This window comes from Typopeltis vanoorti, chromosome 7, assembly GCF_054136105.1.
Source record: "Typopeltis vanoorti isolate ZY-2024b chromosome 7, IOZ_Tvanoo_1.0, whole genome shotgun sequence".
Classification (NCBI taxonomy): Eukaryota; Metazoa; Arthropoda; class Arachnida; order Uropygi; family Thelyphonidae; genus Typopeltis; species Typopeltis vanoorti.
Genome location: NC_143555.1, coordinates 127,471,156 through 127,615,334, shown reverse-complemented (window position 1 = coordinate 127,615,334; position 144,179 = coordinate 127,471,156). Strand labels below are relative to the sequence as shown.

Below are 144,179 nucleotides of genomic sequence, written 5' to 3'. Positions count from 1 at the left end.
TCATGCGGTTAGAGGAATTCCACTTCCTCTCACTACGGATGATTCCAAGGTAATCGCCTACGGGGATGACGTGGTGGGCACTCTTAGGGACAACGACTCCGTACTTAACTTCTTTAACATCCTCAAGAAGTTTAAAGTGTCTTGGCTAACATCCAATCGCGACAAAACCAAGATCAAGTTGTACGGAGTCTGGGACCTGCACAACATCCCTGCAGGCCTCGTCCCTACTGCCGACCCCCTCACCAACCTGGGGGTCCCGTTTGAAGAACAGCCCGTGCTCAACATCGAACATCTCGACAACAACACCGTCGAGAAACTCAAGGACTGGAAAAATGGATAGCTGTCACTCTCCTCCAGGGCTACTGTCATCAAAACCATCGTTTGCCCTGCGCTTCAGCACGTCCTGAACATCACCAACATCAGCGAGGATCATGAAATCCGGCTCTACAGGAAGCCCCTGAAATTCTTCTGGGGCAATCTACGCAAGGAAGTTGGTCTGAACATCCTTCAACTTCCGGAGAAGCGGGGGATGGGCTTCGGCCTCCCCTCCTTTAACATCAGATACCTAAGTAATGCCGCGTTCCATCTAAACAGGGTACTGCAGACTTCACATCCCTGCAGCTATCCTGTGCGGTATTTCTTGGGTCACAAGCTTCCCCTTTTTGGGATCCCAGTCCACTAGGGTCCCAAGGCGGACATTGTTCCAGAAGACTACAACAGAATGTGCCAGCTAATGCAACAACTCCACTCGTCAGGTGTGAACATCGCCGCGATCCGGAACAGTTATACATGGTACGAACACTTCTTCAACATCCTTCGTACAGATGTTCCGGATCTGGGGATCAATAACAACAAGATCCTCTTCGGCCACCTTTCAAAACATCGAGGCTACCCGTCGAGAAAGGACCTGGCATCGAGAATTGCGTATGGACAACTTCCAGTTAACACCAACATCTGGCGGTCAACCATCACCCGGAACCCGTTTTGTGACGTCTGCGGGAGCCTGGACACTGTGGAGCACGCCTTCTACCGGTATCCCATTTCCATCTACATCTGGAGGAGGCTAAGCCTCGAGCTCCGCATCCCCCTCCTGCTGCAGGTGCAAATCATCTTCCTTCAGTTCGCTCCCCCAGCAAACAACAAGCAGAAGTTAGTGGTATTTATAATTAATGAGCACAAATACCACATCTGGAAGGTAAGAAAGAAATTTTCCAACCCTACTAATCCTCCCAATCTGTTGGATCTCTCTCTAGAATCGTCCTTTACAAGTTCTACGGTTACTTAAGGAGATTTTTACATCTCGAAAGAGAGCCTCTGGGGTACACCACATTTAAGATCAAGTGGTGTTCACCTCCAATCCTGTGCAGTGTCAGACACAACACCATCAAGTTCTGTCTGCTGCTGCTTTATCATCTCCATCTGCAGCAGTAGCTCCACTCTGAGTCATTTCCTTGGTCTCTGCGTCCCCCCCCCTGAGGTCTGTTTTGTTCCCTGGTCTCCCACGGGGGTAGTTCGGAGGAAAAACCCAGGCAGCTCAGGCCTACTCGAGGCGGGCTGCCATGATGGGGCGGGTCACCTGGGCACCGGCTACCTCCGTGGTCTTTTTCGATCTCTTGAGCCAGGTGGCAGCGTGGAGTGAAAAGTTGACATCTGATAGCGCGGAGCTAGCAAGATGTATATTATGAGCTGAGGCCTACATTTCCTTTTTCCTACTCCCCACCCGCCCATCCCATCCTATTCCCTCACCTCTCCTTTTCCCCTTCCCCATCCCCCCCCTCATTCCCCCACCTGATCCTCTCTGTCACTTCCCTCCCCTTTCTCTTCTTTACCGGGGAACTCTGACCCCACCTCTTTTCAGTAGGCCGATGATGGGATTCCCTCACTTTCACCCCACATCTTTTTTTCGGAAAGCCACACGTGATTCCGGATATCCTTTGCTTGTTTTATTAGTGTTTTTTTGTTGTTTTGTATTAATATTGTTATACTAACTTTGTTGCATTTTTTACTAACTTGCTGGTAGCACTTCATTTGAAGTGCTACGGGATTACTCCACAGTCTACGGACTCTAATTCTTTTTTTTCTAGTATGCAGAGACCAGTATGAGTAAGGTAATCCTCGTCCCCCCCAGGACCCGGACCCTAGGCTTGGAGATTCCAGGTTTGGTGGAAGCAAGAGTACTATCGAAAGTTATTAAGGAGACCGTAGGAGCAGAGAATATCTTCTCCTTCACCTCTTACAGAGGGGGTAGATTTCTGTTCGTCGTGAAGAACGTGACGACGATAGACAAGCTATTAGAGGGCTTCCAAGTCCAAGGGAAGCAGGTAATCCCCACCATGATTGGATCCCAAGTGCGCCAGATCCGAATAAGCCACTTCCCCGTGGAGTATCTAGTGACCGGAGACGACGTGCTCATTCAAACATTCAACAAGTGGATGAAAGTGAGCAACATTAAAAAGTGTGTCTCCCAGGAAGATCGCGCCTAGTTCTCCGGTGAAGTCACATTCACCATGGACATGTGACAGCCAGTACCAAACCTTGTTAACATCGGTACGTCGCGTGTCCTAGTAAATTATCCCGGAGTGCAAAGACAGTGTTTGCGGTGCGGCTCGGTTGAACATTTGAGTAGTGACTGCCCCCGAGCCAAGTGCTTCAACTGTGTCGGCGTAGAGCACATCTCTCATCAGTGCCCACACCCCTGCCGAAAGTGTGCCAGTACCGAGCACACGGTAACATCTTGCTCTCTGCGCACCTTTGCAGAGGGGGCAGGGGCGCCCATTGAGGCACTATCCCCGCAGCCTGCAAAAGACGCCGGTGGATTTCCGGCACCCCCAATACCATCGGGGAGAAGACTTTCTCACAGACTGTCTCGGGGAAAATCAAGAAACGCCCCTCTGCAACAACACCAGCAGAAGAGACTGTTTCCCCTCCAGCAACAACATCCGCTGAGGAAGCAGTCTCCCCCTCGGACAGTTCCACCACCACCACATCGGAACAGGGACAAGAACAACAGACATCCGAGGGTATAGACGATGCTATGGATAGCACAACACCTGCTATCCCCCCCTCAACAACATCAGAGGAAGTGTCGTCTGTGGACGTCTCACAAGTCCCCCCCCTGTAGTAACCAGCATCAGCCCTGCAGTAGAGTTGACCAAAGAAGAGGTGGAACAACATTTCCCCCCCCCCCAAGACCTCCCTAAGAAAAGGAAAGAAGCGGCTTCTCCCAAACTAGAGAAGAAACATCAAAGAAGTCCCTCTAAGGTAGGCTTCGACTCTACAACATCAGAGTCAGAGATGGAGGTGGAAACCTCCTCTTATCACAGACACAGTGTCAACTCTAAAATACAAAAACGTACCGGCTCCCAATTCAACCTTTATGACTACGGAGTTAAAAACATCAAGATCGTTAGCTTCAGGATAATGAACACCCAGCACGAGTTGGAGGTACTCTCGAGCTCGCGTGCAAGGTTGGAAGCCGGTCTGCAGGACGCGGGATATATTACCTCCCCCCTACAGATCGATGACCTTACCAAGTACATAAGGAGGTTAAGTATTAAAGATTTAGGCCGGGTGTAAATTACTTAAAACATCGTAATGCCGCCCCCTTCTGTGTCGCCTCCCTCAACATCAGAGGGCTCCGTTCACCAGCTAAACAACAGGAGGTGTGGAACATCATGCTAGCATTTAACATCGGGCTCTTGTTCCTGCAAGAAACACATTTCTTTCATTTCAAAGACATGCAGGAACTGAGCCATAAGTACCCCGTCCAATCCTACAGGAGTTTCTGCACAAATACCACCGCCGGGGTCGGGGTACTTATGCTATCCCCCCTCCTCGGAGCCTTCCATAACATCCAGAGGGGAGAGTCCTTGCCGTTGTCTGGAAGTACCAGGGCTGTACCACTAGGTACATTAACATCTACGCCCGGGTAGATCCAAGATCAAGATCCACTTTCTTCCAGTCGCTTCATAACTATTTGTACGGCGCCCATCACATCATCTTGATGGGGAACTTTAACTGTGTGGCGGACCAGGCCTACGATAAAGTAGGGGGAAATCCCAACTCAGGTACCGCTGGCTACAGGGAATTGGAAATCCACCTAAGGAACCTCTAATTGACAGACATTTGGAGGACTCACAACCCCTACTGTCGGAATTACACTTGGACTGGCCGAGGCATCGGTACACGGCTCGACCGTTTGTACTTGTCACCATCCCTTGTCTCCAGAGTCGAAGCAATAAGGCACGTTCTAATTAACTCTTCCATCTCGGACCATAAATTAATCGTGCTCACGCACCATCCTTTAGAAGCTGTAGATGTTGGTCCGGGCCCCTGGAAGTTACCACCAGACTTCCCGTCCCAGTTCTCAGTGAAGCTTAACTAACTGTGCTCCACTTGGAGCACCGCTAGCTGGGACTGGGACGCGTGGGCACGACTCAAAGTTAACATCAAAGAAAATATGATCAAATGGGGCCAAGAAAGTGCCTTCCAACGAAGGGCTCGGCTCTGTGATCTCTACAAGGAGAGAAGCTGGTTCGTGGCCAGCCAACGCCAAGGCTTTCCATGTCACAACGTCATTCGTGACATTAATCTCGACATTGAAATGGAGAAACAAAAGCAGGTGGATGAAAAGAACATCAAGATCCGTCTCCACCTCCGCTCGGAAGAGAGGCAATCGGCCGCTTTCTACAACAGGCGATATGTCAACTTCCGGCAGGAGCGTACCATTACTACCATCAGTGGAAGCGGGTGTGACCACACCAGAACACCTGACATCATGAACGCCTTCTGGGGGTACGACAGTCAACTCTATCAAGATAACAGTGCCCCCCAGGATTACTCCTGTTGGAACATTGACTCCTTCCCTGCGCACATCCAAGCAGGGTTGGATGTACCTTTTACAGCGACCGAAATAACATCAGCCTTCAAACAGTGCCGTACAAAGAAAGCGCCTGGGCCAGACGGCTTAAGCACGGAACTCTACCGAGAGGCCTGGTACCACATCCTCCCCATTCTTGTGGCAGTATTTAACATCTTCCTCACCACCGGAAACATGCCACGGGAATTTCTGGAATGCCATACAGTCTTCATCCCGAAGACCAACAGCGACCCATCCATCATCAAGAACTGGCGCTCTATCAGTCTGTCGAACACGGATTACAAGATACTCGCCCGTGTTCTCAAGAACAGACTGAAAATCGGGATGAAGTACGTCATCAAAAGTACACAAGTGTATGGTGTTCCTGGTCGATCGATGGAGTTCAATCTCATCCTCATCAGAGAAGTGCTACGTCTGGTTATCATCAAGAACTATTCTATGACATTGTTGACTATTGATCTCAACCGAGCGTTCGACAGCGTCCGGCATTCCTTTCTCTTTAACATCCTGGAGAAAGTCGGGGTCAGAAGTGGACTCCTTAACATCATCAGAGGAAGCTACAACAACAGTTCTACTCGCCTCCTCATCAATGGACACCTATCTGACCCCATTACCATCCAGAAAGGGGTCAAACAAGGGTGTCCCCTCAGTCCGCAGCTCTTTGCTCTAGCCCATGAACCGTTCCTGCGGGCTGTCAACAACTCTCAAGCGGTTAGAGGAATTCCACTTCCTCTCACCACAGATGATTCCAAGGTAATAGCCTACGCGGATGACGTGGTGGGCACTCTTAGGGGCAATGACTCCGTACTTAACTTCTTCAACATCTTAAAGAAGTTTAAAGTGTCGGGGCTAACAGCCAACCCCGACAAAACTAAGATCAAGTTGTACGGAGTCTGGGACCTGCGCAACATCCCTGCAGGCCTCGTCCCTACTGCCGATCCCCTCACCATCCTGGGGGTCCCGTTTGAAGAACAGCCTGTGCTTAACATCGAACATCTCAAAAACATCACCATGGAGAAGCTCAAGGACTGGAAAAATGGACAGCTGTTACTCTCCTCCAGGGCCACTGTCATCAAAACAATCACATACCCTGTGCTTCAGCACGTCCTGAACATCACCAAATCAGCGAGGATCAGGAAATCCGGCTCTACAGGAAGCCCCTTAAGTTCTTCTGGGGCAATCTACGCCAGGAAGTTGATATAAACATCCTTCACCTTCCGGAGAACAGGGGAGGCTTCGGCCTCCCCTCCTTTAACATCAGATACCTAAGTAATAACTAAGTAATTGTCCATCTAAACACGGTACTGCAGAGCACACATCCCTGCAGCTATCCTGTGCGGTATTTCTTAGGTTTCAAGCTTCCTCTTTTTGGGATCCCAGTCCACCAGGGTCCCAAGGCGGACATTGTTCCAGAAGACTACAACAGACTGTGCCAGCTAATGCAACAACTCCGCTCGTCGGGAGTGAACATCGCCGTGATCTGGAACAGTTACACCTGGTACGAACACTTCTTCAACATCGTTCGTTCGTACCGATGTTCTGGATCTGGGGATCAACAACAACGAGATCCTCTTCGGCCACCTCTCCAAACATCGAGGCTACCCGTCGAGAAAGGACCTGGCATGGAAGATTGCGTACGGACACCTTCCAGTCAACATCAACATCTAGCGGTTTCACAACACCCGGAACCCCTTTTGTGACATCTGCGGGAGCCTGGAGACCGTGGAGCACGCCTTCTATCGATGTCCCATTTCCATTTACATCTGGAGGAGCCTAAGCGTCGAGCTCCGCATCCCCCTCCTACTGCAGGAGCAGATCATCTTCCTGCAGTTCGCTTCCCCAACTAACAACAAGCAGAAGTTAGTGGTATTCATTATTAATGAGCTCAAATACCACATCTGGAAGGTAAGAAAGAAATTTTCTAATCCTACTAATCCTCCGAATCTGTTGGATCTCTCCCGGATCGTTCTTTACAAGTTCTACGGTTCCTTAAGGAGATTCTTACATCTTGAAAGAGAGGCTCTGGGTGACACCACGTTTAAGATCAAGTGGTGTCTACCTCCAATCCTGTGCAATGTCAGACACAACATCAAGTTCTGCCTGCTGCTGCTTTAAGTTCTCCATCTGCAGCAGCAGCTCCACTCTGAGTCATTTCCTTGGTCTCTACGTCCCCCCTGAGGTCTGTTCTGTTCCCTGGTCTCCCACGGAGGTAGTTCGGAGAAAAAACCCAGGCAGCGCAGGCCTACTCGAGGCGGGCTGCCCTGAGGGAGCGGGTCACCTGGGCACCGGCTACCTCCGTGGTCCTTTTGATTTCTTCAGGCAGATCTTCGAGGAGGGTGAAGAGATATCATTTGATAGCTTCAAGCTAGCAAGATGCGAATAATGAGCTCAGGCCTATTTTTCTTCTTTTTCCCTACCCCTACCTCCCCACCCGCCCTTACCTTCCTATTCCGCTTCCTCTTCTCTTCCCCTCCCCCCCCAGCACCCCACCTTGACCTCCCTGTCACTTACTTCCCCTCTTTTACTTCTCTTCGGGGACACTCTGACCCCTTTATTTTTCAATAGGCCCGATGATGGGTTTATTCTTTACTCTCATCCACCTCAATAAAGGTCGAAACCGGTCTGGGTAGTGGCCCCTTGCCTTTAATACATCTCCTCCAGGAGATGTGCTTTGCATTAAGGGTAAATATTATGATTAGTGATCAGAGCTTAATCCACTTTTACCATGAGTTGCCTTGCTCTTGCACTACATGCAGGTTCAGTTAGACTTGCAACACTTGCAGGCGCAAACTTGACTTATTTGTCTGTTTGCTTACTTGGGAAATGGAGTAAAACCAGGTTTAAAATAGCTTGGTATCTTTAACATATATATAGATAGATAGATAGATAATCGCCTATATATATATAGGCGATTATTTTTCTCGTATTAATTACTAGTGTTATATACTAGAACTGGGGCATGAAATACCTTATAGATTCCACAAGGATTTATTCTACAATATACTATGCTTTATCACCTTTTTCCGTGTCCGTTTCTCTAACATGCTAATACTTTCTCTATGGAGTTCACATCTGGGCTTTCTATTGGTCAGGGAAGACGATGAAGTTCTGTCATTTTTACTGAACAATTCTTTCCCATTGGACAGTAGCATTGTCATCCATGAAACATCCGTCATCTGCTGGATATAAAGTCAACAATATTATGTGAATGGACTTGATCAGAAACATTGTTCAGGTATTTCTTATAGCAGGTATTTCCTTTAGGACACTCGACCGTCCAGCAATATCATGTCATCATTTCCATTCCAACTGAACATGCCCTACACCTTGATACCACATCCAGAACCTTGAAAACAAGCCGGGATCATTGCTTCATGGGAATCCCGACAAGCCTTCCGTCCGTACAAAACAAGGTGCACTGTGACTAGTCAACCCACATGACTTTTCCGGTGTCCAGCCACGATTTTCCAACACCACTGTAAACGGACATTTCGGTTATTCACTAAAATGAAGGTTTAAATAGGCATGCGACTGCCAATTCTGATCTTCTTCAATTCCCTGAAGTAGTTGAGTGAGATATGAGTCGGGACTGCCTTCATTAAATGTGTCTGTCATTTTCTGCCCAAAAGAAGTTCTGTTTGTCCATATAAGCTTTCTCAGATGACGGCGACTTGTTCCTTACACACTTAGGACCACAGTTACCTCTTCGACAAGCAGCTGCGAATTATTTTCCCAATGATTAAACATCCCGGATATCTTACCTTCTGAGAAACCGGTTAGCCGTGCTGTTTTCAAAAACGTGGCTCCACCCAGGCGGGCACCGACAATAAGCCCTTTATTGAACTCCGAAAGATCCCTTGTTTTTTCCTCATTGTAATCAACACTGACCAGCAGCGTTTTTAAAAAATTGCCTAGAACACCTGGTGACGCAAGTGAACAACTGTTTTCCGTTATACTGCGTAAATGACGTTTACGTACATCTGTGTAAAGGTTTCTAATTCGGTGGCCGATATTTGAGCAATAAATCATAGGAAAGCCATTTGAGTATAATTTCGAATTATAAATTTACGTAAACATTATAATCAAATGTTGGCGAATATTGGAATATGCATATTTCGAGTTATTCAAACCAAGTTGTACTGTTTATATACAATGTTATTAATAAACGATTGTAGGTCAGGTACTTGAAGAAATAATAAGGATTAAATGGAATGGTTTCAACGAGAGATTATCGTAGATGATGTTTCATTTATCAATATTGCCTTCTCTTTCGTACGAGAGTACGAAACCATATGTCAGAGTACGAGAGTGTACTATGACATATGAGTCATTATGGGCTGGTGATTACACAATAAAAAGCTCATCCCGCCCCATCTTTCCGTTGCGGCTGTGGTAATTCCAGTGTTGCCTCCTTACATACTTTCTTCCACAGTTGTACGGAAATGCCAACTAGACCTCTAGGTGGTAGATGTCTTTCATTGTCCAAATCTACTTATTATTGTTAATCATTTACTTTCCTAATTTATGAATAAAACTTTATCATAAGGTGTGTATGTACAGGAAAAAACATAGTATATATAAATATATATATATAGAGAGAGAGAGTTCGGTACTATTCGCGGTTTCAAGTATCTGCGAGGTGTCCCGTAACGTATCCCCTGCAGATTAGGGGGTACTACTGTATAATCTTCGACATCGGAGTTGCCTTAGTTTGCAAAATAGAAACTTCAGAGAATAACCTCTATCACGCGTCCAGTAGGGAAATGTCATGTGAAGTGTTGCTAGCAGCGAAAAGTCGACTTGTGGCGCCACCACAAAAGAAATTTCTACATTAAACTGCATTCAGATTATTAATACAAAACGATACAAGTTTTGAACAAAGTAAAATAAGGAGGGAAAAAATATTTTAAGCGATTTCAAAATTTTCAAAACTACAAACGCTCATTAAATTTTCCACGCTCCCCCCCCCCCCCCTAGGATGCCTTGATCTACCGGTTAAGCATCACTGAAATAAGGGTCACCCGAACGTTCCGGTAACCCTCATAATGCCCCCCAAGTAATAATGCGGTCAATTCTGATATGCCAAAGAGAATACGTAAAGTGCTTCCATTTAAGTATGAAAGATGAAAGTTCTCGACTTCATAAAGATAAAGAGATAATAAAAAATATATAATAATAAAAAAACGTAAAATAAACGGTAAGAAACAAAAAAATAAATATAACTTTTATTACAGTATATTGTTATACTTGTTCTATTCTATTATTAGTTATTGTTGTTAATCTTTTGCTGTGCCTAATTTATAAATTTAATTATATCATAGGTGTGTATGTATAAGGAAAATACATAGTGTATATACATATATATAGGGTTCGGTACTATCGGCGATTTCAGGTATCCGCGGGATATTCTATCGTATCCTCCGCGAATAAGGGGGGGGGGGGAGAGACTACTGTAGTATAGTTTTACTAATTGAAAGTGGGTAGGCTATCCGGTTTTGTCGGTAATTTTGCCCTGTACCGGAAATACAGCAAGAATTGCATTAACATTGCTATTTCCGGGAAAAAATATTAATTTATAGTGTAACTCTAAAATGTTATATAAATTTCAAGAAAAATTTTAATAAACTTATAATTCTTTAAAAATATCTAAAATAATTCAAACACCTTATAAAGATATGCTTAAATATGATATAGTACTATTTTGGCTAACTGTGAAAGCAATTCATCTACAACATAGATCCTAGAGAGAATTTGTGAGTTATCACTATTAAACTAAAAATATGTAGAAAAATAAAATATATACGCATAGAATGAAATATAATAAAGTTTATACTACGTACTTGAACTAAGTGCTTTAGCTTACGCTAGTAGTCGCCGATACGTTTATAGTTACTATATTCGGCATTAAACTCTTCGATTCCGATCCTTGAGTTTCTTATTCGGTTTTAAAACAATGTGGGATTTAATATCCCCTTAATTTAAATAATGTTTTACATCGCCGAAATTAAGCCTATTGACTCTTTATTTAAAACAATGAAATATAATAAGATAATACCAATATATACGAATAGAATGAAATATAATAATAATAATATAATACCAATAGAATGGAATATAAGAATATAATATATAATAAAATATAATATAATATAAAATATAATTTGTGAGTTCAACAAATCTTCATCATCGGCCTGTAGAGTAAGATAGGCTGAGAGTCAGCAGATAGTAGGAGAGGAAATAAAGATAGAGTGCATAGTGGTAGAGTAGGTGAAAGAGGCCTCAGTTGACCTGTTTTAGCTGTTTGCCCCCCAGGGGCGTTTCTAAAACGGTCGTTGATTTTTCACTTTACAAAAAGGAAAAATCCTAAAAAGGAAACATGTAACAAAAACAAACAAAAAAAGTACAGAGAAAAGCAAAAATTGAAAGGTAAACTTAGAGGTGGAGGAAGGATTTGGCCTGAGTGATGCAGCTCACAAGGAACTGCACCGCCTCGCTGTAAGCCTTCGCCGCTCGGGTTCTCAGGTCCTCCCCCACCTGTGGGGGCTAAAAACCAGTGAAGCTGAGTACAGAAATCCACAAGGTGGTTACTGTTCCTTTCTTTTGTTGTGGGCTGTTATGATTCTTTTGGCCACCTCACTTCCCTTGGCTATGTCTAGTTTGCAGAGAGCAATGTAGAACGCCGAAGCTGCCTCCTTCTCTATATCCAGGGCTACCTCTACTTGCTCAGGGGTGATTTTTCTGATGTCATCAACGAAGAGGTCACCCCATTTTGCACTGACGATGTCGGGTCCATATTTCCCTGTGAGGAGGAGTTCAGGTTCTCCTACTTTATCTATTGCCTCTTTAAATTTTTCTGCCACCCCGGGCATACCTCTAAGGAGATGTTTTAGAGTCTCCCCTGCTTTTGCATGAGGGACTTCTGGGTGTTCTGTTTCAGATACTTTTGCTGTTTTGAGATTTGTCAGCTCTTCTTCCTGCGGACTTAATGGCCGTTTGGAAGTTTTGGTGTTTGTCTCCATCTCTACTACAGCTTCTTCTACTGTATCTGAATTGGCGATGTCTATATTGGCAGTGGTAGCTTCGCTTTCGTCCGTGGGAGTTACCATGATGGTTTCTGCATTGTCAATCTCTTCTGTTGGGATCGTATGGCTGGTCTCTGCAATTCTGGTAGGTTTCCCTCCCTTACGGGACCTTTTCGTTGTCTTAGACATGGCGGCATGATCAGGAGTGGCCTCAAGAGGCGGAAACTCTTCCTGTGTTGTGACCTTTTCATTAGTTGGTTTTGTTGCTGATGTGACTGCACCACCCATCCTCTCTGCGAGGGTTCTGGATGGGCAGGTGTCGACTTTGTGGTCAGTGACCCCACATTTCAAACAAGCTGCCTCACATTTTTCTTGGTTGTGGCCAATTTTTAGGCAGTTCTTGCATTTTATGCGAGGGCAGTCTGCCCCAAGATGATTGAAGGCACTACATCTAAAGCACTGCTTTTTGACGCCTGGGTAATTTACCATTACCCGGGCAGATCCTATGAGAACAAAGTTAGGAACTTCGGTCTTCATTTCAAGAGAGATAGTTACCTCCCCTGACTTCCACTCAGGATTGTCTGCGTCATTGTGAACCTGGATTTCCCGTACAACTCCCCACTTAGAGAATACGCTGTGAATTATATCGTTGTTCTCTGCATATTCTAGTGGAAATCGTGGTATCTTAAGGGTTCTCAGGATGCTCCCAACCATGAAGGGAGATACTTTTACTTTACCACAATCAAACCCTTTGAGAAGCTTTTCTCTGGTCTCCATATTTTTGGTCACTACCTGGTATCTTCCTACCCCATAAGGGGTAAATCCAAAAATGTTCTCTGCGCCGACGCAGTCTATGATAGCTTTCGCCATCGCCCTTGCCGGTATTGTGGCGTCAACCTCAATTCCGAGGGTACGCACACGCGGCAGAATAGAGGGCATGATCAGATGGGAGAGAATAACTATTCCCACCACCAAGTGTTTGATATTTCCCCAGTCCGGGGTTTACGAAGTTCTGTAAATTTCCGGTTAAATATCGTGAAACCCGATGGGACTCGTACCGATATTAACGGTTAAGAACAGAAACAGAACATATACTACACACTTGATCTAAGCCAAAAGGCCGAGAAGCGATATATAATATATCGATAGAGTGGAATATAAAATTATAATATACCAATAGAATGGAATACAAACATATATATGTATATATAATATACAAAATACCAATGGGGTGCATAAGGGTCAAAACTGTATACCTGAGAGGAGACCTTCACAATTATTTGCCTTTAAAGGAATGCGGAGAACCAACCAGGGCTTCTGACCTAATGTCGAATCCTCACCTTCTCGTGGTGCACCTGTTAGGTATCTACCTGGATGCTGAACGAACGAGGATGGGCTGACAATTTGGAATTTAGTCGACCAAATTGTATTCTTATTAGCTTAAACCAAAATACAAAATGATGGTACAAAATTTCATGCCAGTTGGGGCGTCGCCCTGTTAAACAAGGCCCTCGTTGTTTTCGCCAGGGAACCAGGGCGAAAAGTGAAAAGTCAGCTATTGGAACAAACCCTAAAACACACCCCAACTCAATATCACCAGAGTTGAAGATCGGTACTATCAACATAAAAAACAAGAACTGGTGAGACCTTTCTGAGCAATAAATACAAAATGTTATATTCAGGCAATGACAATCAAGGAAAAGGAGTAGCCATAGTATTCAACACTAAATACGAGGCTAATCTTCTTGAATGGCAGTCAGTCTCAAGTAGAGTGATTGGGCAAATATCAGAATGGGGAATTGGACAATGCGACTTATTTGTGCCTATGGTCCCACAGAAGGCTCTACTAAGGTAGAAGTGGAGGAATTTTTTGATGCTTTACCAAGATAGTTTACTGTTGTTGTTTACCCGATACGATTGTTGCTGTCAGTTTGGTTTAACTGCAAAGATTTGTGATAATTGACCTGCGGAGTTCGCAGCAGATCTGACGGATACTTGCTTATTTTGTAACAAAAATTTTTAATCTTTATATTTCTTTGTTTCAATAATATCTAGATTGTAACTTAAGTGAATATTGAATCCAACATTATTTCATAGCTGAATATAGAAAGTACAAGAGTATCGTGTCGAAAATATATATATAAAAACTAAACGTTTTGACGGAAACAAGCATGGGTAGTGCAACTTTGGACAAACTCATTGCAAAGGTGAAAAAAGCTACAGATGTATCTCCTTAGTATTTTCTATAAATGTAAAGCACATCTCCTACAGGATATGTATGATAGAAATATGTATGATAAATATTAAATCCAACATTATTTCAATATTATTTCAAGAGTTTCGTGCGGAAAATATAGAAATTAAAAGTTTCGGCGGACACAAGCATAAGTAGTGCAACTTTGGGCAACTCGTTGCAAAGGTGGAACAAGCTACAGATGACTTTCCTTAGTATTTTCTATAAATGTAAAGCACATCTCCTAGAGGATATGTATGATAAAAATAAGCCTTTGGCTCTCTATTTCAGAAATACATGATGGTTTATTTATTTTCAGTTACAATGTAAAAATTATTAATACAAAGAAATATAAAGAATAAAAATTTTTGTTACAAAATAAGCAAGTATCTCAGATCTGCCTCGACCTCCGCATGTCAAATATCACAAATCTTTGTATAACACGTGTTAAAACAAACTGACAGCAACAAAAGTGCAAAATAGCACTCATAATATACTCACAAGCAGCTACTCATGACCTTCAACCTATACAAAAGGAATCCCTGAACTAAACGAAGAAACGGAAAGGAGTCTGTATAAAGCTCTTCACCAAATAATAAATGGCCGGGAAAAAACAGTAGCTTCTCAAATCTTACAGAAAAATACAACAAAAAAAGAGTTAAGGGCAAACTAAAAACTTGTCCTCCTTTCAGGACCAACTGAATACTTAATTCTATTGTACAACTTATTGGTTTCTCTGGCTCACTAAGGAGGGGGTACACCTGAGAACCCGGGCTGCGAAGGCTTACGTCGAGGCGGTGCAGCTCCTTGTGGGCTGCATCACTCGGGTCGGGTTCTTTCCCCAACTCTCGGTTCTCTGGATGATAAAGTTCATCTCAATACGGATTCCGCTATCGTAGTTTTTTTATTTTTCTTTTTTTAGTTATAAGGGCTAGTTTAAGAATAATCTAAGTTCCAAATTTTAACAAACGTTTTTCTTTTTTTTTAGGGGTTACGAGATGACGTCTCCAGACACCTGGATTAATGTAATCTAAAGTTATCTTTTTCGTATAAAGTGAAGTGTAAATTTTAAGTTTTTTTTTTAGAACAGGTGTAAGGAGATTATGTTTTACAGACCTTTTAGCCACAACCTCTCGGTTACACAGCTAAACAGGTTGACTGAGGCCTCTTTTTACCTCCTACTATCCTACTCTACCTTTTTTAAACTTCCCCTATTACTACCGGCTGACCCTCAGCAATCTTTTATACTCCAAAGGACGATGATGAAAGACATGAACTCCCATTCTTACAATAGATAGAATTGGAGTTCATATTGATGATCTTCAACCTATATACAATCGATAAAGCCATTGTACATACTTCACAGGATCATTTCTGTAGTGTGGTTAGCGCCGAACGTTTAGATTACCAAACTCGCATAACGCATAACGTTACTGGCTGGATGGGTGAAGCAAAAATGCTTTTCTTTTTCCCCTTTATCTTTGTAAGTGATACTGTGAATGAGGTATTATTGAGCTACCTGCTCGCCCTCTTGGGGCCTGAAGCTAGTGATGTTCGGTGTGTAGTAGAACAGATTTTGGTCTTCTGTATTTGCAGTGTATTGCTTCACTGTAGTTGTTGGCTTGTTTGATCAGTGGATTTGAGTGCAGGGTTGCCTTGGAAAAGAATTTCTCAGCTAAGTCGTGGAGATGCGAGCGGATATAAGGGATGTTTACTTCTCGGTGGATCTGGGAGTATCCACCGAGAAGTACATGGGGCATCTAGGATCATTCTTAGGCACTTGTTCTGGATTCTTTGTAGTTTTTGTATGTTGGTTTCTGAGGTATGACTCCATGCTGGAGAGGCATAGGCACTGGGCGAATTACAGTTTTGTACAGAGTTAGCTTGTTTCTTACATCTAGTTTGCTTTTGCGGTTTATCAGGGGGTAGAGTTGTGCAATTACTCAAGATGTCTTCACTCCTGTTAGTTTGATGTGATTACTAAATAGCAGTTTGCTATCCAGTTTCACACCAAGATACATTACTTCTGTTACCCATGGGATCTTGAGTCCGTGGAGCTGGATGTCATCCTTGCTGGTGACTTTTCTTCTGGAGAATAGCACAGAAGAACTTTTCAGGGGGTTTACCTGGATCCTCCAATCTGTTAGCCAAGTTTCTAGTGTGTTGATGCTGCCTTCTAATTGCTAGCTGAGGGCTGCAAGATCTTGAAAGTATCGCGGTGTCATCCGCATATAATGCTGTAATGATATTTCTCGGGTTTGGGGGGATATCAGCCGCATAGATCGAGAACAGTAGAGTTGCTAAGAGGGAGCCTTGTGGCACGCCTGCACGGATCTTGCGTTTGGATGACACTGTTCCATTTAGTTTGATTTGCATGTATCTGTCACTTAGGTATGCTTTAATTAGTTTGACTAGTTTTATTGGGAAGTTAAATTGTATAAGTTTGTAGAGAAGTCCCTGATGCCATACCTTATCAAAAGCCTTCGCTATGTCGAAGAAGACTGCAGCCGTCTGGAGATTCCAGTTAAAGTCTCCTGCTATGTATTCTACCAGACGGTGTATTTGTTGTGCTGTTGAGTGTTCTCTGCGGAATCCGAATTGCTCGTTTGGGATGATTCAGAGCTTGTCAGTGATTGCTTGTAGCCTTGTGAGTATAACCTTTTCAGTGACGTTTCCAAGACTTGATAAGAGGCTAATGGGTCTGTAGCTTTCTGGAAGTTGAGGATTCTTGCCTGCCTTTTTTATAGGTATGATATCTGCTGTTTTCCAGGTTGTCGGGAAGTGCTGAAATCTGATGATCGCGTTCGTTATATTAACAATATGTATTATTGCTTTTCTTGGAAGCAACTTTAGTGTTCTGTTGGTGATGCCATCAGGGCCTGGGGCCTTTTTGTTGTTCAGTTGTGCTATGATTTTGGTTATTTCCCCTGGAGTAGTGGGGGAGATGGGTTCTGAGGTATCAGTGAGATTTAATGCTTTCCTGACATGGCGATGAACTTTATAGATGAAATTAATGTTAAGACTTTTGTACGATGGGCTGCACTGCTCCTCCAGGTTGTCTATGAGGGCTTCTGCTTTTCCTTGTCTGTGTGTACTATTCCTTGTTTGGTTTGTATAGGAGGTAAGGGCTGCCTTTTGGTGCGTAGGATTTTTAAGAGTTTCCATATGGAGTGATCTTCTGGGTTGAGTGTGGTTAATTTGGTTTCCTATTCTTGATTTCGGTGGTTTTGTAGAGCTTCTCTGACTTTTCTGTTGAGTTTGTTTAGTGTTGTTTTGTCCTCTAGTGTTGTTTTGTCCTCTAGTGTTGTGATATCTCTTTCTTGCTTTGTTCTTGGTTCTAATCAGGTCCATGATTTCTTCTGGGATCCTGTTGGTGGTGTGGTGGAGAGTGGTTTGCTTTACTGAGGCTATTGCTTTCTGCATTTGGCTTGTTAGATTGATTATGGCTATATCTATCTCTTCTTTTTTCTGTATGATGGGTGGTGGAACAATGTATTCTGGTAGAGTTTTTGCGAGTTTGTTCCAAGCTATAAAGGAGTGCTGGGGTGAGAACTGTTCTTGATTGCCTAGCCTGAGCTGAATGGGGTTGTGGTCTGATGAAAGTTCTTCTATTGTTTCTAGTTGGTATTGGTATGGGATGTTTTTAAGTATTACGATGTCCAAAACATCTGCTCTTCCTGTTGGGCTGTGGTGAGTGGGCTCAGTAGGTCCAACCACAATGGCAGAGTTGTGCATTGCGTAGTTGTATAAAATGTGTCCTTTGGTGTTAATGGATGAGCTAAACCAGGCTGTATGCTTGGAGTTGAGATCTCCTGCTAAGATTATGGAGTCTTTGTATCCGAGGATAGAGTCTAGGTCAGATATGAGTAGTGGGATTCCAGGTGGGTTGTACGCTGCGTAGATCTTTAGACTGCCTGCGTTGCTGGTGTGTACCTCCACTCCTGTCACCTCTAGGTTCATAGTTGGGAGGTCAGTTATTGTGTTATGGTTTAAGTAGCTTTTTATGTAGACAGCAGTGCCTCCTCCTCCTCTTGCACCAAGTCGATCCTTTCTGTACATGATAAAGCCTCGGAGTCTTGGGTTATTTGCTGGTCTGAGGTGTGTTTCGTTGACTAAAATGATGTCAGGTTTGTATCTGGATGCAAATTCTTGGAGTTCCAGGATTTTATTTGTTATTCCATTTGCATTCCAAGCTACAATCTTTAGTGAGTTTGGTTTGTGTTTTCTATTCATGACAGAGGGCTGTTAGGATGGATTATGTTCCTTGTAGGAATCTCTTTCTGGAGGAAGGTGAGGGGCTTGTCATGCTAAATTCTTGCAGCATGGTGGCAAGCGAGGCAGTTAAGATTTTTTCTAAGTTGGAGCCTCGTTGTTCGTAGAAAGTGGGGTTCTTAGGTCGTGCAGCCTCAGCATACGTTTTTGTCATGTTGGTTGGCTGTGTTGTTGGTGTGAACTGAGATGAGGGGTGAGTTGCCTGCTTGGTAGTGGAGTTGTTACTGGGAGCGGGTCTGAGGCTAGTTTTTGTTATCCCAAGATTTCTTGGGTGGGACATGCATCCCTTGTAATTGGCAGGGTGAGGTCCTCCACAGTTAGCACAGCATGCCGGTGTTGTTTTTGGCTTGGTGCAGGTGCTAGTCGGATATTCTTTGCCGCATTTTAGGCATCTGTAGGGTGCTTTGCAGAGCTTTTGGGCATGCCCAAACGTTTGGCATCTATGGCATTGTCCTGCCGAAGCCTTCTTTCTTAGTGGCTCGTTGTGATTTTGAGCCCACATATATTTTTTAATTCGTATATTCTTTTTTGCGTGTTTGATATCTCTACCAGAACTAGTGGCATAGGTTTTTTATCCGATCTTAGCCACACTTTAACTGGGGTCAGGCCTTGGTTGATGAGATCGGCATTGACCTCGTCGGTCGTGATTCCCTCGGCAACCCCCCTGAGCACCACTTTTAGGTTCTTTTCACTAGCCAGTGCAAATGTGTGAAAAGGCAGCATGGAGTTGTCCAGCATTTTTGTAATCATGCGGTAGTCTGCGACTGATTCAGGTTGTATCTTTATCCCTTCGTCTGTGTTTCTGGCCCAGGAGTAGTTGATGTTCTGTTCTCTGAGCGATTTCGAGACTGAGGTCCACTTATGTTTGTCTCGGAGGATTACCGGGGGTATCTTTTCTTTGTTTCCCGATACTGCTCGTGTGGGCGCATTTTCTTCTGTGGGGTGGTCCGCGGTCCTTCGCCTTTTGTTTGTGTGTTCATCTGCTGTTGGTTCTGTCTGTCTGTTGTCCTCGGGTGTGGGGAGGGTAATGTTTTGTTCTGTGATATCGTCCTCTTCCTCTTCGGGTTCCTCTGCCTGTGTATACAGTTTAAGGTAGCCTGGCCATTCCGTTTCGAACTTTTGAAGGAGTCTTCGTCTCTGTTTATGTGTTGAAGAAAATCTTTAACGTTGTCCATTTCTAGTGTGTGTGTGTGTGTGTGTACGGGTTCAAAAACGAAGGTAAATTCGCATGGAAATTTCGTAAAAATCTTAAAGCTTACCTTTACCTGGATGGGTGCTCGTAAGGACATAGATATTGCAGTCTTCAGAGTCTCTTCGCTATCTCGCTGGTAACAGTTCTTTTGGTAAAGAGAAGCAGAATAATCCAAATTCGAGAGATCAGTTCGTAGTTCACGATCAGTTGAAGGCATCACATTCAATCAATTCATTAAAAACAAAACTTAATCACTGCTGTAATAATACAAGGAGCGCTGATAAACACGTCTGTACTCACTGATAAACCACACAATCATCTGCATACGCCGAAACGTTTAGTTTCTATATATATATATTCGGCACGAAACTCTTGAAATAACGTTGCATTCAATATTTATCATACATATCCTCTAGAAGATGTGCTTTACATTTATGGAAAATACTATGGGAGGGCTCTTGGACTTGCCCCACCTTTGCAACGAGTTGCCCAGTATGGTACTACTTATGCTTGCATCCGCCGAACTTTTAGTTTCTCTCTCTCTCTCGGCACGATATATTCGGCACGAAACTCTCGAGTTTCTATATATGGCTATAAAATAATGTTGGATTCAATATTCACTTAATTTTTATCATCATTAATTATATTTGCAGTGTTTGTTCTTTATTTACTTTTTTTTTTTTTTTTTTTTTGCATTTTAGCACATACTAGTAATGAATGTATCTCTCAGATATAGCACTTCCTACGCTGCAAAATTATCGTTGTCGGAGGGTTGAATCAATCGACCGTGAGATGCGGTCGATTGGTTCATTAATGCCCTTGGGGGTGATGGATAGCAACGCAAAGCTGTACCAATGAAGTTTAACTGAGGTTCGGCTGTTGCTCTTACCCCCTTGGGCGACGAGTTTTTGAGTTCGCTCTCTTAAGGTTTTTGCCTTAAGGGAGCACTTTGAGTCTCCGGGGAAGGTGTTCTCCGGCACGGCCCGCTGAGGGGCTTTGTCGGTGAATTATTTTCCTCGGAATTTGAGCGGTTCTGCTCAGTGGTCGGGGAGCCCGTCACTGAGTGGAACCAACGCTGAGATGAGATTAGGACGGTCTTTCGCCCACTATGGAGTGGCCTAGAGATCGTCCGTATTTTTGAGATTTCACCTTTACTTACATAGTCGGTCGATTGGTTCATTAATGCCCTTGGGGGTGATGGATAGCAACGCAAAGCTGTACCAATGAAGTTTAACTGAGGTTCGGCTGTTGCTCTTACCCACTTGGGCGACGAGTTTTTGAGTTCGCTCTCTTAGGGTTTTTGCCTTAAGGGAGCACTTTGAGTCTCCGGGGAAGGTGTTCTCCGGCACGGCCCGCTGAGGGGCTTTGTCGGTGAATTATTTTCCTCGGAATTTGAGCGGTTCTGCTCGGTAATCGAGTTTCACTGAGTAGAACCAACGCTGAGATTTGGACGGTCTTTCGCCCACGAATGAGTGGCCTAGAGATCGTCCGATATTTTTGAGATTGAACCTTTACTTACATGGTCGATTGGTTCATTAATGCCCTTGGGGGTGATGGATAGCAACGCGAAGCTGTACCAATGAAGTTTAACTGAGGTTCGGCTGTTGCTGCTACCCCTTTGGGCGAGGAGTTTTTGAGTCCGCTCTCTTAAGGTTTTTACCTTAAGGGAGCACTTTGAGTCTCCGGGGAGAGTGTTCTCCGGCACGGCCCGCTGAGGGGCTTTGTCGGTGAATTATTTTCCTCGGAATTTGAGCGGTTCTGCTCGGTAATCGAGTTTCACTGAGTAGAACCAACGCTGAGATTTGGACGGTCTTTCGCCCACGAATGAGTGGCCTAGAGATCGTCCGATATTTTTGAGATTGAACCTTTACTTACATGGTCGATTGGTTCATTAATGCCCTTGGGGGTGATGGATAGCAACGCGAAGCTGTACCAATGAAGTTTAACTGAGGTTCGGCTGTTGCTGCTACCCCTTTGGGCGAGGAGTTTTTGAGTCCGCTCTCTTAAGGTTTTTACCTTAAGGGAGCACTTTGAGTCTCCGGGGAGAGTGTTCTCCGGCACGGCCCGCTGAGGGGCTTTGTCGGTGAATTATTTTCCTCGGAATTTGAGCGGTTCTGCTCGGTAATCGAGTTTCACTGAGTAGAACCAACGCTGAGATTTGGACGGTCTTTCGCCCACGAATGAGTGGCCTAGAGATCGTCCGATATTTTTGAGATTGAACCTTTACTTACATGGTCGATTGGTTCATTAATGCCCTTGGGGGTGATGGATAGCAACGCGAAGCTGTACCAATGAAGTTTAACTGAGGTTCGGCTGTTGCTGCTACCCCTTTGGGCGAGGAGTTTTTGAGTCCGCTCTCTTAAGGTTTTTACCTTAAGGGAGCACTTTGAGTCTCCGGGGAGAGTGTTCTCCGGCACGGCCCGCTGAGGGGCTTTGTCGGTGAATTATTTTCCTCGGAATTTGAGCGGTTCTGCTCGGTAATCGAGTTTCACTGAGTAGAACCAACGCTGAGATTTGGACGGTCTTTCGCCCACGAATGAGTGGCCTAGAGATCGTCCATATTTTTGAGATAGAACCTTTACTTACATGGTCGATTGGTTCATTAATGCCCTTGGGGGTGATGGATAGCAACGCAAAGCTGTACCAATGAAGTTTAACTGAGGTTCGGCTGTTGCTCTTACCCACTTGGGCGATGAGTTTTTGAGTTCGCTCTCTTAAGGTTTTTGCCTTAAGGGAGCACTTTGAGTCTCCGGGGAAGGTGTTCTCCGGCACGGCCCGCTGAGGGGCTTTGTCGGTGAATTATTTTCCTCGGAATTTGAGCGGTTCTGCTCGGTAATCGAGTTTCACTGAGTAGAACCAACGCTGAGATTTGGACGGTCTTTCGCCCACGAATAAGTGGCCTAGAGATCGTCCGATATTTTTGAGATATCACCTTTACTTACACATTACGGTCGATTGGTTCATTAATGCCCTTGGGGGTGATGGATAGCAACGCAAAGCTGTACCAATGAAGTTTAACTGAGGTTCGGCTGTTGCTCTTACCCACTTGGGCGATGAGTTTTTGAGTTTGCTCTCTTAGGGTTTTTGCCTTAAGGGAGCACTTTGAGTCTCCGGGGAAGGTGTTCTCCGGCACGGCCCGCTGAGGGGCTTTGTCGGTGAATTATTTTCCTCGGAATTTGAGCGGTTCTGCTCAGTGGTCGGGGAGCCCGTCACTGAGTGGAACCAACGCTGAGATTAGGACGGTCTTTCGCCCACTATGGAGTGGCCTAGAGATCGTCCGTATTTTTGAGATTTCACCTTTACTTACATAGTCGGTCGATTGGTTCATTAATGCCCTTGGGGGTGATGGATAGCAACGCAAAGCTGTACCAATGAAGTTTAACTGAGGTTCGGCTGTTGCTCTTACCCACTTGGGCGACGAGTTTTTGAGTTCGCTCTCTTAAGGTTTTTGCCTTAAGGGAGCACTTTGAGTCTCCGGGGAAGGTGTTCTCCGGCACGGCCCGCTGAGGGGCTTTGTCGGTGAATTATTTTCCTCGGAATTTGAGCGGTTCTGCTCGGTAATCGAGTTTCACTGAGTAGAACCAACGCTGAGATTTGGACGGTCTTTCGCCCACGTATGAGTGGCCTAGAGATCGTCCATATTTTTGAGATTGAACCTTTACTTACATAGTCGATTGATTTTATTTACTTTTTTTTTTTTTTTTTGCATTTTAGCACATACTAGTAATGAATGTATCTCTCAGATATAGCACTTCCTACGCTGCAAAATTATCGTTGTCGGAGGGTTGAATCAATCGACCGTGAGATGCGGTCGATTGATTTTATATGAGATGCCCATATATAGGGTAACGGATGGCAATGTTGAACCAATGAAGTTTAACTGAGGTTCGGCTGTTGCTGTTATCCTGGGTAAATGAGTTCGCTCTCTTAGGTTTTGCCCTAAGGGAGCACTTTGAGTCTCCGGGGAAAGTGTTCTCCGGCATGGCCCGCTGAGGGGTACTTGCCGGTGAATTATTTTCCTCGGAATATGAGCGGTTCTGCTCAGTGGTCGGGGAGCCCGTCACTGAGGGGAACCAACGCTGAGATTAGGACGGTCTTTCGCCCACTAGGGAGTGGCCTAGAGATCGTCCGTATTTTTGAGATTTCACCTTTACTTACATAGTCGGTGATTGATTTTATTATGAGATGCCCATATAGGGTAACGGATGGCAATGCTGAACCAATGAAGTTTAACTGAGGTTCGGCTGTTGCTGTTATCCTGGGTTAATGAGTTCGCTCTCTTAGGTTTTGCCCTAAGGGAGCACTTTGAGTCTCCGGGGAAAGTGTTCTCCGGAACGGCCCGCTGAGGGGTACTTGCCGGTGAATTATTTTCCTCGGAATGTGAGCGGTTCTGCTCGGTACTCGAGTTTCACTGAGTAGAACCAACGCTGAGATTTGGACGGTGTTTCGCCCACGAATGAGTGGCCTAGAGATCGTCCGATATATTTTTGAGATATCACCTTTACTTACACATACGGTGATTGATTTTATTATGAGATGCCCATATAGGGTAACGGATGGCAATGCTGAACCAATGAAGTTTAACTGAGGTTCGGCTGTTGCTGTTATCCTGGGTTAATGAGTTCGCTCTCTTAGGTTTTGCCCTAAGGGAGCACTTTGAGTCTCCGGGGAGGGTGTTCTCCGGCACGGCCCGCTGAGGGGTACTTGCCGGTGAATTATTTTCCTCGGAATATGAGCGGTTCTGCTCTGTGGTCGGGGAGCCCGTCACTGAGTGGAACCAACGCTGAGATTAGGACGGTCTTTCGCCCACTATGGAGTGGCCTAGAGATCGTCCGTATTTTTGAGATTTCACCTTTACTTACATAGTCGGTGATTGATTCATTCAATCCAATACCCTTGGAGGGTAATGGATGACAATGCTGTAGCCAATGAAGTTCTAACTGAGGCTCGGCTATTGCTGTTACCCTCCTGCCATGATCAGAGCTTTAATAATAGCTCAATAACCTTATCCCTACACTGTCCGCTACAGATAACGGGGAATATGAAAAGCATTCTTGCTTCGCCCCTTTAAGCCAGTCCTTATAAGGATTATCGTTGTCGTTGCGACCGAAGGTGGCAACCAATTGATTTCTGCAAATTTATACTGAATATTTATACTGAATACAACCTAACTCGTACATGACTTGCTCTACATACCACCTACTGATACTGATGTTCCCTCTAAGCTACTACCTTTCTGCCGCCTACTGTCGAAAGTCAAATTTTCCGAAGGATTTCAATAGATTGCAGTATGGTGGCTGCTCTTCTAAACACAACACAGACCAGCAGCTTGGTTTGGAAGATTATTTTGTAATCTCACATCCAACGTGAATGATGCCGCGTAGGAAGCAGCTGCGCATAATTTCAACTGCTAATAATCATACCTTTATAAGAATAGGAAGCCATACCTCCGAGTGTAACTGTATTTGAACGCACAAGGAAGAATGGTATGACGGCTTCCGCTCCGAAGACAGGGTCAGGCTGGAGCGGTGCATCTGTTATAATCGCAGAATTCCTACAAAACGTTTCATAAAAAATTACTGGAAGGTAAATCACAACGAACGCCTATGTGCAAAATATTTCAACCACGATAACATATGATATATATAATATTACTAACGGAGACCATTTAAGCTCTGTTTGAAATAATTCTGCTACCACTGCTCTGCAAGGGTGGTGTAGAGGAAATCCAGATATTTCGAGATCACAATTGGAATGAAGATGAATGAAATTTTTCATTAAATGTGAATCACTGTATATTCCAAGTTCCTCCTAATTACAGCTCACTTTTACCATGAAAAATAACCAAGAAAAATCAAGCAAAGAATAATGTGTTACATACGAAATAAGGCAAACTTCCTCAAACTGTCCAGATTCACTTTTCAAATGTGCATGGTCTGAGTTTCAACCAAAATACTATTCTTTTCCATCTCGCTCTTCAAAATCCTTACTTACTTTTCTTAATTAAAACTCTATTTCGCCTTCCTTAAGCAGTACTCATTTGGAGAAAAAACATAATCCTCTTGGACTCTATTTTAAAGGTGGAATTTGCCTATTTATTACATATGAGACAGCTTCTAACTTATAATGTTCTGCTTGGGATGTTTTGGTAAAGAAATTTCTCTTTGTCCCATTCTATCAAATTCATTTGTTTTATCTATCGACTTCTAATGCCACCTATCATTTTGAACTTTTCGATTTCGTTTCTTTAAATGTTAATTTTCTTCAGTCCAAATGTTCTAATAGTGACTTCACCTTCTTTGGTAATTTTAACATTTGCAACCCCTCTCCCCTGATTTTTTTGTTCCAACCATCCTTCAGTCAGATAGTTACGAAATGATTGTTGAAGCCATACTCTCATAATTTTTTCAAATAACTTAAACCACTCTGAAAACAGGAAGCAGTCTGTCTCGCTTCCTCACTAGTTTCTCTTCCGAGTATATTGTGAATTCCGTTTGTGTCCCATCTTAAAAAAAAACACACCCATCCGCTGTGTTTTAGGCTCCTCCCAAAAAATACTCACCCACTCGCCTTCCCGCTGTGCCACCTCAAAAACATCCACCACCCTATGTGCACAATACCGGAGGGACATCACAGAGGAATCCACGCGTCATCACTCCGTGTCCCCCACCCACCCATTTCCACTTGATTACACCCACTCACCATGGCTGCCACATCACACCATTCATCTTCTCTAGCTTACAAACACCCTCGCTCATGTGTCCTAGCTCAAAAACACCAACCTCAAAAAAAAAAAAAAAAAACATTTCCCACCTGTGTTCACCTCAAATTAATACCTGCCACCAAGAAAAACCATCATGCCTGCCACCCTAAAATGCATGCACCTGTCCTCTCCTCATAACACACTTTAAAATACATACCCTCCACAAAAAAAGGCAACAGACATGCCATCCTCACACCACATTCGCCATAAAAAATTAATTGCAATTCATAATGTAACAAGAACACACATACAGTAACAAAACAATGATCACAAAGAAGAGCACAATAAAAAGAATCTTATAACCAAGCCACTTAAAGAAACTGAACCTCCATCGCTCAGTCGGTATAGGCGAAGCTCTTTGGTCGGAAACACCTGGGTTCGATTCCCGTCCATGACGTAAGGAACCTTTACTGGTCTCTTCCGAGTAAAGGTGAGTTAGCCGGTCTCATATGGGGGGATAGACGCTTGTTTTCACCCGGAAACTCGTGTTTTTCGTCCCTCAGAACAGGCAAACCGGCCCGTGAACACACACACACACACACCTATTTAAAGTCATGCTCAACCCGGTTCTACGGGACGGACGAGGAACGGGGGTTAACTCCATACGAATAAATAAATAAACTCCACTAAAGAAAGCATAAAAAACAAATAGCCCGCTAAAATAATAATAATAAATTATCTGCGAAAGAATTTTTTTGTCGTGCGGTGGCGCATAATGGTTCCTAATTTTCCACTTGATGGCACGCCGGTCACTGGGGAACGTCATTTCCTTTGATGTTGAAATCGTACCTCCCACTGAATCACGTGATTTTTAACGTAGTAAGTACCAGAGAGCAGGCTATTGTCAATAGTCATATTGAGTATATATTAACTGTGACTGTGTGATTTTAAGTGCATATTCTGCATATCACATATAGAAAAAACCTTCGAACAGTAGGTATAAGCATGTATTTCGCTAAAAAAAATTCTTGACCCTGTCCAGTGCTGTCGAGTTGTCCAACATCCTTTACAGTAGAACTGCAAACTCATCGTACTTAATTCTCCTTTTCCTCATTTATCCCATCTACCTCTGTCCTCTGGAACACCCTTCCTCACGATGTGTTTCCAAACAATTTCCACTTACAGTTCTTGAAGAAGAATGTCAGTAGGTTTCTTCTTTCTCAATCCTTATTTGCGCCTCACACACAGCACTGATGTGCGTATAGGATTCTTGTACTTATCGTGTGTGAGAGAAATATATTAAAACAAAAAGGAATACATCCAAATGAATTCCATACATACAGTCAATATACAATGCCAGATGGCTTCATATTAATGAGCATCAATTTGAAATTAATAAAAATAGGAAAAGATATAAGAAGGGGGGGTGCCTTTATCTTATCTACAGAACTGGTTACAAACATACAGAGGAATAGGAACATTGCTAACTATAACTAGCAGTGTTCAATTAGAATCAAAGCAATCTAGCATGCTCACGACATCACTGTAACACTATAAAAGACTTTATTAAAAACTATTATTATCATGATCCAGGAATTTAAGTTTCACTAGTACAATTAACACGTTCACGCCAAGGAAATAAATATTTCTTCCTCCTTGTTTATTTTCAGTTTTTTTTCTATGTTGTATTAACATGTTAATAAAATTTGTTTATTATTAACTTTGTTACTTTTTAGTTTTTATTTTATTATACGTAGTAAGGGAACGTATTAGTTTTCAATATTTTGTTTGTTTCATTTATATATATAAATATTAATTATATGAAGAGCCAAAGGCTTCAATTCAGAGGTCACCTCATTTTGCACTGCCGATGTTAAGTCCATATTTCCCTGTGAGGAGGAGTTGAGGTTCTCCTACTTTTTTTCGCTTCTTTGAATTTTTCCGCCCCCGGGGATACCTTTAAGAAGATGGCTTAGAGTCTCTTAGAGCTGATTTAGCCCCTTTTGCAATGTGTCCCCTAAACTTCAACTCCCTATCCGCCAACACTCCCAAATCCCTGGCCTCATCAATCTCCTGGAGTACAGTTCCACCAATATGATATACTGCTGCTAATCTTTTCACTCCAAAATGCATAACTTTACACTTTGCCACATTAAATCGACATCCATTTTCCTTAGCCCAGTCCTCCAAACTATCCAAATCATCTTGCAAAATTTTGACATCCTGTGTACTCACAATTGCTCTACCCAACTTTGCATCATCAGCAAACACGTGAACACTTCCTCTCAGATTCCTTCCTATATCGTTAATGAACAAATTGAAAAGTAGTGGTCCAAGAACATAACCCTGCGGCACACCATAGTCACAAGCCGTCTTTTGGACTCAACTCCTGAATAAACCACTCTCTGGTATCTCTCCATCAACTAGAATTCCATGTGGTATCCTATCAAAGGCCTTAGCAAAGTCCAGTAGAATCACTGTAAACCCATTACCCTTATCCAGTTCAGCTGTCACTGTGTTATAGAACGTGAGCAAGTTACTGAGGTATGATCTACCCTTCACAAAACCATGCTATCCTCCTTACAGTATCCCATTTTCATCTATCCAATCTTGTATTTTCCTCTTGACTATTTTCATCTATCCAATCTTGTATTTTCTCCAAGACCTTGACAACAATTCCTGATATGCTGATCGGCCGGTAATTTTCAACAGCACTCTTGGAACCTCCTTTATGCATTGGAACTATTTTCCCCTTTTTCCACCCCCTCGGGACGAACCCAGACCGTAGACTCAAATTAAACAAAATGGTCAAGGGCACTGACAATTCTTTAGCTGCTTCACGCAAGACCCGAGCTGGTATACCATCCATCCCACAGATGTATTCATATTAAGGTTTTGTAATATACTATTCACCTCCATTTCATCCACCTCAATTCCCGTATAAGCTATTGGTTCCTTCAATGTCACCACCTGGATGATATACTCTTGCAAAGTGCTCTCTCAGTAATTCCACTATATCAACTGATTCAGTGACCTCCCTACCATCGGCATTCCTTAAATTTATTCTGCCGTATGCAGTTTTTCTCTTACTTGCAGCATATTCGGCATGAAACTCTTAGATTAGATTTCCTATCTTTGAGTTTCTTATTCGGCTAAGAAATAATGGGGTATTCAATATCCACTTAATTTTGAATAAGTTTACTAAGCCGATGTGAAGCCTGTTGGCTCTTTTCTCAGTTAAACCAGTTCATGTTTGATATTTTTATTACCTTTTTGTTTTTACTTTATTATATGTATTATGAACGCACATAATACATATAATAAAGTTTTTTTTGTTAAACTTTATTTCAGTTGTATGCACAAACAGTATACATTAATATACATATTAATGTTTTTGATTCTCTCCGATGGAGGGAGCCGACCTAGTAGAGGGAGTGCAATACAAAGACAACTCGTAGCGAAGATGGGGGGAAGCTTCAAGCAGTTCGCGCCTTCCAGAAATTAGTTTGATATCCTTGGTGTCGATGAGGCCCGCGTCAGATATTAACTGGATAAGATGTGAGTGAAGTGTCTGTTCTTATTAGCTAAATATCTTATATGATCCAGAAGATATTCGACTGATTTTGGGAAGAGGCGAGGTACTTGCTCCATCATTTCTTCGAGTTGCCTGGTAATGTACAACCTTATCTTCTAGGGCAGTGGTTCTTAAGCTTTTACAGATTGCGGCACACCTGAAAATATAAATTTTGTCGCAGCACACGCGTATTTCTTGCTGGACTTTTTGTGTAATTAACCATAAGTTTATATTTTACAGTTTACACAACACTGACTACAATATAGCCATCGGTACTTGATGGCGTAATCATTTTCGTATTACTGTTGGCACTAAAAATGACGTAATTATTAACTTATTAAATTTAAAAATTCCAGCTTGCATTACTTACAATTTACTAGTTTCTCCTGCATTAATAATACCCATTTTATATTTCCTCTTATTTTCCCATTTTATTAAAAATACTTTTTTTTTTCACCTCGTGGCACAGTAATGCAATTTCGCTGCACGCCCTTTGAGAAACACTGATCTAGGGCAGTGTTTCTCAAAGTGTGGTACGCGTAACCCCGGGGGTACGCGAAAGGTCGTCAGGGGGTACGTGGCAATTTTCGGCTATGCATAATTAAAGAAGTCATTATATATTTTTCAACAAACAGTGCAATTAGAGACAACCGGGATAATAAAGGCATTAACTAATGAATAACATTCCCCCCTCCAACAAAAACTGGTGTATAGACCAAGCAAAACGATATGTTCCACCGGCAACATATGGTTTTGCTTGACACCATCCCGTTGTTAACCTGTTAAAACTTAAAAATATATAGTGAATTTGTTTGAGATATTATGGAATTCAGTTGAAGGGAATTAGCATTTCAACTCAACTGTTGAAATGTTAATTTGTCTTTGGTTCGCGCGATCTTTTGTTAATACCGCACCAATCATATGCACCTCTTTATAGCTGCTCTACGTATCTCAAGTCTTGTAAATTACTGGTAATTTTTGCGTGAAATAGGGAAAGAAGATGACGCTATTTGGTGTAGATGACTTTGACGATGCACACAAAGAAACTGTTCTCGATGCCAAAAGTAGTGATAGCGACTAGGAGCTTCTTGGTAAGTCGCACCATTTTCAGTTTTTTTCTGAAAACTTTAGTTTCCAAAAATCCCCGCACATATCTCGCAACACGATTTTTTAGCTTTAATTTTGGGGAAAAAAGTGCATTATATTAGAGTAAATGCGGTATTTTTTTTTTTTTTTTTTTTTTAGCTTTCAAATTCTTACGTAAGAATCATTAGTTAAAGACCCCTACTTCTATCTAGCAAATAGAAGTAGCTGTAAGCAACAAGAAAACGTTGATATTGCATCTGGATCAAATGAAATGAATAAGAGTGTGTCGTGTGACATCTCTAGAGAACCAACTAGGAAAAAGATGAAAAATCTTCATAAGTATGATATAAATTACTTGAAATGTGGATTTTCATGGACAGGAAATGAAGCGGAACCTATTCCAAATTTTGATCTATTAAAAATAAATCATTTTTTGTTTACATGAACATATAAATTCAAATAAAATAGATATTTCATTTTAAATTAATACATTTGTTTTTAATTAAATTATTTTTTTAATTAATTAATTAGGGGGTACTTGGGAATAATGAAAATTTAAGAAAGGGTAGGCGGATATCTGAAGTTTGAGAAACACTGCTCTTGTAGTTGTTCTTTGCATTTATAGAAAATACTAAGTAAAGAAATCTGTAGCTTGTTCCACCTTTGCAACGAGTTGCCCAAAGTTGCACTACTTATGCTTCTTTCAGTCGAACCTTTTAGATTCTATATATATTTTCGACACGAAACTCTTGAAATAATATTGAAATAATGTTGAATTCAATATTTATCATACATATTTCTATCATACATATCCTCTAGGACAGAGGTTCTCAACCTTTTCCATTGACGTACCACTACGTTAGATGTACCAGTAAGGCAATGGCTCACGTACCACCAGTGGTACGGGTACCATAGGTTGAGAATCCCTTCTCTAGGAGATGTGCTTTACATTTATGGAAAATACTAAGGAAAGACATCTGTAGCTTTGTTTCCGTCGAAACTTTTCTATATATATTTTCAACACGAAACTCTTGTAGTTTCTATATTCGACTATGAAATAACGTTGGATTTAATATTCACTTAATTTGTACCATCAAGTATTGTATTTGCAGTGTTTGTTCTTTATTTATTTATTTATTTTATTTTATTATTTTTTTTTTTTTTGCCCTTTAGCACATACTAGTAATGAATGTATCTCTCAGATATACCTCATGCAACGCTGCAAAATTATGACCTCGATCTCCCGAGTGTGGATTTGTTTCCATACTGCTACACCAATATTTGAAACTGCAATTCTTAAATTTCTGCTTTGAAATGAAACTTATATGAATAAGCATATAAGCATATATATTTACTACAATAATATTCATTAAGCGCCGAGATACGCAGGAAGCAAAATTTGTGAACTAACACCAATGTGTGTTTTTTCCCATTAAAATATAAAAAATAACAAAAAAGAATCAATAAAAATTAAATACTTTTCCTTTAAGATAAAAAAATCTGCTTAGTCTTAAAAGATTTAAAATTTGTTTTCATTATTTCACGTCCCCCCTCAACAAACCATACAGCCCACAGTTTGGGAAGCCCTGCCCTACGAGATGTGCTTTACATTTATGGAAAATACTGAGAACAGTAATATTGAGCTTGATATCAGTAATTTTTTTTTTTAATCTCTAATACATTCACGAAGTGATTTTTCTTGTCATTTTTTTCCCGATCCGGTTCCCTGTGTGGGGAAAAAACCACCTGAAGCGTTTTTTTTTTTTTTCATTAGTGTGATTAAAAATCACACTAATGAAAAATTAGTGTGATATTGAATAGGTGTCAGTTTGCTTGTAACAAACTACTCATTACTCGTAGTTCGACCAAGTTCTTTGAACCTCTAAGCAAGTAAATGGCGAATTTAGCTTTTTATCTTTTGTTCCCATCAGTTACTGTGCGTTGTAGTCATGATCAATTAAGGATGCATTTTTATAATAGCTTGGATGATTTTATAATAGCTTTGATAAAGTATAAGTATTTTCTTAATTACTAATACAGTAGTCTCCCCTTATCTGCGGGGGGATACGTTCCAAGACACCCCGGGATAGTACCAACCCTATATGTACTATCTATTTTCCTATACATACATCCCTATGATGAAATTTAACTTCTAAATTCGACACAGTAAGAGTCTTACAGCATGCTGTAATAAAGTTCTCTGAATGTGGATGGAATCTTATCAACCTCAGCATACGTATTTATTATTATTTATTTATTATCTCTCGAGAACTTTCACCTTTTTCACTTAAAATAAAGCACTTTACGGCTTCTCTTTGGCATATCGGAATTACCAGCATCACTATTCTTGCACTTTGCGGCCATTATTAAGTAAAATAAGAATTACTTGAACATAATCACTGCGATACCGCAACAGTCGATCTGATAACCGTGAGCTATTCAGATCGGCGCTCAATAAAGGCTGCAAGGTGCATGTAGCATTCACCCTTTACGAGTTGCCCAGGTGTTGTACTACCTCTGAAGGATCAGCCGAATTGTCTATTGCTAAAAGAAGAGCCATACGGCTTCATTTCGGCGATGTAAAATTACATCGGCAAAGTGAATATTAGATCCAACAATATTTCAAAGCCGAATCTTTGTATAAGCTTATATATATAAAGTTTTGAAAGTTTCGTGAGTTCTGAGTGCTTACGCCAATACAATCACCGGCATCCCAGAGTTGCCTCACCTGCATAGGTCAAGTAGATTTCTGGATCGGTGTTGACCACGGATGCAATGATGAATGTCAAGATTATTAGCAAAGCAAAGTGGAGTTACATTATATATAAATATAAATATATATATATATATATATATATATATATAAATATAAATATATAAATATAAATAAAATACATTACAGTAACCCGAAGAAAACGCAAGTGGCTTGATGCTTATTTTTGAATTCAATAAAAAAGGGGAGAGCGCGAACGCAGTCCCCTACTACCAAAAATTCCACGCTCCATCTATCCCAGTTTGGGAAAGTGGCGGAGGTCAGCCGAACCGTGTGTGCAATGGTACAGCCTCTCCCCGGAACATCGCCCTTGATGATCAGCGATTATTCAGCGCCAGGTAAGTATGCTTCAAACACCATTCATTCCTTATTAGTATGAAATGTATATAAGAAACAAAATGGTGTATTTACAGAATCAACAAATATTTTCTACTATTATAAAAAATCTCTAAACATGAAGCTTTTTATACTCTAATTTATTTTAAACATATTAATTATATGTTTTTCAAAATATTATGAAATATTTTATATAATTAATTATTGAGCATATCTGATTTAAATGTTATTTAATTCTCACCAAATTTAAGCGATTTTTGTTATCGCTACGAATACGTAATTAAGAGTTTCAAGTTCTCTCTCTCTCTGTTCTTTTCAAGCTATAAATAAACTTCAATAATAATTTAATGAAATAATTCGCTAAATATATTGCACTCCTATTATATTACGATTAGGATATAATATGCTCGGCCAGTAGAGTGGTTGTGAGCTTAAGTCATAATTTTTTAAAAGAGCGCCCTCTACTGAGTAAATTCTAGGTTTAGTAGCTTTCCATAAGCCACTGTAATGATTTAACTCTAACTTTTCTAACTGCGATCAGCAATTAACAATTAATTTTACATCTCAACCCATACACAAAATACATACATACACAAAGCTATACTTTGATTTATCCAACATGCTCAGAAACGTTACACCGAAAGAACTTGGGTAATACAATAATGGGGAAACTCATGGCAAAGTTTGAGTAATCTAGAATTTCGTCGCCTTTTCAAACTTCTTTTAATATCTTAGGACGCGTACCACAACAGATCAGTCGAGTACCGATCACTTTAACAGTATTAACACGGTGTTACCCGTCATCATCTCTGTCGCGAGCTGAAATGCTCGACTTTAAAGGGTAAACTTAAACGTTTTAGCACGCAGTGCTACTTGATGTGTCTATGTATGGGGGGAAAACACGCAAAGTGGAGCGAGGAGAAACCTCGCATCCCTGTTGCGGTATGCCCCGGGGCTTAGTGGGTGGGGATGCGGTAAGAAGTGTTGTGTGAGTTCAGATGCACTAAAGCGCTGTTACACTAACGTTAGAAGTGGCGGGGTGCCTCCGGTCCCCCACCCGCGACACTACGTGGCACGAGGTGGGTTTCCGAGGCGTTGGGAAGGGCGGGTGACTTTAGGGAGGGGGAAGTAGTGCTGTTTGTTGGTTTGGAGCATGCTTAAGATGTCGTGGGTTTGCGTTCAAAAGGGTCGGTGTGCTAAGGTGGCTGGTGGGGGGGGCTAAAGTTTAAGCCTTACCTTGCCGTGCCACAGGTAGGCAATGATACCTGGGGAGCACCAATGTTCGTGGAACTTTGCAGGGCCTTCTTCTGCTAGTTTCATCTCGAGGTATGTTCTTACAGAGGAACGACAGCTTCTGAGGATGTCAGAGAGGCCTTTCCTCTGTTTCTGAAATAAGGCCACATTCCTGATCTTCCATTATGTGGAACCTGAATTCTATAATGGAGAAAAGGAAGAGACGCTTTTCTTTCTTAGACATGGTGTCTGGAACTTCTGTGAGGTTTAGGGCCTGGTTTTGCGTGATGGTGGTGTCGAACCTGTTTCCGACTAGTCTCCACACGGCCTGAGTAGTGAAACAGTGGAAGAAGATGTGGTCGGTTGTTTCTGTTTCCGTACAGAAGACACACTTTGCTGAAGCGTGCCTGTTCCACTTGGAGACACGGTAGTTGACGGGGAGAATGTTGTGAGAGATTTTGAAGTTCAAGTCCCTCCTCGTGGTGTACAGGAAGTCAAGGTTATTATTTTGCCACGTGGTTTTCTGCTCGTCCGTGAGGGGAGCCGGATCATTAAGGCTTCTTAACCAGTTGTAAATTGTTGGCCTGGGGTAGGCGGCGATGTTGATCCCTTCCAGAAAAGGCGTAATGCTGAGATGGTCTTGAGTATGCGTCGGTGGTGAGCCGGGGGGAAAAGGGCATGCGGGCCGGCGTAGTCAATGTTCAGGAGCTTGCAGTACTTCGTTCCCAGCCAGTATTTGGTGAGACCGTGGCAGATGTGACGAGGGTTGTTAAGCGTTTTGACCAGAGTGTCGACTTTAACTGCGGTGATGGCTTCAAAGAGGAGAGGGATGTTGAGGCCTCCTTGCTCTATGGGTCTGGACATTTTGAAGCGTTTGATTTTATCTTTCCGGTTTTCCCAGAGGAAGTTGAAGATGATTTTTTCGAATTTCTTCAAGGCTGTTTTGGTGGTGATTAGGGGGGAGGTGTAGTACAAGATGACTGGGAGCATAAGCTGTTTGATTATGTGTGCTCGTCCTCTGAAGCCGATGGAGCGGGAGTTCCATTTTTCTTTGATGTTTAAAAGTTTCTTTTCCACTAAAGCATCTGTGCAGTGGGAATTTCTGTTGTTGAAACCGATCCCCAGGATTTGGATTGGCGAGGTGGGGGGGGGGATTTTTCCCCCAGTGTCCTATGGGTAGGCTGGTGGTTTTTTCTTTGTTAATTTTGGAACCGGAGGCTCTTTCAAAGAGACTGATGGAACGAGGGAGACCTTCCTGGGAGCAGATGTTCTTCGTGATAATTGTGATATCGTCGGCATACAGGAGACATTTAAGTGGGGCGCTGGTGGGTCCTGGGAGTTCCACACCTTTGATTTCTGGGTTCCGTCTTATAAGGTTGGCGAGGAGTTCTATGTAAATTACGTACAGTGCAGGGGACAGGGGGCACCCCTGTCGGACTCCTCTTGCGATGTGAATGGGGTCTGTTAATATGTTGTTGATGGCGATCTTGCTGCTGATGTCCCGGTAGAGGGTTTGGATGAGATGAAGGAAATTAGGGCCGAAGCCGTGGTGCCTTAGCGTTTCATACAGGAGCGGGTGGGATACCCTGTCGAAAGCTTTGCTCTGGTCCAGTGTTATTAAGGTGGCTGCTGCTTTGGTGTGTTTAAGGTAGTCGATGGTGTCCCGAATAAGGGCGATGTTGTGCATTGGGCCACGGCCGGGGACCGCACATGCTTGTTCTTTTTGGATGATAGTAGAGAGTGTACTGGAGAGGCGGTTGGTAATGCATTTCGACAGGATTTTGTAATCGGTGTTGAGTAGGGTTATTGGCCGCCAGTTGCTAACTTCTGTGGTGTCCCCTTTTTTGGGGATGAGGGTGATGCATACCACAACAGATACTACACTTTGACCTTAGCCTAAAAGCAAATGATCAGGTTAACATGTGATAATGCCTCATCAGCCCAAGATATTCAACTATTAGCCTTAGTTATTTTTTTTTTTTTTTGTATTATTGCTTGAAGCCTTAGAGTGGCAAAACCTCTAATGTCACTTCTCTCCCTCAGGGAGAAATAAAACACACACACACACACACACACATATCTATCTATATATATAGTTTTAACTGAAGTACCTCAGTTAAAACGTGAAGTTTTAACTGGGGCACGGCTGTTGCTGTTACCCTTTACCCTTCCAGATGAGCAAATGAATGTTTCTGAGAGTCTGACTCTCTGATCCTGCGGGTTGCTCATTATTGGGTGATTCGGGGTATTTTAGTAGTTTTTGGAATGGTATCCCCGCACTTAAACAAAGGGAAACCGGTTGGAAGTTTGGGTGATGGATGGCAGTGCTGCAGCCAGTGAAGTTCTAACTGAGGCATGGCTGTTGCTGTTATCCCTCAGATGAAATATGAGTGGCTCTGCTCGGTGGTGGAGTGAGCCTGTCACTGGGTAGAGCCAAACGCTGAACATTCTTTAACAGTGACAGGATGAACCTGTTACTGAGGGGAACAATGCCGAATTTTGATCCTTTGGGTCGCTCATTGTTGGGTGAACGGGGGGATCTCACGATTTTTTTTTTTTTTTTTTTTTTTTGAGAGGTAACTCCGCACTTAATACAGGGAAACCGGTCTGGGTAGTGACCCTTCCCATAATATATAGCATTATATACGCCCGAAAGGGGATGTGCTTTGCATTGTGGGATACATACTAAGGCAGGTGATATGAAGTCATTAGCCTCTACATACAAGTAGCTCAGACGTGAATATATTTCACATGCAAAACTTTGTTTTGCTTACTTGGGAAAATAATTAAAACCAAGTATAAAATTTCTTGATAAAATAAAACCTTAAAATAAACAACAAAGAGGAAATATTTTATATAATGCCATGGGTGGTTGCTATGAAATATAGAAAGATTCGTTTTCATTCACAGGAATAAAGAGATTTTTGTTCCCCACCTCTATTCTTTCCCTGTATAATGATTAAAGATGTTCTTGTGTAATGAATAATATCCCCTCCCCTGTAGGCACCATACTGCATATGAAAGAAAAACAAATACATTTTTGTACCAGTATTAGAAATATATGAGAATAATTTCAACTGTGTTCGAAAGCTTGAATTTCCATATAGTTATACTAATATATAAAACATTATGTACAACTTTATATTTAAGTAAATTAAATATAAAATATTAAATTATTCTGAATAAAATTTTAAGCATTTTAATATTTTAAAAACATCTTTAATTGTTCGTATGTATTGTTTACAATGAAGAGGCTGTTCTTTTACTCGTGCAGTTTTATTCTACCAAAATATTGTTTCAGTGGAAAGCAATGCTAATGGTATTGCCATATGTCATAAAAAATAATGTACTGTATTATTCAAAATTAAGTGGATATTGAAGAATACCATATTATTTCTTAGCAGAATAAGAAACTCAACGATATGAGATCCAATCTAAGAGTTTCATGTCGAATACAGAAAACTATATAAAGATCGGCGAGTGCAAGCGCAAGCCAACACCTGGTAGTGTAATGCTGGGAGACTCGTAGTAAAGGTGGAGTAAGCTCCATCACTGTTCTTAGTATTTTCCCATAATGTAAAATTCAGCTCCTAGGAGATGTCTTATTGTTCTACATTATGAGAGAAGGTCACTATCCAGACCGGTTTCGACCTTTTTTGAGGTCTCATTAGTGAGTAGTTGTGTTTTACATTATGGGAAAATACTAAGAACAGTGATTGAACACCTTTACTACGAGGCTCCCAGCATTGCACTACCAGGTGTTGACTTACGCTTGGACTTGCCGATCTTTATATAGTTTTCTATATTCGGCATGAAACTCTTAGATTGGATCTCCTATCGTTGAATAGGATATGGTATTCAATATCCACTTAATTTTGAATAATTTTACTTCGCCGAAGTGAAGCCTGTTGGCTCTCATTTTAGTAATGTACTGTATGTATTATGTATGTATGTATTATTTATGTATGTATTATGTATGTATGTATTATGTATATGTATGTTAACTTTCGGAATCCTACCCATTGAGTTTAGCTTTTTCAAGTGCATCGTTACTACACGAGCAATCAATAACTTAACGATAGTTGCCTTTAAGAGTTTCGGAAATGACAAGACGGATTTTTAAATTAAGTTCTAAAAAAAAAAAAGAACGAGAACTGCTTTTTGCCCCGATATTGCACTAAGATGAACTTAGTCCACAAACCCATATAATCGTCTTTTGTTGGCACTTTGAACTTTTCATTAAAGGTTTTATTGACATGATAGTTGTTCAGAATTCTTTGTTTTCACCAGAAACCAAGAAGAAAATTCTTTGAGTACAAAATCAGACTCAATGTCATGCAACCTACTACTTTGGAGTTTTTTGTCTGAAAATAACGGATCGTCCTCAGTAAACACATAAGATGGCATATATAAAACGACATCTACAAATTAGGAGCGTCTTTGACCAAAATAATTCATAACGCATCCAGAAGAGATAATGGATCTTTGGTGTGAAGATAAGAATGCAAACAGTTTGTCTGATGCTGTCGTTCTTAATTAAAGAGCTATTAAGCAACCTTTTTTAAATATTTTTCAGTAGTTTTTTTTTATTCGACGATGCTCTTACAAAGCTTCAGAATTCCCTGTTACAGTTGGAAAAAAAATACTCGGCTCTTAATGGGCCGTGTTGTTTGGCTAATGAACACAGGACAAATTATTTAATTCCTGCATAAACTACAAATAATTCAATGTTGTCACACAACTGAATGTAACAAATAATTTGTGGAAATGTTAAATTCTAATCGATCTTATTTCAAATGTTTTCTTGTGGAAATTACAAAGATGTCTATACTCTTTCTTTTATGCTTTTAACAAACTGCCTGGGTAGATCCAGAAACAATCAGTTATATTAATAGAAAATAAAATAAGGATTAATTTTCGTCATACTGTTTTTGTTACACGCTCCCCTAATTTTCACAAATCTGTTATTTTCAATATCAATTGAAGATATAGTCGAAAACTCGACGTTAATGAAGCAAAACATCTGTTAACGGCTGCTATGCTGGCAAAGTGTCTCAATTTTTTGCTACTTTTGTTTATCTGCTAGTATGGGCATCTGCAGAGGGGGGGGGGCGCTTTCCTCCCTGGGATCGAGTGAAAAATTCCACAAATTATAATCGTAAAAGTTATTCAGATATACAACCTTACACCCTCGACCATGGGATGCTTTGTCTGTCTTAAAATTTTATTACGGGTTAGCCGGTTTCGGTCTCGGCGGGATAACCATAGAACACGTGTTTTTTCTATTGCAGCAATAAAACACGTGTTCCTGTGTTTGGTACATCTTTTTGTGATTTGTGAAAAAATGCTCATCACTGTTGTGAAGTTCATTTTCCCTCTGCGTCTAGTGAGTCACTAAGTGAAGAGTGAATTGTAAATTCATAGTGAAACAAATTTAAAAAGAAAAATACATTTATAAAAGATAAATGTATGCAATTTAATATTATTTTACTTGTTAGTTTTATGATTTTTTGCTTTTAAACTGAGATAATTTAATTTAGGATTTTGGGATTAATTAATTAATTGATTTTTAATAAAATATGCCGGTCAATTTTTTTATATATATGAAATTTTGCTAAAAACTGTATTAATTCCAATACTTTTTCTCCCCAAGAATTAAAGATCATTATAATCGATGTAAAATGAAAACAATGTATTTATAGTTTTATTCTAAAAAAAAATTTCTTATTTCTGTTTTCCCTCTTTCAGAATGGATATGTTACCGGCAAAGTGTTAAATTAGGCATTGTATAGAATGCCGAAAGAGCGACGTCAAAGTACGAAACGCTTAGAATTTCACACATTTCCTAGGCATTCTATAGAATGCCAAAAGGCAAATCAGCAAAGTATAAAATACTTTTTCTCTCTATTATATTTACGGCTATTTTGCCTGCTTCTGTTTAGGAGTGCCCCTGTTTAAATGTCATCGGCTTTTTACTCACGGATTCTTAGGGCATTGCAGATGTATATTTACCAATAAATATATGTAGCATAAAGGAAGAGAAATTTACACATACCTTTTTCTGGGTGTTGTGGCTTTTCTTCTATCTGCGATGTCCAAACTACTGTGTGTGTGGGGGGGGGAGGTTAGGCAATGTGGGAGAATTAAATAGAAATGGCAAAAAAAACGGGGTTGTTTTTGCCATTTCTATTTTTTGGAATTCCTAATAATATAATATAATATATATATTATATTATATTATATTATATTATTATAATATAATATATATATATATATATATATATATATATATATATATAATATAAATATAATAATATATATATATTATTCCAAAAGTTTTTGGAATAATATATATATACATATATATTATATTATTAGGGATGGGCGGAGCGTTTTTTTATATTTATATAGGGTGGTAAAGGGGTTGAAAACAGCAACTGATTTTTTAAGGAGGGAAAACCTTATATAAATATAAAAAAACGCTCCGCCCATCAATAATAATATAATATATATGTACGTATATATATATAGGGTGGTAAAGGGTGAAGGGGTTGAAAACAGCAACTAATTTTTAGAGGAGGGAAGGGCAACCCTTCCCCCCTCTAAAAATCAGTTGCTGTTTTCAACCCCTTCACCCTTTCCCACCTTATAGAAATATAAAAAAACGCTCCGCCCATCAATAATAATATAATATATATGTACGTATATATATATATATATATATATATATATATATATATATATATATATATATATATATATATATATATATATATATATATATATATATATATATATATATATATATATATATAGAAAGTATTTTTACCTTGGGTATAATTATGTTAAAGATACCAAGCAATTTTAAACCTGGTTTTACTCCATTTTTCCCAAGTAAGCAAACAGACAAAAATGTTTGCGCCTGCAAGTGATGCAAGACGAGCTGATCCTACAGGTAGTGCAAGACCAAGGCAACTCGTGGTAGAAGTGGAACAAGCTCCAATCACTAATCTTAATATTTACCCTTATTTACCCTTAATGCCAAAACACATCTCCAAGAAGGGGATGTATGATGGTTTATTGAAGGCAAGGGGCCACTACCCAGACCGTTTCGACCTTTTTTGAGGCCTCATCAGTGGGAGCTAGAATGGGAGTTCATGTCTTTCATCATCGGCCTTTGGAGTATAAACATTGCTGAGGGTCAGCAGGTAGTAATAGGGGAAGTTAAAGAAAGGTAGAGTAGGATAGTAGGAAGTAAAAAGAGGCCTCAGTCAACCTGTTTAGCTGTGTAACCCAGAGGTTGTGGCTAAAAGGTCTGTAAAACATAATCTATATATAATCTATATATACAATATATATATATATATATATATATTATTCAAAAAACCCGTTTTTTTTTCCCATTTCTATTTAATTCTCTTTAATTCTCCCACATTGCCTCTCCCCCCCCACACACACACAGTAGATTGGACATCGCAGAAAGAAGAAAAGCCACAACACCCAGAAAAAGGTATGTGTAAATTTCTCTTCCTTTATGCTACATATATTTATTGGTAAATATACATCTACAATGCCCTAAGAATCCGTGAGTAAAAAGCCAATGACATTTAAACAGGGGCACTCCTAAACAGAAGCAGGCAAAATAGCCGTAAATATAATAGTTTGTTAAGAGGAGTAACATGGGAGTTTTCCCAGAAATAATATCCATAATACACTTTTTCTCTCTATTTCAGTAATACATGATGGTTTATTTATTTTCAGTTACATGTAATCTTGAAATTATTTAACAAAGAATAAAAAAAACAACAACTAAACTATACTATACAGTACTGACCATACTGACATCGGAGCACGGGGTATCTCTCAGATAATACAAAAAAGTGTTCAACCAAACTGATACCAAAAAAAAAAAAAAAACAGTGCGGAATATCACTCGTAACATACGCACGCGCAGCTACTCATGACCTTTAACCTATACCAGTGGTATTCAATCTTTTTTACTACGCGAGCTACTTTTCTATAAAAAGTTATTCGGCGATCTACTCTCTTATATAGATCACATTCCCCCAACCTGATATCTGATTACGCACAAATAAACAACTAAAAAAAAATACACAAATAAAAACTTTATTTGTGTATTTAAAAATTTATTTATCACTTTTAATTATTTTAATACAACAAATAAAACAAATATATTGGAATAAAATATTTATTTCTTTATTTTGGAAAACCAAAGTTAGAAAAAACAACAGATTGATTACAAACTCACAAGTTACAGGAAATGCTGGTTGATTAAAAAAAAAAAAGTTAATGTAAAATTTGGCATTGTTTGGACCTCGCAATATTTTCATGATATGAAGAAGTGGCCAATCGCAGGCAATCATCCAAATGATCATTTTGTAATTTGGTTTCTTAATTGATTTTTTATGACGGTCATATTTGAAAAAGCGGATTCTGACAAGTATGTCGATCCGAAACACGACAGAAATTTTCGCGCAATATCAGTTAATATTGGGAATTTTTCATGTGCATAAATCCAAATGATTTCATTGTTTATTGATTTTAAATGTAAACTATTCTGAATGTTTATTATCTCAAGTTCTACTTCAGCTTGGTTTATATCAAACAGCCCACTAATTTTTTTTGAAATTTCTGTGATGTTCAAGTTTTTTTGAAATGGATTATTGATAAAAGATACAATAATTTCAATTTTATTAAAATGTTTAAATTTTATTTTGTATCTTGAATTTATTTCTTCCTCAACTAATTCTATTTCACGAATAAATTCTTTTAAATCATAGCGAAGCATTTCTTGATTTTGTTCAAAAATTTTTAATAAATATCGGAGATGTCTAAATTCGCGGTCATTTATATTTATAATTTTCTTTAATAAAAGTAAGTATTGTTGGAACTTAACATGTGAATTAAATTTTTATCTCTACCTTGTAACGCTAAATTTAAATTGCTTAATTTCGTACAGAAATCTACTAAAAATGATAAGTGTAACAACCATCTTATACCACTCAATTGTGGATAAATATCTCATTTTTCATCAAGAAAATGTTTTATATCGTTAATTAATACAAGAAATCTTTCTAAAACTTGACTTCTGCTGAGCCAGCGAACATTATTGTACAGCAGAAGTTCCCTATCATCATCTGTCTGTAATTTAAATAACCCCCGTTGCAGGGCTTTTCCTCTAACAGAATTTACAATTTTAAATGTAATATCCAAAACATCTTTTGTGTTTAATCTTTTACTACACAGTACTTGTTGGTAAATAATACAGTGGTACGTTAAAAAATCTGGATATTTGTCATCGTTCTTACATAATGAAATGAAGCCTGATTTATTACCTATCATTGCAGGAGCACCATCAGTAGTAATAGACACAAGTTTAAAAAGCGGAAGTTTGTGTTGTTTCACAAATTCATCAAATGCCGAAAAAAATGTCTTCTCCTCTAGTCCGTCCTTTCCAATAATGGCATAATTTTCAAAAGTTCTTCTTTACTTGAATAATCTTGAAATACCATGCGAATAAATACCATTAACTGAGCAATATCAGTAAAGTCGTTTGATTCATTAAATTGTAATGAAAACGCAACACAGTGGTGAATGTCTGACATTAACCTGGCCTGGAAACTTTTCTCTGGCAATTGGAACTCTTCCTTCCGGCAATTTGAAATCTTGTCTGTGGCCTAGTAGTAGTCTCTCTCTCTCTCTAGCGACGTCTCGAACCGAGAAGCTCCTTTCTGGAAGCGGGAAATTTCTCTCTCAAGCAATATGGATCCGGGAAGTCTCTCTAACGGTGACCCTGGACCGGGCGGCCTCCCCTCTGACAGCAATTCTGGAACCGGGACCCCTTCTGCTTGCTTTAGTCCCTTTTTATTAGGCCTCCTCTGAGACGTCGCATGAAGTTTGGCAACCCCCAAAGAATCGGTATGAGTCTTTCATCTTAAGTTTCAAGTTCGGCACGCCTTTGGTTCTTCTCCCTTTCTTTTGATTGTAAGTTGCCGGCCATTGGAAAGTTCTTTGAACTCTTTCTGACTGACTTCGGAGATGTTTACACTTAGAGCCTGCAAGCCTTTCTCATACAAATTCCAATAACAATCTTTCTAATGCCGCCATGTACAAAAACATTGCCTTTGTTTTTAACACTCTAACATATTCTGATTAAATCAGCATATACAGTTAGCTTCAAAAGAGTTATTTACAAAAACATCTAAAGTTATTTTTTTACAATATTCACATGGGACTTAACCTAAGTAAAAATCGGTGTAATGTGCTTTGGAATATTTAACATTTAAGCTACAATCGAGTTTTTACACTCTGCTTATAATCGTATTCATTCGGCTCACTGTTTGACTTCCACTGATCCAAATTAATTCATTTACCCGGACTTATAAGAAAATTACTGATTTGATAGTATTAACGAAAAATAAATAAACAATAGCAATACACTTAAAGCGAATTAAAAATAATACAAAATAATGATAAATAAAATATTATGTTTTCAGTTTTAATTAAATTTGTAAGTAAGGAGGAATGCACAAGGGATCGACCAAAAATCGCTCCGCGATCGACCGGTCGATCGCAATCGACGGGTTGAACACCCCTGACCTATACAATAGATAGGTTAAAGCAGTGTTTCTCAAACTGTGTTCCGCGGAAGGTGAATTGGTTCCGCGAGAAGTTCTGGAATTTGTCATTTTAGGTTTCTAAGCATTTTTCATGAATAAATATGTTATAGTAAAAATATTCCGAGGAGAATAATATTCGTGAATATATCGAAAAGCTCAGACCCAGAACGCCTAATATCATCTGTGTATCGTTAATTTTCACACATCGTAACCTTTCAACATTTGGGAAAGGGAATACCGCTGTTTATGAACGGTCATAAAAATTGCCTGCAAGCGGATTATAACAATGGTGGCATATCCTCTGCCACCATTGTTATAATCCATTTCCATTTCACAGATGCCATTTCCTACAGTTTTTAGAAAATGTCAGTGACCAAGTGGCATATTTTTAAACATGGAAATATTCATGAATTATCGTTAATTTTTACACATCGAAATATTTCAGCAATCGGGAAAGAGAATACCGCAGTTTATGACCGATCATAAAAATTGCCTGCAAGCCGATTACAACAATGGGCGGCGTGTTCAGAAAACCGAACGAAATAATATCTGTGTTGCAAATATCAGTGGCCAATCAGCGAAGAAGTATAAAGAATAATTTTCCAGTGAAATTGAAGATCAAGGTGGTCTGTATCCGGTTCTTAGATCTAGTAATACTGAATACTTTCTTCGCAAGTTCGTATTGCAGTGTGTAAGTACTTGTTCTGAAACTGAGTGCCGTGATTTTTTCAAAAGTAATAGCAGCTTTAAATTCTAATATGAATAAGAGACAAGGCACTTTGTTTAATTTTGGTATTAAGAAATCTCTTATTGAAGGTGTTTGTGACGGAACAGATAGTGAGTCATCCACCTCAAGTCTACAAAGATCTCCAGGATGATCGCTAGGATATACAAAAGGAGGGGAAAACTACGCTCACAGGAGAAAATGTCTGCATCCGCTCGTAAGTTCTTAAAGTTCTTAAAAGAACTGGGCGATGGACTGAGTCCTTGACTCTTTATCCCGTCATCTGAATGAAGAAAATCTGTGTGGATGGGGTGTTATTGAGCTAAAAAGCTCTAGTCATGGCTGGGTAACGGCAAAAGCCGAGCCTCAGTTAAAACTTCATTGGCTACAGCATTGCCATTCGTTACCCTGGAAGTCCTAAAAAGGACTTATATTGTTTCCACCTCATTCAAAATTCTCACCCGCTCGTAAGTACTTATAATATTATAAATATATTTGGTGATTAGAATGGGATATGTCAATGAAAATCAACACAAATTAATTTAACGATGGTTTATTGACGCTTTAATTAAATCAGTTAAATTAAACTTTAATCGATGTTTAATTAATTATTAATTAATAATAAAAATCAGCTAAATTAACAATTAAGTATTAATTAATACATTACGAAATGACCTAGGTGTTCCGTGAAAATTTCTGGATTTGTGAAGTGTTCCATCGTAGAAAAAGTTTGGGAAACCCTGGGTTAAAGAATATTCATGTTAACAATTAGCGTGTATATGTCCGATCAGATACGACCTCCCGAGTGTTAATGTCACAAGGCGAGTCACGTGACTATCGGAGCTCGCCTCATACAGAGAGCCAGAACTGCACAAAAAAAAATGGCTGAGCAAGCTACATTGGCCGGGCAGGAATCAACGGCATGTTAACATGGAACGACGATTCTACGAAGAACTATTTAAAGTTCGAGCCAATGCCGCTAAAAATTGCGTTTTTTTAACCGATACTACCTACCAAAAGTTAGTGAACGATGCGAAAAATGCTAAGATGGCTTCTAAGAAGATACCACGTGACTTTTAGCTGCTGAATCGCTATGATGTGATGGTCGTAGAAAACAAAAGTAAGTTGATTTATCCTGCTAAAGAAAGCGTCAGTGAAATCCAGTTTTACGTCACAGATTCTGAGTTATTTAATGTACTTCATTAAATATAAGGAATCATTTTTCTTCCCTAGAAAAAATGCAAAAAGACGTAAAATATAAATTGAGCAGGAAAAATGTATGCCTTCGGATACACAAGTCGATCTGATTCCTGGAACATCGATTCAAAATGACTTTGTGGAGTGAATTTCATGAAATAATTTATTAGAATATGATATTGATTCTTACGTTGGAGTTTCTGCTATGACACCAACTTTAAAATTTGAAATCCTTTCTCATACTTATGTTAGGAATAGAAGTATTAGAGAGGATTTCAAATTTTAGAATTAAGTAATTAAATAAAAATTTATTGATGTAAGTATTTGTCTTCAAGCTTCCCCCCCCCCCCCCATGGAAAATTTTCTGCGGACGCCCATGTTTGCTAGCTTTCAGTCCTGTGAAACTTAATTTTAGCAATGGACATCCGGCAGTGCAATCAAAGGTAAAATCTGAATTTTATATTCTCATAAGCTCTCCGTTATAATTTCGTAATCTTTTTGCAATTTGTTTAACATTTGGATATAAAATATTGCTAGATCTATAATATTCTCAATTTCTAAATCTTAATTTTACTAAATTTAAGGTTTCAGTTCTATATTTTAGTAATATGAATAGTTACGTTTTTACTCCTGTCAGATTCTAGAACATTGCTTCAAATAAAGTAAAGAAAAAAGTACAAATAATATAATAAAATAATAATAATTTTTCACCAAAGAACTGCTCGATTACCCTCAAATGTTCTACATAAAATAAAAGAAGTCAACAAACTTCTTCGCTATTTGAAGAGCCCCAGTTAATCAAAGAACCACCATTAGAATGTTACCTGTGTAATCAATGGCAGATCTCCTTGCCTGCACACTCATTGACATATACCACTTAGAAACCGGAGTTGCTACTCTGATAATTTTCAGGGCATTTGATTGGCCCAGCAATCAAGGTCATATCAGCAGAAGGCCGAGATCGCTTATCGGCCTTTTTGCTAAGCTTAAAAGTATAAAGTGCAATTCTGACGTCACTGGCTACGCTCAAATTGTAGTATCTGTTAGTAGACGCTAGTTATCGTTACGAGTCCCGTAGTGTCACGTGCTAACCAAGCGTCTGGTAACAGATATAGAAACACCCCGGACCGGGAAAAGAGTAAACACTTGGGGGCGGGATTAGGGCTAGGCCCCCCTCCTTGAGGATAATGGCAACGCTTTTTACGGCAAGGGACTTGACCGTTAGGTTTACCCTGAATAAAACCGTCCAACCGGAATTTCTAGCAGAAGCTATCATCAAAGTTATCGATGTGGAACATATAAAAAACATTAATTGTTGGGAGTTCCAGAAGGGACTCTACGAAGTAACTATTAAATATCATCCATCCAAAGATAAATTGTTAAAAGATGGAATTGATATCGAGGGAGAGCACTTCTACCCCGTATCCGTTCAAAATGGCGGCCTGAGACATGTGTATGTCAAAAAACTCCCGGCCGAGATCACTGACGAGACCATAACATCCGTTTTCCAGCAATATGGAACAGTAGAAGCCGTGTGCAGACCCAAAGTCAAGAACGTCCCCACGATCGAGCAAGGGGATAGGACACATGTAAAAATTAATATGAAGAAAATAATCCCGAACTTCATCGTCATCCAAGGCTACTCAGTTATGACAACCTATTCTGGCATGACCCGGCTTTGCAGTCGGTGCCGACTGGGCGGCCACACTGCCAGAGACTGCCCAAAGAACAGATGTGGGAACTGCGCCGTCATAGGGCATTTCCAATTGACGTGCACAGAACCCTGTAACTTATGCAAAGGCAACGACCATAAAAGATATCAATGTCCCAAAGACAAGGTACCAGCATCAACTGAAGACTCCCCCCCCCCTACCAAGTAGAGATAGAGATCCTCCTATTAGCACCACAGAGATCGCAGTTACAGAGCCGACATCCTCAGTCGAAGCTGTTGCCAATGTTATTACGTCAGTAGAAGTCCTTCCTTCCTCCAGCAACGTTCCTTCCATTATAACCACACCCACAGATAAAGTGGAGACGACTGTCGCCATTGCAGGACCTAGTAAGGCTACAACTCACCCAGCAACGGCCGACTCGGACCCGGAGACCGAAACATCAGAGAACCAATCAAAGTTTCAATGGCTCTCGGGAAATGAAGACTCCTCAGGCGAGGACTTTAGAGAAAACACCCGCAATCCATCTTCGTGGAGCAATATCGTAGCTCAAGGTAATAACAAATGATCAGGAAGCCATAAAGATGCTGACAATAAAAAAAATACCCAGAGAAGAGGAACTAAAAACTACAGAAATCCCCAAAGCAAAAAAAGGAAAACGTCCAGGCAGTATCAAAGAAAACGAAGGCAAGAAAACAAAACATGACGAGGGGACGACCTCAGAGGAAGAAGACCCAGAGCTCATGGCTTTTCCTCTAAGAGTCAACCGCTTTGACAACATCAAAAACGTGGTAGATGCTATAGGGTCACCCTTTATCTTCACGAGAGACTTTCAGACTCTTGGCGTTAGATGGGGAGAAACAACGTATAAGAACATTAGGAAGATCACTAAGAATCAACTCAGAATAATCCCCGAACTAACCGAAGCAGGTGGAGTGGAGATCATGAAAGCCATAAACGTTCTAACTAAACTGGATGAACAAGAGTTCATGGAAAAACTTATGGCGGCGCAAACTCAAGAAGTGATGGAAACTTGCCCGTAGGAAGAAACACCCTGCGTATTCAGCCTTGGCGGTAGTTTTTTCAGACCTACCTAGGCCACGCCAAAGCATAATTTTAAAAGTTTAAAATTTAAAATCTAAAGTTTAATAAGAAACCACGCCTATGAAGTGAAATACAGAGGCTTTAGTATTATTAATAGATTATAACTAGCTGGTACACTGCTACCTGGAAGGGAGGTTTCTCCTCCCTTCTAAAAGCAGCGTTAGCAAAATTATCAGGACTTAACAGAACATAGACTCTGTTTCCCTGTTAAAGATTTACCCCCTCAAAGTCGGGCTCTTTAGCCCGCGAACAGAAATGATGACGGGTATCACCGTGTACACTTTAAAGTGATCGGTACTTGACTGATCTGTTCTTACAAAGTTTTGCAGACCAAGTAAGACTGTAGTATCTAAAGTTAATATCGAATACGGATCCCACCAAGCATTCGTGATATTTAACAGACCAGCAACAGATAGAGAAAGCCCCTGACTGGGGTAATATTAAACACTCGGTGGTGGTGGGAAAAGTATACCCCCATCACCAGCTATAGCCAAGGATTTTGCCGCGTACGCGGACCCTCGGCATCAAAGTTGAAGCCGACCTACAACCTCGATGTTTGGCTAAAGCCTTCATCGAAAGCATTGGTGCTGACCAGATTTTTGGTTTTACTCCCTTTGGTGGTGGCCGTTTCCAAGTAGTAATAAGAAGTGCACAAACAAGAGACAAATTACTTGGAGGATTCCAATGCAATGGAAAAAAAATAGTCCCATTTTTTGTAGGGAGCATTACTAAATTACTTAAAATCCCCAGATTCCCTTTGGAAAAGATTATCCTCGAAGTATTCGGGAAAAGGGGCGTTGTACTCAATTGTACAAGTTCTCAATCATACAATATACAAGTTCGCAGACAACCCTAAATGGAAGTCGGGCGAAGTCAATATCTCCCTGGAGATGAAAACGCCCGTTCCCAATTTGTTGTTAGTGGATCCTCCAGAGTAATGGTAAACTACCCTGGCATAAAAAAACAATGTTTTAGATGTGGTGCCTTCACTCACCTTGGGGCAGACTGTCCTAGAGTGAAGTGTAAAAACTGCCTCAAAGCAGGCCACAACCAAGAAAAATATGAGGCAGCTTGCCTGAAATGTGGGGTCATTGTCCACAAAGTGGACACATGCCCATCCAGAACCCTTGCAGAGAGGATGGGAGGTGCAATCACGCCAGCAACTCCACCAAGCAATGGAAATGGCACAGCACAGGAAGCTTCTCCTCCTTTCGAGGCCGCTCCTGATACAACAGAAATCCATGCCTTCACGTCTAAGACAACTAAGAAAAACCGTAAGGGAAAAAATCTTCCACAACTGAAACAAGCAGTAAAAACCAAACAGAAGAAACAGTCGATATTGAAACCATCATGATAACTCCAGCAGAAGAAAGGGAAGCTACCAATGCTAATATAGATATAGCCAATTCAGATAAGGAAGAAGAAAAGATGGAGACGAATACCAACACTTCCAAGCGGCCATTAATCCCACAAGAAGAGGAGTTGACAAAACCCAAAACAGCTAAAGTATCTGAGACCGCCCACCCAGAAGTCCCTCACGCAAAAACAGGGGAGACTCTAAGCCATCTTCTCGGTGGTGGTGGGAATAGTATAGCATGGCGGAAAAATTCAAAGAAGCGATGAAAAAAGTAGAAGAACCTGAACTCCTCCTCACAGGGAAATATGGACCTGACATCGTCAGTGCAAAATGGGATGACCTCTTCGTTGATGACATCAGTAAAATCACTCCTGAGCAAGTGGAGGTAGCTCTGGATATAGACGAGGAGGCAGCTTCGGCGTTCTACATAGCTCTCTGCAAACTAGACATGGCCAAGGGAAGTAAAGTGGCCAAAACGATCATGACAGCCCATAACAAAAGAAAGTACACAGTAACTATCTGGTGGGTTTCTGTATACAGCTTCAATGGTTTTTTTAGCTCCTACAGGTGGGGGAGGACCTGAGAACCCAAGCGGCAAGGCTTACAGCGAGGCTCTGCAGTTCCTTGTGAGCTGCATCACTCGGGTCAGATCCTTCCCCCACCTCTAACTTTACATTTCCATTCTTTTTCCAGATATTTTTGCTTTTCTCTGTACTTCATTTTTTGTTACATGTTTTCCTTTTTAGGATTTTTCCTTTTCTAAAGTGAATAATCAACGACCGTTTTAGAAACACCCGGGGGGGGGGGTTAAACAGCTAAAACAGGTCAACTGAGGCCTCTTTTACCTACTGTACCACTATGCACTCTATGTTTATTTTCCTCTCCTACTATCTGCTGAAGCTCAGCCTATCTTACTCCACAGGCAGATGATGAAGTTTGTTGAACTCACAAAAAAAAAAAAAAAAAATTTGGTAGTGCAAACTGAGGCAGCTCATAGTAAGGGTGGAGCAAACTCCGATCACTATTCTTGGTATATAATGTGAACTTAGCTCCTAGGAGCTAAGTTCACATTATATCACATCACACTAAGTTCATATTGCGCTTGGAATCGCCGAACTTTATGTAGTTTCTATATTCGGTATACAAATATGTTTTTTATTTCTCCCCGAGGAGAGAAGTGACACTTGAGGTATTGCAAATCCGAGACAACTCGTGGCAAATGTGGAGCAAGCTCTAAGCACCGTCACAAAAATTAGTTTATGTTCCTATAAGAACATATACTACAGGTTATGCTTTTGGGCCTTTTGGCTAAGATCAAAGTGTAGTTTCCACAAAGTCATATTTGTGGAAACTAAATGATGAAGAGTCAATACACATACTCACAGTGATGGAAAACATAGTAAAGGAATTTGAGGTAGCGATACGCAACTGGAGGGCAAATATGACTTTAAAAAAAAAAAAAAAGCCGTTTCTTCTAAGTTTTCTTTTTGTGGGCTGCATCACTCGGGCCAGGCTCTTCCCCTGTTCTTGCAGTACTTTTCTGTCAACTCACTGATTTTTGTTTTTCCGTTTGTGTGTGTCTTCGTTACTTTGTTTTTCTCACTGGTTCTTTTGTTTTTCAGTTTGTGTGTGTCTTCTTTCATTTGTTTTTCACTTCTTTCCTCGGCCAGACATCTGAGGAGGTGACTGGCTGTCGAGAGCTGAAAGAGCGGATGGAGGGAGATAATGTCGGAGATCTGCTTGGCCACAGCCTTATAGGCTATATGTGGCCAAGCAGGTCGACTAAGGACTCTTTAATACCTACTACTATCCACTCTACTTTTTCCCCCTCCTCTCTCACTATAGGCTGATCCTCAGCACAACTTTTCTTTAACTCTAAAGAGGCCGGTGATGAAAGATATGAACTCCCATTCCATCTGTTCTTATCAGCTTAATAATATCTGATACTGGTCTCATATCTGATACTGGTCTCATAGGGAGCCAAGATATTAAGTTGGTGGGATAGAAAGTTTCAGTAATATCTGTTATTATTTTACAGTGCTAACAAGGTCTCGAATGACCTAAACCCCGGACTGGGGAAAGTCAAACACTTATTTTTTTTTAGAAGTGCTAGTAGCGCTCACATTGCACTGGTTCCAACCTAGCTTGTAACCTAAACGTGCAAGAGGAGAGACAAGAGGAGATTATAGATAGACACACACACACACACACACACACACACACACATATATATATATGAAGGATTTTGTCAAAAGAACTTTACCGGAAGATGATAGTGTCAGTCCCCCCCCCCCCGTCGGAAATTCGGAAAAAGAAAATACTTTATAGTTTTAATTTAGCCCAAGTCATCACTATGCAACTTGCTGACGAACCAGAGATGTTAGAGAAAGTAAACAAAGTTCTAAAACACTTAGGAGAGCCGGCAATACAATTGGAGGACGAGATAGACAACTATCAGATAGCATTCAAATGGGGACATCACATGTACTACAAATCGGAAGTGAGGCCAATAGATATGAAGAGTTTGTTAAATTTAACTGACGAAGATGCAGCAAGAATGGCCAAATTTATGGACTTGTTGATAATAAACATTGAAGAACGGGCACTAGCTGATCTCACAAGATCTCCAAAGTCTTAAAAAAATTAAAAAAAAGGGGTTTTACCTCCAAAACGTTTTTGGATGTCAACAGGTCTATGACTAGTCTGCAATAAAGAACACATCCTGCTCTCTGGTCATAAGATCCCATGGCAATCAGAGACCAAATATCTTGGGGTATTAATGGATAAGCAACTCCTTTTTTAGCAAGCACATCAATCTCATTGTCTCCAAATCTTCCAAAATAATAGCACAGCTCTACCCATTGATCAACCTCAAGAGCAAATTGAACCTACACAATAAATTGCTTCTTTACCGGATGGCAATACGTCCAGTCATTACCTACGCCTCACCAGCATGGAGTCACCCTTCAAGATCAAACATTTCGAAATTACAGCGAATCCAAAACAGATGCCTTAGGATGATTCTGAATGCATCGTGTTTCATCAGAAATTCACAGAATCACCGAGAAACCGGCATTCCATACATCTCCTCTCTTCTTCGTGATCTTGCAGAAAAATTCTTCGTGAAGTCAAGTTCACATTCAAACCCACTAATCGTAGAAGCTGTCAATTACAATGAGACTGATTACTTACAAACACAGAAGACCGAAGGCTATTCTTCTCTCAACTGATCATAGCTAACACAACTGTCCTCAGAGGACGAGCTTAACTGCTCACAAACCTCCCATTCCCAAACAACTCTCATTACAGATAAAGGGGAACATGAAAAGCACTAGTGCTTCACCCATCCTGTCAGTAATGTTAATGGTTAATGGTTCTGTAGCATACTTACCTGGCGCTGAATAATTGCTGATCATGAAGGGCGATGTTTCCGTTTCCGGACAGAGGCTGTACCATTGCACACACGGTTTGGCTGACCTCCGCCACTGGGATAGATGGATGGAGCGTGGAATTTTTGTTAGCTGGGAACTGCGTTCGCGCTTTCCCCTTTCTTATCTGAATTAAAATTAGTCCTGGTTTTCTGCGATGTGTTTATCGATTAACGCGACCGCCTTGGAGATCTCTGAACACTATAAGGCTATTCGGGCCTATGGAAAATGAGCTCACACATCTTATCTCCACACAACATCCAGTCATCGTCCATCAGGTTGTGTATACAGAACAAATTTATAGTCAGAACCAAAACCAACAATAAATGGCACACTATTAATATTAATGGTAGCGCAAAATGAGAGATATCAGGTTATGTGATTTATCAGATAATGAGTACAAACCAAAATTCTATTATTTGAAATCTGCACCTTTAGTATTAGGAACCCCACTCTGTTATTGTGAAATAATTCAGCATTCACGAATGTTTAAAAACAAAGTAACTGTGTCCGAATGAAATTATTGCGAGCAGGGAACCCACGCGGCATTCAGGGACGTGTGTTGTATACATATAAGTTTTGAAATTATTTGTTTATTATTTTATTTCATTTACTAACATATTGTTCATTTTGATAATATTAACATTACCGGTATTAATACCGTCTTGCTACTGGTACGGGATTTATTTCTTCTTGCTGGTGGTCTCAAGAGGTCACGGGATATTCTTGTACTTTCTATTTACTTCAGAATTTATAGAATGAGTTCTCAGAGAAAGAACACTCAGGTTTCAAGTAAACATGTTAGTTGGAAGTCAGGAAAAATAACAGTCGCTATGGGCATTATAGTCCCTCCCTTCAAACCTAGTGAACATGAGTGGTGCCCGTATTTTGGTAAATTATCCAGGAGTACGTAGGCAGCGTTTAAGGTGCGAGTCTACCGAACATCTTAGCTGAGGTTGTGATAAAGCACGATGTTCTATGCCTTGTAAAAAGTGCAATAGAACATCGCATAAATTTAATGTGCTGTATGTTCCGTGAGAACAGCGGCAGAAAGACTGGGTGGCACAATCCAGCCGTTAGATACAAGCAGTGGAAAAAAGATTTTCCATTCTTAAAAGCGACCACGTTTTTGTCACTGACAAAAACGTGGTCGCACGGCCTTCCACCAATAAAGGAAATGCAACACTTTCAGGTAACGCTCCAGAATCTCAAAAAAACGCAGAGGAATTTTCGCCATCTAGAAGGGGTGAGGTTGTTGCCTCCTCTGTAAGAAGAAATAAATGCTGAAATTGATCCCCCCCCTCCCTCGGAAGAGTCGGGCATAGAAATGGTCTATGCTAATAACGCATTGAGATTGTGGGGAGGAGGCAGTTAGCTAGTGCACTAACATGCCAATGTATTTAAAATTTGGTAAAAGTTCTTCTCTTCCCATTCGAAGCAGAAGGATCATAACATACCGTCGAGCCAGTTCCTTCTTGATGAGGAGCGCGGGATGTGACCAAAAAAAAAAAGTTCGTCCCGATCCGCTAAACTGATATCACGATCCACTAACGCAGGGTTTCAGAAATTGTGTTCGGCCGAAGACCAGTGTTCCTCTGAAAGTGAATAAGTGTTCCGTGATGTCAGTGACCAAGCCGTGTATTTTTAAACATGGAAGTAATTCGGGAAAGGGAATACCGCTGTTGTGTGACCGGTCATAAAAATTGCCTACAAGCCGATTACAATAGGCGGCGTATCCTCTGTTCTCAAAACTGAACGTAACATCTGTGTTGCAAATGTTAGTGACCAATCAGCAAAGAAGTATAAAGAAAAATTTTCCACTGAAATTGAAGATCAAGGGAGTCTGTATCCTGTTCTCAAATCTAGTAATACTGAATACTTTTTTCGCAAGTTCGTATTGTAGGGTGAAAGTGCTTGTTTCGAAACTGTAGTGCTGTGATTTTTTAAAAGTCGTAGGCCTACAGATTTAAATTTTAATATGAATAAGAGACAAGGCACTTTGTTTAATTTTGGTATTAAGAAATCTCTTATTGAGGGTGTTTGTGATGCAACAAATAGTGATTCATCCACCTTCAGCCTACAAAGCGATGTCCAGGAAGTACAAAAGGAGGGGAAAACTACCTGCACACAGGAGAAAGTCTGCATTCACTAGTAAGTACTTATAATAATATTGTACCTTTTTGGTGATCAGAATGGGATATGTCAATGAAAATCAACACAAATTAATTTAATGAAGTTGGCCTGAGGAAACTACGACATGCTACAAGATTTCATTAGTCCAGCGATTGATAACTGATTTAAATGTAATTTTATATTTGTCAACATGTCACGCCGTATACATAAGTGTACTAATATTCTTTATGATTATGCCATAATTAATTATTAATACATTACAAAATAACCAAGGTGTTCAGTGAAATTTTCAGGATTTGTGAAGTGTTCCGTCGTAGGAAAAATCTGGGAAACGCTGCTCTAACGGATCGCGACTCATAGTTTGGAAAACACTGTACTCGACCATTCAGACCACAGTCTAAAATTGATGTACTGCAGGGCTGTCCAACTTTAGGTAGCTTGAGGGCCGCATTACAAAAAAAAATAGTTATCCGAGAGCCGCATCACAATGCGTATCTAGTAATTTGGTGATCAGCAGCGACACAACCCTCGATAGCTGAACGAACGAGCAAACTAATCGCGCGCTCACGTTCCTCGTGAGCTCCCGAGCATACACGTTGGATATAGTGATGTAAAAACACCAAATAAAATTACTAATTTCGAGATTATCGATTAGTGATTGAATTAAAATATCTAATACGCATTTGATTCAGATTATTTTATTTTTTCGCTGGTGAAAATCAAAACCCACAGGCGGAGCGCATCCGGCCCAGAGCAGTGCTTTGGACAGCTCTGATGTACTGTATACTTCTTAATGTTTTATTTATTTTTTTTTTTAAATTTTCTTTACGCACAAACTCATAAAAAATCAATGCACTACATTCCTATGAAATAGCTTTTATAATTATCATTGATTTGTGAATAAGAAATCGCGATTTGTTTTTCTTCTTTCTTTATAATAAATTCACTAAAGATAAAAACTCTTCAAATAAATTAGTCCAAGACTTATGCTATTATAGACACTTTTTTAAAAAAATAAATTCAACTTTAATGAATCCCTAAATGTACATTGGGTATGGCTATTACTCTTAATGACCAATTTAAATCATGTTATAATTGTAACAGAAAACAGTGACCCAATAACATAATAAAATATAACATAAAAGCATTATACAGTCGTTGACTGCTATAACATATATTTTGTCCAGTTAGCCTACATCTCACGCCAGATGGCCTCAAGTGCACCTCCTCCTATCATACTGACGCAAACTGATCTGCTAAATTTTTCCTCGGTTAAATTAAATATAATATTATATTTAATTTAACTTAATAAAAGAAAAAATATATAGATATCCATCTTAGTTTTTTCATTGTCAAGTCCAGAACAATGTTTGCTCATTTGAAACTTTGTTTTATAAGATTTTTAGAAAGCTTCAAAAATACATGTCGATTTTTAAAGAAATCACACAATAGTCACATTGGTGTCGATTTAACTATTTTGCCTTGAGTTGCCGCTACTATGTATATTACTTTAGAGGAAGTGTCGAAGTAATAGAATCAGTCTGTGAAGTAGTACACATAGAGGCAACTCATGGCAAAGGCGGCTAAATCAGGCTTCATCATAAATTCAAATTATTATCATACAGAAGAGTACATATATACAGTTGGCCCTTGAACAACGCGGGGGTTATGGGCGCAGATCTCCCCCCCCGCGTATTATACTGTACTGTATTTAGAGATACCGTAAGCTTACGTCGTCTGTTCATCTTGCAAGATGAATCGTCTGTCTGTCAGTACCTACATTTTTATTATTATTATACGACACCTCCAGGGAGTCCAAAGACGCATCATTTTTTTTGTCTTATATGATACAAAACACTCGTTATGATTTTGCTTTTATTTTATGCTAATTAACTAATTGATAGCAGTTAATTTTATGCAGTTATGATTTAACACTGCATCTTTACGTTTTTTTACATTTCTCTCGACTGTGAATGGTCACATGCAGTCCGTGTTTGTGCGAGTAAGTTTTGATACATTTTATTAACTTTTTATACTACTTTATATACTACTTTATACGAATAGATTTGTGCATATTTTATGGTAGTAAATGATAAAATAGACTAGAATCTAACTTTTTCTTAATTTTTTTCGATATTTCTAAGCTTCGTCTTCGAGTTTTTTTTTCAAATTGTCGCAAATTTTCAAAATAATTTCCAATAGATTTATTCATAATTATATATATATATATATATATATATATATATATATATATATATATATATATATATATTTTTTTTTTTTTTTTTTTTTTTTTTTTTTTTTTTTTTTTTCCCATTGATTATCGTCCACAATCTTTTGCATGCTAGTATGAACTAATCCGGTAGAAAAACTTTTCCACGGATGGATGACCACTCACATGTAACACCAGAAATTCACATATGTAGTAAAATTATAAATATTTTTATAAAATCATATTGTAACTAATAAAATATCTTTGAATCTTTAAAAATTAATAAATAATATTTCAAAGTTTGAAAAATATTTAAATTATATTAATATACCTTTTTGTAATTTGATTAAATGCCTTTAATATTCCAATGGCACCGCTTTCTTAACGGTGTGTCGAAAAGTTGTGATAAACGCATGTCTAGATTCTGCAAACCCAATCAAACGGGTTTGCTGTTAAGATTAATAACTAAAAGTAATCTATCTAAATGAATAATTTACATCTACCTTCTGCAAACCTAAGAAAACGGTTTAGTAATGTTATGATTAGTAACCAAAAGTAATCTATCTAAAGCAATAAGTTTTATTTATTTACATCTACATTCTGCAAATCTAAAGCAACAAGTATTAATATATAATTAACGGCTATCTAAAGCAATAAGTTTTATTTATTTACATCTACATTCTGCAAATCTAAAGCAACAAGTATTAATATAATTAACGGCTATTTTAGCCTGTTTTTGTTTAGTCCTTATAAGGACTGGCTTAAAGGGGCGAAGCAATATTGCTTTTCATATTCCCCGTTGTCTGTAGAGGACAGTGTAAGGATAAGGTGTTATTGAGCTATAAAGCTCTGATCATGGCAGGAGGGTAACAGCAATAGCCGAGCCTCAGTTAGAACTTCATTGGCTACAGCATTGCCATCCATTATCCTCCAAGGGTACCAATTTTAGTCGCCTCGTACGACATGCATTAGCTACGTTGGTGCTATTCTTATCCCGGCAACCACACGGGGATGTTTTTGTTTAGGACTGTCCCTTATATTTTAATACATTGGCTAACATAACTCAAAAGGGGTATATATATATTTTAGGGCATTATGGGCAAATATAGAAGGCAATTATGGCAGAATAAAAAATGTGGAAAAATTATGTACATACCTTGTTTTTGGTTTAAAGATGCCTTCTAAATCCAAGCTCTTGTTGAAAGGTTGTGTGTAAACGGAGGGGGGGGGGGAAAGAACATGGGGATGTACTTGAGACACGGGAAATAAGTTTGGGAACCCATGTTACTATTAATAATATATATATATTATTTTGTTGTGGGGAGGGGGGGAGAAGGGGAAGGGTATCCTTATGTGGAAACTGGGGCAAGGGTTTACGGGGTGTGGACCATTTCGGTCATCGTCTGACCATCGTCGGAACTTTGTGGGAATGGCTGTATTATAAAACAGGCTAAAATAGCCGTTAATTATATTAATAGTGTTTAAGAGGTTTAAGAGGCGTAGCATGGAAATTTCCCAGAAATTATACTTAAACCAATAAATTTTATTTACATCTACATTCTACAAACCTAAGAAAACGGGTTTGCTATTATGATTAGTAACCAAAAGTATTCTATCTAAAGCAATAATTTTTATGTTTAGTAAATCTATCTAAAGCAATAATTTTTACTAGCAATACTTTCCTGAATATCTACAACTACATTCTGCAAACCTAAGAAAACCGGTTTGCTGATTAGTATTCAAAAGTTAATCTATCTAAAGCAATAATTTTTACTAGCAGTATCATATATATATATATATATGATATATATTAGATATATGAAGAGCCAAAGGCTTCAATCCGGCGACATATGATTTGTTTAAGTTAAGGGATATTACATCCCTTATCGTTTCTTAGCCGAATAAGAAACTAAGAGTTTCTTAGACCTTCTCTCATAATGTAGAACAGTAATACAGCTCCTAGGAGCTAAGTTCAGATTATGGCTAAATATCAAGAATAGTGATCGGAGCTTGCTCCACCTTTGACATGAGTTGCCTCAACTTGCACTACCTTAAGGGTCAGTTGCTGCAGTATCCAGGTGTTTGCTTACGCTTGGAATCGCTGAACTTTATATAGTTTCTACTATATTCGTCATGAAACTCTTTGAGTTTCTTATTCGGCTAAGAAACGATATGGGATGTAATATCCCTTAACTTAAACAAAATTTATATATATTATTATAATATTTATTGTATTTATATTCAAGATTTTGCGTTTTCGTAATCTTTTTTTGTGTTTCTTATCAATACCTTTGAAATGAAACTTATATGAATGAGCATATATTTATTAATATTCATTAATCGCCGAAATACACAAGAAGCAAAATTTGTGAACCAACACCAATATGTGAATTTTTCCATTAAAATATAAAAAAAAAGAAATAATAAAAATTAAACACGTTTCTTTTAAGATTAAAAAAAATCTACTTAGTCTTATAACATTTTACATTGGTTTTCATTATTTCACAGCTACCCTCAACAAAACGTACGCCCCCCCCCAAGGGGGCCGCAGCCTACAGTTTGGGAAGTGCTACCTTAGACGACAGAAATATAAGATCTGATAATGTTGGAGTCTTGACAAGTAACAGACTAATCTGGAGGGAAAATTGTAGAAAGGAAGTTAGTAATGATGTAAATTTTTCATATCCTGTACACCCCTTGAGGGTACATGGCAGGAATTTGATGATGATGATGATAATTTTTACTAGCAGTACTTTCCTGAAGATGCATAAAGATGAAGTGTACATTCCATTGAAGTCCGGTTTACCTGACTCAAGCGAGGAGAAAAGACGAGCCAAATTTAAAATATTCCGAGTGATATTACCAATAGAGCGTAACATCTGAGAGCATATTTATCGTGGTTACTAATATGTCCATTTATAACTCAACGAATAATCCCAGGGGCCCTGGCCCCCCCTAAAGAAAAAGGGAAAAAAAACACTAGAAATTTTTAAAAAAATATTTTCCTAATTAATTTTTTTTTTCAGTAATTCTTCGTGCCTTTTGTGATGTGACACCTTTTTTTTGGCAACTCGTATGGTAAAGTATAAGTTCCGCATCATTTCAACCTGAGTATTTACATCTGGGTGTGGCTCCCACTGACGAGACTTCAAAAAAGGTCGAAACCGGTCTGGGTAGTGACCTAATGTCCTAACTTCGACCTGACCTAATTTCAACCTGAGTATTTACATCTGGGTGTGGCTCCCACTGACGAGACTTCAAAAAAGGTCGAAACCGGTCTGGGTAGTGACATAATGAATAACATCATACATATTCTAGGAGATGTGTTTTACATTATGGAAATACTAAGGATAGCGATCGGAGCTAACTCCACCTTTACTACTAGTTGTCCCTGTCATGAAAGGTTTTCTTACGCTTGGATCCGCCTGAATTTTTATAGTTTCTATATATTCGGCATGGAAACTCTTGTAGTTTTTCTATTTGCTTTTGAAATAATGTTGGATTCAATATCCTGAGTATGCTGACTCAATGTAAATGTATGAAATGAAACCATTTTTCAACACAAAACGTGCCTCTCTAAAAAAAATGAAAAAATTGTTTTAGAATTCATGAATTACTGTTAGTTATACAGGAATTACCGTATTTGCCAGCGCACTTTTTTTCTTTGAAAATAGGTCTGAAAAACAGTGTGCGTCTTATACGGCGATACTCAGTTTTTTTATTATTTTCATTTCTGGAAATTTTCTCTGTTCCGAGTTACGCAATTTCTTTATTGCTTCCTTGCGGTGTGTGTGAGAGCATTCCAGTTACGTAGAGCAGTTTTTCTCAAACTTCAGACATCCGCGTTCATTTTATTGGTGCGGTATTAACAAAAGATCGTGCTACTAAATGACAAAGACAAGCCGACAGTTGAGTTGAAATGCTAATTCTCTTCAACCGAATTCCTTATATAATATCTGAAACACATTTGCTATTTATTTCTTCGTTTTAACACGTTCATACACGTTGAGTCATACAGCATTTTCTGTGGGAGGGGGACATGCGATTCATTCGTTAGTGCCGTTTTTATCCCAGTTGTCTCTAATTACACTGTTTGTTGAGAAACATATTGCAGCCAGCCTGGAGATGTCACTGTACCTTATTCATTGATACAATAGGAACGTTTTACGATCCTGAACTTCACGAATACATTAAATTTTATTCTATGCATTAATGATGCATAGTCGAAAATTGCCACGGAAACCACTGAAGACCTTTCACGTACCCCCAAGAATACGCGTACCACACTTTGAGAAACGCTGACGTAGAGTTCTGTGGATGCGCATGCGCTGTCATCGACGATCACAGCTGTGTCCTGTTCGTTTAAACTTTCCAATTTGTCGCAGTTGTGAATGGTGATAAATTTCTACCGTTAAATTTTCTCTAAATTTCTTGGCAAATTATGGCTGAAAAACGTCGGCATTGTTACAATATTGCATACAAGCTACTTGTGATTGCGTATGCTAAAGAATGGAAACAGGGCTGCAGAGAGGCATTTCGGACCACCCTAACTGATAAAATGATAAGAACTTGGCGGAATCAGGAAGAGGATTTAAAAAAAGCAACTCACAATAAACATAAACTACGAAGTGGAACTGAAAAATGGACGGAATGAACTTGAGGCAGAACTGAATACTTGGATTTTAGACCACAGAAAAGCGGGACTTTCAGTGTCTACAAAAATGATTATTCATCAAGCGAAAGCGATAGCCACTAACAGAGGGATCGCCAATTTTACTAGATCAACATCATGGTGTTCAAGATTCATGAAGAGAAACCAACTTTGTATGCCAGCTAAAACAAAAATATAATAAAAGATGCCAGCTGAATATGAAGGAAAAAATGATTGAATTTCATCTATTCGTCATTAACGCAAGGAAACGAGAAAATTTTGAACTTGCGCAAATAGGAAACATGGACGAGGTTCCGCTGACTTTTGATGTGCCCTCAAACAAAATGTAGATTCCAAGGGCACTAAAAGTGTTACTATTAAAACTTCGGGGCACGAAAAAATTCACTACACGGTTGTTTTATCCTGCTGTGCTGATGGGACAAAATTGCCGCCACTGTTGATTTTTAAAAAGAAGACGCTACCCAAAGAAAAATTGTTTAAAGGAGTGTGTACATGTTCACGCATAAGGCTGGATGGATGGAGGAGGAATGAAGTTATGGATAGATAAAATTTGGTCTAGACGCCCTGGTGGACTGTTGAAGAAGCCTGCCATGCTAGTATGGGATCAGTTTCGTTCTCACAGAACAGACGATGCTACAAATAAACTCAAGGAATTGAAAACTCAGTTAGCTCTAATTCCAGGAGGTGTAACTAGTCAGCTTTAACCTTTAGATGTCTCTATTAATAAACCATTTAAGGGATTAAATGGTTTATTAATAGAGACATCTAAACCATCTAAACAAGATAAACCATTTATGAAGGAGAAGTGGAACAGCTGGATGCAGTCTTCAGATTTTGAGGTTACGCCATCAGGAGGAAGGAAGAGGCCTAGCATTTCGCAAGTTAAATTTGTGAGTGCGTCAAAACTTCATGAGATGCTGTGAAAACTGAGACAGTGGTTAAATCACTTAAGAAGTGTAGAATTAGTAATGCTCTGGATGGTACAGAGGACAATTTGTTGTATGAGGACTCAAATTCTGATTCAGAAGAGGTTTCAAGTGTCTCTTCATTTAGCTCTGGAGATGAATTTCTGGGTTTTGACGATTGAAAGGTGGGTACTCTTTCTTAGTTAGATTAGGTATTTGTTGAAAGTAGATATACTTATTACTTTATATTTGAAATACTGTAAATTCATTATAATATTCAGTGATAGTTTTTTTCCTAAAAAATGTGTACAAAAAAGGGGGTGCGTCTTATATGCTGGCGAATACGATACTTTAATTGTTCGTATAAATAAAACAGAACAAACTACTCATTTAAAAAGAAAATCTTTATCAGATAATAGCATTGTGTTCTAGAGAACTGTATGTTGGTTCTCATGAATCGTAATAGTTTTATTCATGCTTGAACCATCTCGTCACAGGTGCTTTAATAACCGAGACTTTACTAACCAAAAGAAGGATGAACGAAAATTATCGGACGAAACTCTAAACCATCTCAAAAAGAGAAGAGAAATGGAAAAATAAAATATATACAAGAAAAATAGAATAGAATTCTCAAAGTTATGTAAAACAATAAGGAAAAGTATGATATAAGAAATCATAAATTTCATAACATGGAAAATCAGAATATGATTCTAAAAGGAGTGAGAAAAGATTATCCATAGGCGTCAAAATCAATCAATAGCAGATAAGGATGAAAATGAAGTACTAGTTAAAGATAAAGAACAGACCATAAGAAGATAGAATTTTTCTACGCAAAATCATATGATGATTCCCAAGACTTAAACCAGTAATACCCCAAACGAAAGAGGAAGAAATATGCTCTAATGATTTAACACTCGGGAGGTCGCATCTGATCTGACAGATAAATGCTAATTGTTAATATGAGTATTCCTTAACCTATCTATTGTATAGGTTGAAGGTCATGAGTAGCTCTGCATTCATATGTTACGAGTGATATTTTGCACTTTTTTTTGCTGTCCGTTTGGTTTAACACATGTTATGTAAAGGTTTATGATGTTTGACAGTAAATGTTATCCGAGAGATACCGCGACCTCCGATGTCAGTATAGTATAGGTTAGTTTTTTTTTTTTATTCTTTGTTCACTAATTTCTAGATTGTAACTGAAAATAAATAAACCATCATGTATTACTGAAAAAATAGAGATCCAAAGACTTATTTTTTATCATACATATCCTCTATGAGATGTGTTTTACATTTATGGGAAATACTGAAGACAGTGCTCTGGAGCTTGCTCCACCTTTACTACGAGTTGCCCAGTATGGCACTACTTATGCTTGCGTGCGCCGAAACTTTTAATTTCTATATTCTCGGCACGAAACTCTTGAAATAATATTGAAATAATGTTGGATTCAATATTTATCATACATATCCTCTAGGAGATGTGCTTTACATTTATGGAAAATACTAAGGAAAGTGGTCTCGAGCTTGCTCCACCTTTGCTACGAGTTGCCATTATGGCACTACTTATGCTTGTTTCCGTCGAAATGTTTAGTTTCTATATATATTTTCGACACGAAACTCTTGTAGTTTCTATATTCTGCTATGAAATAATGTTGGATTCAATATTCGCTTAATTTGTACCATCATGTATTATATTTGCAATGTTTGTTCTTTCTTTCTTTATTTTTTTTTGCATTTTAGCACATACTAGTAATGAATGTTATCTCTCAGATATACAGCGTCCTACACTGCAAAATTACCACCGCGACCTCCCGAGTGTTAAAAAATGTTCACTTTGCGTTGGGTAGCATGAGTGATGGAAAGACATGAGGTGAAGATGAAATACAGATAGACGTTCTGGAAGCAGGTGGTGAACCATTCATGACTATATTCAGTAAAATTTATACATCTTGCCTAAGGCAAAAGAGAATATCATAGAGCTGGAATAATATTATGCTTATTATATTATATTTATAAAAAAAATTATAAAAAAGGGAAAAAGAGAAGATATTAAAAATTACCTCCATATCAGTCTCCTTTCAACAATATACAAAATTTTTGCAAAAATTATTAGCAACAGAATGAAAAACAAACTAGATTTCTGTCAACCTCAACAACAAGCAGGATACAGAATAAAATGACTACACTATCGATCATATATATGGAATTTATTTATTTCGTATGGGGTTCCCCCTTTCCTTCCCCGTCCTTTAGAACTGGTTGAGCCCTCCTAATGAGGGATTAAATATGTATTTTATGGCTGTAGATTCGTGTGTGTGTGTGTTCACGGGGCCAGTTTGCCTGTTCTGAGGGAAGAAAAATCCGAGTTTCAGGGTGAAAAACCCCCTCTACATCCGTATGAGACTGGCAAACTCATCTTTCGTCGAAAGAGACCTTTCGAAGGTTCCTCACGTCTTGGACAGGAATCGAACTCAGGTTCTAACGACCAAAGGGCTTTGTGTATACTGACTGAGCTACGGAGGCTTTATATATACGTAAGAAGACAAATTATTGAAAAGATAAATAAATACCAATAACATTTAGGTCTGGCATTTATTGATTTTGAAAATACATTTGATTCAATCTCAACGTTAGCAACTTTAGAAGTCCTGAAACAGAAGGAATTGAAAAAAAAATATATATAGTCCCATACTTAGTCATATGTAAAAAAAATTCAACAGCATCTATAAAATCAGGAACAAATATGAAATTTTCTGTAAAAAAGGAAGTTTAGACATGGAGATGCTATTTCATCTAAACTATTTACAACAGCACTAGAAGAAATTTTTTAAAAATCTAGATTAAAAAAAAAAGAAGAAAGAAGAGGAATTATAATTAATGGGAAAGAACCAAATCACTTACGATTTGTTTATGACATTGTTCTTTTAGAAGACTCTGCAGAAGAACTTCAACAAACGATCAATGAATTGAATTGAATGCAGAAAGTAAAAAGAAAAAAGAAAAGTTTAAATATAAACGAAGACTTAACAATAATCACCAAAAGCTAGTACAAATCGAACACAAGAACACTGATATAGTAACCTCCTATGTTTACCTAGGACAGAAGATCGAAGTAGAAGACTGTGAAGAAGAAATTATACGTAGAATTCAACTTGGTTGAATCAACTTTTGGAAAACACTATGAAGCACTCAAAATAAACATCCCAATCTGCCTTAATAAAAAAAAGAGAGATATTCCATAGTTGTATACTCCCAGTAATGACATGTGGAAGTGAACGTAAAGTTTAGGATTACCCAGAGGAAAACGGAAAAGATCATTACTCGGTATTATCATTCTAGACAGAAAACGCAACATTTGGGTCAGAGCTCAGACTAGAGTGAGAAACATTATAACAGACATTAAAAGATCCGAATAGCAATTGACAGATCATACTGCAAGAAGTGACACTCAAAAGTAGATGAAGCTGATATTGAATGATATCCCAGAGATGGAAAGGGAGTTATAGTAAGACCGAAGTGGCGGTGGGAGGATGAGATTAAAGAGATGCTCAGGACAAGACTTTTGGGGGACACTTTCGTCCAGCAGTCCAAGGCAGAAAATGGCCAAAGATGATGGACACTTTTATTTCCTATATAAATTATACATATATTTTTTTCTGATAAATATATGATTGTTCAGTATCAACCAGTAAGGGAGAATTGAACTTCATTTAATTCAATTCCTTATTCTGTTGTCCACGAGAAGAGCACATTAAAGAAAATTATTCAAAATTATTGCCTGTGTTTTCCGGTTTGGGAGCTGCAGTTCATTGATCAAAGACCGTGATTATGTTTTTCCTGTATAATATGTAAACACAGTTTAATTAGTAGCAACTATTTCTTCTTCAGCTCCTGTATATTGTTGCATGAAATAATTTGGTTTTTCGGAGAACTTTTCATGTCAGATAAACAATTGTGCATTGTACGTATACTGAGCACCGAACCATTTTAATGTCATTATGTTCTTGACTCTTTTTCAAAAAAAAAAAAAAAAGAAGTCAATTCTTCCTTCACTAAATTACTAAGTTCATCTTCATTGTGGCATGACTATCAATTTCAATAACTAATTTAAATCTTGTTGAAATTGTAATACTAACTTAAAAATATATAACATATAACTCTGTAATAGAGATGACTAACACTGTTAGTAGCATATTTATTTATCTATAGCATTAGCGTAAAGTACTAATTATATTCACTTCGAAATATGATTGCTACCAAATGGACAGTTGACAGTGGTGAATGCACTGTACATGCAATACAGTGCATTTAGTGGGCAAGATGTTTTTGTCATGCAAAAATAACAATATCACTCTTCGATCTTGCTAAAAAAATGTATAAAAAACTAATGCTCATTTATAGAAATTTAGATAGAAAAAAATAATAAAAAATCGGAAAGATATTTCTAATTTAATATTGATATTAATTATTTACATATTACTTTCCCATAACTGCTGATATTTCAATAATTCAGACAAAAAGTACTTTGCGAATGGTAGATGGCGCTGATGGTCGTAGTGTCGTTGGGTTGTAATTGGAAAATTAAGTAGTAGGGGAGACGGCCAGATGTATATAGCTGAGTAGATGGCCAGATGTATATGAGTCTTTGGAGGTGGCAAATTGCAATAATAATAATAATAATTCAAAAGCTTAATTGCTGTATTTTTATTCTTAATATAAATTTATTTTCTAATGAATTGATTAAATAATTTAAAATTACAAGTACAGTATACATGTTTATAAATACTGAATATTCATATTCCAGCAGAGGTCGCTACTAATGATACACTGTACAGCGTATGATCTTATTTTAACACTAGAAAGAAGGTGCCAGCAGATGTCGCTGTTAGTCTGTTGACATCGTTACACGTGTGTCAAAGCACGAACTAATTCAAGGCTAGAAAGGAAGGTCACTGGGCCTGCAAGTGACAACAGCTAAGATTTGCTGTATTAACACTATATCTGCGTAGAATTACAATATCTAATTTAACGTGATTTGAATAAGATAAAAAAAGCAAAATGAGTACAATCTTTTCAGCTAGTTATGATGAAGAAACGTCTGTATTTGCCATTTCTTTCGACGAGCTTGTGCACTTTGCAATTGATCATTCATCTATTTTTATATGCTTAGGAATATCAGGTAAGACTGCTTACCGTATTAGCATGTGTATCAGATTAAAATACGTTTGCCATGGTAATATATTATATCAAACAAATAGCTTATATTTACTGCGGGCAAATAAAGCTTTGATATATATATTTCTTTTTTTGTTTATATACTGTCTACTAATGATCCTTATTGTATACTTATTTACTTACCAGAGTAGAGTAAACATTGCGTGTTTGATATCTGTTACTTTTTCAGTATATAACAAAAGAAATATATAACCTTCAGAACACACGCAATTTACAAAAAATACTAGGTGTGGTGGTGGTGGTGGGCGGTAGATGGCGTTGATGGAGATGATTCCTAATAGAGGTTCGGTGTAGTGGTTGAGACAGTTGTAGGTGTCCTCCCGCGATGAGTCTTCGGACTCCTTGGAGGTGTCAGGAATAATAATAATAATAATAATAATATATACAACTCCTACACACGAAAATATTAGAGCACATTGGTGTCTCTAAAACGTATGTCAAAAAATGTGTGCAAACATGCTTTAATTTTTAACATACGTAATAAAGTTGGTCTGATTAAATCTTTTAAAATAATTGTAACGGAGGCGGATAAATAGTTACTTGCAAAGCAGTCCAAATGAAGTGTTAGTCCACTAGAAATAAAATTTTCGTAATTATTGCTGAAATGTTAGAATTTTTAACGTTTGTCAAAAACATTAAAACACGGGTGCATAAATCGCTTGATACTGCAAATAGAGTTTTTTAATTTCTGTCGTGCTATGGAAGAATTCTAGTAGCACATTATACAGCTCAGTTTATATTCCGTGTGCTATAAGAATTGATACTGAGCTCATTCGGATTTAGATGTGTGATTGGGTCTAACATGCGAGTCGGATCTCTTAACTTTCCAAAATCATTCCAATGTTGAATCAATCATCTCTGCAGATTAAAAAAAAAAAAAAAAACTCAAGTGTAGGCGAATGTATTGCTAAAACAAAATTGAATCTATAACTGCAGCGGAACTTATGGGGCATTTTGTTAACGTTGCGTAGGCTGTTGTACTAAAATTTGCAAGCGCCTGTTGTAACGTTGGTTGAAGAATAGCGACGCATTCCACCCTTCTGTTGCAAAGATAAGTTCGATTCATCGTCATGATGAGAGGAATTTTTTTTTTTTCTTTCTTTTCAGTTGAAGATGAATTAGTCGATCTCATACGCACGTGCAATTTTCCGGAAATGCGAGTTTTTCATCCCTCATATAAGCAAAACAGCCATAGATCACAAAATTAACAGACAGAAATATTCCTAGTGGTCGGTAGATTGCATAGTGTGCAGATGGTGGAAGGCGATCTAGTGTATAGAGAGAGGATTAAGTAGTGTAGCTGTGTGGGTGGAGTAACCTCCCGCGATGAGTCCTCGGAAACCTCTTGGAGATGTCACGTGATAATAAAATTTTGAACTACGGCCGGTGCACTTAGGCTAATTGCTCATATTATTTTAGCCAGGATAATAAACCCAAGTTCCCAGGAAGATAAATAAATAAATTTCCCATAGAGCGGAAATGTTTTTCCACCCTCCTGGAAAAAGATTATCTAATTCTAGCTCATCTATAGTTGAGAAAAGTAATAGCATCCTGCAATAGTCAAGTGATTGATTTTTCCTGTAAGCAAGTTCATGAAAGATATTCCCAAAAAATGCACACTCCAGTCTCAAAAATTGTTTGCATACTAAAAGAATGTATTGATAAAATTAATAATATGTTAATATACAACTGCTTGAAAGATGCTGCTCTTTATTGGGGGTGGGGGGAAGTTTAAATCTCTGACTTAAAAGCCATGTCAGTATAGCATGTCAATACTAGTGCGACAAATGCAGTGCATATCTAGAAGGAAAAAAAAGCCAGTATCTGAAATGTTATTGCATAAATAAATTGAGTTCGTCTCAAGAAGTTCGAAACCCCCCCTCCACACACACCTTTCTTTTAGTTAAGACGTTTGGGAACGTCATTTCCACATCCTTCGAAAGGGAGCGTGCTTAGGTCTGTAGATTATCATTTTTTAATAATTAGCTGACATAAATAGTTGCGTATTTGACTATTGAGTGGTCAGAAAACAAACTGTTTGAGAACAAATTCATTCTAACTGGGAAAGACGCTTTTTCTGTTATTAGTCAAACAAAAGGGTTGTATCTTCGAAATACTGCAAAAACGTATTGTTATCGTTGCATTTAGGTATTTTCTTTATAGAAGAAATTATTGCAAAAATATTTTAAATACAAACAGTTTTTGTTGTAGATCCTTATACCTACGCTTCCTTATCATGTCACAAACAGGAATTGGACTGAATACCACCTGTTGAAGGTCATTTAGTATCTTACATAATATTACAAATCAGGTTCGACTCTTTTTTTTTTTTTTAAAACCAGACTTCATCTCGTCTGTCCTCCCCTCTTTATGCGCACATACGCACGGAAGTTAAGAATATAGCAGAAGTATGTTGCAATGGGCTGAGTAGATTTGAAATTAAAACACGGTCAGCGAAAGAAGTTTCGAGTGAACACACACACACACACATGAAATATATTCACGAATGAGCTACTTGTATATAGAGTATATAGAGGCTAATAACCTCATATCACAAACACACAAAAGTAGCAGATTTTTAGCATTTTGTTCAAAAATAATAAGGAAATTATGATGTATATTGCTTTTGAACAGATAATTTCATTTCTGTCTACTAATTTGATATTCAGTTTGATATTAAAATTAATATTTCTTAACATTGTTTCCCCAAATGTCATTATGGAAAATTTAATTTTAGGAAAGTTGAAAAGAAAATGTTTATGAGTATTAACGGTCCCTTTATTTAACTAATTTACTTTAATTGTTCATTACCTTATAATATATATATATATATATATATATATATATATATATATATATATATATATATATATATATATATATATATATATATATATATATATATATATAGGACATAATTATGATTTAACCAAAGTTTTTTATAACTTTTTCCAATTTTTATGCATCATTTTTTTTTTTTTTTTTCCCAAATCTCATCAGCCTGTTTTATGATTTTTCCCCAATTTTTAAGATATCATCCAGTGGCGGCTCGCGGCTTGAAATTGCGGGGGTGCTGCAACTTTCTAAATATACATACACACTGTAAGTACAGTGTATACGTGTTTGGATAAAATATCAAAATTATGGTAAAAATTAAAAAAAAAATAAACATGAAAAAATATTGTTTATTATCGATAAAATTATACGGTTTGGTATAATTCACAATTACTTAAAAATAAAATATATTCTTCTTGTTTTGTTTAATGAAAAAATATTGTTTATTATCGATAAAATTATACAGTTTAGTATAATTCAAAATTACTTAAAAATAAAATCCATTATCATAACCCCAGTAATGTTACGTCTTTAATTGTACTGTCCAAATATTTAAAGAGACGGAGTAAACACGATAAGCACAACGAACATTCTATTATTGCGCAAACTGCATATAAACAACAGTGGAACTGCGCGACGAACAGTGCCGCATTACGCTAATAGCGCGCATCTCACTATGACGTGCATATGTTTGCGCGTAGCAATATGACACTGTGAAAAATACAGTGCTGCTGGCGTCCTTCGCCCTCCTAATTGCTACAAGATGGATTTTTATTTATTTATTTTTTTATAAAATAAGAGAATTGTATAGGATTATTAATAGCAAAATTAAATATTACAAGCAAATATTAATATTTATATATATATATATATATATATATATATATATCGAGAAAAATTGGGGGTGCTGCAGTTCCTCAGTGCCTATGCACGAGCCGCCCCTGATACCATCCAACTGACCATGAACTTTTCTAAGATTTTCTTAAATCTACAGTGAGTGTAGTTTTAATACCGTTTTGTTTTTCACCTTCAAAAACGTTCGTATATTAGTTAACCGTGAATTCGAGTAAATTCATGGCGCTACGTGGAGGGGCAATCATTTCACTTGTAATTGTAACGTCTTGTATGTCTATACAATTTTGTTGGATTAAAAATTAGATTAAAATGATTGCTCTCGACTTACTTTTTGAATTTTATTATTAAAGTTATTTTCTTCTTTCATTCTTAAATTTTTAAAGAAATTGCAAAATCGTGTAATGTTGACTACTTAAACTAATTAATCTAGACGTTTCGCCATTTTCGCTAGACGTGTCATCAGCACCCGGCAGCAACTAGGAATTACATTTAAAAATTATTCATATAAATTTAATAAATTAATATAAATTTATATAAATAAATCACACACATGCACACAGGATCTTCGATGCTCCAAAATTCCATGGCATTGGAAACAATATTTTTTTTTTCTATCTAAATTACAATTTGAAAAAGAAAAACTCTGTTGCGCGTACTTGTAAACAAAGAAAAGCGTAATACGTAATTCATATAGTGGAATACTGAAGATAGTTAGCTTTTTTCCCCCTTCAATTTAAATAGAGGAAGGATCGTAAGAAAAACCGTGCTAGCGTTCAGTCATTAGCGGACACCGAATCTATTTCCTTATCGAATCGACCTTGCATAGTCGATTATCACATGATGTATATAAATTAATGACTATATAATCAAAGGTAATATAATTTATAAATGAGTAAAGAAAAAATATCCGATAGATTTATTTCACTTTTGTATCTATGCAAAAAGTAATCCCGAATAGAGTTTTTCTTATTTATATAGCTAAGTTATAGGATAGTGGAATTTGTCTGTCATGTTGTCTTCACCATTTCATCAACCACTTCGGGGAAAAAAGTTTCATCCAGTCTCCTTGTTGAATAAAACGAAATTAAAGCTTTTATTTTTTTATAAGATTTAAGGATTTTTGAAGGATTTATAATGTTGGCGGAATGGTCAGCATATCCACTCTTCAACTAACAAATCGCGGATTCGAATCCAGCCGTGTTAGCATGGATGTTTGTGATTGTCTTTAAGTCGACGATGAATTTCATTGCCCATTGTGAGATCATTGTCTCGTTTATTGGAGTCGTGGAGTGGCGTGCAAAAGTTTCATCTCTGGTCTCTATATAAAAAATAAATACAAAATGTTATAAAAATTAAATAAATAAATAAATAAAAAAAATCCATCTCATAAAAAATATATTATTCCGCTAACTCTCCTAAAGTCAAACACTCATGGAAGGAGAGAGAGAGAGAGGGGGTTTATACCATTAATAATCGCAACAGAAGTATTATTTTAGTATATACATTTTAGAATAGGTAACAAAGAACTTATGATTTTACTTTAAGTTTAGTTTAAAACATTCTGTTCGATTATTTTGTTTTGGCTTCGCTGTTTTTTGCCTTCAATTATAGGGACGCTCTCTTTATTATATCTAATATAGCAGTGTGTTTCAAACTTTTCTGGCCACAACTCATACAAAAGCACATTTCACATCGCGATCCCTGCGCGCGTTCACACACACACACACACACACACACACACACACACACACACACACACACACTACACCTCGGCTTAAAATGTGATACATCCCGAAAGATAAACACATTTTAGGAAGGCGGCGAAGTGCTCGGAGCTTGACACACCTTTTATGTGCGTTGCCCTGGTATTGCATCTCGGTCGTAAAATAAAATAATAAAAATAATAATATTTACACACACTAAAATGAAACAAAATTTCCCAAAATAGCACGCACCCTTACTACATGTAATAATAATAAAACATAAACTTAATATCAAACACGATATTGTATTTAGTGTTAATAAACCACATAGGGGGAAAAAATCCCAAAATAAACAATTAAAAAACGGAAATCAGGAAAGATTTTCTTTAATCCGAAGAGGGTACTTGCGAAAAAACATAGAATGATTTATTTTTATTCACAGGAATAAACAGATTTTTGCTCATTACGCCTATTCTTTCCGAAGATTGGAATGCAACTATCCCTGTATTGTGATAAATATCCCCTCCCCAGCAGATGCCATGCTGCAAATGCAAGAACAACTAGTACATTTATTGTATCATTAAATATAGTAAGGAGACAAAATTAGTAGAAACTGGAGACAACTGAAGAAAAAAAAAAAAAACGACCGTGCATAATGAAAACAAATCCTTCCCCCCAGAGACTCCACTGCATAATGGCAAGCAAAACAAAGTTTTAACTGTATCACCAAATATAAACTTGAAATCAGAATCATATTTGATATGTTTTGTATCATTAAGACATCCCACAATACTAATTTTAAAAATAAAATAAAATAAAATTTCACAATCCGCAATTTTTAAAAACACTGTAATATAGCGTATAAGTTTTTTTTTTTTTTTTGATAAGTACATTTTCCTTATAACAGCGTGAAGAGCTTTAAGAAGTAGTCGGATACCACCCTGATGTGCGTAATGCTATTATCTAATAAAGAATGACGCACACATGCACAACAATAGGTTTTCAAGATAACAGCAACGTCACACGCGTTGGTCTGATTATCTTTGCGCAGACTTTAACTTGCGCTATTCGCCCAGCACAAATACCACGTGACATGAGAATGTTTTTTTTTTTTTTGTTGTTGTTGTTGTTGAGGGGTTATTTAATAATAGTTTAGTTCACCACCTAACGTAGAAATTTCCGGTTCATGTATAAATCGCATTCTATTTCTTGTAGGAAAGTGAGTACTGTTGAATATTTTTCTTTCTTTATAATAAGCTTCTATAACGAAATAGAATAGATTTCGCCTCGGTTGCTAATCAATCACGTTCCGATATAGTCTTGGCAATCTCAATAGTAAATCACGGTGAGCAGTTGCTTTTAAATTATAATACTGTAGTTTCAGCAGCAGCAGCAGCTTTTTTTTCATGCATCGCTGCTGTTTTTCTTATAAAAGAACATGTGAACTAAGCAGTCGCAATTAAGTGAAGGACATTTTTTTTTTCACGTCATAAGTTTTCATCCAAAAAGATATATCTTAGCTCTGATTTAAAAAAAAAAAAAAAAAAAAATCCAGTCTTTGAAGTGTAGTTAGGATTGTTTGTCCTTAAATAAAATTAAGTAGCCAGCGAAATGGGCAAAACATACCATGTCTAGGCTGTAGAATTGATTCAACCATAGTATAAGAAGCTGTCGGGGTAGGGGGGGAGTCCTTACTTTCGTGGAGGATTGCTATAAATGATGTAGAAATTATACTAATATCGGAGTGTTTCATATACTATTTATTTTGATAAACCTCAATACATGTTAGAACACTTTGTGATTACGATTACAGATGCTACCTTCTTGAGTAGATAAACTGACAGGAATTTTGACTAATTTTGGCAGTCCGTTCCTGAATGGTTAAACTCGTTGCTTACCTCAGCCATTGTTCTGACTCTTCCCAAAGGATCGGGACTGTGCTGCTATTCTTTGCACTCCTATTTCCTCAAATCATCGCCAACGCAGAATCGTCCAAAATACTAACACGACTTTGTGTTCATATACCCTGGCCTTACGATATATGGCTCCTAATCCAAACTCCTAACCCACTGTTATATCACAGTTTACAAATGGAACGCTGCACTGTCTGATTGATAGTTTGGTTTTTCTATTCACCTTCGAGTTTCCATCCTTTGATAAATAAACTTATTTCCATTAATTTGTTTTTGCAATCGCAACTTGGAAGTTGACTCTAAGCCACGACTCCATTTCTAGTATTGTCTTTAAGTTGTTTGTTATGCAATTCTTGCTTAGATATAATATCTTGTTGTATCAGTAATTGCCTTGCTGTGCCACTGGTACGGCAAGATAGTCATTTATTAAAATTAGCATTAACACCAAGACAAAACACATCTGCTTTTTATTTCTTGACATGCTTCTTTGTCTTGAACACACTTGATCCAGCTTTTGTAAGGTGAAAGTAATGTGAAAGAAATGCCTAAGCGAATCGCGAAAAGTCACAAGGTCATATAAGAAATGGCTTTCCACGATGGCCCTAGGATTATAGGAAGATGACATCTAACAATAATAACAGTGAGCATGTTTCCCTGTCTTTCAGATATTTGAAAGATAGCTAATTTCGCTGTTGATATTATCTGGCTGCTTCTTGAAAGGTTGCCTTTCAAGAAGCCCCGATAAGGCCCCCGATAATACTGCAGATAAAAGCATTCGTGGAAAGAATCGTTTGTTTTGCATTCTTAAGGTTGCCACACACAATTATTGTATTATTGTCCTTGGTCTCTGTTTTTAGCAATCCTGCGGCCATATAATTGTCTTTATTGCTTGGAGAATCCCATTCTAAAATTCACATATGTAGATACTGTATATGTATCTACATATGAAATGCTTCATTGCTATATCAGACTCGACTGTAAATCAGTTTTGATTTCCTTTTAATGAAATTTATTAAAAGGAAAAAAAAATGTTCTTAGTTACTTTACTTTTAATTCACTTATCTGAAGGTGTGGTAGGCCCATTTCATACAAAACATGAGCATTTTGCGCGGCATTAAGTTCAGTATAGGGGAATTCTGCGTTGAGTATTTTACGTTTCTTTGTAGTAAATAAATCAATCCAACGCGCTTTTTTTTTTTTGCTCCATCACTCTCTAGCCCTAATTTTTTTGGAAATCAGTTGGTAGCCCGTCCTCTCCTAGTGTCAAAACGTTGCTGTAGTTCCTATTGGACGTGTATAGATCAAAGAGGAGGAGGGATACAGCAGACAGCTGTCACCTTGTTTTTCGAATCCTAATTGTGTGTGTGTGTGTGTGTGTGTGTGTGTGTGTGTGTGTGTGTGTGTGTGTGTGTGTGTGTGTGTGTGTGTGTGTGTGTGTGTGTGTGTGTGTGTGTGTGTGTGTGTGAATGAAATCATGAGGCCATAATTTCATGATGCAATACAATTATTGTATTGATTTAAAAATAGATTATATAGGGCCTTAACAGACATTATTTGATCAATAGAACAAACGTGGTTAAATGGCTTAATATTAAGATGCATTTCAAACAGATCACAATTAAAAAAGATTAGAAACGAAAAAAATATTATTTACAATTTAATTACATAATTTAATTACAGTATATATATATAGTATGGTATGCAAGACAAAAGCAAATTATGTGATGAAATTAGATGAGCAGACCAAAGAGTTCTTTCGCTATGTAGCCAGTAAAAAGAAAAAAATATGAAAAAAAAAATCTTTAAAGAATTCTTCTAGTATTGATGGTAACAGAAGATGAAGAAATAGTTGAATTACTGAGTGATTATTTTGTGGAGGATATCATCAGGGCGGAGAATAGAACGTTTTTTTTTTTTTTTTTTTTTTGTTTAAATGGCAGAGTTTTTCAAACTTTTCTGACTGCGGCCCAGAATGAAAATACATTTCATACCACGAACTAGAGCACCCTAAATTGACTAAGGTTTCACAATACAAGGCAACTCGTGGCAAGGATGGAGTAAGCAGTAAACACTTCAGTATCTTATAACATCAGATGTTAATCAGATAAGAACAGACGCAGCAAACCATTATCTTATTTAAAACGCCCAGAATGATAAACAACTTCCCTCCCATAGATACCATACATTATCATTAAGGCGATACTGAGTTTTCACGTAAATTTTATTGAAATCATTCAGACTAGTTTGACTTATATATTTAACACTTTGTAAACACACGTCTACTTTACTCGGAAGGGACATAATATTCCGTCAATCGAATTCTTTCTTGAAACCAGGATGTGACACCGTCCAGTGGGAACATGTTACAGCTGCGAAATCTATCAGACACCCTGATGTTTTGTTATATTTAATTCAAGTTTTTCTTAACTCGGTAACTCATTTCACGGCCCACTAACGGGTCGCGACCTGCAGTTTGAAAACCACTACTGTATGATAATCTGTTAAGCAAACTGGAAAACATTACAGAATAGTGTATGATGGAGTAGAATCAAATATTAGGCAGGTGAACCAGTGTGATAATGAATTTAATGAGTGATATTTAGTTGTTTGCTGATGCTAAGTTGGATAGGGCAATAGTAAGTAAAGTTACGCACTTTGGAAGAATGAAAAGATTTCAATCTGTGTATTAAGTTGATGGAGTTTCACTTTGTAAATTGATGAAGTCGGTCAGTGATTTTGGGGGTCGTAATTGACAAGGAGATAAAGTTCAGATGCCGTATTGCAAAAATTGGCAAAACAGCAGTGAATCATTTGGATCGTAACAAGGCTTTGATATGTCAACATCTGGACCACTGAGCACAGATTTGGTTATGGGTTTCTGAATGAGCTGATGGTGGAGAGGATTCAGATGTAGGTGACCAGGATGGTCTCAGATCTGTGAAATGCTTTGTATGAAGATAGACTGAAGATTTGTGGGTGTTACAAAAATTTGTTGATAAAAGGAAGAGAGGGATATAACAGAAACTTGAGCTTCTAAAAGGATTTTGTAGAATGAATGTAGGTGAAAATTTTCAACATTGCCAAAAGAGGAAAGTACAAGTGGTCAACATTGGAAGTTCAATAAAAGTATAGTTAGTAGGGATGAGAGGTTCAGATTTTTTGCGAAGAGTTTGGTGAATTGAGTGGAATGAGTTGTCTGAGGTGGTTGTCAGTGAATCATATTGAAGAAGCGGTATGATAGTTACTATTGTGTTAATAATAGTTACTGTTGACCTCCCACGATGAATCTTGCACTCCATGGAGATATCCAGTTAATAATAATAATAATAATAATAATAATAATAATAATAAACAAATAAAGAAATCCGCTGGCCATTGACCATAAAAGTTGGAGCTAAAACGGCATCGACTACTCAATTTGGGGAATAAATGGCATAAGCAAATTTATCGCTTCAATATGTTCACCTTGAGCCTTCACGGTTAGCTGGCTCAAGACTATCAATGATCCATAGGTATTGATCCAGTTTAGGATGAGCCAATTTAGGCATCTAGGTAGCAGAGTACAGCAGACAACTGCTGCCATCTCGTAGTATCTACTCCTATATATTTTTATCTGAAATAGTGTGAGTTCTTCGATGATTTTCTTGAGATGCGATGTTACAAACTCGAGTTTCCAGTAGGAAAAATCCTGCTTGCCCATGCCAAAAATCTACTAACTCAAGAACCGCCTGAAAAAGGCATAGCAAAAGTTTCTCTTATCGAGAAAGTCTTTCTTCCAGCTGCCTAGCCTATGGATGCAAACGTCATTTCCCCAGGCACCTTAAAAATGAAGTAAATCGTAATAAAATTGGATGTATGTTCAAATCTTAAAATGCGTTATTTCGCGTGATTAATATTTAAAATGAAATATTACACATTTCTGTAATTCTGGTATACAAAATCAGTTTTTGTCTACTTGTCCTGTATTTGTCTCGTATTTTAATGAAGAATTTTTGTATTCTTTATCTTCGGTACCAATACTCGAGGTATTGTATAAGTATACATTACCGAATGTCTTATGAATAATTAAATTTATTATTATTATTATTCGTATTTTTGCTAGTTAGTTCTCCACATTGCTAGAAAATTAGTTTTAGATTTCACATAAAACAAAAAAACCTAAAGGACTTCAGTTTGCTGTCAAATTTCCTAATTGAGCCGATTGGCAAAATTCCAACTCATCATTCAAAGATAAGTAGACCTTGAAAACATATAAAGCAATTCCTTGCATGAGGCTTTGAACAGAGTGGGTTTCACCATATCACTGTTTATAATTTTGGACACTTAAAAAAAATTAAATATAAAATAACAAACGTATGGTATGGTATGGTATGCATAATGCATTACCGGCTCTACTAAACCAGTACTCTAGTCACTTATCATACCGCTGTATCGATGCATACTTTAGTATTATTTCAGTTTTGGTGCAGCAAAGTCAATAATTAAAAAAAAAAAATTAAAATTAAATTATTTTATTTTAATTTTTTATTACACACGAGCACCCTTTTATTCACAATTATGAGTGAAAAAAAGGAAAAGCATCGAAGCTTGTAAACCTTACAAAATGGTTAACACTAGAACGAAACTTGAAATTATAAAGCTTCAAGAGCATGGATGACGCGACAAATATTTGAAGAATGGTTTACAACTTCTTTTTTTTCCCCACAGTTGAGCATTACTGTGAAGATAATGATAGTATTATTATTATTACGTGGCACCCATGTCATCCTAATGCTATTTCTGATTTGCATGAAAATATTAAAATCCTTTTACTGTCACTCAACAGAACATCACTATTGCAGTCAATGGATCAGGTTGAGACGAACTTTTTCTCAAGCCATAAAAACAACAACAGGAGATTTATAAGATGCCTCCATGGAGTCAAAAGACTCATCGCGGTCGATTATTATAACTTTGTCAGATTTTTGAAAATGTTTTAATATCAAAAATGCTGTTGAAAACACTGGTGAATTATTGCTTGAAGAAAAACCCTGTGCAAACTATATTGTTTAATACACTTTTTTTTTTTTTTTCAAAAAACACTCGGGATCAGTTATCAACAATAAAATCTTTACTGTTTTTTGTTTTAGTTTAATCCGTTTTAATTTTACTGTGCGTATTAGTTTAGTATTTCTGGTGAGCTTGCAGTAAACAAATGATGCGTAATTATTATTTTCATCGATACTGTAATTGTCTGTTTGGAACGTTATTGCATGGATCTTTTACGACACGTATTCACCGCTCTATGCATGGTATTGCTGCAATTAACTCCAACGATATTTAGAATTTGAATTAAAAAAAAAAAAAACATCAAAATTTCATTTAAAAATATGCAAACCAATGAATTGTGTGTTATAACATAAGATTTCCGCTGTCAAAATGAAATATGTTAACTGTTAACTTCTATGGCAAGATGGACATCAATCCCTTGGATTTTTATCCCGTAAACGATACGTTTTAATTATTTAATGAAAGAAATTTTGAGCGCCTGGCTCGCCCTAATTAGGGCTGTGTAGAATTATTTCAATCAAATTGAAATATTCCCAACTGTTAAGTCTTTTATTTGAATGCATTTGAAAACTATCGATTGAAATATTCCCAACTGTTAAGTCTTTTATTTGAATGCATTTGAAAACTATCGATTGAAATATTCCCAACTGTTAAGTCTTTTATTTGAATGCATTTGAAAGCTATTGATTGAAATATTCCCAACTGTTAAGTCTTATATTTGAATGCATTTGAAAGCTATCTATATTGACATTTACACGTATACGAGTATCTGTCCGGCTATTCATATCAGACAGCCAATACGCAATTTGTAAAGAGCTACAGGAAGTCATGCTGCAGTGATAAAGAGAGGAAGAACAGTTAGCTAAGCTATATTTAAGGAATATCAGTTGAAAAATTACGATTTTCACAGTTGTGATAATGTTATTTCGCGAACGCAAAATAAGCAGTGCAAGATCAGAAATTATTTGTACGAAATATTAGTACTTATATAAACAGTGACCAGCGATGTTTAAAATGCATTTGCTATATTTATCCCCCCCCCCCTCGATAAACGGGGTAAGCTTGGGTACTAGCTCTGAGTGGATTTCTCAAGGTCTGAGATGCCAGTAGCATTTTTTTCATTTTTTTATTTTGAGCAAGCATGAATAATTATAGAATTATCCGTAACTAGGTCAAACGTATTAGTGGAGGAAAATAGAAATAATTATTCTGACACCCCCCCCCCCTTGAAAGGTGCTCTTGAAACCACTGTCTATACTCCAAAAGATTCTTTTAATCTTACTTCATTTTAAAATTGTCAAAAACACTAGTTAAATTAACTACATAAAATACAGCAATATACTGTGCATCTTTTAGCATTGTAGGTGAACCTAATTTATGGTTGTAGATATATCATTCTCAGTTTCCTATGAAATTAAGCTCTGACGGTATACAAAATGTGAAGATGCAAATACTTATACCTAAGTGAAATTTTGACCTTGGATTTGAAATAAAGTTACGCTCAAGGACAATTGTTTGTTATCTAAATATCAGATTATCTGGGCCTACAGTGGTATTTCCTGTCGCACACCTGGATAAGATATCAACTTAAACATAAATGCCACGAAATGAGTATCTTTGTTCAAAGGACAATTTCGGAAGCTCTCTGGAAGGGGGGGAGGGAAGCAACTTCCTGCGAGCATTGATTGGGACTGGAATAAAGGATGCTGGTAGTTTATTACCAAACTATTCTTATACTACAGGTATTTTCCCCAAATCTTCACAATTTCATTAAAATTTTCGTTTCTTCTACAAATGCTCCATATATAATATATAATAATATTTGACCCTTTACTTGACTTTCAATCTGTTTTTCCAATATCGTTCACTCGTTTCACATTTATAATTATACATTTTCTAGGATTAAATTTACATTAGCAGCTTCTCACCAAAAGTGAAAAAAAATTGGTATTTCGTAAGATGTTGATTTTTGTTATGAAATAAAAATTCCTAAAGAAAGAAACGAAAAAGAAAATAACCCGTATACCCCCCCCCTCCAAAAAAAAAAAAAGGCAGCATTGAAACTATATTATCACTTATATACAGGGGCGACAGGCACTGCGGAACTGCAGCACCCCCAATTTATTTATTAATTTATTTATATATATTTGCTTGTAATATTTAATATTATCATCAATAGACTTATACAATTCTCTTATTTTGTATAAAAAATAATAAAAATCCATCTTGTAGCAGTTAGGAGGGCAAAGGACGCTAGAAGCATTGTGTTTACCACAGTGTCATATTGTTAGTATTTGCTATGTGCGCAATCATATGCACGTCATAGTAAGATGCGAGCTATTAGCGTAATGCAGCACTGCCCATCGCGCAGTTCCACTGTGTTTATATGCAGTTTGCGGCAGTAGTAGGGCTTATCGTGGGACGCAGGACATATATGGCGCAGAGGGTGAAGCTTGACGCTTTTCATATTCCCTGTTTGTTTCGGGAGCAGTGATGGTAGAGATTTGTGAGCTATTTTAGCTCGCCCTGAGTGGGCAGAAGTGGTTATTCGTCGTGGAGTGTTAGGATGGTTTTCGGTCTTTTATGTTTCCAGTGGTCATTACCGTCATAGTTTCCGGCTTGTTGTATTAGTTGGTTTTGGATACGTAGATGTCTTCATAAAGAATTTTTCTGCTAGGGAGCGTAGTAGTGGAGAGATGTAGGGGGTATTTATGTCCCGGTAGATCTGGGCGTTCCTGATGAACCACGGGGCGTTCAGTATCATTCACAGGCACTTGTTCTGTAGTCTTTGTAGCTTGAGGATGTTTGTCTTGGAGGTATGGCTCCAGGCTGGGGAGGCGCTATATAATTGTGGGATGGATCACTGTCTTGTACAGTAGAACTTTGTTTCTTGAGCTCAGTTTGCTGTTCCTGTTGATCAAGGGGGGTATAGCTGGGCGATAACTTTTGAAGCTTTGGTGTATGTGCTCTTGATGTGGCTGTTGAAGCATAATCGTTTATCGAGAAGTATTACGAGGTATTTAGCTTCAGTTTTCCAGGGAATTTTAGAGTTGAACAGGGTTATGTCTCCTTTGGGGGATGCTCGTCTTCTTGTGAAGAGTATCGTTGTACTTTTCTGGGGGTTTAATTGTAGTCACCAGTCTGTAAACTATTTTTCTAGATTCAGGATGGTGACTTGTAGTTTTTTGGTTACGAGATGTGGTTGGCGGGATCTGGCTTGTGTAGCCGTGTCATCTGCATAAAGAGCGATGGTGGATGTGAGAGGATTTTGAGGGATGTCTGCCATATAGATGTTAAACAGGATCGGGGCTAGCAGTGATCCTTGAGGAACTCCAGCGAGGATTTTCCATTGGGTTGAGACTGTATCATTGATTTTGACTTGCATCTTCCTGTTTAAGAGGTATGATTTGATCAGGTGTATCATGTTTAGTGGAAGGTTAGCGATGATAAGTTTGTAGAGGAGGCCTTGGTGAAAGATTTTATCGAAGGCCTTTGAGATGTCTAGGAAGACGGCTCCAATGTGCTGATTCCAATTAAATCCTGTGGTGATGTATTCTACCAGTCTATGGATTTGTTGGGTGGTGCTGTGATTTTGACGGAAGCCAAATTGTTCTTGTGGAATGATATTTAGTTGGTTGACATGATTTTGGAGTCTGATGAGGATGATTTTCTCTGCTATTTTCCCTAAGTTGGACAGTAGGCTGATGGGACAGTAATTTTCAGGTAGGTGTGGGTCTTGCCTGGTTTGTGAATTGGGATGATGTCAGCTATTTTCCGTGACTGGGGGAAGTGCTGCCATTTGAGGATGGAGTTTATGATGTTTGCCAGATGTGCTATGGGTTTGCGTGGTAATGCCTTGATGATTTTGTTAGTGATGCTGTCAGGACCTGGGGCTTTTTGATCTTGAGATGGTTGATGATGCCGATTATTTCGGTAGGTGAGGTAGGCATTATAGGGCTTGGATTGTCATCGGGATGATTTACTGTGAACCTGACTTTACGATGGATCTTGTATACATGGCTGATGTTTAAGTTCTCATATGCAGGACTGCATTGTTTTTCTATGTTTCTTGCTATGGCTTTGGCTTTGTCAGCATCTGTGTATGCAAGGTGCTGTTCTGTTTGCAGAGGGGGGGGGGAGGATTTGCGCTTGTTCCTGAGGTTGTTTAGGAATTTCCATATGGAATGATCTGCAGCGGAGATGGAGGTGAGCTTGTTGTCCCATTGTTGATTCCTGTGGTTCTGGAGAGCTTCTCGGACAGTTTGTTTAATCTGTTGAGGGCTGTTTTGTCCTGGGGAGCACGAGTGTTGTGATATCTTTTTCTTTGTCTGTTTTTTCCCTTATTAAGTTCATGATTTCTTCCGGGAGACGGTTTTGTTTGTGGATAATTGTGTATACTGTGGCTGTTGTTATGGCTTTATTGATTTGATTGGTGAGGTTCTTTATTGTCGTGTCTATTTCTTCCTTTGCTTTTATACGGGGAACCGGACCAATGTGTTCTGGTAGCACTTTCCTAAGTTTCTCCCAGACAATGGAGGTTTGGGGGGGAAGTGACTGGTCTTTGTTCCCTAAGTGAAGTTGGATTCGGTTGTGGTCTGATGATAATTCGTTCAGTGCTTGAATGCTGTGCTGGTATTTGATGTTGTGTGGGATGTCGGCTGTGCCAGTTGGGCTGTGGTGGGTTGGTTCGGTAGGTCCTGTTACGACAGCGTTGTTTAATCCTGTGTAGCTGAAGAGGATACGGCAGTGCTTATCGTGTTTACTCCGTCTCTTTAAATATTTGGACATTATAATTAAAGACATAACATTTGTTATAGTTTTTATTTTAGACATTATTGGGGTTATGATAATGGTTTTATTTAAGTAATTTTGAATTATACTAAACTGTATAATTTTATCGATAATAAACAATATTTTTTCATGAAACAAAACAAGAAGAATATATTTTATTTTTAAGTAATTTTGAATTATACCGAACTGTATAATTTTATCGATAATAAACAATATTGTTTCATGTTTAATTTTTTTTTAATTTTTACCATAATTTTGATATTTTATTCAAACACGTATACACTGCACTTACAGTGTGTATGTACCTATATTTCGAAAGTTGCAGCACCCCTGCGATTTCAAGCCACGAGCCCCACTGCTTATATAAGTTTCATAATTGGAGTGGCAGCCATAACACCCTTGGGTGGTTTTCTGTTCAGGTTAATGCAAGTAGCTGACGGTTCAAGTTTTTTAATGTATTTGGTTCCAGTGTTTCTCGCCCTGTGTGTGGTACTATTGAGTGCTTTTTTTTTAGAGGAATATTTGGATATCACTGACTTTGAAAGGTCAGGTTAGCTGTCGCAGTCCAGAGGTGTTGATAATTCACGTGTTGCTTGATTCAGTGTGTTTCTTGATACAAATGTTTTTAGTACTGGCGTGAATTTTTTCATTTTTTTTTTGAGAATATTTCAATATTTAAAGCGGTTACCTTGGGGCATCGCTATTTATTTTCCTATACTAACGCATTATTTTCATCCGGCGATGTATGCGCCATCACTGCAACTTTATATTTTTGTGGACATAATTTAATTCTGCATCAACCCTCTACTCCGAACAAGTGGCTTTCTCTTAAGTCAAATGGCTAAAGAGAAACTTGTGTAAGTGAAAATATTTTTCATATTTTTTTTTTCCCTTTAATGTTTTCCTTGGTTATTTTTGTGCGATTTTTGTGGCAATTTAGTCAGAATCGATTAAAATAAACAACATAGTTTTACACTTTACACACACACGTGCATGCATATTTCATCCGTGATCTTTCAAATCGTTCTAATTTTTATATCCTCAACTATTTGATATTAAATAGTGATGATGATAACAAATGTATTCATTATGGATTCTGCAAAATGTGCCCCGCTGTTTTATTTTTGCCATCATACACAGTTTATATTTCAAAGTGGACAGATTTTGCAGCTGTGAATGACAATAATAACCAACAATCTGGTGTGAAGTGATGAGAGGAAATTCCAGATATTCACTCAAGTTCTTTTCGGTGTCAAAAAATGAGGTGAAAATGTGCAAAACAGAAATTATCCTATATATAAAACTTTATGTTTTATCGTGTAATCTATGTTTAAACTGTTTCCTTATTTATTTATAGGTTAAACAAAGTGCTCATCAGAAAGACATTTGTTAGTATCAATCATGGCAATAACTCTTAAAGCAAATTGTAATTGAGTCACTGACGACAATTATTACAAAAAAATCATTACGAAAACTCATCTCTTTACTATAACCAGTTCAATGACTGTAACAGAACAGAACACAGTATGCATTAAAGCATTAAAATCCAATTAATCAAGAAACTACAGCGCTTATGACAATACCGTAAATTGCCCTAATTATGGATAATTACACGTTGCACTATTCCACTGATTACAAACAATTCTGTAATTGTTTATCAGTGGAATAAAGGGAACCCGTTCTGCAAATAATGCCTGTACTGATCGCTTTATTCAATTGATTTTGATCTTTTTTTTTTCTTTCTTTTTTTTCCATTGGGCTAAATTTTCTAGAGGAGGAGACATTTCCTGCATTTTTATATTTGATAGCAAGGTTAATTTGTCAATTACACTATCAGCTAACGCCTTTTTATTCCCGTATACGGGGAGTAGGCGAGGCCATTTAGCCCTATCTAACTTTTGGAGACTGAGTGGGCAGTTCAATCTCCACTGGTACCAATCAGAGATAGATGTCCCAAGGCTATCACTAATTAAGCGGTACTCAGTGAAGAGAGACAGCTCAAATGTGCCGCCATCTCGTGGTCCGTAACCCTAACACAATATATTTAATGTCTGAAAATAATGTGGGTTCTACGGTCGATTTTCTTGAGTTTACAGGACGAAAAACCCGAGTTTCCGGGAGGAAAAACCTGCTTGCCCATGCCAGAGATCAACTAACTCTGGAACCGGTCGAAGAAAGGCTTAGAAAAATTTCCTCTAGTCGCCGACTGGACTCGAACCCAAGTCTTCCTTCGTGCGGCCAAGCACCGTGGTTGGCAAACGCCACATCCACTGAGCTACACAGGCTCTACAACATTCATATAACCTAGCAGGAAAAAAAAAGTAAAAACATGTTGACCATATTGATCATCAGTGAGCTATACTGTCTTACTGTAAATACTGTTACAACTTCTGCACCCCCCCCCCCTCATGCACAAGCCCGAATCTGTTGGTGGTGGTGCTGTGCACAGCCAATAACATTCACGTGTTTATCAGTAGAGAGAGAGAGAGAGAGAGTTGTTTAGCTATACAGGTTAATTAACATGCAATGGGGAGATTATGAGAAGCATGTAGCTGTAATAGCACTTTACAAGGTGGGAGTATAGCCACCTGTTATTTTTAGCATGCTAGAAACACTCAGATCAGTAGTGTGTGTATTAGACTATTAATCATTATAATGATACAGAAGATGTATCTGACAGCTGAAAATAAAAAAGGTGGACTATGCTGTTAGGACACAACAGCTTGTGAGGGCTGTGAAGGCATGTCTCTGCCATAATCCTGTGATGCATCACATAGAACAATGCCATGCGTACTAACTGATTACCTGGTGGTGAGAGCGTTACTGGACACTTCCTAATATCACAACTTATGTGGCAGAGGGTGATAAAATCAAAGGCACTTATCTGACAGAACTCAAACAACAGACACAGAGATTCACTCAGAAGATTTTCACCATTGAAAAGTCATTTAATAGCCAAACCAATCAGGTATATGCCCAAGTGGTTGCACAGCATATGCCATAGAACCCCAGATTTGGAGAGATCATTGTTCCCATATCAGTGATGGTTTGGTAGGGGGGGGATATGACATATTAGAGAGTATCCAAGTTGCATTTCTTCAAGAAAATTTCAAAACCTCCATCAGAGTGTATCAAGATAACGTACTGGAACCTGTGGTATGGCCCCTAAACAACACCTTGTTTCACAGTAGGAATTGGACCTTCCAACAGGACTCAGTTCCTGCACATAATGTGAGGAGACCACACAACAGTGGTTGAAGGCGAATGTGCCCATCTTAGTAACACTATCTGATGGGCTATCTGGAAGTCCCAATCTGAATCTGTTGGACTTCAAATTGTGGTTGGAGCTTGAGAGAGCAGCTTACAAGAAATAACACCCCAGTATCGCCAGCCAGAAGGTGGATTAAGAGCAAGCAGTTGCAGCATTTCCAATGGATATTGTGCGTGTCACTATCACTATGTGGCCTCAGACTTCAGACATGTGTAACGACAAAAGGAGAACATTTTGAACATTGAGTGCTGCAATATCCATGTTATACATGTGGTTTGTATGTGCTAAAAGCTGTAAATAATTTACTGATAGGGTAAAGGTTTATGTGCTGCTCAAGTTGTAATAGTATTTATTGCTGGACTAGGTATATGAGTACATACTACTTATACATTAATACAAAAATGTATGAAAATTGCAATAACGTAATTTATTCATTTATTCGTATGCTATTACTTTTATTCTCTTATATTCTAGTGACAAGAAATAAATAAGAAATTTTAATAAATTCTGTTTTATTATCAGAAAAATACTGTTCTAAGAAGTCTACATTTGCTTTCTAGCATTGTTGTGAGCATCCACTATTCATTTCCCATCCAAGTACTTAAATTCAAATGCTTTACAGATAACAACAGAGAAAACAATGTTTAGAGGATTGGACTGACAAGAGTAGATGCTGCACTGCATCATCTTGTTATTTAAAAAATTCCACCTTTTAGTCTTCTTTGTCTTAGTACCACCACATGCATCCACATGGTATTTCTGTAGCTCATTGGCTAGTTCCACTATTTCTTCGTTGATGCCAGTCTTTAGTTTCCATTAAGTTTGTGATTTAAGTTGATACAGAAAGCATTTTCATGAGCAAAGTCCCAAATTACCAGTTGATTAGGGTGCAGAATGAGAAGGTAAGAACTGTACATTTATGTTCAAAGTACATAAATTCAAATATGAATACCCTTGTTACTGATGTAACATGTGTTATAGCACAGTTATTTGCTGTCCTTGTGCCATAAAACCAGGGGCATGCTGGTCACGTGTAATGTGTGCAATGCATACAGGCGCCAGATAGTAAAGGCGCCAAAGATTTGGTATGATATTTTAAATAAAGTGAATTTTGTGCAAAATACTGCAGTCTTCATCTATGAATCTCCAACTTGCTTTAGATGTATTGAATGATCTATATCAATTTTTAAATGATTATAGGTCTGATGAAACTTTCAAAGAAATTGTAGAAAGCTCAAAATTAATTGCAGCAAAATTTGACGCAGAATCTGTGTTTTGTAATGGTAGACTACTAAGACGACATAAAAAGACAACACAATTTGATTACAAAAATGAAAATATAGTAGATCCTGAAATTTCATTTAGAGTAATTTTTTTTCTCTGCATAATAGATCAAACATTACAATCTTTGCAGGAAAGATTTACTTTATTAAAAGAACATATAAATTCATTTCAGTTTTTGTATTTGTTAAGTGCTTCACGAAATAAAGAATATTTATTATTATTATTATTATTGTTATTTCGGGCAACTCCAGGAGTCCTTAGACTCATCGAGGGAGACCCTAAACATCATGTCCACACAACTATGCGATTACATTCTTACAGTATCTATCATACCTTGTCTTGAACTCGTTCACTGTCATAGCACCCACAACAGACTCTGGCAGCTTATTCCACTCATTTACCACTCTAAAAGTAAAGAACCCAGCTCTAACACCCCTGCTAACTACACTCTTGCCCAGCTTCCATAGGTGTCCCCCTAGTTCTCTCACCACCAGTCCTGATCTCAAAAATATCCTCTGAATTAATCCTATAGAATCCCTTTAGCAATTTGAATGTCTCAATCATATCTCCCCTCCTCTGCCTATCAACTAGTTTCTGCAACCCACAAATCTTCAACCTGTTTTCATATGGTTCATTCCATAGACCTGTTATCATCTTAGTCACTCGCCTCTGGATCCTCTCCACCTCCTCCCCATCAAGAAGGAACCGAGGTGACCAAATCTGGGCACAGTAGTCGAGATGAGGTCTTATCATGGCTCAGTACAGAGGTACAATAACTTGCTTGTCTCTGCTTGTCAAGGTATTTTTCAACAACCAAGTGAGTTGATGAGCTGATTTAGCTACTTTTGCAATGTGCCTCCTAAACTTCATCTCCCTAACCACCAAACACTCCCAAGTCCCTGGCCTCATCAATCTCTTGGAGTACAGTTCCACCAATGTGGTATACTGTTGCTAATCTTTTCACCCCAAAATGCATAACCTTACATTTTGTCACATTAAATTGACATCCATTCTCCTTACCCCAGAACTCCAATCTATCTAAGTCATCCTGCAAGATTTTGACATCTTCTGCATTCACTATTGCCCTACCCAACTTTGCATCATCAGCTAACAAATGAATTGCTACACTTAGATCCTTCCCTATGTCGTTAATGAACAGATTAAACAGCAGTGGTCCAAGAACAGAACCCTGCGGCACACCACTAGTCACAGGCCGTCTTTTGGACTCTACTCCTGAATAAAGTACTCTTTGATATCTCTCCATCAACCAACCACCTATCCATCTCACCAATCCTATATCCATTTCCATATGTTGTAGTTTACAGATTAGTATTCCATGTGGTATCCTGTCAAACACCTTTGCCAGGTCCAGCAGTATCACTGTAAACCCATTTCCCTTATCCAGTTCAGCCATCACCTTGTTATAAAACTTGAGCAAGTTACTGAAGCATGATCTACCCTTCACAAAGCCATGCTGTCCCCTGTACAGTATCTCGTTTTCATCGATCCATTCCTGTATTTTTCTCTTGACTACTTTCTCCAAGACCTTGACAACAACTCCTGATATGCTGATTGGTCGGTAATTTGCAACCGTAGTCCTGGATCCTCCTTTATGCAGTGAAACTATTTTCCCCTCTTTCCACACGCTTTCCATTATCATGTTGTAAAAAGTTATGACAAAAATTAACACATGAGAATCATTCAGACATTGACATAGACGATTTATGGGAAGAAATTTTACACTGTCAACCATTTATTTCTAATTTTAAAAACATATATATCGGATAATTCAGTATATTTATTCAAACGACTTAATCACAGTTTATCCAAACTTTACAATTGCTCTTCGGATTCTATTGTCATTACTGGTATCCGTAGCATCTGCAGAATGGTCCTTTCTAAACTTAAAATTATTAAAAACTACTTGTGCTCCACAATGGTACAAGACAGACTTTCAAATCTTGCCATTATATCAATAAAGTCAGATATTTTAGATCAACTTGATGTACATGATATTATTCGAGAATTTTCATTAATGAAAACGAGAAAAGTTCAATTCACAAAGTGATTTTTCTTTCTGTTTAAATATTTATTTAACTATTTCTTTAACCAATAATGTTTAATATGTTCCTATTTTATATACTTGTAAGTTACTATTATTTATTTATTTTATTATTTGTTTATTATTTATTTACTTTATTTTTTTCCAAATTATTTTTGTTGTTTTTGTACCCTTGTATGTTTATTGTTTTTTATACCTTTTTTTTTTGTTGTTGTAATTTCTGCATTTTGTTCAATAAACTTATAATTAATATATTTCGTATTTCATTTTTACTCACTGATACGTTTTTATAAAGTGATTTTTTATTTGGGGGGTATAGGGGCACCAACTAAAGTTTTGCACACAGTTGCCAGACATTACTGGCACGCCCCTGCATAAAACCACAAATCAGCCAATCAACCCCCACCTCACCCCTCCAGTATATATCATCCTGCACAAACTAAGAATTCTGTTCATTATATACTGTAACCACTCTTCATGTGTACTATTTGTGATTGATTGTTTCATATTACAGATTTGAAATTACTCATAATATTTAAATGAATATCTCATAAAAGACAGACTAGCTGTCCCTGTTCACAATGATAAAAGCACAGCAAGAAAGCCTATTATGATAAAATCTTTTTTTTTTTTTTAATGCTCTTTCTGCCCACAAAAGTTGTGAAGCATACAGCATTGGACTAAGGATTAGATAATCCAGGAACATTGCTGAGACTAAATATGGAGATTTATCAAACCAATTCAGAGACTTCTAGAAAGTAGGGAGACAATCCACAACTTTTTCTACTACATAATTAGTTCATGGTAAGAAAGCACTTGACACTCTAAGAAACAAGTGCATCAGAAAAAAAAAACTGTTACAAAAGTTAGGGACACCTAAGTGTTTCACTGACCCTTTGTTTTCATAATTTCCACACTATTAGCTCATATTGGCTTTAGTGTCTCTCTTCTAGGTATGCTTTCTGCTTTTGTTAATCAGGACATGCATTTTGACCTATTCATCCAAAAAGGTAATAATTTACTGAATTGAAATTAGAAATGTTGATCTTATGATGTTCTACTCTTCCTAAAGTCTTCAAATGGTTCTGATTAGAACTCTGCTTGTTAAGTCTAAATTTTTCCACTCACATTACTTCAGAGCATGTAGCTGCAGCTTGATACTCGACCAAATCATTTCCATAGAACAGGTACTACAGCATAGACAATGCAAAATTGTTCAGAATGCTATTAATTCTGAACAATAAATGAATGTATTTATTTTTGCAGGCATTATGACCAGGGATCCTAGTTCGAGATCACAAAAAAAATATCCTATATTATAACACCACTGGCTGCCATACCATAAATAAGGTACTGCTGCAAATACAGTATTATTCTGAATGCAGTGGAATGCTACTGACATAAAGAGCACTGTACCAGATAAGAATGCAAAACCTCTTATAGAACAAGTGGTTAATGAGAAAATTTGGTTTTCTTGAAAAATTATTTTACTTTACTTAGCTTGATTTTGAAGTTCATAATAATGTCACGAAATAATAATAATAAGCTCTCCTTTAGCAATTCAGTTGCAGCCTGGGAGGCTCTCTACATTATGATTCTGTCTTAAGTGATCCTTTTGGAAAAAGTTTACTTACCTATATTTTAAGATTTTTCAGTATGCTATTGATTGTGTGCTTTGTGATATGCTTTTATCCTAAATATAAATTCCTTACCATAAGGATTTTGATTCATATATTAGGATGTATTAGGATATTATATATATATATTCTAATATATATATTTAAAAAAAAAACGTTTTTCTCAGTTGATTAGGATGTAATCAATCTTTCAATATCCTAATAAATCATCTAGTACCTTTTCATTTCCAAAAGAAAATAGAAGAGCTCTTCCTTCAGCCTTGATTAACATTTTGAAGACAAATGAATCAAGGCTTTTCAGGAGAGAATGAGAAAGAAAGTACAGCAGTTAGCTGCTGCCATCTCATGGCTTAAACCATTATGTTTGTATTATTGTTTATAATTACTTATTTATTCCTCTTCACTCCATTGGGATCATAGGGCCTTGACCACAGATCTCCATCTGATTATTCTATGCCCTCCCTCTCTCTTCATCAGTGAGTGTAATGGTCAGTGTAAAAAATAAGTTGATTTTTTGAGATGTGGTGCTTAAAGAAAGAGTATCAGGGAGAAGACACGTGAAGGCCCAGAGCCTTCACGGACTTCGATAAGCGGAATGGCTCATAGACGAGTTCAGCGGTACCTCAGCTGATTCGTCCCCTGGTCATCTACGCTTCTGGGCTGAATGACTGCTCTCGGCATGGCTTCCCCCCTTGACCCGTCAGGACATCGCCCTCAGGCCCTCTCTCCCCTCATCTCCTCATATGCTTGTTTCTTCTCTGTGTCAGAAAACTCTCTGGTTCTCTGGAAGTCCCATCTTATATCTCATCAGTTTCGAGACCCTGGGTTCAGTTTTCTAAACCCCGTGCACTTATGTGAACCCCTTACATTGTCATATGATTCCTGGTTTCTCGAACTTTCGACAAGCCCTTTCTTCTCCATCTTCTTGTTCTAATCTCATTGAGTAGTCAGCGGAACATCCATTCGAATTTTGCCACCCCCTTTTTGCATTGACCTTGAGGTCACTTAGGGTTGAACTCATAAACAAACTTTCAAACGGCATTCCGACTGTAGAGTGTTTCTCTTAGCCTTGAAAGTTTTGCATCTTTTGTTCAAAGGGATAGCTAATTCCCATTGGGCTGTACATATGTTACACACAATAATACTAAATGTTAAAACAAAGGACTATTTACAGGTGTTCTGCCTAACTGTAAAAACTCGATGCATTCGTTATACAATGTTTATTCTGGTTGCATCAAATTTTTACATGCCCTTATTAAGCTTTTTAGGCTACACCCTGTCTACGGTACTTCCCCCCCCCCTCCTTATAGCAGGGGACTCTTTCCAAGACACCCCAGGGACCCAGGGATAGTACCGAACCCTGTATATACTGCATTTTCCTATACATACTTATGACAAAGTTTAATTTATAAATTACATACAGCAAGAGATCAACAACAACTAATAATAAAATAGAACAATATTAACAACATTTTGTGTTGTTCTGTGTAGTAGTGGAGAGGGAGAGCTGTACAATGGATGTCCTCCCCCGATGAGCCTTCGAACTCCTGAGGTGTCACAAATAATAATAATAAAGTTATCTGAATGTGAATGGAATCTTGGCAACCTCAGCAATTGTGTAGCTTTCTCCACCTTTGCAATGAGTTGCCCTAGTGTTGGACTACCTCTGGGATCACCCAAATTGTCTATTACTAATAGGCAAAGTGGATATTAGATCCAACATATTTCAAAGCCCAATGTTTGTAGAAACTATGAAAGTTTCGTAAGTGGGCTGGAGAGCTTACGTGAATACAGCCATCGACATCTTAAGTTGCACTATCTACGTGACTTAAGTAGCTAAGGCAACTCAGAGATGCCGAAGATTTGTATTCTCGTAAGCTCTGGCTAACTTATGAAACTTTCATAGTTTCTACAAATATTCGGCTTTGAAATAATGTTGGATATAATATCCACTTTGCCAATATAATTATAAATTGTTTATTTCCAGAATTTTCCATTTAATATCTTCAGACCGGGTTGACCATGGATAAGGGGGGCAGCTGCTGTATTTAGTTCATAATCGCAAATCATTTGATTTCATTAGAAATATCAAGCAAACTTATGAAATCCTAACCACTTCAGCTAGAGTTCTTTCAGTATAGATTAAAAACAGAATGTGTTATCTTGTCCATAGTTTCTTTGACAACAGTATCAATCATATGATAAATTAAATTAAAGATACCAAGAAATTATATAAGCCTGGAAAGAGGGACGAATTCCCGATGATTGGAGTAGAGCTCTCATAGTACCCATATATAAAAAGGGAAATAAAACTGAATGTGAGAATTACAGAGGTATTTCCCTACTGAGTGTTCCTGGCAAGATCTATGCATGTATACTTGAGAAACGGTTGAGAAGAATTGTGGAAGAAAAGCTTGGTGAAGAACAAGCTGGATTCAGGCCATATAGAGGCTGTCAGGATCAGATCTTCACTTTACGACAAATAGTCGAGAAAGCATGGGAATATAACAAAGATCTGTATTTAAGTTTTGTCGATTTGGAAAAGGCATATGACAAGGTGCCAAGAGAGAAGCTATTCAATACGCTGCAGTTATATGGTGTCAATGGGGCATTATATCAAGCAATACTTAGTCTTTATTTGAGTTGTAAGTTAGCAGTTAGAATTGAAGGAAGTACAGGAAGATGGTTTAATGTTAAATCTGGTGTGAGACAAGGATGTACATTATCCCCTCTGTTATTCATTATCTATATGGATCACATTATGAAGGAATGTGGTATTAAACCTGATATCAAAATTGGAGATGTTAATGTCAGCTCTTTGCTTTATGCGGATGATGTTATACTTCTAAATAAATCCGCTACAAGTCTGCAAGATTCTCTGACTAAATTGAATAGCTGTTGTAATAGATATGGTATGAAGGTCAGCAATAAAAAGACAAAGACAATGAAAATAGGCAGAATCATTGAAAATTTCAACTGTGTTGTGAATGGAGAACCTGTGGAACAAGTAAAACATTTCGGCCACTTAGGCACGATTTTTACTGAAGATGGTAAATTAAATATAGAAATAGACAACAGAATCAGCAAAGCTGGTATGGTGGGAAGTCAATTGAATAAATTCATATGGAATAAGAAAGAAATTAGTCGGAACACTAAATTAGCTGTATACAAGACAGTGTTCAAACCAGTTTTAACTTATGGATCTGAGAGCTGGGTCAGAAGTAAAACACTTGACCAAAGACTAGAGACTGCAGATATGAGAGTCCTGAGAAAGATTAGAGGCATGAACAGATGGCATCAATGGCAATATCATATTAAAAATGAGGATATTAGGAAAGAACTTGACATTGTCAGCATCCAGGAATGCGTTAGCAGAGCTAATCTCAGGTGGTATGGTCACTTAAATAGAATGGGAGAGGAAAGATTAGCAAAACAAGTGTTCTCCGCCAGGTTGGCAGGAAAACGACCCAGAGGAAGACCAAGATACAGGTGGATTGATACGGTACAAAGTGCCTTAGACGATAGAAATATAAGATCTGATAATGTTGGAGTCTTGACAAGTAACAGACTGATTTGGAGGAAAATTGTAGATAGGAAGTTAGTAATGATGTAATTTTTTCATGTAGTACTGTCATATCCTGTACGCCTCTTGAGGGTACATGGCAGGAATTTGATGATGATGATGAGAAATTATATATTTGGATAATGGATTAAATGAGTTTTTAGAGAGGTAACTCTGGACTTAAACAGGGAAACCAGTTGGTGACTTGATTCCCGGGAAGCAATACTGTAGCCAATGAAGCTCTAGCTGAGGCTCGGCTGTTGTGGTTTCCTCTCAGATGAGATATGATCAGCTCTGCTTAGTGGTGGGGTGGGCCTGCCACTGAGTAGAGCCAACGCTGAGAGTTCTTCTAAGTGATGGGTTAAGCATGTTGCTGAGTGGAACAACGCTGAGTTAAAGATCCTTTGGGTCACTCGTTGTTGGGTGATCTGAGGATCACGAGTTTTTGGAGAGGTAACTGTGCACATATTACTGGGAAACCAGTCTGAGTAGTGACCCTTCCCATAATGCATAGCATTATACACGTAAGAAGATGCGCTTTGATTATGGGATGCTAAGGCAAGCGATGTGAAGTCATACCATGTTTGGCATGAGTTGCACTAGTCGTGAAAGATACTTCAGGCTCAAACTTTGTTTGCTTACACTTGGATAATGGATTAAACCAAGTATATAATTTCTTGGTATCTTTAATTTATAATATAGCCAAGTGAAAAACTTTCAACAACAATCATATGATTTCTCATAATTGCTAATCACCCTTGCCATTATGAAATATTTGGAGATGTTCACTGCCTTTGCCAATGATCGTATCTCTTATGATCCTATAATGAGAAATAATACTAAATTAATACTAATAGGTTCTTCTGTGACTAATCACAAGAGAACCACTGACTCATCACAAGGGAACCCATGATGAGTCAGTGGCTTCCTTAGATATGTACCACTATTATAATCTAATTTCAATATAATTTATCTTCTTGTGGTCCAGCAGTTTCATACATTATCACATTTTCCAACTTAGATTATAGTATATTTGGTATTTCAAATATGTGCAATGTTATTACAATATGATGAACCCAAAATTTTTAGTTGAGTAATGTATATTATTATTAATAAATTTAGCTTGCTTCTGCTTTTTTTTTTTTTACTTTTTTTTTTCTTTTGAGTTTGTGGTTTCATAATGTTCCGTTTTATGGGAGGAACAATGTGCACCTGCAAAGAAAAATTAAATGGCAAAACAGTAATTATCACAGGAGGAAATACTGGGATTGGGAAAGAAACTGTTGAAGATCTTGCTTCTCGAGGTAAGCATTTTTTAAACTTTAAATTATCTGTATTCTTTATGAAATTTATTGTATGGGGGGGACCAAATAGTTCTAATAAATAACTAGAACAGAAATGATATTAAAGCATCTGATATAATCACAAAAAAGAACATATCTTAAAACCCTTTAACCCCCATGTTTCATCAATTTGTAATAAGCACTTCGGATTGCTACACAAACTTATCTCAGCTGGTATCTCACTAAAAATGGTACATTTAGTTAGATCATATCACCAAAACAGAACCATACAAGTCATGATCAATGGTACTACCTCATCTCAGTGCCATATCTTAGCCAGAGTACTGCAGCAATCCCTACTGGCTCCATTGCTGTTCTCTCTATACATGTCAGATATCCCACACAACCCAATGTCATCCACCATAGCCCTATATGCAGATGGCACAGCACTGTTAGCCAGATCTCTCCAATCACACTTCATTACTAGAAAGCTTCAAGAAAACCTTCTAAAATTAGAGAGCTGGTTCTCCAAATGGAGACTGGAAGTAAATCCCAAAAAAAGTTCAGCCATTCTCTTCACAAAGAGGTCGTTATCTCCTGCAGGAGACCTCATACTATTGAATACCAAAATTCCCTATCAGACAGAAACAAAATACCTTGGTGTTGTCTTCGACAAAAAATTAATTTTTAATCAACACATTAAGGCTACGTGTAAAGGCATGTAAAGCCATCACCCAGATCTACCCCCTAATTAACAAGAACAGCAAGCTAAATGTCAGAATCAAATTGCTTTTATACCAGCTGATAATTTGTCCTATACTTACTCATGCTTCTCCAGCCTGGGGCCACACCTCGTCTACAAATATTATCAAACTGCAATGTGTGCAAAACAAGTGCTTGCGAATGATCCTAAACTCCCCATGAGTCGCCAGAAACAATCAACTTCATCGAGATAAAAATATTCCTTATATTTTCTCTTTCCTACAATCTTTAGCAACAAAGTTCATAAAGACATCCATGCATTCCAATGATCTAGTTCACCAAACTGTAGCATACGAGGCAACAGATATATTCAAATATAAAAGACCAAAAGCCATTTTAGCTTCCAATAGCGATGCATAATCTCCATGCCCATCCAGAGCAAGCAAACTGCTCATAAAAACTCTACCCTCACTGTAGCCATAACAGAAAGCGGGGAATATGAAAAGCTTCTTGCTTCACCCATAAAGACATTAATGTCACTTGTAATAATTTGTTCTTTTTCTTTTAGGATATATGTCAGACATGTCAATTCCTTCATGGTGATAATCACAACTTTTCAGCACACCCTCGTATATATTTCTTAAAATTTATGGGATGATCTATCCACTCCATGGAGATCTGAAAGTAGTACTGATCAAGATTTTGGGCAGCAGCAAAATGTTTCAAACAGAAATTCGTATCTGAATTAGCAGGAAATTTTATTTAGGTACTTGTTGGTTACTTGCTTATACTGATTTCCCATAATATTCAGACCATGAGTTAATTAACACAATGAACTACCTAAATTATCATTCTGTCATGATGTGTTATGATTTTAAAAGTTGAAAAGTGACATAAAAATTCTGAATTTATTATCATTACCACTTCTTAGCTAATTATGCTTTTTTTGAAATTTGGAACACAGATGCTCCAAATTTGTTAGGATATCTGTGCAATAATAGAGCATCATTCCAGATAACTTCATGTTCTGCAAGGCCAGATTCATGACAATTTTTTGGATTCAATGTAGGATTGAATAGGGATTGGCGTTCAGAAACGTGTTTTCAGATATACTGGTCTGTTTGACCGTTGTAAATTAACTTTTTCAATTACAAGGAATTGTATAGACTTCAGGTAGCAGTAAATATTCATTTATCTTTTGGAGATGGTAACAAAGAGCTGGGTTGATTAATAGGTTTAAATGTGGTTTAAAGATGAAATTTCCTAAAGATAACAACAAAACATTCAGAAGTGCCTCTAAGGGGTAGGTATTTTATGGGAGGCATTGTATAATTAGCAGAGAAAAACAGCTGATGAATTTTTTTCATCATTTTCAGGTTGTAATCATCAAGAAGAGGGATGTTTGTTTGATGGTGGAAATTTCTTGTTGAAGATATTTGGATAGAGAACATTGTTCGCTCTTGATTGTGGGCATTTAATTACAGTAATACCATATTTCGGTTAGCTGTAATGCTCTGATGTTATGAATATAATGACTGGAGAAAAAGGTTTGCAGCCGACAGAAGTGAATAAGATATCACCTGTTCCTGTTAAGATGGGGGGATAGTTCTGCTTCAATCTACTTCTGTGGCAAATTCGATTCTGGGATGCAGATTATTTTTTGTGAGAGGGCATCTGATTTTTATGAGACTTATTCCAGATTGCAAAAGTTCGATTATCGTCATGACAAGATAAATCTTTATGGGATTCTTCAATTGAAGGTGAATTAGCCAATCTCATATGGAGGTAGCAGGGTTTTCCTCCCAGAAACTCTGATCCTGCTTAAAGACAAATAGGCCTTGAGAGGAATTTACACATGCAATTTACAGACAAAAAATACTAGTCGTGGTGGATGGCAGTAGATAGCATTGTATGTAGATGATCATGGCAGTAGCAGTTCTGCGTAGTTAGTGGATTAAATGTGGAACGGAGAATTGAAGAGTAGAGTGCCCTCCCTCGATGAGTCCATGGACTCCTTGGAGATGTCATGTAATGATAAAAATTGGCCAGAGTTGTGGAAATTGGGAAACACATTGCATCTGTCTATAAAGCCTTTCATTCCATCTGAAATATCCATTCTGACTTCATGACAAAATCGAAGAGGTCCACAATCCCTGATGGAAATTTAGAAGATAAATGTTCCAAGGTGCCTCTTCACCAGTTTACCCTTGAGTGATATTATATCAGACACTACATTAAATCAGAAGAGTGAAAGTTAATTTCTCTCTTTATCTAGATGTCATGTAATTGTACATGAAAAAGATACCATTCTCCATGCCCTACATTGTTTTGTTTTGAATATCTCATTACCTATTCTATAGAAAGTTTTTTACCTTGGGCAACTTGTATATAGAGGCTAATCACTTCATATCATTTGCCTTAGTATGTATCCCATAAATACCAGTCATTAGTTTTAACTATTTTTGAGGTTTCATCAGTGATGAGACCTCAAAAAAGGTTGAAACTGGTCTGGGTAGTGGCCCTTCCAATTATGCATTGCATTATACATGCCTGAAAGAGGGGGCTGCTTTGCATTATGGGATACATACTAAGGCAAATGATATGAAGTCATTAGCCTCTATATACAAGTAGCTCAGACGTGAATATATTTCACGTGCAAAACATTGTTTTGCTTCCTTGGGAAAAGGATTAAATCCAAGTATAAAATTTCTTGGTATCTTTAATGTATAATAAACCCAAGGTAAAAAACTTTCTACATCTTTCTCTCATCCAGATATTTTTATTATTAAGGCCAAACACCTTTTGTCTTCTGCATTACTTCAACCTTGGTATCCTTTCGTTTAGGCTTGTACGGTGATCCGAATGCATTTTTGAAAATTATGGAGACAACTACCGTGTTTGAATAAAAACTTTAGTTTAATATAACTAAAGTCTACAATTCGACCTTTATGTCAAGGTCATCTTCTGGAGCGTACAAATATACACAAGAAACAAGCTATACTACAATCAAACTGGTTCGTTAAAGACACTGACCAACCGCTACCACAATTGTTGGCCTGACTTCTGGTGAAAACTAAACTTAAAACCATATTCAGCTCCTCCAAGGATCCTCTCCTCCCATTAGCACATCCTGGAGTCTATTGCATCCGCTGCACCTGTAACTTACCGTACATTGGTGAAACAGGACAGACAATCCCTATATGCAAGAAAGAACACATTAGACACATTAAATATAACCATTATGGTGAAGCAGGCTTCTCAGACCATGCACTTAACACCTTACACCAAATCAACTGGAAAAGCACCTGCTCCTTACACTGCACAAAAACCTGGTACGAAAGAAAATTTAAGGAATCCTGCGAAATCCTGATAAACCACCCAAATATCAATAACAAAGATGGTATGAAAATTCCAAGCATCTGGATGGCACACATTCAGCCAACCTAATATGAAAGATTCAACATAAGTCAGGACTCTAGCCAATCTGCTAGTATTAGCAACCATTCCACTCCAACTGGCTGGAATAATGTTAATATACGTATATAGTAGACAACACAAATAATAGGACTCTAGCGTTGATGTATAATTTTTTATTTTTAATTTGTATTATTTTTTTTTTTTTTCACCAGAGGTCAGGCCAACAATTGTGGTAGCGGTTGGTCAGTGTCTTTAACGAACCAGTTTGATTGTAGTATAGCTTGTTTCTTGTGTATATTTGTACGCGCCAGAAGATGACCTTGACATAAAGGTCGAAACGTTGAATTGTAGATTTTAGTTATATTAAACTAAAGTTTTTATTCAAACATGGTAGTTGTCTCCAAAATCAACCTTGGTATCTTTCCTGGATCTGGCTCCCACTGATGAGACCTCAATAAAGGTTGAAACCGGTCTTGATAGTGGCCTTTCCCATTATGCATTGCATTACAGTACATGCCTGAAAGGGGGTGTGCTTTGCGTTACGGGATACATACTAAGGCAAAGTGATGTGAAGTCATTAGCCTCTATATACAAGTAGCTCAGACATGAATATATTTCATGTGCAAAACATTGTTTTGTTTCCTTGGGAAAAATATTAAAATCAAGTATAAAATTTCTTGGTATCTTTACCTATTACCTATTCTGTTGCACTGACAATGATTTAAGATATATAAGGTTTATGAAAATTTGATCATTGTATTCACATGTATTTTACAATATTGTGTTGATTCAACATAGTTCCCTTGTCAGCAAAGAAGTCTAATGACATGGTAAGCATCCTCTGCTTCTCTATCAGAATCTTCTGTGGAACCATGGACACCAGTAATTCTCATTCAGAGAAGGCTTTAGAAGATAAAAATGTAAAAAGTTCCAATAATTAACCCCCCCCCCCCCAAATTCAAATTGTTCTGCTTAATAGAACAAATATCCATTTGTGGATACTAATTTGATAGCTAGCACAACACTAATTGTGCTAGCTATCAAGATAGCTGATTCACCTTTTAAGGATATATATACCAGAATATGATGAGTATGAAAGTTTATTTTTCACTTGGTTAGACTATAATAAATTTAGTTTAATCCTTTATCCAAGTGTGACTATAATAAATTTAGTTTAATCCTTTATCCAAGTGTGAGCAAACAAAGTTTGCGCCTGAAAGGATCTTCGGGACTGGGGTAAGGTAGTACAACACTGGGCAACTTGCAGATATGTTGCATAACATTATAATGAGATATAATGAGATAATGCATAACATTATAACATTATGTATAATGTTATGCATTATCTCAGTATCTCCCATAATGCAAAACAAATCTCCTTTCGGATATGTATATGAAGGGCCACTACCCAGACTAGTTTCGACCTTTATTGAGGTCGAATGGGAGTTCATGCCTTTCATCACTGGCCTCTTTAGATTTAAAAAAAAAAAGTTGTGCTGAGAGTCAGCTTGATATTGAGAGAGGAGGAGAAAAGATAGAGTGGATAGTAGTAGATAGTTAAAAGAGGCCTCAGTCGATCTACTTGGCCTGACTTAAATGTCAGCACCAAGCAGATCTCCGACATTATCTCCCTCCATCCGTTCTTTTCAGCTTTCCTCGGTCGGTCACCTCTTCAGATGACCGCCCGAGGAAAGCGGGGGAAAAACAAATGAAAGAAGCAACACATGAAAAAGGAAACTGGTAAATAACTTTAAAACGTACATATAACAATTTGTAAGACAGAACCAAAGAAATAAGAAACTAGGTGAATTTTGGAATTTCAAACTGAATTACCAGAAGAGCGGGGGAAGAGCCTGGCCTGAGTGATGCAGCTCACAAGGAGCTGCACCACCTCAATGTAGGCCTTCGCAGCCCAGGTTCTCAGGGTACCCCCTCCTGTGGAATAGACAAATACCTTTTCATAATAAAAATTCTAATCTGAAATGGAAAGAGAAAAAGGGGATTCCCCCCCCCCTGAGTCTGGTCGCTGAGTACGATGAATCTACTGACTCGTCTGCCTGTTAAGCAAGGCTTACATCCTCCTGCTTTCTGTTGTTGTGGGTTTTGAGGATGTGATCTGCTAACTTTTCTCCGCGGGAGTAGTTTAACATTCCTGGGCCTCTGTACAATGCTGCTCCTGCGTCATCCTTTGCATCAATAAATTCTTCGATTTGTTCTGGAGTGATTTCGTCTATATCTTCAACAAACATGTCGTTCCACTCTGCGCTTACCACTTTTGGCCCGTTTTTCCCTGTGAGGATAAGTAAGATATCCCTGAATGCTTCTATACCATTTCGTAAAGCCTTCTCTTCCCCGGGGAAGTCTTTTAGTAGATGTAGTATTGTCGCATTGGCTTTTGCATAAGGGTACTTTGTGGGTTCTGCTATTACCTTTCCAGGTTCAGCTATGCCCGGACTCCCTGGTTTTGGTTTTTTTACATTCCCTTCTTCAGGGCTGCCTGGCCTTTTTTGTGTGGTTTCTTCGCTATGAATTTCCATTTCTACTGTTTCTTCTTCTGTTATTTCTTCAACTACCATGATAGGACCTTCCTGCTGGTGTTTCTGTTTATTTTCTGTGGTGGTGGTTTGGTCGTTGGCTGGCTCCTCATGCTTTGTGTCTTTCCTGGCTGCTTCTACAATTTTGTCTGTCGGTTTCTCTGTTACTTCATTTTGCGATGTGGCGGAATGATTCTTTGTTGCTGCCCTTTCATGTGCAGCCTCCAGGGTTGGGAAGTCGTTCTGCTCCATGCCACTGATATTGTTTTCCGGTGTTGCAGTGTTGGGGGTAATAGTACCTCCCACTCTTTCTGCATGGTTTCTACTTGGACAGGTGTCCACTTTATGGTCTGTGTTACCACATTTTAAGCAGGCCGACTGGCAATTCTGCAATGTATGGCCTGCTGTCAGGCAGTTCCTGCATTTCATTTTCGGGCACTGAGCCCGGAGATGCGTGAGGGCACCGCACTTAAAACACTGTCGCTTTACGCCAGGGTAGCTGACCATTACCCTGGCCGATCCTATCTTGACGAAATTCGGAATTTCTGCCTTCATCATGATGGAAAAGGTGACTTCACCTGACTTCCACTGAGGGAAGTCAGCCTCCGTGCCAATTTTTATATCACGCACGGCTCCCCATTTCGAGAAGACTTTAGTTATGATGTCAGTGTCTTCTTCGAGATATTCTAGTGGGAAGCGATCTATTCTTACACTTTTGGAAAGACTTCCTACCACAAAAGGATGAAAAACTTTTCCCTGGCACTCGACTCCTGTCAGTAATTTTTCTCTAGTTGCAACGTTAGTACATACAACTTGAAACCTTCCCCCCCCGTAAGGGGTAAAGCCAGAAATGTTGTCTGCCTCAACATAGTTAATTATAGTCATCGCAAACGTCCGCTTCTCAATATTAGCATCAATTTCGAACCCGAGGGTTCTTACCCTCGGTAAAACCGAAGACATTACTTAAACAAAGAAAGGAAGAAGACTTTCCAAGGATAGTCTATTCCTTTCCTATAAAGTAGCAGAATGCCGTGTATAGGCCTAAAAAAAAACACAAAAAAGAACAAAGGAATCTTACCAAGGCACGACTTCAATCGGAGCTCTCTTTTCGGTTCTCCTAAACTGTTGCTGGAATCCGCTGGAACAGGTTTGACTGGAACATGGCGCTTTCTCTCGGGGCCGCTGGAAACAAGTCTCTTCAGTGGGAGCCAGGCCCAAGTGGAGATACCAGGCAGAAGCTTTAGCAAGGTCATCTCTACCTATAGGAGTTGCCAAATGGTGTGCCACCTTTTTATTAAATTATTCTGGATTTAGAAAAAGATGTTGAAAGTTTATTTTTCACTTGGTTAGACTATAATAAATTTAGTTTAATCCTTTATCCAAGTGTGAGCAAACAAAGTTTGCACCTGAAAGTATCTTCAGGACTGGGGTAAGGTAGTACAACACCGGGCAACTCGTTGCAAAGGTAGAGCAAGCTAACATCACAATGGGTATGGGTTAAATAATCACCATGAAATCCCTGGAGTAAAATCCACAAGATTAGAGATGGTTGTTTAAGAAATGTATTAATTTTTTATTTCATTATTATTATTTTTTGGTCAGGTCATTGTAAACGTGACTAGGATATACCTTTTCAATACTGCAGTGGTTGATCTATGAGAAAAAAAAAACACAGACAGAGAGAGAGAGAGAAAGAAAGAAAGACAAGCTCATTACTGTTATTATATAAATATTTTCATTTATGAATATATAACCAGTTGTGCCTGGATATCAGTTCTTTATAGTGTATAAGTTTTTGGTTCATAGCAAAATATACCTGTCCATGTTTGCTTGACATAAGCTGTATCAACCAAGAATGACTTTTCCATTTTTCATTTAGCTCTTGGCTAAGAGAAAACTGTAGTACTTGAGTGTTTTGTGATATTTGGGATGAAAAGTGGTTCGAATATTGCACAAAAATTCATTTTCCTTTCTTAAAGGAAACAAATTTTTGCGATGTGATGTCTCATTAGAAGCTTGCAAGAAATTGAATAGGTAGGTTTGATCTCTTGAGCAGACATTGAATGCTGTAGTTTATGTACAATAAGTTCACAGCTGCCATGGGTAAGATCCATATAAAAATATGTTCATATCACCTTAACTAACTTCATCAATTTCATAAGTTCACTGACTTCTTTCAAAGAAATCAAGCTAAGAGAAAGTGATAAATTAGTTGTTGAAAATTATCAAATTTAATTTGCTCTTGGTTAAAAATGATACAGACTTTGCACACATAAATTTTCTGATTTATAATTTTTCCAATAGTGCCTCTGTAGCGCAATTGGAAGAATGACAGTATGTTGCACCCTTTGATTGTAAAAGACCTGAGTTTGATTCTCTTCATGACTGGAGGAATCTTTAATGGGTTTAATCAATTGAAGGTGAGTTAGCCAATCTCATAAAGAAGTAGCAGTGTTTTTTCCTCCCAGAAACTTGGGTTTTTCATCCCATATACAGACAAATTGGTCTTTAGGACACATGCAATTTACAGACAAAAAAACTAGTGGTGGTGGTGATGATGAGCGGTAGATGGCGTTGGTGTAGATGATGGAGACAGAAAGCTGTACAGTAGGTGACCTCCCTAGATGAGTCTTTGGGCTTGTTGGAAGTGTCACGAAATGATGATAATAATATAATAATGAATACAGACTAGCTGTCTCATATTAGATTCATTTATTTTTATTTTATAGCAGTTATAAAAGAATGTCTTAATTTCATTAACTCTTCTAGGAGGAAGAATCATAATGGCATGCCGTGATGTTGTAAAAGGTGAAAAAGCAGTAGCTGAAATAAATGAAAGGTTGGGTAACAGTGAAATTATTGTACGAAAGCTTGACCTTGCATCTATGCAGTCAGTTCACAATTTTGCTGATGAAATACTACATTCAGAACCTCAAATAAATATTCTTATTAATAATGCTGGTAATAAATTTATCTGTATTTTTATATGAAATTCTAATGTTCTCTAATAAAAAAAAAATTACAATTTAATTACTGTATGGAAGAGCTAAAGAAGAAATCTGTATGATCTAAATTGTCCATGTAGTGAAAGGAATATTTCTGAAAAGTAGTTCTAATATTACACAAAAATTCATTTTCCTTTCTTAAAGGAAACAAAAATTTGTTTCCTTTAAGAAAGAAAATTAAAATTTTAAATTATAATTAATTTTTAATTTATTATCTTTTTTTTATCTTTCATTTATTTGTTATTTGTGTATAAATTTAATATTCAACTGTTTTATTGCTCCTGTTGTGTGTGTTATGTTCTATCAAGTCGTTTTCGACTCCTGGTGATTCTATGAACATACACTCTCCATTTCAGATCCTCCCTGGCCATATCTTTCAGAATTTCCAGGCTCATTCCAGTTGCTTCTTAAATTAAATAAAAACCAATTATGCAAATTGCGATATTTTCAGGTAACCTGAGTTAACTGATGTATAGTGCACAGATGACAAACTGACACTAGCAGGTTTGTTTAAACACCTTTATAAGCTGTAGTTTCAGTATATGCTCTGAACCTCTGTAGCTCATTTAGTTTCACTGATACCTTTGGATAGAAAGGTTTGGGTTTGAATCCTATCTAGAATGTGAAAAACACCTTTATCATTGCTTTCAATTTAAGGCGAGTTAACAGATTTTACATGGAGATGGCAGGGTTTCTCCTCCTGTAAACTTAGGTTTTTCAATCTGTAAACTAGCAAAACACACACAAACAAACTAACAGCCATAATACATAACGCAAGTAAAATTAACTGCACTATCAGAGCATGAGTTAGGTTTCAAAGAAACCATGTTATTTGACTGTGACAGGCAATAACACCTAATGTGCAATGGGGGAAATGGCAAGTGAACTGTATAGTAGGATAAGGTGTATATTTGTAACTTCCAAGGAAACCTTAGCTATGGGATCCACATACTGAGACATCTTTGAAAGAAGAAAAAATTCACTCAGAAGTTCCAGTGTTCATTTCATTAACAAATGCATAAACATGATAGCAACAACTATGTGCTTGTTTGAAAGTCCTTCATTTTTCACAGGAAAGACTGGGCTTAACCAATGTTAGAAAGTTATATGGAAACCAATGAATCAATTCTTGTAAATTCAGTTTGGATTCAAGCTGGTGGTCTCTCTTTTTTGTTGAGGAGATCAGTGTGTTGTTCCAACACACTGATCTCCAACAGTCATAATATCCAGTGAAGTGTCCCTGGTATTCCATCTGACAACAGCTATGAAGACAATACTATATCTCATGCACAGTTGATATCATTTAGGATGAAAGTGATAGTGTCCATCAAACAAAAAAGGTTCATGTCATAGTGTTGCTGCCTCTTCAAATTGGATCAATCCACTGTTGGATAAAGATCTTCCTCAATTTTCTCCATTGTTTTCTTTTTCTTTTTTTACAGCAATCCTTGTAAGCTCATCTTGTCATCTCATCTTTAGTCCCCTCTACCTACTACCTATAATCTCTATTCCCCTCCCCCCTTCTTAAGTGTACATCCACGTTGCAGCAAGGAGAGGTGGACAAGTAATGTGAGTGAAACATGTTGGGAGTACACCATCATGGAATTATCATCTAAGGAATGAAGGTCATACTAATATAGCTGGCTAATAAAACAAAATTTCACACACACTTTCTGTTCTTTATGGTCAGCCATCACAGAATCGCCAAACTTGCTTGTAAGCACCAACAAAAAAGAGCAGCCAGAACAATGAACCAGTTCACACAGGATGACACCACTTGCTAGACTGGCATAGAAAACTGCACACTCACAATGCCTAGTGGCATCATCCATAACTAGAAAATGCATGCAAGCCAAGTTCAGATTCCTATTATTTTTGGGTATCCCCTCATACATATTATAAAGTTCAAAAACAAGATTAGTCAAATTTTCTGAAACTATTGAAACATGCTATCACTTGAATGTGTATTGGATTCATTGATTGAATATGTGAATTTTTGTTTCTGCAGGCATTTTATTACTAATGTTAGAAAAAGCTTGACTGACAATTTAATTTAAGATCTGTGTAAGCAATTTAAGGTGTGTGTGTGTAAGCAAAAGGGTCATTATTTTATATAGTTTTAACATTATATCAAATTCACACATACAGTGCTACACAAATTATGTAAAATCTTACTTTCCATAAAATAATAAAAATATAAAAATACTTGCCCAATGCCTTGTCCCCATTTTTTAATATGCTTGAATAAATTATTATTGAAGTTTCATAAAGTAATTAGTGGTGCTGTATTGTTGTTTGGAGATTTCCTTCATGTGAAAACCATTGTAAGGTGTGGTCAATAAATGGCAACCACAGAAAGAACAACATTAATTTTTTGGAAAAATATAATTTTTTACATTCATTTTTGCAGAATTTTCAGCTAAAAAAATTATTTTTGGCTAGAAACATTTAAGTTACTAAAAGGATTTTATAGGATTGATGCGAGGAAATATTGCAGCACCCTACTAGATCAAGCAGAACAAGAGGTCATCCTCTTGTAATTGCATGAGTCGTCACAAGGGTGTGAAGTCAAGATTTTTCACTTGGAGAGTAGTGTTTGAGTGGAATGAGTTGTCAGAATCACTTTGGATAATAATAAAATGCTGCAAAGACATAATCTTACACACATGCTTATGTTTGAAAACATAAGTATGTGTGTAAATGCTTGAAAAAAAGTTTCGTGTGTGTAGTGAATAAGAACGAAATCAGAAAAATTCATATATTCAGTGACACAGTCCACAACAGGATCAGTAAGAAGATTAACATATTTGGTGCAGCCAATAGAAACTACAGATGTCAGATGAGAGAAGAATGTAATAACATATACCCTCTACATAACATTTTTTTACAAATTTGTCAATTAATCTATGTTTAGCTGACCAGAGTGGGAAGGCAGTTTGCATTCTGATAATTGAAGGAATCAGATAAGTGAAGTACATTTACATGATGCTCTACCATAAATCATCTGACATACATTGCTTGGTTAATTTGAAGGATCATTGTTTTTAAGGTTGGATACACAGTAGATTGCTAGATTCAATCTAGCATGCTACATAAATGCTACAAACTAGATTCAATTTTTTTTTTTGACAGAATTTTTTATTTTAAAATAGGTGTTTATTAACTTTTTTTAATGGCAGAGAAAATCTCAAATGTAATGTTTTCAAAATCATTAAATAAAAAAAAAATTACATGAATGCCTTACAAAAACAAAGTAATTGTTACAGTCATTATTCCTCCTCCTCATCCTACTTTATATTGAGGTTGTACTACATATGAGGGTGGTCTAAAAAGTTCTCGGCCTAACAATTTAAAAACGGATTTATAATTTCAAAATTATTTTTATTTTTCAACATAATCTCCCTTAAGACTAATACATTCATTCCAGTGATGCTCCAGTGCCATTATCCCATCCTTGTAGTGGTTCTCAGTAAGATCTGCAAAATACCCATTTACTGCAATCACCTCTTGATTCGAAGAAAAACGCTGACCAGCGAGGAAGAGTTTTAGTTTAGTTTTAGAGGGAGCCAAATCTGGGGAACAGGGTGGATGTTCTAACAATTCATAGTGCAGATCCCTTAATTTTCCCATTGCCAAAACACCTTTGTGTGCAGGTGCATTGTCCTGATGAAAGATGATTTTTTTCTTCTCCAAACCGGCTCTTTTCTCACGAATTTTTTCATCTGGTCTGGTTAAAACATTGGAATAATATTCCCTGGTTATTGTTTTACCCTTTTCAAGATAACTAATAAACAAAATGCCTTTAGCATCCCAAAACACCAATGCCATGACCTTTCCTGCTGATGGAACTGACCTTGTCTTATTTGGCGCTGAACAACTGGCTTCTGTCCACTGTTTTGATTGCTGTTTGGATTCTGTTGTGTAATGGTGAATCCAAATCTCATTCATAGTAATAAATCGATGCACAAAATCAGTTTTATTCATGTTGAAATGCTCCAAGCACTGTTCAGATATTTTCATATGAGTGCGTTTTTGATCTGCTGTGAGCAAGCACGGAACCCATCTTGCACAAAGCTTTTTCATTTGCAATTCTTCATGCGAAATATATCCTATGCATTCTTTTGCAATGCCTATAGTCTCAGCAGTTTCATGCACTTTGACTCGCTGGTCATCCAATACCATGTCGTGCACTTGATCAGTGATTTCTGGTGTTGTTACACTTTTTGGAAGTCCTTCACATGGATCATCTTCAAGGCTGGTACGGCCACGTTTAAACTCGGCAGCCAATTTCTTAATTGTTAAAAATGAAGGAGAAGAGTACCCATAAACTTTTATAAACTTCGAATGAATTGATTTTGGCATTAAACCTTCTTTTACAAAGAATTTTATAACCGCACGATACTCAATTTTATCCACTTCGAGGGATACTGACAACACTTTTGCTTCAGACAGCTGAATAAAAGAAACCACTTGATAGAATGACTTGCAATTTCACATGAATGCTTAAGACAGATGTACCAACGTAGAAAAAAATATCTTGCCGATAGTGTTGCCATCTATGGTCGAGGCCAAGGACTTTTCAGACAACCCTCGTACATTAGTCATAAACTGGTGTGACCCCTTATGTTTTACACAAAGAGTGCTTAAGGGTCAAAGCTGTAAAACTGAGAAGAGACTTCCACATAGCCTTTAAAAGAATGTGGAGAACCGACCAGGGCTTCTGACTTAATGTCCAATCCTCACCTTCTCGTGGTGCACCCTGTTGGGTATCTACCTGGACACTAAACGAACGAGGATGGGCTGGCAATTTGGGATTTAGCCGACCAAATTGTATTCCTATTGGTTAAACCAAAATACAAAATAATGGTACAACATGACAAAATTTCATGCCAGCTGGGGCGTCGCCCAGTTAAAAAAAGTCCCCAGTTGTTTTCGGCAGGGAACCAGGGCGAACAGCGAAAAGTCAGCTACTGGAAGAAATCTGAAAACACACACCATCACCAGAATTAAAGATCGGTAGTATCAACATAAAAAGCCTGAATGGCAAAGAAATGGAGCTAGCGGAGGAATTAGATAAGTAGCAGATCGACATAATAGGGGTGACTGAAACTAAAAAGACAAAACCTGGTGAGATCTTTTGGAGCAATAATTACAAAATGTTATATTCTGGAAATGACAATCAAGGAAAAGAAGGCGTAGCCATAGTATTCAACACAAAATACGAGGCTAATCTTCTTGAATGGCAGGCAGTGTCAAGTAGAGTGATTTGGGCAAATATCAGAATGGGGAACTGGACAATGAGACTTATTTGTGCCTATGGTCCCACAGAAGGTTCTACTAAGGTAGAAGTGGAGGAATTTTTTGAGGGTCTAGAGAAAGCTACTGACACAATGAAAAAGGAAAAGTTGGTCTTTGTTGGGGATCTAAATAGCAGAGTAGGAAGCGATTGTCAAACATACAAAAATGTTTTGGGAAAATTTGGAGAAAAGAGCAAAGCTAATAATAATTGCAAATACCTGTTGGATTTCTGCTCTCGACATCGACTGGTTATTACTAATACCATGTTCCAACATAAAAATGTGCACAAATTCACATGAAGAGAAGAAGCAAGGAATGAGAAAAGTCTCATTGACTATGTTATTGATGATAGTGATGTTTTCTCCCTGATGCAGGACACCAGAGTGTACAGAGGATTTGAAATTGGAAGTGATCACTGTTTAGTCTTGAGCAGGATAAAATTGAATTTCATATTGAAAAGAATGACGTACGAAAGTTTTAAAGCGAATAAAAGTTGAGCAGCTCTCAGATGTGAACTGTAGACTAACGTACACAAAGATTATTGAAGAAAAGAAAGAGTTTGAGAACAGGAACCAAACCTTGGATATTCAGTGGCAAGCCTTGAAGAAAACCCTGATTGATTCATTTAGAGAGGCATGTGGTGAAGTTGTCTACAAGGATAGAAAAATTAGAATTCCATGGTGGACACAGGAAGTTAAAGAGGCAGTGAAGGAAAAGAAGAAAGCATATCAAAAGTTCCTGGCAAATAAGTCAGCTTTTACTCTTACAGAATACAGAGACAAATGTAAGAAAGCTAAAGAGTGTGTAAAACTAGCTAAACAAAAGTCATGGGAGGACTTTGGCAAGAATATAGAAAATAAATATCAAGAAGGTGGCAAAATATTCTGGAGGTTGTTGAAGAAGCTTAGGAATGGAGCAAAGAGTGCTGTAAAAGGAGTTAGAAATGATAAAGGTGACATGAAAACAGGAGAAAAAGATATCCTTGAAAGTATGGAGTAATTACTTTGAAAATTTTCTAAATGAAACAAGCAGTGATGACAACACAGTGGTAAAAAACACTGACTAGGCATGCAGTCAGGAATACATATGCATACTTGAAGTAGAAAAAGCCATCAAAGGCTTGAAATGTGGAAAGGCAGCAGCAGTAGATGATATTAGACCAGAAATGCTGAAGTATGGTGGTATAAAAGTCTTACAGTGGCTGCACTGCATAGTTCAGAATGCCTAGACAGAGGGACGAATTCCAGGCAATTGGAGTAGATCTCTCGTAGTACCCATATATAAAAATGGAAATAAAACTGAATGTGAGAATTACAGAGGTATATCCTTACTGAGTGTTCCTAGTAAGATATATGCAAGTATACTTGAGAAATGGTTGAGAAGAATTGTGGAAGAAAAGCTTGGTGAAGAACAAGCTGGATTCAGGTCAAATAGAGGCTGTCAGGATCAGATCTTCACATTACGACAAATAGTGGAGAAATCATGGGAATATAACAAAGATCTGTGTTTATGTTTTGTCTATTTGGAAAAGGCATATGATAAGGTGCCAAGAGAGAAGCTATTCAATACGCTACAGTTATATGGTGTCAATGGGGCATTATATCAAGCAATACTTTGTCTTTATTTGAGTTGTAAATCAGCAGTTAGAATTGAAGGAAGTATAGGAAGATGGTTTCATGTTAAATCTGGTGTGAGACAAGGATGTACATTATCCCCTCTGTTATTCATTATCTATATGGATCACATTATGAAGATATGTGGTATTAAACATGATATCAAAATTGGAGATGTTAATGTTAACTCTTTGCTTTATGTGGAAGATGTTATACGTCTAAATAAATCCGCTACAAGTCTGCAAGATTCTCTGACTAAATTGAATAGCTGTTGTAATAGATATGGTATGAAGGTCAGCAATAAAAAGACAAAGATAATGAAAATAGGCAGAATCATTGAAAATGTCAACTGTGTTGTGAATGGAAAACCTGTGGAACAAGTAAAACATTTCAGCTATTTAGGCACGATTTTTACTGAAGATTGTAAATTAAATATAGAAATAGACAACAGAATCAGTAAAGCTGGTATGGTGGGAAGTCAATTGAATAAATTCATATGGAATAAGAGAGAAATTAGTCGGAACACTAAATTAGCTGTATACAAGACAGTGTTCAAACCAGTTTTAACTGTTTTAACTTATGGATCTGAGAGCTGGGTCAGAAGTAAAACACTTGACCAAAGACTAGAGACTGCAGATATGAGAGTCCTGAGAAAGATTAGTGGCATGAACAGATGGCATCAATGGCAATATCATATTAAAAACGAGAATATTAGGAAAGAACTTGACATTGTCAGCATCCAGGAATTCGTTAGCAGAGCTAATCTCAGGTGGTATGGTCACTTAAACAGAATGGGCGAGGAAAGATTAGCAAAACAAGTGTTCTCTCCTAAGTTGGCAGGAAAACGACCCAGAGGAAGACCAAGATATAGGTGGATTGATACGGTACAAAGTACCTTAGACGATAGAAATAACAAAAAAATATATAAATAAAAATTCTAAAAAATATTGTAATATGATATTTTGCACATATTTTTGCATCACATAACATATGTGGCATATTGTGTAATTTTTCTTCAAGCTTCAAGATTTTTTCTTCTTCCACCTTTTTTTTTATCACAAGTAAAAAACATTTCTAAAGAAAAGTTCAAAGGATTAGCAAGGATTTTCATAAGAGAAGAGAAAGATAGGATGTGATATTACTGAAAATTCATAGAATAAATTTCTATTATCTATCATTTTGAGATAGTTTTTTGGGATATTGTACTGTGTTTTACAATAAAACTTCCACTTTGTTCTCTTGGTATCTGTGGATGTTATTCCCCATACATGATCAGTATGATTCAGTCTTTTGAAAATAAGCTAACTCCTTTTATTCTCTTATGGGAAGTAGGCAAGGCCTTTTAACCCTATCTGTCTTTTGGGGACTAAGTGTGGGCAGTTCAATCTCCACTGGTAGCCAGAGATAGTTGGCCCATGACTATCACTAATTATAAGTGTCTTCTGAAACCATGTTTGTAATATTTATTTTTATTTATTTTAGGATATTTATTTTTCTATAACAAATCTATATTATTATTATTATTTGACACCTTCAGGGAGTCCAAAGACTCAACGAGGGAGAGTGTGCCAACAGCATCGAACGATTGGTCCCCTTCCAACTACTAACCACGCTCAAACTTACTTAATTGAGCCATTAGTAGCAAAGGCTCTACCAATCGACCAATATTCGTTTGTATTATTTTCTCTCTTAAATGCCAGTCATATGCAAATAGTTCAGATTAATGATGTCTCATTAATGTTTTAATTATATGCCAAAATAAAGAATTTTTTTTTTTTAATTGTTACACTTATGAAACCAACAGATTCTTTTCCATCTGGAAAGCACACATTACAATCTGCAGCATGCATGCACAAATAGAAAGTATGAAACAGCTTGATTTCATCCCATGGGCAAGTGCAACATAAGACAGTTTATAATATGCCTAGCATGAATGTATTAATTATAGTGTGTTGGGCATACCCATTAAGGGCATATCACCCACACTGCATGTGCAAATAGGGGAAAGAGAAAAAAACCTCAATGAAACACCAAGATGTTTCATCAGGCAGTGAAAATTATTTATCCTATGCCAAACCTTGATTTGTGGAAACAAGATACATGGAAGGTGAGGATGGCTAGGCTGGGAGAGGTGTGTGTTTCACATACCCAGCCCATAATGGTATATAATGATTATCTAATTTACCAGAGTTAAGCATGTCGGTATTTTCATGATGTGTTTGCATATACTGCATATAAAAACAACAAACATTTATATTATTATTATCCTAAGACTCTATGGAATCGCAGGCTCACCTAAATAAATAAAAACATGAGAAAATGGTGGAGTAGGATAAGATAAGCTTGGATGTGAAGTGAAGATATATGTACAAGCCAGCCTCTACTGTGGAGTGATGATTGTGTTATGCATATTGATTTAGACAGTGGTAATTACTCTGTATATGGTTCACATGCTGTTTGCTTCCACCCAGCACTGTGTTAATCAGTTATGAGTTACAGTTGTGGAATTGGTTTTTCTATGAGAGCTTTCTCTTGAATCTTTGTATCATATTAATTTCACAACAAACTCAAATTTATTTTCAAGGATAAAGAATGGAGCATTTCTACTATGATGTCAACAGGTCAAATGAACCTTAAAAAATTGTTAAGAAGGTTATAAAAACAACCTTGCCAATTTTTGATCAAGTTAGGCATTGTGATCCCACAATATTGAGAAATTTATATATTTTTAAACTTTTAAATATAAATGTTACACTCCAGGAAAGCATCTCCTTGAGATGTACTGGAAAAGTGGAAGAGATACATTAGAATGAAGGCAATGAAATAAGGGATTCAGTCAGTAGATTGTTGATCCTTTCACATTGACACAAATACAGTGATTATTTTCTCTCTAATGTACTTGTAATTCTAACACTTTATTTTGCTTATTTTAACAGCTGTTGCTTGCTGTCCTCAATGGAAAACTGAAGATGGTTTTGAAATGCAGATTGGTGTAAATCATTTCGGTCATTTTCTGTTGACATTGCTACTCTTAGATCGCATAAAGGCTTCAGCTCCAGCCAGAATAATTACCGTGTCTTCTGTCGCTCACAGCAGTAAGTACTGTAAAGTTTCTCAACCAAATAAATAAGATAGAATCACTGTATTTTCATATCTTATTCTGTATTCAAATTTGTATATAATATTAGTGTTTGCATGAGCCAGATCAAACTCACAGACTGCAGTATCTGTATAGATTTATCAACTGGCTTTACTTAAACTTTAGGGTCTTTAAAAATTAAATGATATTTACATTTGATATAAATAATCATGTATTTCTGATTTTGTAAGTAATATAAAAAAAAGTGTATAATTAGAAGAGGCTACATGCAGAACCCGAAGGAGTGATTAGCAGTATCTGAGACTTGGTCAAAGGACATATAATTTTATTCACCTATGATAGTTCCTATGTAATGAAATTTATAGCTTATGAGTGCCTTGAGTATGCCAGAGGTAAGATAAACTGTAAGTCCTTCTTGGCCAAACACACTCTTTTTTCATACTAGTGTTGTAATTATTCAAGCCTTCGTAAAGTAATAGTTTTGTAGCAGAATTAAAACCCAGGACATATAGATTGTGTTTTTTGACGATGAACTCTACTGATGGAGGAAGAGCTTTTTTTAGAATAGCAGAAAAGATGAGAGAGCACAGGAAGTAATTTCTAGCAGTGGAGGAACAAAGCAACAAGGAATGTATATATCTCTCCTTGTCTTTTGCATGAAGAGCAAGAAGTGCATGGCATATGTGCATTGGCATAATCAAGTGCATTGACAGTGAATAAATTTATGGGAAAGAATAAGCACAGTGATAGCTTTAAAAAAACTGGTTAGTTTTTTGACTCTTTGAAAGTCGAGTAATAGTAATAATATACTGAAAAAAAGCAAAAAACAATTTTAATGAAATATTAAGTAATCAAAATGAAATGAGTAACAATCTTCTTCTTAGTGATTATATCAAAAACATTTTTTTTTTTTATTCATAAGAGGTCTATGAAATATATACTGTCTTTCTCTTTCTTTTTAGGAGGAAAGATTCATTTGGATGATATAAACTTGGAAAAAAATTACCGTCCCTTCTATGCTTATTATCAAAGTAAATTAGCAAATGTACTCTTTACAAGACAGTTAGCAAAACACCTATGTGGTAAGCTAAAATATGATTCTAATTTATTGTGTTACTGATTTTTAAACAAAAAAAAATATTAAAATGTAAGTGTTGACAATAACAGTGTTATTGCCAACATTTACATTGTCAGTGTTCAAGATTGCTAAATTAAAAGCTTAGATCATAATGGTTGAATCTGGGGGAATGGGGATATGAGACAGAAAGTGAGAATTCACAGGTGTCGGGGGGTGAAGCTTGAGTAGGACTGGTTATTAGCCCAAGAAATTAATTATTATTTTTAATTGTTATTCTTTCTGATACTCCTGGCATTCATAAATTATTTATGAATGCTAGGAATATCAGAAAGATGAAATTTTTGCATTAATTGAGTTTGTGCCAGAAAAATAGTTGGAATAAGTGATATATTGTTGGATGAGAATGACATTATGAAATGAATAGAAATGGAAAGATATGCTTTTTTTGTGAAGATAGGAAAAGCAGGAAGGGAGAAGGAGTGCTGCTGATGATAGCAAGGGAATTATGTCTGCACAAGGTTAACATACAAAGGGAAAAAAGTGGCAGTGATTTTGAAACAGTATGATGTGAAGTGGAGGTTTATAGAATGAGATATTTGGTGGGGTGTTGCTACAGGCCAGGGAATGTGAAGGATGGAGACAAAGAATGTATAGTCAACTTGGCTTAATGAGCAAGTGAAGGGTGATTTCAATTACAACAATATTGATTGGTATGAAGAGATAACATCAAGGAATAAAGAATGAATTTTTTGAGTTCTTAAGGGACAACAATCTTAAACAATTTGTAATGGAGCACATAAGAGTTAAGTCTTAGATCTGGTTGTATCATCAGAGGATGTGATTGTGAGTCGAGTGTCTAATCTTTCCCTGGTTGGTGAGAGTGACCATGAAATGATCACCTGGGTTGCCAATCACATGAGAACTTCTATAAAAAAAAAAGAGGTATATGTGGAACTAGAGGATATTATGAAAAGTTTAGGAGACAACTGGGAACTATACCATGGAAGCAGGAGTTGAGTGTATTCCAAAGGTGAAAAGGCTAAACAAGGTAGGAGTAAAATGGATGAATGAAGAGATTAAGTATGAAATATGGAAAAAGGCACTGTGGATGCAACAACACAAGATGAATATTGATAATGATCAGTTGCACAAAGAGTATAAAGAGCAGGCCAGGAAGGTGACTCAGTGTATAATCTACCTAAGAAAAACCGTATTGAATTCTCTTGATATGTGGCAAGCAGAAGCAAAAAAAAATAACTATGGGAGGTTGAAGCTAGTTGATAACACTGGTGGATTGGTAACCAAATGCAGAGCATATAGATGAAGTATTCAATAATCAGTTTATCATTGTATTTCATCCTTGTGAAGGTGACATCTTGAGAAGTTGTAATATAAAGGGTATAGTGCAGGAGAGACTGATAGTGAATGAGCATGAAGTATAAAGAATTAAACTTGATGTTAGCAAGGCAATAGGACTCGACAATATATCACCACTTGTCTTGAGGAAATATTCTATGGAATTAATGGTACCTTTGGCACACCTGTTTACAGTGAGTCATGCAACAGGGCGAGTCTCAAAAGAATGGAAAGTGAGAAAAATTGTTCCACTTCACAAAAGGAAAGATAAGATGGAGGCTACATATTGTAGGCCAATCTGTGCATCTTGGATTATTGTTAAGATGTTAGAGAAATAGGTGATGACTAGGATTCAGAAATTGGTTGATAATAGCAGTATTCTTTATAATGGTCAGCATGGATTTTAAGAGGGGGTAGGGGACAATCTGCTTATGTATTACAACAAGGTGACAAAATTCACTTGATAAAGGAGATGCATATGCAGTGGTGTACTTGGATTTTTCAGGTATTTCACAGACTGTCACATGACAGGCTAGTAGCAAAATTGAAACAGATGGGATTAGATAACAGACTAGTAAGTCACATGGCTGTTGGATAGTATCAGCAGGTTGTGTATGGAGGAGTGGTATCGCAAAAGAGGAAGGTCACTAGAGGAGTTAATGACATTGTGATTGGCTTAACTTGCAGCTATTTGCTGATGAGGCAAAGTTGGGAAGAGCTATGAGAAGTAGAGTAGATGTTGTGGCCTTACAGGAGAATCTGAATAGACTGTGAGTCTATGTGAATGGGCAAATGAGTGGAGCTATCAGTTTAATGTTGCAAAGCTCAAGGGCTTGAAATTTGGTATACAAGGTTGGAGAATGCAGAGTATACAATTAATGGAGAAATTTTGAAGGAGATGAGAGATCTGGGAGTGATGGTGCACAGAGACTTGAAGTGTAAGGATCGCATTGCTAATATTGTAAGAACATCTCAACATATTATGACAATAATGAGGAGGACACTGACATGCAGAGCAAAGAGGTTATGGGTAAACCCTTGTATAATGCTTTGATCAGCAACATATGGACTGCTGTGTGCAGATTCAGTCACCTGGTTTTCAGAGGAGATGTGGATGTATTGGACTTCAAGAGAAGGTTTACTCACTCAGTGTCAGGTCTATGGAATGCAACTTAGAGCCTTGAGAATAGAAGAAGAAAGGATATGATTGAGATATATAAATTGGTGAGGGGGTTGTTACCGGATTAATGTGGAAGAGATTTTTCATAGAGTAGAGTGGAGGCAAGAGTAGATCTAGAGGTCATTCCTGGAAGCCATGAGCAGGGGGAGTGAGAAGCAGGTTCTTTGCATGGAGAGTGATTGGTCAGTGGAATGTATTGCCTGAAGTGTAGTGGGTGCAGAAACTGTGAATAGGTTAAAGGCATTGTTCGATGATCTTTTGAATGAGAGAGTATAGACCTCCTACGATGAGTCATTTGATCCATGGAGATCAAATGTTACTAATAATGGTTAATTGAAATAGTGGTTTCCTAATTTTCCTAATACCTGGAAACTAAAATCTGTATATTAAACATATAAGTTGTTGTGGAATATTTTTCTACATCATTAAAATGTTAAGAAACACTGGAAAAATTAAAATTGCATTTGGTTCATCTTGTCCAAGTAGTAAGCTTAGGTGGTTTTTTATGTTCTCAAAGCCATTGCTTGGTTGTTTTTTTTAGGTGTTTTCTTCCTCTAGGAACGTAACAAAGAATCTATCCAAGTCCTAATCCTGTCCATTCTGTTTTTATTTTATTTCACTCCTATCCATTGAAAGGTTTTGTGTAAACTTAATAGTACATTGGTACTATGGGTGGACTAAAAATTTTTTCTTCCATTTTTATTAATTACATTTTTTTTTTTTTTTTTTTACATGGTCTAGAAACTGCTGTAAGTAATGAAATTTATCTTCCACCTAAAAACAATCACAAACATCCATTCTCACAACAGAATTTAAACCTTGGTTGGAAGGCAGATACACTAACCACTTAGCCAACCAGACATGCACATTCCTGTTTATTTCAACTGATGTAAGCCACAGGTTTACTATACCTTGAATTCTCTCAATGTCAGGAAGTGCAAAGCTATTGAGAGAATTCAAGTCCACTTATTAGCCTAGCTAAGTTCAGTGCTAGTGTCTCTTTTTGCTTTTTTTTCTTCTCCTAAATATTTATCACTTAATACCTTTTTTCAATATCATGATCAAATTCTTTTGCTTGAAATAGTTTTAACTTTAAAAACATACCACTGGCATAATATATTTTAAAAAAATTTCAGTAGAAAATTCAGTAGTGGGATGCTTAAGGGTCAAAGCTGTATAATTTACATGAGACCTCCACATAGCCGTTAAAGGAATGAGGAGAACCGACCAGGTTTCTGACCTGAAATCCTCACCTTCTTGTGGTGCACCCTGTTAGGTATCTAACTGGACACTGAACAAATTTAAAAGGACTAGTAATTTGGGATTTAGCTGACTTAAACCTTCTTTTGGCTTAAACCACAAATAAAATGATGGAACAACACAACAGAATTTCATGCTGGCCGGGGTGTCGCCTGGTTAAACAAGGTCCCCGTTGTTTTTGCCAGAGAACCAGGCTGAATAGCGAAAAGTCGGTTACTGGAATAAATCCTGAAATGCACCCTAACTCAACATCACCAGAGTGAAAGAACTGTATTATCAACATAAGAAGCCTGAATAGCAAAGAAATGGAGCTGGCTGAGGAATTGGACCGGTACCAGATAGATATAATAGGGATGACTGAAACAAAAAATACAAAAACTGGTGAGATCTTTCTAAGCAATAAATACAAAATGTTATATTCAGGCAATAACAATGGGAAAAGAAGGAGTAGTTGTGTTATTCAACACTAAATACGAAGCTAATCTTCTTGAATGGCAGGCAATATCAAGTAGAGTTGTGTGGGCAAATATCAGAATGGAGAACTGAACAATGAGACTAATTTGTGTCTGTGGTACAACTGGAAGGTTCTACTAAGGTATTAGTGGAGGAATGTTTTTAAAGATTTTAGAGAAAGCAACTGACACAATGAAAAAGGAAAAGTTTGTCCTTGTTGGGGATCTAAATATGCAGAGTAGGAAATGATGGTCTGACACACAAAAATATTTTGGGATAATTTAGAGAAAAGAGCAAAGCTAATAATAATGCAAATACCTGTTGGATTTCTGCTCAGGACATGAACTGGTTATTATTAGCACAAAGTTCCAACATGAAAATGTGCATTGACTATGTTATTGGTGATAGGGATATTTTCTCACTGGTGTCCTGCACCAGTGAGAGATTTGAAATTAGAAGTGATCATAATTTAGTCTTGAGCAAGATAAAATTGAATTTCATATTGAAAAGAAGAACATGTAAGAAAGTTTTCAAGCGAATAAAAGTTGAGCAGCTCTCAGATGTGAACTGTAGACTAAAATACACAAACATTATTTAAGAAAAAAAGAAAGAGTTTGAGAACAGGAACCAAACATTGGACATTCAGTGACAAGCCCTGAAGAAAACACTAATTGATTCAGCCAGAGAGGCATGTAGCGAGGTTGTCTGCAAGGATAAAAAATCAGAACTCCATGATGGAAACTGAAAGTTAAAGAGGTAATGAAGGAAAAGAAGAAAGCATATTGAAAGTTCCTGGAAAATAAGTCAGCATGTGCTCTTATAGAATACAGAGACAAATGTAAGAAAGCTAAACACTGTGTAAAACTAGTTAAACAAAAATCATGGGAAGACTTTTGGTAAGAACATAGAAAATAAATATCAAGAAGGTGGCAAAATATTCTGGATGCTATTGAAAAAAGCTCAGAAATGGAGGAAAGGGTGCTGGAAAAAGAATTAGAGATGATAAAGGTGACATGAAAACTGGTGAAAAAGGATATCCTAGATGGTATGGAGTAATTACTTCGAAAAATTGCTAAACGAAACAATCGGTAACGGCACAGTAGTTAAAAAAACACTCAACAGACATGCAGTCAGGAATACATATCCATACCTGAAGTAGAAAAAAACCATGAAAAGTTTGAAATGTGGAAAGGCATCTAGAGTAGATGATATTTGACCAGAAATGCTCAGTATGGGAGGTATCAGTCTTGCAGTGGCTGCACTGCATACTTCAGAAGGTCTGGACAGAGGGACGAATTCCAGATGATTGGAGTAGAGCTCTCATAGTACCGATATACAAAAAGGGAAATAAAACTGAATGTGAGAATTACAGAGGTATTTCCCTACTGAGTGCTCCTGGTAAGATTTATGCAAGTATACTTGAGAAACGGTTGAGAAAATTGTAGAATGGAAGCTTTTGTGAAGAACAAGCTAGATTAAGGCAGAATAGAGGCTGTCAGGATCCAATTTTCACTTTATTACAAATAGTTGAGAAATCGTGGGAAAATAAGAAAGATCTGTATTTAAGTTTTGTAGATCTGCAAAAGGCAAATGATGAGGTGCCAAGAGAAAAGCTATTCAAAATGTCACAATTATATGATGTCAATGGAGCATTATAACAAGCAATACTTAGTCTTTATTTGAGTGTAGGTCAATAGTTAGAACTGAAGGAAGTACAGGAAGATGGTTTAATGTTAAATCTGGTGTGAGACAAGGATGTACATTATTCCTTCTGTTATTCATTATCTATATAGATGAATTATGAAGATAAGTGGTATTCAACATGATATCAAAATTGGAGATGTTAATCTCAGCTCTTTACTTTATACAGATGATGTTATACTTTTAAATAAATCCAATAATTTGGTATGAAAATCAGCAATAACAAGACAAAAACATTGAAAATAAGCAGAAGCATTGAAAATATCAGCTGCATTGTGAATGGAGAACCTACAGAATAAGTAAAACATTTCAGCTACTTAAGGAGAGATTTTTAGTTAAGATGGTAAATTAAATACAAAAATAGACAATAGAATCAACAAAGCCAGCATGGTAGGAAGTCAACTGAATAAATTTATATGGAATAAGAGAAAAAATTAGTCAAAACACTAAATTAGTTGTATACAAGACAGTGTTCAAACCAATTTTAACTTATTTTTAACTTTAACTTACAGACCACAAATATGAGAGTCCAGAAAGATTAGGAGAGTGAACAGATGGCATCAATGGCAATATCATATTAAAAATGAGAACATTAGGAGATAACTTGACATTATTAGTATCCAGGAATGTGTTAGCAAAGCTAATCTCAAGTGGTATGGTCACTTAAACAGAATGGGAGAGGAAAGATTAGCAAAACAAGTGTTCTCTGCCAGGTTGGCAAGAAAAAGACCAAGATATAGGTAGATCGATACAGTAAAAATTGCCTTAGAAGACAGAAATATAAGATCTGATGATGTTGGAATCTTGACATATAAGATTGATTTAGAGGAAAATTGTTGATAGGACGTTAGTAGTGATGTAAGTTCTCATATATCCTGTATACCCCTTAAGGGTACATGTCAGGAATTTTGATGATGATAAAATTCAGTAGTAATGATTCAAATTAATTATTTCAAGCCGTTAAATTCAGCGTGAGAAGGCCTTCTATTTTACACAATAAAATAAAATAAATAAGCTAATGCCTTTTTATTCCTGTTTAAGCCCAATCTAACTTTTGGAGACTGAGTGGGCAGTTCAATCCCCACTGGTACCCAATCAGAGAAAACTGGCCCAAGGCTATCGCTAATTAAGCAGGACGCAGTGAAGAGACAGCTCAACAAGTACTGCCATCTCATGCTCCCTAACACAATATATTTAATGTCTGAAATAGTGTGGGTTGTATGGTCGATTTTCTTGAGTTTCCGGGAGAAAAAACCTGCTTACCCATGCCAGAGATCAACTAACCTGGGAACCAGCCGAAAAAAGACTTAGAAAAACTTCTTCTAGTTGCCAACTAGATTTGAAACCAAGTCTTTCTTCGTGCAGCCAAGCACCATGGTGTATAAACATTATATCCACTGAGCTACATAGTCTCTCATTCTACACAATACCATACCTATATACTTACCACATTCAGCCAAACTGATTATATCCTTGATATGGTTGTATGAGTCTTAGATTAGAAAATAACCCACAGGAATAAAAAGAATGAATATATTTAGTCCTGTTGTCACCTTCAGTCATAATTCAAACAACTCAGCTTTTCTTCACAAAATACAAATAATTTAGTTTATTTTAAAATATGCTATATTAAACATGCACTTAACTTGCAGTCCTAATCAGCAAGTCACAAAATTATGTTCACCAGATGAACCTGATTCATGTAAGTGGAAACACTGCTGGCCTGGTTGGCTGAGTTGTTAGCTATCTGGTGTCCAGCCAAGAGGCTGTGGGTTTGAATCCTGTCAAGGGCATGGATGTTTGAGATTGTCCTACTAACCAATTACCATATGTATTGCTATGCCCTGGTTCAGTATGACCTTTGTCTTTGCCATAAAAAAATCAAATCAGATCAAATAAAATAATAAGTGGAAGCACATAAGATCAAACGAATTCTCCTGATAATATTACTTCTTTTTCTCATCTGACTAATCTTACAATCCACTACACTGCATATAATTTCCTGAAATTATGACACTGGGTTCAGATTATCTTCGAGTAGCAAGAGACAGAATGTGGTATGGAGTACTTAAAGCTAAAGTGGTGTTTCACTCGGACAGCTGTGCAGTTAATCCTGCATTACAATGAATACTGTTATAGGGAACCAACATGCTGTAATAAACCCAGTGAATCTCAGGCAAAGCTCCATGCCATCAAAATGCTTTTTTCTAACAGAATCTCACCAAAATAAATCTTCCACTATAGTCCATTATTCTTTTGGTCCCAACAAATTTATTATAAACAAATCGTTGAACTGAAATTATCCACTGTTTCTTATATCTTCATATTACTCTTCACTGCTTTCATTTACTTCTGATAGTATATTTAACATTAAAATATACTGTATATTATTTCTGGGAAAACTCCCATGTTACTCCTCTTTATAAACTATTATAATTACAGCTATTTTGCCTGCTTCAGTTTAGCGACGGTACGTGGCAACAGCACGATTCACGAACCACCTTTCCCCTTCCCCCTCCCTATTTTAAAAAATTAATCCTTTCACTTTTTTCCCCACCCTATATAAAAGTATATGTTTCTATATATTACGAAAAAAACCCGGGTTTTTCTAACTTATTCTACCACACCGCCAACCCCCCCCCCCACACACACACTCTGCAGTTTTCGACATCGCAGACTGAGGAAAAGCCACAACACCCAGAAAAAGATATGTGCAATTTTCTATTCCTTAGGCTACATATACTTTTTAGTACATCTACACTCATAATGCCCTAAGAATCCATGAGTAAATAGCCAATGACATTTAAACAGGAGTACTCCTAAACTGAAGCAGGCAAAATAGCTGTAATTATAATAGTTTAAAAAGAGGAGTAACATGGGAGTTTTCCCAGAAATAATATACATAATTTTCTTGTGTCTTATAACCATACAACCCCTAACATTGGCTCTCTACTCATAACTCCCCCACCAACCCCCAACCCCCCCCCCCTCGATCACAAACACCATTAAAAATAGCCTTCACCTAATGCACATACCAACATAAGCATATGTCATGGTCGCACGTCACATGTTCAATGAGTGCATAAACTTTACAAAAAGCACATACCAAAAAACCATCCTAACATACACTGCTCAAAAAAATACACATAACTTTCCTCAAAAAATGCCTCGATCACAACATCATACCAAAATTCGCGACAGTACGTGGCAACAGCACGATTCACGAACCACCTTTCCCCTTCCCCCTCCCTATTTTAAAAAATTAACCCTTTCACTTTTTTCCCCACCCTATATAAAAGTATATGTTTCTATATATTACGAAAAAAAACCCGGGTTTTTCTAACTTATTCTACCACACCGCCTACCCCCCCACACACACACACTCTGCAGTTTTCGACATCGCAGACTGAGGAAAAGCCACAACACCCAGAAAAAGGTATGTGCAATTTTCTATTCCTTAGGCTACGTGTACTTTTTAGTACATCTACACTCATAATGCCCTAAGAATCCATGAGTAAATAGCCAATGACATTTAAACAGGGGTACTCCTAAACTGAAGCAGGCAAAATAGCTGTAATTATAATACTAAAAATATACTTATTTTTAATTAGTAAAATCTTGAATTCTCACTGAGATGCAACTGGGTCCAAAAATTTTGCTTTTTTTTTTTCTTCTTCATTATCTTTCTGCCTGGGATAGCTTTAACTACTAATTTTTAAAATATATCATTGGCATAGTAGACTATTTTTTAAAAAAGATTTAATTTTGTAAAAAAATTCATATGCTGCTTCATATCCATGTTATAGACATTGAATGGTTTCTATATTATTTCAAGGCCTCCATAGAGTCACTAGGCTAATCATGGGAGGTCTTTTCATTCTACACAGTACTATAGTTGGAATTCTCTCAGTGTTTAGTGCATTCAATTCCTACTGTGGAAAAGCATTCCACTCTCGCCCACCATCCATTCATCCATGAAAAGAATCTACTCATTCCCTTGCTTACGACATCCCTCATTCAACTTCCAGGGATAACTTTTTTTCATTATCTACTGCTCTATGCAATAAATCCTTTACAAACCACACTCACTCCCTCAGTTTATCCTTATACTGTTCATCAAAGAAGGCCTTAACATCATGTCAAGCACTATCCAACATTTGTGCAGTATCTATCATACTTAGCTTTGAACTCATTAATAGTCATGTCACCCACAACAATCTCTGGCAACATATTCCTCATTTACTGCTCTCCAAGCAAAAAATCTAGTCCTGACCCCCCCCCCCCCTCTGCTAACTACATGCTTGTTCAGTTCCCAGGATGCCCCCCCCCCCAGTTCTATTCTGAAAAATTTCCTGTGTTAATCTTGTAAAAACCCTTCAGTAATCTGTCTCAATCATACCATCCCTTTTCTGCCTGTCGACCAATTTGTTATCCAAAGATCTTCAGCTTATCCTCATAAGGTTCATTCCATAGACCTGCTACCATCTTGATCACTTTCCTCTGGATCTCTCCACCTGTTCATCATTGCCAAGAAATCCAAGTGACCAGACCTGCATGCAGTAGTCAAGATGGGATTTTATTATTATTACGTGACACCTCCAAGGAGTCCAAAGACTCATCGAGGGAGGACACCTACTCTACAGCTCTTTACCACTGAGTCCACTAATTACAGTGAACCACATCATCACTACTGCCCACCACCACCACTAGTATTTTCACAGACAATCGCAAACATCCATGCCACGGTGGGATTCGAACCCACAGCCTTTTGCTGAAGAGCAGATATGCTAACCAGTTGGCCAGCCAGGCCGGTTCTTATCATGGATCGATAAAGAGGAATAATAGCCTGCTGCTCGTCAAAATATTCTACAGTAACCAAGTAATCTGCTGAGCTGCTTTAACCACTTTTGCAATTCCACATTCCTGATACAGTTTAGTTACAATAAAATAAATTACAATTTGCATGTTTTAAAATAATTATTTGAAATAACTGAAAAGATACAGTAGTGCAAAAAATTTGAACCAAATGCAAAAGTCTTCTTTATTGTTATCACCTTAATTCAGTCAACTTATATACGATCGTAGAAACCAAAAGAAGTGTTCAAGGGATTTTTTGGTAATTTGCTATAGTGAAAGTATGTTATAGATATATGCTATTATAAAAGTTAGCAGAAGGGCAATATACATCTATTCATTAGATTACATAATATTCACTTTTATGCAAATACAATCGGCTCTCACTCTTGGCAGAGCAGTTTAAAAGTACCAGGTCTCATCTCATCACTGAAGTTAAAAGGTTAATGATCCAATAATTTTAAATTTATAGATTAATATTTATTTTGAAAAGACTACTAATTGAAAACCATACCTGTATATTCTTGAAAAGATAATCACCAAACTTTTCAGAGTAACAAATTCAATTACTTTTAGGAATTTTTAATGGTATTCCTGAATTTATAAAATAAGGTTAAAAAATAGTAAAAATCTATAATATGCATCACAAGTTATGAGGAAGCGATGAGATGAATAGAATTCAAATAATCTCATAGCTTCATAGCAACCTCAACTTTCTGAGGTTGATGTGATCTTATCCTATAATCTGATGATGAATTTTTGAAATGGCCAGCACATCATTAATATCTCTGGCTTGTGATGTATATTATAGGTTTTTAGTTCTTAGTCTTGTTATATCTTTTCTATATTCATATTTATTTCAGAATTTAATGTTTCACTGTATTATATTCTTGCCATATTTTTTATGTTTTGTGTATATCTCCTTGTCTTCATTTTTTGTATTATTGTTGATTTTTACTGTTTTTTGAACTCTATAAGTTCAGTAATAACATTAAAATCTTAAACGTAACTAAATTTTCTACTCAGAAAAGTCATTATCCTTCCTTCCTTTCAAGAATATACAGGTATGTTCATCAGTATTTTTTTCAAAATAAATAGTAATATATAAACCTTTTGGATCCATTAACCTAAAGCAGGTTGGTTACACTGAAGCTGTTCCATTTCCATGAAGTGTAATAGTTATAAAGATTGACATCAATTTTAAGAGATACATGAAACAATTTCAGAAATCCCATCTTATTACACTTTGTTTTTTATCTATCCCATAATGTGAGAGGTCACAAGTTCCATATAACACAATAGCATCACATGTGGATAAGTGACCACTCAATATTTCATATTGGTTTCTGTTTCTTGAAGAGCTGGAGTTGGAGTATTTATTAAGGAAAATGGTATGGGGAAGACTGTTTCCAAAGGACAAATGTAGATAGAATTAAAGATGAGAATGATCAGTTAAGCCTGAAGCTGAATTGCAATATGGATATTGACCAGCAGCTGTTTGTGTTTATGAATGTTTAGAGGAAGGTGAAAGAATGGTGATGACCAGTTTGCTGGAACATAAATATTCATGATACCTAATTATAAGATGTAATGTAATAAAGTGATTGGAAGAAGGCTTTGCAAGAGGAATCGGCTATTAAGCGCACTTCCCTCTTTTGAAGCAAGGAGGTTTTTGGTGCTTTAATGTGAGGACAGTATTCCACAGAGAGATTTGGGATTTCTAAAATGTTAGAAGTCACAGGTTAGAACAACCATTTTGAATGAAAGAGGATGCCATGTTAAAATTTTGAAGGCTGAGGATATGATGTAGTTGTGTCAAGATAGGCTGGTGTGAAAGGCACCTTAAGTATAAAACTGATCTTGATGATTCCATAATGCATTATGGGATGCTAAGGCAATTAATCTGAAGCCATTAGCCTCCATATACAAGTAGCTTAGTCATGAAGATATGTCACATGCAAACTTTGCTTATACTTGGATCAAGGATCAAACAAGAATATAATTTCTTGGAAAATATAATTCACTTTGTAGCCAAGTGAAAAAACTTCTTATAACTATTTCTGATCCAAGATATTTTAATGAAATGATACACCTTTTTTGCTACTTGTATGTGAGAAATACATTACTTCTGTTAATTCAACTTTTGGTATATTCCTGGGTCTGGCTACCACTGATGAGACCTTGATAAAGGTTGAAATTGGTCTGAATAGCACCCCATGTGCATAGTATTATGTATATCTGAAAGGAAGTGCTTTGAATTATGGGATACTATAGTAACTGATGTGAAGATATCAGCCTCTATATGTAGCCTAATCATGAAAATATTTGATAGATAAAGATAGATAAACTTTGCTTTGTTTGCTTACACTTGGATAAAGGATTAAACAAGAATATAAATTCTTGGCAAGTATAATTTACTATGTGGATATGTATATAATTGAATTAGTTCCAGAGTTATTCTGCCCACGAAACAATTCAGTCTTCCATGTTTGTTTCTTGTTATTGAGCATCATTAGCGTATTTTTTTTTTTCAATCATGTCAGAGAAATGTAATTACTCTCAAGAAATGCTATAATTAAATGCAGTGAAGATAGGCAAGCACTTATTTCCATAAAAACTAATCTTAGTAACCTTGATTGTGAACAAAATACCAAAAGAAATTATCTCTATTCATAAAAGAAAGGTCATTTATAACTTCAGGAATGGGTATGCAAAGTTTGTATACAATTACACAAAAATAAACTAAGATTCATATTTGTGCCATCAGTATTTGTAAAAGAATAGTAGTATATAGAGGTGTTTTGATTTAGCCACCTTTTTTTTTTTTTTTTTTTTTTTTTAATTAGGTACTGGTGTAACAGCATACTGCCTTCATCCAGGAGTAGTAAAAACAGAACTTGGTCGTCACCTTGGAGAATCTGTAAATACTCCAGTAGCATGGTTTTGGACAGTTTTTTCAAATTTATTTTTTAAAACACCAAAGCAGGGAGCACAGACCACCATTTATTGTGCTGTGTCCACAAAACTCAAAGATGAATCTGGATTCTATTACAGGTTAAGTAAAATACATATAATATTTTGTTTTTCATTAAACAGTGACTTTCATACTCTCTAAGAAACAATATATATTCTATGACATATTACTTAAAATCAAATACAGTATGAGTGCAATATTCAGTCAAGAAAAGTCTTGGTGTTGACAAGGAGTATAGTTATTGATGCTAAAAAATTTTAGATATATCCTGAGTGATCTATAATGAAATATTAAGTGACTTTTAAAGTAGCAGTTCTCATCCTACGGAAAGCATATTTGGAGAAGTGGGAGCTGTGATAGCAATCCATGGAGAAAAACAATCTGTATGTTGAATATTCAATTAACTTTTAAAATAATAATCTTTAAACTTGGTGTAAGTGCAAGAGGAAGAGAGGAACATGTGGACAATGCCACAGCATAAAAAAGTTTTGAATATTAAATCAAAGGTGAAAGATTGGTGAGACTGTATGCAAGGAGACCAAGAAGAAGAAAGAAATCTATGTAATAAAGTAGACAGAGGTTAAAGTTCAGGAGATGCAAGATAGAGAATGATAAGGGAGGGGAAAAATTAAATAGGTAAAGGAATATAAAAAGAGAGTTGACTACAGTGGTGAATAGCAAGTTATTCACCACTCTAAATGCTTTAAGGGAGATGTGGTACAAGATTCAGGGATTGACAGCAAGGTAACTTTGAAATTACCCCTGTCAACTTACTGCAGTTATTAAGGCTTGTGATTGATCCACACGATAGATTAAATTCTAATTTTCCTCTATTTATTTTTTCTCTTTCTGTCACAAAGGAAGTTAGAGGAAAGTGTAATATCTGCTGACAACAAAAAGAAAAAAAAAGGTTTGGTTGGGAATTAAAAGCCATACCTGAAACTGATTTCACTCATTTTTTTAAAAGATTCCATTGTTTACTTATCGATCTTGGACTTGGCAATTTTTAAAGTAGCCAGATGGGAAAAAAGGCCACTAATAAAGCAAAAAAAAAAAAATTACTTTAAGTAATGTTATGATAATAGAATACAGGAAAAGAATCATAAATTGCATACTTATGAAGTCCATATGTCATTCCAGAATTTTGCATACCCTGGAGAACATTACTTTATGAACCAAAACACATTAAATTGACTTTTCCTGACTAAGCATGATAAAGATGAGAATGAGGACTTGCCAATACAAACAGAAACAGGGAAACGTTAAACAAATAAAACTAATGCAAAATCTTTTACTAAAATAAAGAGCCAAAAGCTTCACTTCAGCAATGCAAAAATTATAAAATTCAAGTGGATATTAAATCCAGCATTATTTCAAAGCCGAATACAGAAACTATATAAAAGTTTCATATGAAATTTGACCAGAGAGCTTACGGACATGCCTCCTATGACAAGTGTTCATATATTCAACTCGTACTGGTCCATTTTGATAAAGTTTCACTGGCCTGACAGCTGTTTCAAACTGGTTGGTTTTTGTCAGACCAGGCAGAAACCTTAAGAGAGCAAAAACTCTCAGTACTAAGGAACTGACAAAACGGGTGAAGCAAAAGCTTTTCATATTCCCGGCTATCTTGGGAGAAGCTGTGAGTTGAGAAAGTTTGAGCTAATTGATCGCCCTGAGTGGGCTAGGAGATTAATCCTCAGTGTTGGGGTTTAGGATGGCTTTAGGTCTTTTGTGCTTAGAATAGTCCATTGCGTTGTAATCGGTAGCCGGTTGGATCAGACTGTTAGGGTGCACAGTTGCTTTTGAGAAGAATTTGATTGCTATAGTCTGCTTGAATGTGTAAATATAGGGGAGATTTGTGTCCCGATGTAGAAGTACTAAGGAACTTGAAACATCAGATAAGTGTATTTTCCATAAGCAAATTCTTGATTGGTGTGCAAAAGTATTTACTAAAATAAAGAGCCAAAAGGCTTCACTTTGGCAATGCAAAAATTATAAAAATCAAGTGGATATTAAATCCAGCATTATTTCAAAGTCAAATACAGAAACTATAAAAGTTTCGTATGAAATTTGACCAGAGACTAATGCAAAGTCTTGGCATAAGTTCATTCTCAACACATGCTTGGTCTCTTCCTTCCTTACTGGCAGAAATGGATCCCACTGCTTTCCTGTCAAAGCAGTATACACTACTGAAGGTTGAGTTGAGATTTAGCAAACAAAATTAATTTTGCATTGGTCAAATTCATACATATGTACACTGTGACAGTACAGCATAATCAAATATTATGTTAGCTAGGCATTGCCTAATTAAACAAGAATTCTTGCTATTTTCTTCTGAGAACAAGCGCAAACAGGGAAGGATAACTACTATAACAACTTCAACAAATTGATTCCTTATTGCCAGTGGTGATTGAAGTATCAAGAAAATAAACAAAGTGGTTCTACCAGAGGAATCACATCATGATGACATGATTGACTGTTACTGAGAAAAAGAAGACAGGTAACAAAGAGATAAGAGAAATCCTTTTATTTTATACTTAACTACATAAACTTCTTGAATAGGAGACAATTTCGGGAATAATGGAGAGTTTTGAGGGAAAGTGAACAGTGACACTTATTTTATGTCTATGGGCCCAAAGAAGATGGAAAAAATTAAAAGAAATTTTTAAGTTATCAAAGAGAGCAGTTGATATAACGAAAAAAGTTCAAGAGTTCTTATTGAAGACCTATCAACAGAGTAGGAAAAAACATCCTGGACAGAATTTTTTTTGTTCCAGGAAAATGTGGAGAAAAGTAGCAAGGCTAATATTAAATACTTATTGAATCTCTGTGGTTAGCCATTACTAATACCATGTTGTATTATAACATGCATGAATAACAACTATGCAGGCTACAAGAGTACAGAGAGGATTTGAAATAGGAAGTGATCATTATTTGGTTGTGAGCAGAATACAAACTATATTATTATTATTATGTGATACTCATATTATACTCATAAAGGGAGGGCAGGTGCCCTCCCTTTATGAGTATAATATGAGTCCAAGGACTCATAAGAGCACCTGCTCTACAGCTCTGCATTATTTCTCACAAAAAAATAACTTTGCTCTTCCAATCTTATCCAATTCCAATCTTGACAATACTCAAATCTTTATTCAAGATGAGATTCATCTTTTCAGAATAACCCTAACCTCTAATCTCGCTTAGCACAAACATATTGCAAATATTGCCTCCTCTGTATCCAAAAAATTAGGCTTTTTCTTTTGCTCAAGGCATTACTTTAACCGAGCCTCCATAGCTCAGTCGGTATAGACTAAGCCCTTTGGTCAGAAAGACCTGGGTTCAATTTCTGTCCATAATGTTAGGAACCTTTTATCTAATCTCTTTCAACTAAAGGTGAGTTAGTCGGTCTCATACAGAGATAGTTTTTTCACCCAGAAACTCCAGTTTTTTGTCCCGCAGAACAGGCAAACTAGCCCATGAACACACGCAGATCTACAGTCATAAAATACATACTTGAAATCCCTCATCAGAGGGCTCAAGTCCTACGGGACAGTTGAGGAAAATTAGAAGTATCCCACACGACGACAACATTACTTTTAACTCCACACAACTCTTAATTCTATACAAATCACAAATCCATCCAACTATTGAATACTGCTCTCATATCTATAGGGTGATACCCCTAAGAGCTCCCTAAAAATACTGGATTCTTTACAGAAAAGAGCAGTTACATTGATTGATGATCCCCCCCCCCCTCTCACTAATGCACTCTGCTTTCACATAAGCATTCAGTCTCTGCAGCCTGCATCTTCTATCAATACTTTTATGGCCACCGTCCATCAGAATTGGCATCATTCCCCCCCCCCTTGCAAATCTGTCCATCAGCTAACCAACACACTCTCACAGTTCAACTCTCTAAACCCACAGAACAAATTTCTCCTCATTTTTGTTTATCCCTTCTACTGCTTCCCTCTGGAACAGTCTTCCACCACGTGTATTTCCCAAGAAATACACTAGTATTGTAAATTTGAATAAGTTCCTTATTGCCAATCCACAGTACTAGTGTACTATAGTAGGTTGACCAACCTCTCATTGATGGATTCTCCATTAAAAAAAAAAAAAAAAAAACATAAATAAGGAACTGAATGTCAAAACTGCATATCTGTAGGCAATAGGGAAAGTTTTTAATTTTAGTTAATGTGAAGAGTTTTTATATAAACAAGTGAGAATGGTCAATTTCTACCTTCAGAATCTACAACACATTCTGTTCTCCATACAACCTTGACCATTCTTCTGATCTCTATCGAATCAGTTGGAGAGAAAGCCATTATTTACTTGACCAACAACTAGGTATAATAAAAACTGAAATCCTTTCTTTTTCATAAAAGATTTGTTGATAGGTGTCGCACTGATATGATCGTCGGCTTGTGGAGAGCTCCTGAAAAGATTAATAGTATTTTTGTGTTATCATTGGCAATTTTACTAGAATTTTACTTAGTATTGTTTGCTTTTTGTTTTTGGTGTGTCTGTGCGATTTTTGTGTGTTTTCTGTGTTATTTTAATTATTATTTTGAAGATAAGATAGCGTGCATATGGCACCGGGGGAGAAAAAAAAAAAATGGCGGCTAGGTCGCCATGTTTGTTTAAGAGTTTTGATGTAAAAGAGTTTATGCAATGTGCTGTCTGTGAGATGTATTCTTTGCGAAGAGCTGTGGGAGTCTGGTTAGATGGTGATAGTGGAGTTAATATGTGCAGAAAGTGTAAGGAGAATGAGGATCTGAACCATGTTTCGGGTGGCGAGAGTGATATCATCAACGATAGTCAGAATGAAAAAAATGGCGATGTGATAGGGAATTGCGAGGTAGTGCCAGATAGGTGTAAGAGTGTCGTTGAAAGTGTAAATGAAAGTAGAAATACAGAACGAATGGATGATTTGATTGATAATGAAAATGGTGAGATAAATGTGAGTAGTGAAATCGCAAGATTGAGCGGAGCGATACACAGAGCAAAAAGGCAACTGGAGCGTATAGAAAAATGTGTGCTGAATGTACTGACTAATAAACGGAGAAAGTCTATTACGAAAAATAATAGAATCTTCGTAAACGTCAATAAAATGAGGATATATGGGGATTCGCTATTAAGAGGTGTGATAGTTGAGATTTTGACGAAATCGTACCAGCCGGGTGCGAACATACAGGACGTCAGCGAATCTATTCGAGTGCAAAAACAGAGGGTGAAAGAGTTAAAATTGTGGCAGGAACAAATGATTTGAAAGAAGACAAAATGGAAATAATAGAGGATGTGAGTGAATTACTTGAGGTAGCAAAAGAGAAGCGTGAGAGAGTTAGGATGGTGAGTATTTTACCACAGTATGACAGTGAAGTGTTTAGAAGGAGGGCCATAATTGCCAGTGACTTTATGCGTGGGTTATGCATGGAGAGTGGTGTGTAATTTGTGGATGTGTGGAGTGAGTTTGATGGGCGAAAGGATTTATATAAGATGGATGGGTTATATTTGAATAGAGTTGGTGTACGGAGGCTTGAAAAAGTGTTGATGAATGATGTGGAAGTGGATGTACAGACTCAGGGAAACTAGATTTATTAAGGGAGGGGGAGTAGATATGCAGACTTTAAGGAGGCAGTTGAGTGTATGAATGAGTATAATATGCCCTAGCGAGTACAAAGGACAACAAATCAGAATGGGATAGTTAGTATAAGGCATCAAAGTAGAGATGGGACTAATGGGCTTCTGCAATACATGTACACTAATGCCAGGAGTATTAGGAACAAGAAGGAAGAATTTTTGGCCTTGGTTGGCACTTCCAGGCCACAGGTTGTTGGTATTAGTGAAACATGGCTGACAGAAGATGATAAAGCTAGTGGGATTGAATGCGACGGGTATTGCGTGTTCAGGAGTGACAGGGAGAATAAAAAGGGGGGGTGTTATTGATGATAGCTGATGAGTTGCAGCCAAGGAGTATAGAAATTGAACTGCAGGATAGAGAAAAGAGCACATTTGAGGCTGTTTGGTGTGAGATAGAATCTATCAGAACAAAATATACAATTGGGTGCTGCTATATACCAGGTGATGGAACAGATGGTGGGGATAGTATGCATAGGCAAATAGAAGACATGAGTGGAAGGAGGGTAATTATTATGGGTGATTTCAATTATGGTAACATTGACTGGAAAGAGGAGAGGACACATGGGAGGATGGAAGTGGATTTTATGTGGATATTAAGGGACAACTCTCTGCGACAGCATGTAGTGGAAAATACCAGGGGGCAGAGAGTGCTTGACCTAGTAATTGCAACTGAGAATGTGGCTGTAACGAACATGACCATGTTGCCACCAATTGGTGAGAGTGACCATAAGGTCATGAATTGGGAGGTGGCTAAAAGAGTGGAATTTACAATTAAGATAGGGTACATGTGGAATTACCAGGCTGGTAAGTATGACAAGCTTAGGAGTGTGCTTGGCTTAGTGCCATGGCATGTAAAACTGCAAGGGTTGGATGTTGATAGTGCATGGGAGATGGTTAAGAAGGAATTCTAATCAGTAAATTGCAACATATGGAGATGGTTATAGGGTTTTTAAGATGGATAGGAGGGTGGTTGACGGAGAGATATCAGAGAGTGGTTTATTCAGGATTAGAGTCCACAAGACAGCCTGTGACTAGCTGTGTGCCACAAGGATCTGTTCTTGGACCACTGCTGTTTAATTTGTTCATTAATGATATAGGAAAGGATCTGAGAGGAACGGTTCATTTGTTTGCAGATGATGCAAAGTTGGATTGGGCAATAGTGAATGCAGATGATGTCAAAATTTTGCAAGACGATTTGGATAGATTGGAGGTCTGGGCTAAGGAGAATGGATGTCAATTTAATGTGGCTAAATGTAAGGTTATACATTTTGGGGTGAAAAGATTAGCAGCAGTTTACTACATTGGTGGAACTGTACTCCAGGAAATTGATGAGGCATGAGATTTAGGAGTGTTGGTGGATAAGGAGTTGAAATTTAGGGGGCACATTGCAAAAGTGGCCAAATCGGCTCATCAAATCACTTGGTTGCTGAAAAATACATTGACAAGCAGGTTATTGTTCCTCTGTATCGAGCCTTAATAAGATCTCATCTCGACTACTGTGCCCAGATTTGGTCACCTAGGTTTCTTCTTGATGGGGAGGAGGTTGAGAGGATCCAAAGGCGAGTGACCAAGATGATAATAGGTCTGTGATATGAACCTTATGAGAACAGGTTGAGGATTTGTGGGTTGCAAAAATCGGTTGATAGGCAGAGGAGGGGAGATATGATTGAGACATTCAAATTACTGAAGGGTTTCTATAAAATTAATTCAGAAGCTATTTTTGAGAACAGGGCTGGTTGTGGGAGGACTAGGGGACATCCATGGAAACTGGGCAAAAGTGTGGTTAGTAAGGGTGTTAGAGCTGGGTTCTTTACTTTTAGAGTGGTGAATGAGTGGAATGGTCTGTGGTGGATGCTGTGACAGTGAACGAGTTTAAGGTGAGGTATGATAGATACTGTATGAATGTCGAATAGTTGTGATGAATATGATTTGGGGCCTCCCTCGATGAGTCTAAGGACTCCCCAGAGTTGCCCGTAATAATAGTAATAATAATAAAGTTTTTTTAATTACTTTATTTTATTTATTTATTGTAGTAACTGTCGTCAAGAGGAACCAGCACAACAAGGCAGAGATGACAATGTCGCAAAGAAGTTATGGAAACTTAGTGAAGAAATGACTGGCATCAGATTAATAGAAACTTAGTGAAGAAATGACTGGCATCAGATTAATAGAAACTTAACAAAAATAAGCTAAAATTAAGACTTAAACAGATGGGGGGTGGGGGAATCGACAAGAGACTATGTTTATATGAAGCAAGCACCAAGCTGTAATGTGATCATTTGTTAAAGATAAGTATGAGATATTAAAATGAATAAACATGGCAGCATTCTAGCTTGCAGTTGCATAACGTTTTAAAATAACAAGACTATTTTATTTTCAAAACAAGCATTTAAATTCATTCTATACTAAAAGGTCCAAAATTCAATACATCATATGACATTTTCCATCCTTTGTAAATTGTGAAGAAATATATATGGTATTTCTATAACCTGTGATATTTTTGTATGGATTTCTCAAGCAGTCAATTGAAACATTGTCATTTCTTCAAGCCCTCTCATGATTTTTTTTATCTATTTCTAAACATAACTTGACTTTGCATTAATTATTTGTATTCACTGTCAAAGTGTACATGCTGATTTGCTTGCCACTCTACATGACTTTTTCATGTAGAATGTTCCTGGAAAATATATTTCAGTACACTTCATGCTTGAAACATACAACTTCATTAAATTTTTTCACTTTTTCATGTAAGCAACTTGTCCTGTTCAGAACAAGACAGTGATCATTTGACATTTCAAAATCTCCTATAGTTGCTGCTATTCACAATAACATAATGATTGAACCTTTTTGCAAGTGTTCCCATGAATGTGACTATCATTTAATAATGTATCTTTTGTCAGAATGTCAAAATTAAAACCACAGGTTTCCATAGAAAAAAAGCTTATGTAAATCAAATGAGATTAAAAAAAATCAAAATTCCATCCTCAGTCAAATAGAGCTTTCTTTACATTTAAATAAGTGGTAATTATGTTTTCCAATGACTAGAAGAATCTATGCTAAAAAAAAAAAAAGTTTTAACTTTGCTGAGACTCCTGATCCTTTTCCAAAAATTGATTTTTATACGATGTAAAAAAAATGCATTTGATCACCTTCCTTACGATTTTACCAGTGTTATCAAAGCAA

General features: G+C 37.4%; 1 protein-coding gene, 3 non-coding genes and 1 pseudogene across 6 annotated transcripts; 3 read left to right on the top strand and 2 right to left on the bottom strand.

Annotated features, from left to right (window-relative positions):
• Positions 1-12,830: 12,830 nt before the first annotated feature.
• LOC150105055 (U2 spliceosomal RNA) lies at positions 12,831-13,033 on the bottom strand (annotated as a pseudogene).
• A 2,450-nt stretch (positions 13,034-15,483) lies between these two features.
• On the top strand, positions 15,484-15,700 carry LOC150105054 (small nucleolar RNA U3). Its single transcript, XR_016548619.1, has one exon. It is a non-coding gene; the product is annotated as a small nucleolar RNA U3 (small nucleolar RNA).
• Positions 15,701-33,915: 18,215 nt separating this feature from the next.
• On the bottom strand, positions 33,916-34,080 carry LOC150105053 (U1 spliceosomal RNA). The gene has a single exon (XR_016548623.1). It is a non-coding gene; the product is annotated as a U1 spliceosomal RNA (small nuclear RNA).
• Positions 34,081-55,378: 21,298 nt separating this feature from the next.
• Positions 55,379-55,544, top strand: LOC150105052 (U1 spliceosomal RNA). The gene has a single exon (XR_016548618.1). It is a non-coding gene; the product is annotated as a U1 spliceosomal RNA (small nuclear RNA).
• Positions 55,545-70,288: 14,744 nt separating this feature from the next.
• Positions 70,289-143,977, top strand: LOC150105051 (retinol dehydrogenase 12-like). Of its 3 annotated transcripts, none has more exons than XM_090396118.1 (7): positions 70,289-70,524; positions 100,709-100,846; positions 110,248-110,439; positions 120,331-120,489; positions 121,457-121,576; positions 135,223-135,430; positions 143,030-143,977. In XM_090396118.1, the coding sequence occupies exons 1-7, from the start codon at positions 70,404-70,406 to the stop codon at positions 143,136-143,138; spliced, it is 1,047 nt and encodes a 348-aa protein (XP_090252244.1). In that variant the 5' UTR covers positions 70,289-70,403; the 3' UTR covers positions 143,139-143,977. The 3 variants fall into 3 exon arrangements, with proteins under 3 accessions (XP_090252244.1, XP_090252246.1, XP_090252245.1); XM_090396119.1 differs by lacking the exon at positions 70,289-70,524 and adding an exon at positions 77,060-77,192; XM_090396120.1 differs by lacking the exon at positions 100,709-100,846.
• The last annotated feature ends 202 nt before the right edge of the window (positions 143,978-144,179 follow it).

What these genes read in the sequence shown, in the direction of transcription:
- LOC150105051 (XM_090396118.1), top strand. Translation starts at nt 70,404, where the DNA reads ATGAGTACAATCTTTTCAGCTAGTTATGATGAAGAAACGTCTGTATTT. An exon ending in TATATGCTTAGGAATATCAG is followed by an intron (nt 70,525 to 100,708) that starts GTAAGACTGCTT and finishes TTTTCTTTTGAG; the next exon opens with TTTGTGGTTTCATAATGTTC. An exon ending in TGAAGATCTTGCTTCTCGAG is followed by an intron (nt 100,847 to 110,247) that starts GTAAGCATTTTT and finishes TAACTCTTCTAG; the next exon opens with GAGGAAGAATCATAATGGCA.